The sequence below is a fragment of the Pinus tabuliformis genome, chromosome 1_2 (genome assembly GCF_031772625.1).
Source record: "Pinus tabuliformis cultivar Carrire ecotype Pingquan chromosome 1_2, CPIR1, whole genome shotgun sequence".
NCBI lineage: Eukaryota > Viridiplantae > Streptophyta > Pinopsida > Pinales > Pinaceae > Pinus > Pinus tabuliformis.
The window spans coordinates 1,335,732,805-1,335,876,983 of record NC_142298.1 but is presented as its reverse complement, the minus strand read 5'-3'; positions in this window follow the sequence as shown (position 1 = coordinate 1,335,876,983).

Genomic DNA, 144,179 nt, shown 5'->3' with positions numbered 1-144,179 from the left:
GCACATATAACTGCATTAGCCCAAAACATCAATTTTACATTTTTGAAAAACATCATGGAGCGCACCATATTTAAGATTGTCCTATTCATTCTTTCAGCTACACCGTTCTGTTGGGGATTATAAGGCAGAGTTGTTTGATGTTTGATCCCATGTTGGCGAAGATAGTTTTCAAATTCATTTGAAGTGTATTATTTTCCATTATTAGTGCGAATAGAACCAATATGATATTGTGCATCATTTTCAATCCATGTATGAAAGTTCTTGAATGTTTGAAAAGCATCAGATTTGTTCTTCAATAAATAAACCCAACACATTCTAGTGTAGTCATCAATAAATGTCATCATATATTTATTTCCATTTGCAGAAGGAACATGCATTGGACCACATAAATCTGAATGAATGAATTCAAGTTTTTTATGTGCTCTTGAATGTGAATCATGAAAAGACTATTTGCTATGCTTTCCTAGAATACAAGCATCACATTGCTTAAGTTTCGTAGGAATTGTAGGCAAACCAGTAACACCATTTTTCTTCAACAAGCAGAGGCTGTCATAGTTCAAATTTCCAAATCTAGCATGCCATAATAAACTTGATGGAAGTGTAACTTCTTCATAATGAGAATTGTATGAGAAATGTTGTGCACGAGCAGAGGTACCCTGCAGCTTGAGAAGCCTTTCTTCTTCTATCCCCCTCATGACAAGTGAGTGGTCAGATGCTTTTCTTAGCTGGCGGATGTGGACCAAGGACAAAAAGTTTCTCTTCAGCTATGGGAGATATAGAACATGATGCAGAAGAAAGTCTGGAAGACCAGGCAATTTAAGCCTAATTTTTCCAAGCCCTGATGGCTTGAGTTTTGATTGATCTGCAAAGTATACTACTCCATCAACATTGTCAGTAAATTCTTCAAAAAAATCCTTTCTATGAGTCATGTGGCAAGTTGCTCCTGAATCAAGCAACCAATCATTTTTCCTAGAAGCAAGTGAAGCATTAAATAAGTCTTCATTTAATCCAATATTACATTGTGCCACAACATAATGAGTGGATTCAGGTGCTTTACCTATGTTTGTGTCATTAGTTTTACCTTTGGGTTGGTTTCTTTGCTGCTCAATTTTATCCCAAGGTAACTTGCATGTTGAGGCATCATGTGTTCCATCTCTTTTGCAGCGTATGCAGTGTAAATCTAACTTTTCTCCTTGAGAGTGTCTGGCCTCCTTGCCTCTGAAATATCTTCCTCTTCCTCTTCGACCACCTCTTCCTCTGGAAGAATCTTGGGCAAGATTCTTTTCTTTATGAGCAATGCACATAACCTCTTCAAAAGATTCAGGGACTGTCTTCTTTCCAAAAGCTTTCTCTCGTTCAACAAATTTTTCCACAAGAGAGTCAAAGGTAATATCTTTTAGATTTCCATTTGCTTGCAATGACTCAAGATAATTGGAGTAAGTAGGATAAAGTGCCTTGAGAAAAGATATCAGAGGAATATCCAATTCAACCTTAGTGGCTTTGATGTCATGCATTATAGATTTTACTTCGGATGCAAGAGCAAGAGGATCATTATTTTGTAAGTCAAGGGTGAAGAGTTTAATCATGAGCTGAACAACTTCAAGTACAAAGTGTGAGTCATAGAGTTCTTTCGGATTTTGTAAGGCTTCAAAATCATTTGAAAATGGCGAAACATGGCACCTCACCTCTTCACTTACAGATGCTACAATTAATGCATAAGCTTTGCTGTTCTTATTTTCCCAAATGGTGAACTCCTTGTCTGAGGAAGGCTGTTCTGGCTCTTTGTCTCCATCTCCAACACACACTCCTTTCCACAACTCATTGAAAATGAGGGTGTTTTTTATCATCCAGGACCACTAGGATAGTTATCCTTGCCAGTGAGAACTATTCCCACAATAGATATGATTGAATGCATTGTAAAATCTGTGTATTGTAAAAAAATACTTTTGCTAGCAAAAAAAAAAAGTGCTTTTGTGGAGAAAAAAAAAAAAAACTTCTGCTGCTAAAAAAATTGATTATGATATATGGAGACAGAGGTATTATGTGGTATTGTATCCCATAGAACACATGCCATTGGCCATCAAACGCTTCAAATTATGTGCTGTTAATGGATTTTGACCATTAAAAAAGGACATACCAAACGAGAACAATATTTGAATACAGTCAATGCAGAATGCAACACCATATCCATAGTTTAACAAATATCACTTTCCCATCGCTCTAACCTGGCTCAAACTCGAGCGTTAATCGACCAATTGCAGTGAAAATTGGAAGGATTTTTTAGTGGATGCAACAAAATTGTTGCAACAACTTCACAATAGGCATACACGGTCCATCGTTCAACCAACCCAACAAAAATGACCAATGCACCAGGAGTTCAACGCATTCTTCAAGACTGGAGTATGGTGAGGAGCGTTCAGAAAACAACGTGGAGACAAAATATATTATAATATATATATATATATATATATATATATATATATATATATATATATATATATATATGAAATGGAGGAGCGTGTATATGATATTGGGACAACGTATATATTATAACAACGTTTATGTAAAGTAGAGGAGTAGCGTTTCTGTAAAGCAGCGCTTATATAACACACAACATTCCATACCATCTATTGATGTATTCCCCTTTAGATTCCAATGATTTAGGCAGGTGAGAACATCTTTTCCCGGGCTGCGACTATGAACATTGGCTCGTCTGTCAGGCTAGTATCTGCATGCTTGCGAAGACCCCGTATACAATGGGGAGGGGACTGCGTATTCAATGGAGTGCTGGTTGAGGAGAGAGGGTCGGAGGGTCGATTATTTAGAGGGAATATAAAACGCATATGACAGTGTAAGGAATATGGGTGCAGGCCTCAGGAGCATGGCAGAGGTGTGAGTTCTGCAAAATAGGTAGGAAACTGACACCAGGAGTTAAACAAAAGCTAATTTTGGGAGCTGGCTCTAATACCATGTCAGACCAGGAGGTAACTCCTCAAATCAATTCAATGATATTCATTTAGGTTGTTCTTTATTATATACATGAGGGAGAGACTGTTCATTTCATCTCCCAGTGACTATTCATATGTTCTATTATTTATTTACATCAATTTCAGTTATTCACCAATCCTGATGATTAGGTGTCAACATAAATCATACAAAAGTGGGAACTCTATTTGATACTAGATCCCAAGCCAACTTAATTTCAGAGTCCTTGGTAAAGAAGCTAGGATTAGAAACCAAACCACATCCAAACCTTACCCACTTGGATGGATACATGATAAAGCAAAATTGAATGTAACTAAGCAATGCAAGGTTAAATTTGTGATCGCTTCTAAGTTAGTGGATGAGGTAGAACTTGATGTGATACCATTGGATATCTGTGGCATGGTGTTAGGGAGTCCATATCTATATGATAAAAAAGCAATCTTCTTCCATAATTAAAACAAATACCAAGTCACAAAAGAAGGGGTAGAATATATTGTAAGGGCTCATCAAACTAAAATCAATGCCAACCTTGTAATGTAGGACAAATGAAGAGGTTGGTGAATTCTAGTAAGGGTTGCATGCTTATGGTTGTAAGGGGAAAAGATGCAGAATTATCCGATGCTTTCCAAGGTTGTGATCATGAGCATAAAAAGGAATTATGTGAATTAATTTCTAACTATTTTGAGATGTTTCAGGAACCAAGGGGATTACCTCCGAAGAGGGAAATCCAACATGAGATCCATTTGCATCATGACGCTCCTTTTCCAAATATTGGCATGTATAAGATGTTGACCATTGAGATCGAAGAGATCAAAAAGCAAGTGCAGGAACTATTGAACCAAGAGGTCATCAGACCGAGCACTTCTCCATGCGGCTCACCGATTGTCTTAGTGCCAAAGAAAGATGGCACATGGAGGATGTGTGGATTATCGAGCACTAAACAAAATGACGGTGAAAATTTTTTACCCTCTCCCGCACATAGATGATTTATTAGATCCGTTAAAGAATGCTATCTATTTCACCAAATTGGATTTGCGTAGTGGTTATCACCAGGTCTGAATTGCAGAGCAGGATTTGTGGAAAACTGCCTTCAAGACCAAACAAGGGTTGTTCGAATGGATGGTAATGCCATTCGGACTTTGCAATGCTCGAGCCACTTTCATGAGGGTCATGAATGATCTATTTAGGCCTTTCATTGATGAATTTGTTCTTATATATCTAGATGATATTCTTGTCTTTAGTAAAAGTTGGAATGAACATGTATGCCATGTCAAGAAAGTGCTTGATGTATTGAAAAAAGAAAAAGTCTATGTAAAATTGTCAAAGTGTGAGTTTGGGAAAACCTCTTTGGTTTACTAGGTCATATTGTTGGTCATGGTCAGTTAAAAATTGATCCTTCTAAAGTTGAAGAAGTTGTAAATTGGCCTAAGCCTACTAGTGTAACCGAGGTTCGCAACTTTTTGGGTGCAATATAGTATTGGAGGAGATTTATTGCCAATTTCTCTATTATTGCAGCACCTTTACACACATTTACAAGTGTAAAGCAAGTATTTCAATGGGGAGGAAAGCAGCAAAAGTCCTTCGAAACATTGAAAGAAAAGATCAGCACTGACCGGTCTTGGCCTTACCATATCTCCAACAGCCATTCGAGATCGAGACAGACGCCCGCAGATATGCCATGGGAGCAGTACTAATGTAGCAAAAGAAGTCGATATGTTACCATTCAGAGAATTTCTCTCAGGCTGTGATAAAATATCCCACTTATGACAAGGAGTTATATGCCTTGGTCCAAAGTGTGAAAAAGTGGAAACACTACCTGATCAACAAGGAGACCATCATCCATACGGATCATCAGCCCTTGCAGTATCTTCAGTCACAAACCAGGTTGTAGTAATCTCGTCATTTCAGGTGGATGGGTTTTCTTTAGCTGTTTCATCTGGTAATAAAGTATAAGAAGGGCACTAGCAACAAAATGGCCGATATGCTATCTCACCCTCCTATTTATGCTTATGTTATTTTGCATAATGCTTCATTATCTTTTGAAATCTATGCTAAACAATATGCTAACGATGATGACTTTAAGGATATTTATGCAAAACTAACCCATGGTTCACAGGTGGACAACTATCACTTGCAGGGGAAACTGTTGTATCACCTTGGTAAATTATGCATACCCACGGGGGAAAGGGTACATGTAATCCGGAAGGCCCACACCTCCCTTGTGTCTGGTCATTTTGGTGTTGAAAAAACTTTGTGTCATGTACAAAGATTTTGTTTTTGGCCTCATATGAAGAACATTGTGACTCACTATGTAAAGGGATGTGTGATGTGTTCTATTTCAAAGCCCTCTAATAGAAAAATCGGGCTCTACACACCACTCCCTATTCTGAGTCATCCATGGGAAAGCGTGTCGATGGATTTTGTAGGAGGTTTGCCTTTGTCTAGAATAAGTCACGACTATTTGTATGTTTTCGTTGACCGTTTTAGTAAGATGTGTATTTTAATGCCTTGTAAAAAGTAGATCACTGCAGAGCAGACTGCTTATCTCTTCTTTCAGCATGTTTGGGTCCATTTTGGGTTGCCCACATCGATTGTGTCAGATTGGGACTCTCACTTTCTCAGAGAGTTTTGGACCAGTTTGTGGAAGATGATGGACACCAAGTTGAAAAGAAGCACAACATTTCATCCACAAACTGATGGACAGACAGAGGTTGTCAACCGCACCGTGGTACACTTGTTGCGAGGCTATTGTGGGAAACATTCTACGTTGTGGGATGAGCATCTTCCATATGTGCAACATTCCTACAATCGAGCAATGCACTCATCTATGCGTTGTTCACCATTTGAGACATGTTTTGGCTACCTGCCAAAAGATCCTTTTGATATGGTCTTTGGATGGGAAGATGACTCCAATGGACGTGATGACACGGGCAAAGCACAATGGTTCATTTAGTGGATCCAGTTGATTCACCAAGCAGTACAGGAGCAGTTGGAGAAAATTCAAGCCCGGTACAAGGCTCAACATGACAAACACCGAGTCGACCATCAATTTCAAGTGGGCAGGATGAAGGGAGAAGGGAAGAAGTTGCGACCAATTCGGTATGGTCCATTCACCATCTTGGAGAAGATAGGAAACACTGCCTTCCGTCTCGATTTACCGACATATATGCAAATGTACTCCATAGTGAATGTGGAAAACTTAAAGCTATATGAGCCACCATTGATTATGGACACCGAAGATGTGGGCACAGTTCCTACAGTTGATGACTTTGCACCAGAGTATCTCGATGAGTTACCTGAAGATATCATCCTTGACAGAAGAACCAAGACTTCACGATGGGGAGATGTGGAATACCTTCGAGTCAGTGTCAAAGAGATGCACCCTAGCAAGGAACAATGGCTAGAAAAAGAAAGAGTGAGGGAACAATTCCCTCACTTGCCAATTGACTGACAAAGCTTTTGGTGGTCCAAAAGCTCTTCAATGGGGAGGATTGATCCAGGTGGATCTCCGAAACCAATGGCATGGAAAAGGCTCAAAATTCAAAGTGGCGGAAATTTGTTGACATTAGATCGAAGTTCTCGTCGCCTTGATCCCAACTGTGCGAACGACACTCCAATCCGAGTCCAGATGAGGAAGATAGAGGCAGTCAAAGTTTTGTTTGACTTTTGCTGATTGGGCAGGCTTAATGGAGACACAATTTGGAAGTTTTCCAGCGGACGGAATCCGGCCAACTCTGACTAGATTCTGGGAAAAATTGTCGCCTCGTTAAATTGTCTCCTTCAGTCCAAATTCCGAATTTTCAAAAACGACCATATTGTTTTATAACTAAAAATTATTAAAAAAGGGGGGTGGTGGGCCATCAACCCTGCCACCCCAATCCTTATCATATATGTAATATTGGAGGGGTGGGCCACTACCCCTGGCCCCTCCCCCCATACTTGGCGGACCCCGTGATTTTGGGCGGGCCGAAATCGTTACACACGCGGAGGAGTAAATGTGGGCTGGCCCTTCGGGCACGGACCCAACCTCAACAACCCCCCATGATTATATATGGGCCACCATGGAGCAGGCGACAGGTGAGGTGGGCGGGCCCAGCCTGACCTCCATTTTAAAATAGATTCCATTGTGTAAAATGGGAGGGGGCAAGGTTTGACTGCCCGACCCCCTCCACAATAATTGGATCTTCAACCATTTCGCCCAACGGAATTTTGGAAAAATCCGCCATCCTTTGGATATTTAAAATTCAGTTCACCAGTGCGCTCAGGAGCAGGAGGAGCGTGCACGTAGTTCGAGGCATATTAATTTTGCAGGTGGCGAAACCATGAGCAGTGTAGAGAGGGGGGTAGAACCATGATCTGAGCAATTTCTCTAGGGGGGCAAATTTTCACTTTGTCATATTTCGACAAATTTTATATCATTTCAGCATTTCTCGACACCACGAACTCAATGGTGCTATCCATTTCTCCAATAGTGTTTTGCATTTTTCGGCCATTTTTCAGTATGTATAAGACTTCTTTTTGTAAATGATGATTGTACTCTTCTTTCTCATGCCACTTAATGAATGAAGGCCTCCCCATTGATCGAGCAGGGCCTGGAGACGTAGTCCAAATTGGACGAACTCCATTATCAAGTCTCTTGTCTTCTTTCATGCTTTTATGTGTTTCTACTCTTCTCTCATGTGCACTTTAAATTTCTATGTTTAAGCTACAATTTATGCATGTAATTCTTTAATACATCTATAAGAAAAAGATCCTGGATCAGTTGTGCCAAATCTTTCTTTTCATTAATCAAATCATAATAACAATCTTCTCAATCAAGTATCCATACGACCTTTCTTTAACGTGAATATTACTATATGTATCAGAGTGCCCAAGGATCCAAATTGTTTACCAAGTTATCATTCTCAGGGTCCTTCCACTTTCCTCCTATCATGCTCACGAAACCACATGATTTTCTTTTCCTAAGCCATCTTCCTTTACTTTCTTCATGATGTTCCAACAATACTTATTACCAAACACAACCAAGCAAATATGTAAAAGCTTGATGTCCATCAATCATTCTAGAGTTTCCATGGAATCTAAGAGGATGGAATCCTAGGGTTTTCAAGTACAAACCCTAGATCTTGGGATGAGATGTCATATTCAACTAGTCATCCTCATCAATCTTTACGTGTCACATGTCCTAGATTGCTCACAAACCTTAGAAATCAAGGGTTAGGGTTTCTATGAAGGAACCAAGCGAATCAAAGTTAGGGTTTCCATATATCTAGGGTTTCTAATGTACCATCTAGGGTTTTACAAACCTAGATATCAATACCAATATCAACAACTTTTAACAACAAACCGTAGAACCATACAACCAACCAACACTAAAGCATTTCATGTTAGACCCTTAATAAATGAAGATACCATACATACCTCATGACAAAATACCTCTGTCATAGAAATTGTTGTAAAGGCATGCCCTTCTAGATGCCATGATCTCCTTATAGTATTCTTCAAGGTATACAACAACTAAAGTTGTTCTTTGCTGCATCTATAAGCTTCATTAGTCTCTTTCTTGAATATTTGTATACATCGATCTAGAATCTTCATAAGCTGCATCTTCCAATGACTCAAACGAAAATGTTGTTTCTCTACTACAAAATTTCTAGATGGGTCTCATCTAGAGACACTATGCTAGAGAGCCTTCTAGTTATACTTGCTCTCCTTTGTTCTTGCAAAAAGGACTTATTATTTTCATTTCAAGAGGATCATTGCCTGTAGTTTTCCTTCTAGGTTTACTCAATTTCTTAGATGCTCTGTTGACACCTAATCCTCAACGGATGGGTGAACTGGAACGCGAACAGTCATCAAGAAGATGAACTGATCCATCCCATTTATGTATATAAATGATAGTTAGCTAATGAATTATGCAATCAGTTTTTCTCTGCCCATTCTGGAGTTACCCTGGCCTGACATGGTATCAGAGCACAGGTCCCAGGATCTAAAATTAGTTGTAACTCCTGCCTCTGCCCTGAGCACTGCGCTGCTCCATCCTGCGCTGCTCTGCCTCTGCCTGGCCTGACATGGTCTGACATTGATTCTCTGCGCATTGATTGCCTCTGTCCACACCTGGTGCACCGGCTCTGAAATCCTCCCGTTGAGGAGATTTCAAAGGAAACCGACGCCGACTTGCAGAATCGTTGTTCTCAGAGAGTCTGTTGGGCGCTCCTCCGGTGACCTTTGCAACTCTGAGCAAGGCAAGCTCAGCCTTGAGCTCCTTCAGCTGGCTTAACAACTCTGATCTTCTCTTGTTGCCGAGTTCATGAATCTTAACCCTGTTGCCATTTCGATTCAAATTTTTTTTGCAAGTCCGCTCTGCGCCTCGGCTCCTCTCTCTATGGTTAAACCGCAGTAACACCCTCACCAACATGCAAAAACAGCCTTGCATGTGATGACCTGATCCTGTGTCGACATCGCATGGTATCAATCTGCCTGCAATTTCTCATCGAAAAGATCTTATTTTCATTCTTTCCGGCAGAGCCATACCCGCAAATCAGCAACACCGGATGATGATTTCTGAATCCCTAAGGCCTAACCTTAGCCAGTTTGAGCACTGTATTCGGATAGACTAAGAGACCCAGTGTCTCATTGATTGTTTACATACCCACCTCTTCAGTGGCCTCCTCGTTCCCAACATATTCTTCATCCATCTCCAGCTTTTTCAAAACACGACGTGCCAGCAGAAGACCAGTGCAGTATGCTGCAGCATAGTTTGTAAGCCCTACTTCGAGTCCATAACGAGGCAACTCCCTAGAATAAGCAGCCGACATAACAACATCTCCCGCAAGAGTTGCATAAATGATCTATGCCACCACATCCTTGTTACTGAATCTAACGACCAATCGGTATTTGGGTGTGTTGTACTTGTTCTTATCTTGGTTGATCAGACGGATCCTATAAGCTTCGGGAAGGGAAGGGATTCGAACTCAGAGCCGGGTTGATCCAAGCATTGAATCTTTGTATCGTCAAAGGTTGGAGGCGGATTATTGAAAACCGTTAGGTGATGTGCCAAATGAAAGCTACTATGCGGACCCTCTTCTGCAAAGGGATTTACGTCGACCTGATTTAGGAGCCTCTGTTGCTGGAGGTCCTCCTGCATATCTCGGATCATCTTCGTTGTATCGCTAGATTTATAAGCTGCTTATGGTGCTTCGTTCTACGTAAGTCATTTGATCTCTGCGTTCAAGACCGAGCTGCATGGATTGTATGACCGTTGATTTGACCTTATACTCATGTGTTAATTGCTGCCTTGAATGGTATATGATGGTCCATGTTGTTGTGCGTTACAACTGAGATTGTATGTGTGTTGATTGCATGCTGGTGTATTTACAATACATTGAAATTTTTTATGATCACTTTATATGCGGTGTTCCTTTTATCTGAGATAGCGGTGCTGAGTTAACGCTGTTGCTGTGGCGGTGTTTATATGTGCACTAACACTGTATATATGTGTGCACTGTGGTTACATTAACCAACATTTGAGTTTTGAATGCATAGTCAATACATATGTAATATGGTGAGGATCTTTGGAGGGCTTTGAAGAAACAATAAAGTATTTGCCCTTTTTTTGAGTACAATTTCACTGTACATCAGTAGAAGTTTTTTTTTATCAGCAGAAGTTTTTTTAGCAGAAATATTTTTTTCTATAATGCATTCAATCATCTCTATGGTCGGAATAGTTCTCACTGGCAAGGAGAACTATTCTGAATGGTCTCGGATGGTAAAACACACCCTCATCTACAATGAGTTGTGGAAAGGAGTGTGTGTCGGAGAAGAAGACAAAGACCCTGTGCAGCGTACATCAGATAAAGAACTTGTCATTTGGGAAAACAATAACAGCAAAGCCTATGCATTGATCGCAGCATCTGTAAATGAAGAAGTAATTCGTCATATTTCATCCTATTCCACTGCCTTTGAAGCTTTACAAAAGCTGAAAGAACTCTATGATTCACATTCTGCACTTGAATTTGTTCAGCTCATGATTAAACTCTTCACTCTTGAACTGAAAAATAATGATCCTCTTGCTCTTGCATCTGAAATAAAGTCTATAATGCATGATATTAAATCCACTAAGGTTGAGCTGGATATCTCTCTTATTGCCTTTCTCAAAGCACTCTATCCTACCTACTCCAATTATCTTGAGTCTTTACAAGCAAATGGAAATCTTAAAGACATAACCTTTGAGTCTCTTGTGAAAAAGTTTGCTGAAAGAGAGAAAGCCTTTGGAAAGAAAACAGTCCCTGAATCTTCTGAAGAGACTGTTTGCCTTGCTCATAAAGAAAAGCATCCTGCTCAAGATTCTACAAGAGGAAGAGGTGGACGAAGAGGAAGAGGAAGATACTTCAGAGGCAGGGGGGGCAGACATTCTCAAGGTGAAAAAGCAGATCTGCATTGCATTCGCTGCAAACAAAATGGATCACATGATGCTTCTACATGCAAGCTACCATGGGACAAAATTGAGCAGAGAAGAAACCAGCAGAAAGGTAAAACTGATGACACAGACAAAGGTAAAGCACCTGAATCCGCTCACTATATTGAGGCACAATGTAACATTGGAGTAAATGAAGATTTGTTTAATGCTTCACTTGCTTCTTCGAAAAATGATTGGTTGCTTGATTCAGGAGCAACCTGTCATATGACTCATAGGAAAGATTTTTTTGAAGATTTTACTGACAATGTTGATGGAGCAGTATACTTTGCAGATCAGTCAAAAATCAAGCCATCAGGGCTTGGCACAATCAGGCTTAAACTGCCTGGTCTTCCAGACTTTCTTCTGGATCATGTTCTATATCTCCCACAGCTCAAGAGAAACTTGCTGTCCTTGGTCCACAACCGCCAGCAAGGTCACTCCATTCATATGTTTGATGGAAAGCTTGAGGTAAGAAAGGCATCTGACCACTCACTTGTCATGAGGGGTATAGAAGAAGAAAGACTTCTTAAACTGCAAGGAACCTCTGCTCATGCACAACATTTCTCATATATTTCTCATCATGAAGAAGGTACACTTCCGTCAAGTTTATTATGGCATGCTAGATTTGGACATTTAAACTATGATAGTCTCCGCTTGTTGAAGAAAAATGGTGTTGTTGGTTTGCCTACAATTCCTAGAAAACATAAGCAATGTGATGCTTGCATTCTAGGAAAGCATAGCAAACAGTCTTTTCATGATTCACATTCAAAAGCACATAGGAAGCTTGAACTCATTCATTCAGATTTATGTGGTCCAATGCCTGTTCCTTCTGCAAATGGAAATAAATATATCATGACATTTATTGATGATTACACCAGAATGTGTTGGGTTTATTTATTGAAGAACAAATCTGATGCTTTTCAAACATTCAAGAATTTTCATAAATGGATTGAAAATGATGCACAATCTCATATTGGGTCTATTCGCACTAATAATGGAAAAGAATATACATCAAATGAAATTGAACACTATCTTCGTCAACATGGGATTAAACATCAAACAACCGTGCCTTATAATCCTCAACAGAATGGTGTAGCTGAAAGAATGAACAGAACAATTTTGAATATGGTATGATCCATGCTTTTCTTAAAAAATGTAAAGATAATGTTTTGGGCTGATGCTGTTCTATGTGCTGCATATATAAAGAATAGATGTCCATCTAGTGCTATAAGAAACAAAACTCCTTATGAATTGTGGTATGGACATGTTCCTTCGGTAAAACATCTCAGGATCTTTGGTTCCACCTGTTATGCTTTAATACCAAAGGTACATAGAAACAAACTTGGTGCTAGAAGTCGTAAGTGTATCTTCATGGGGTATTCAAACACATCTAAAGCATACCGTCTCTATGATGAAGTAAATAAAAAGTTTGTTGTATCTAGAGATGTCATTTTTCTTGAATCATCCAAATCTGACAGTGTTGTTGAGCGGCAACTTGATCGCTTGGATAGATTCACAAAACCGAAATCATTCCAAGAGTTTGATAATCAGATTCCACATCTTGAAGGGGGGATTCCTATACTAGATCAACATGTGGAATCTTCTTCTGAAGAAAAATCTCCCCTGCATGACACTTCAACAACGGATGATGCTTTAAGTGATGTAATTGATAGAATTGGGAGACTCAATCTTGATTCAGACCCAAATCAATCAACAGAGCAGCCTGGACCATCTCAGAAAGGTCCCCCAAAGTGGCTGACAAAGACACTTGAAAGTGTTCATCTTGATGAAATTGTAAAAACAGGAACCAGAAATACAAACCGACAAGATGGAGGTGATGTAGATAACTCTAATTCACCTGTTGATATGGATGTTACTTATGATTGTGAATTGAACTTGTCTACAGATTTTGAACCAACTTCCTTCAAAGAAGCTGCTTCTCATGATGAATGGAAAGAAGCGATGCAGAAGGAGTATGATGCCCTCATAAAGAATGGCACTTGGAAGCTGGTTGATCCTCCATTTGGAACCAAACCAATTGGCTGCAAGTGGGTCTACAAGAACAAATACAAAGCTGATGGCTCACTTGACAAGCACAAAGCTAGGCTTGTGGCAAAAGGTTTTTCACAGAAGGAAGGGGTCGATTATGAGGAAACTTTTGCCCCCACAGCAAAATGGGCCACCATCCGGACACTCTTTGCACTAGCTGCTCAGAACGGTTGGAAAGTCCATCAAATGGATGTAAAAACTGCATTCTTGAATGGAGATCTAAAAGAGAATGTTTTTATGTCCCAGCCTGAAGGATTTGCTGTGAAAGGACATGAACATAAAGTATGCAAACTTGTGAAGTCCTTGTATGGCCTCAAACAAGCACCACGAGCCTGGTATGAAAAACTAACTGAGAATCTTCTGAAACTCAACTTCAATCATTTTGATCTTGATGATGCAACTTTATTTGTCAAGAAAGTTGGCAAAACAGTTGTATATCTTGTGGTATATGTAGATGATCTTTTAATGACAGGGAACAATGAAAGCTATATTGCATCCATAAAGAAAGAATTAGGAAAAAGTTTTGAAATGACTGATTTGGGCTATGTTCATTACTATCTTGGCATTGAAATAACCCAACATCCAAAATCCATATTTCTTTCTCAAAAGAAATACATTGGAGATTTGTTAAACAGATTTGGCATGACAGAGTGCAATCCTCTTTCTACTCCAATGGAACAAAACTTGAAGCTCACATCTATTGAAGGAAAGGAATTTGAGGATGCAACAAAGTATAGACAGCTTGTAGGAAGTCTCATCTACCTCACTACTACCAGACCAGACATTTCATTTGCTATTGGAATCCTCTCCAGGTTTATGCAAAAGCCTTGTGAGGGACATTGGTCTGCTGCAAAAAGAGTTCTAAGGTACTTGAAGGGAACTCAAGACCTTGGAATCAAGTATACACAGGTGGACGACTTCAACTTGATTGGATACTCTGATTCAGACTTCGATGGAGACAAAGAAACTGGGGTATCTACTTCAGGATATGCTATGAGTCTTGGATCAGGAGTTGTCTCCTGGAGATCACGCAAACAATCAGTACCAGCAGATTCCACAACAGAAGCAGAATATGTGGCAGCAGCTGAAGCAACGAAATAAATTGTGTGGCTCAGGAAAATTCTTGAAGATTTGCAGGTAAAACAAATACAATCAACTCCACTCATGATTGATAACACCTCTGCAATAAAGTTGGCCAAGAACCCAAAGTTCCATGATCGTACTAACCACATCAATACTAAATATCATCTGATCCGACATCATGTTGAGGCCAAAACAATCCATCTCCGTCATTGTTCCACAAACGAGCAAATTGCAGACATCTTCACCAAAGCGCTTGGAAGAGAAAAGCTTGAAAGATTCAGAACGATGCTTGGACTCACCAACATCCCTTCAGATTAAGGGGGGAATGTTGACACCTAATCCTCAACGAATGGGTGAACTGGAACGCGAACAGTCATCAAGAAGATGAACTGATCCGTCCCATTTATGTATATAAATGATAGTTAGCTAATGAATTATGCAATCAATTTTTCTCTGCCCATTCTGGAGTTACCCTGGCCTGACATGCTCTTTTAATGTTTCTATATGTACTTGGAATATCCCTTTGGTTAGGTATTTTCCAAAACACCTGGATATGCTTGGAATTTTCTTAATTTGGTTTTGGATACTTGTACCTATAATATTTCAACCACAATGACTCCTACAAGGTTGGCTCACTATTCAAACTTGTATTTATTATATATATGTCTTTAGGATTGTGATCCTTCATCACAAGTTCTCATCTTTGCTTATAGATATGCTTGTGTAGGTCTCCTATAGTTTCGTATTTACCATGCCATTGTATAGGCATGCAATTTATTCATTAATCAAGGTGATTGTAAATTTTTCTTGTAATATGGATCCCAATTGTCTTTCATAGTATAGGACTATGAAAACTTCCTTCAAGTTCGATGATTGTAAATGAGAGATATATTTACCAAAACTGCTCACCCTTAAGTAGATTATATGCACAGGTGTATAATATGAATTTTGGTCTTCCCTTCAAAGTGACTATGGTTCAATTTATGCACATATATGAAGAATAGGTCTCGATCCTTTCTCATTAATACTTTTGCTCAAAATTTTGAATTTATTGAGAGGGTGACATTGGCTCTCTCTTTAGGGCAATTGAAATGAGCTTATGACAAAACAGTTCTTTTTCAATGCACATGTTTAGAATGGGCATTGGTCCCTTCACAAGATGACTGTGGCTCATGCCAAGGTTTAAGGAAGCTCCACTTCCTCTTTAGTAGTTTACAAAGTGAATCTTCCAACCATCCCAAACACTTCACATTAACTTTCCTAAATAATCATAAAGGTTATTCCTTGATTGTTATGAGAAACTCAAATATCAACAAAATGAACCTAGAACATGTGAGATTTAGATAACACCAGACTTTGGACTTCTTTAGCAATGATTTCATCCCTTATAAAATGTGCCTAGGAATTGGATCCTTGGCTTGCCGGGCTCGACCTTATTTGGGATATAATATTTTCCTATTAATCCCTTAAAACAGAGCTTTTAAACTCTGCAAAAACCCTCGCTCTATTTTTTCATGACTTCAGTCTTATCACTGTAATTAGGACTTGTAAGTAGGCCCATAGTTTATATCTTCCTTTTTTAGGGGCTCGACCGACTTCCTTTTCTTGTCTTGTAATATTTCGTGATCTCCTTCCCACCCTTATGTATGTGAACCACTTGCTCTGATACCATGTTGAGAAATACAAGGCAAAATAGATCAGGATTTTATAAACTTGATTTCTCTTTATCCTTGACACTTTACTGCGATATTAGATTAGTGCATCATTCTTATTATGTTATTCTATTCATCATCAAGACAAATGACAATACAAAGATCATAATGCAAACGAGAAGACACCAAAAATAAGCTCCAAGTCAGGGAAAAACCCATAAGGGGAAAACCCATAAACTCCATCTTATAGAATCAATTCAATGAAGACTTCCAAAACCTGGACCCAAGACTAACCACCAAAAGACAAGCCAGCCAAACCCCAACGAATTCTTCTACAATTTCAGATATGAGGAAACCCTAGTTTCCTCCAAGAAACTTGCATGTGTGACCTTGTAGAGATGCCAAAACAAAATGCTTAATCCTTCCTTCTCTTCGTTTCTCTCCTGGCTATCTCGCTCCTTTTTCTCGATTCAAATTAGATCAGAAACTTGATGTAATTGTGTGTCTTTAGTGAGTACAAGCTCCTTATTTTATAAGCATCTTGAGGGGTACATTAAGCCTCTTCTAGGCCGAATTGTCCTTTTGGTGGCTTCTAGATTCATCTTTACACAAAAATATTTTTCTTTTCTTGATACAAAATCCCTTTAAGGGACTTTAAATTATGACTTTGAATCTTTGACATGACTAAACAAATCCTAAAGCACACACAGGGTGTTTGACCTACAATGGGCAAGAAACCCATTTCATAATAAAATAATTTTCTTCTTTTTACAAGTAAATAATTTTCTTTTCTTTCTTTTTATAAGTACAATGATTACATGACATCATTACAATTATGAAGACTGACACTAGTTACGTCTTCAACAGTTCACACCCCGTGGATGAAGAGGTTGTTCTGGGCAACAGGTTGAGTCTGTGGAAACAAGTTGAGTTTGTGACAACAAACAGGCAATGACAAGCAACATACAGGAGGAAGTAAACTAACTAATTCCTAAGGTTGATTATATGGTCAGGACATATTAGTAGGCTAGTATAATAGCCAATAATTTAGTAGCTATATTTATGTCAATTATAGTGTGAATTATTAAAGGATTGTGGGTTAAATCCATATGTATGGAGACCTAGTTTCATTCTCATGAATTATGGATGGTTTGAAATGCAATTCTCTAGTGTACTACTACCCCTAATTGTCTAATGTTATAACTACATTAAGAAGTAAACTTATGAGATAAACTGATGTATTATATTGATGTTGTTTATCTATTCATTATTTCATCTTATATGTTAGTAGGTAAATCTGTCAAGGATGTTGTAATTTTGGTGCACAAATTTCCTAAGAGCATTCAATGGTATCATAGTACTGCATCCTTCCAGCTTGTGAGCATATAAGCCGTGTATGCTTCCAAATGATAGGAGAAATGTTACAATCAAAAGGAAACAGGATACCTACAGTCAACCATCAAGGAAAAAGGTGAACAAGATCCCATTAAACTCTTGAATGTACTAATCCAAGGGCAGCAACAAATAACCAAGATGTTAGCACAAGAGCGACAATAGATAGCCCAAGGGAAGCAGTAAATGACGAATTTTTGTGCCCAGGTCATGGGAAATCGAAACAACATAAGTAATAGCATTGCTAATGGACTGAATGTTGGTAAAAAAACTTCTACTAAAGGGAGACACAACCATAATCCTGGCTCCTTCAATATTTTTACCCAATCTAATGCAGGAACAACTAATGGAAGGAATCATAGACCCTTTCCCAATTTTTAGATGGTTAGATAATGCCAACCTTAGGGGAAACAGAAGAGAATGAAAATTTTGATGAATATTTTTAAGATTCTGAAACACTAAGGTAAAATGTACGAGAAACCATGACATTTCAAGAGTTTAGCAACATAAAATATAAGAATAGATCTAGGACACAACAAAATCATGAACTAATGTGCAAGGTGATTAAACTATTTGTCCCCTCTTTCAATATATCATCCAGGTGCTTAGCAAGGGATCGATTACCTTAGGCCAATCTAGCATAACCTCATATGTGGACTTGAATCAAAGATTAATAGATCTTTTCAACTAAAAGGATCCTAATATACAGTTCAAAGAGCTATCGTAGTTGAAGCAAACTGGGAAACTGAAGTCCTACTTCTCATAATTCCAATAATTGGTAGTCACAGTGACATATATTTATGAGTAGAGGTTGATTATGCTCTTCAAAGAGGGTTTAGTTGAACCACTGCGTGGGTGGGTCAAGGCTTTCAAATGCATCACATTGCATGATGGCATCATCAAGACACAAGATATGGGTGAAGCAACAGTAAAGGTGAAGTTTCCACCCAAATCATTAACCCCTCTAAAGAGCAAGGGTAAGAAGTCATTTAAAAAAGACGGAACCAAGAAGGATCAGTTGGATGAAGAGAATCGAAATAAGTTGAGGAGGAATAAACTTTATTTCACTTGCAAGGAGCCATGTGAACCTAGTGATAGATGTTTTAGACAAGGAAAGATTCACTACATTGAAGTAGTGTCTGATAGCGACAATGAAGATGATACAACATTGACACCAAGAAAGGAGCCCAATAGTTCCGAAGAAGGACCATCCCTTGAGGAGGCTAAGGGAGATGAGAAGCCATGTACAAGAATTGAAGGAGGTACTATTTCCTCTCTCTTTGGAGTTCCAAAATATTACATCTTCAAGATCAAGGGTATCATACGAGGACAATGAATCTTAACATTAATTGATGGCGGAGCAACATACAATTTCATTGACACAACGATGGTGGTGAGGAGAGGCATCCCTACAAAGGAATTTGAAGTCTTCGAAGTCAAGGCAACAGATGGGTATAATGTGACTACACATAGGTGCTTCCACGTTTGAGCATAACATCGAGTAATTATACATTCACTGGTGATTTTTATGTGATAGAAATGGAATATACCAATGTGGTGCTAGGAGTATAATGGTTGTAATCGATAGGAAGATTCACAATGAACTATCAAATGATGGAAATAGAGTTCCAGGACTCAAATGGAAACAAGGTATTATTGAGAGGCATAACCAATGGTGGCCCCCGAATTAAAAAGATGAAGCAAATGGAGGTCACAAAGTATTAATATGTAACTTGTAGAGCAACATGTATGGTTGCAAACCTTAGGTTATCAAGTGGCAACCAACTAGCTTATGATTTGGGTACAAAATGCAAGATGAACATTAGGGTTGATATATACACACTCACAAAAACCACCAAAGATTGGAGAGACCACCTCCTCATAGAGTACTCCAAAAGTAAGTTTGATTGCAAATTAATGGACAATTTGATCCAAGATGATAGGTACAAGGTGGAAGATGAGATAATTTTCTATAAAGACCAGTTATATTTGGTCCCTGAATCTACACCCAAAGAAAGGGTTATAAGGTTTGCACACGGCAGATCTGAAGTGACACGTGGGAATTGTTTCACGTCCTTTCTTCAAATTAAGGAAGGTACATTCTCAAATATGGGGCAAGACTTTTATGGAAGTAGGTTGAATGCTGATAAAGGGAAAAAAATTATAGAAGCAAATTTTCCTATAGAACATAGAATAGGACAATGGTCCATTGATGGAAGTCCCATAAAAGGAGGAAACAAAGGAAGTGTTGGACATAAGAGACATATTAAAGAGAATGGGAAAAGGTACATTAAAGAACACAACAATAGGAAGTTCAATGATCTTCTAACAAATGTGATTGCAATTAATTAGCAATTTCCTAGAACGGTCAAAATGTCAAATAATTGAAATTTTGTAGTAAATGTTATGAATTTTAAAGATGTAAAGCCCATAATGATACTTATGGATGACTATGTGAGAATACAATAATCAGTTTCACACTTAAAACTCATGAGAGAGTGGTTATGTTGGGTCCTATGCATCATATTCATGACATAAGTCACTTGCCAAAATGGTATTAGGCAACTAGACATTGTTTACATTTTCTTACTTTTTCCAGGCAGTGAAACATGAGAAGACTATGTGTGTCCATAGAAGCATGCAATAAGTATCATTCCCTCAGTTTGGTATAAGGGATATACAATTCCAACTGTCAACCGTTAATAAAGCTATAAATAATTAGGATGAGATAATTGTTAAGCTCAAACTGGCTCACAAAATTAATTCTGCATATCAAGAATGCCTTGCAAGAGTGGCTAGGAGGAAGACCTTGATGAAATTTCATATAAGGCAGGTAGGCCAAGGGATTGGAAAGATGACTAGGACAAGAGAGACTAAAGTACACAAACAATTTTTAAAACATCTTACATATATTTCTCAACATGTCCTAGCAGTTGATAAACCAAGACAGGGTGTTGTTAATATAATACCTCTTGACACAAATTTTATAGCTCCATTAGTGCACTGGGGCAATATATGTCAACCAATAGATTTAACCAAGTACAAAATCCTATAGGTGGCATATACTGCCCCAGTGCATAATGGAGCTATAACTCCACAAATATTGGTTGCTGCGTGTATCCAACCACTGTTGTACAACCTCTGATGGTTCTCGCAAAGACATCGTTATGCGATTTGTTGTAGTAGAGTACCATCCGTGATATTGTCATTATTCTGCTCCAATTCACTAGTCTTTTGGATCAATACAGCCAATTTGTGCCATAGCATCATCGTTCCATATTTCTGTGCAAAATCACATCATATACATTTGAAAGCTATCCGTCTGAATTGTAGACAAACTCTCACATCGATTGAAAAATCTTTGTCACTATTTCAATAATTAATACTATAGCCGCCTATTTACTTTGTGGGTAAAACTAAAAAACAAAAGTTAGGGTGCATGGTTTTTAAGTGGACCAATAGAAGTGTTAAAGTTTAAATTAAAAGAAATTAAAAACTAATCCTAAGCCCCATTTAAAGAAAAAAGATTATAAAAGGTAAATAAAAAAAATAATAATTAAGTGAGCATATCTCATACAAGAAAATCATAAGTTTTTTCAATCTTAAGGTGATATTATAAAAATATGTCTATGGACACTTGAAAAGTATAAGTCATTAAAAGTTTCCCAATTCTCAATTATATATATATATATATATATATATATATATATATATATATATAGATAGATAAGGAGTTATAAGAAAGTTAAGAAGACCAAAAGATGAATTCTACAAGTAATTGAGACTTCTTTTCAAAATGCTTCTTTTGTTCAGAGGGATATCTTACTTGTCGAGAGTCATTTAGAAATCAAAATGTCGTTTGCACATAATATTGCAAAAATTTTACTTTTGTTGAATATCAAAATGACACACAAAAACAATCCTTAGAAAGAGCTATTAAGTTTTATGAAGGGATAAAACAATTAATAGCTACACTTGAGTGACAAAAGGCATAGTTTAATAAAAAACCCATGCTTTAAGAATTTAAGAAAACAGAATCCAACTTGCAAGTGGAACACCCAACATCATTCCTTCAAGACGATGCAATCCAGTATACCAAGAAATTGCGGTTGTAAGATCAAGAGAATACACATATTAAAAATTTAGAAGAAAAAATAACGAAAATTCAACAAAACAGGAGGGCATCATAACAAAGATATAAATATCTTAAGGATATGCATTATAAAGAAGTAGAAAAAAAGGACAAATAAATTTCTTGTCCCAAGGACCAAAACGAAAAATTACTTACGCAAGTCAAGATAGCTAAGGTCACAAAGAAAGAACTCAAGACAGACCTATTAGAACAAGAAGAGGAAAATTTATGCTTAAATAACCTTAATAAAAGGTTATTCTAGAACAAATCAAAAGTTTGAAGCATGGGGAGGACATTAAGAATAAAGTCATCTATCTAAAAAGAAATGAACTTTCACGTATCAAGAATCACAATCAAAAGCTACTCACACAAATCAAGGAACTAAAAAATGATAAGAAACCATTAGAGAACAAATTAGAAGAACTTATGACAAAATCAAAGTCTTTAGATGAAACATCCCAAGTTGAAGAAAAGGGAACAAGCATCAATCCATATAATATCACGATTCTAAACGATCCCCATCTAGTTGAAGTAAAAACATATTTAGATGTTGCAACAAAAAAAATAGAGGTTTCAATTAAAGAACCACTAATAAACTAAGCGACTTTTGTGCATAAAGAAAATCATATACCTCAAGTAAATCAAGAAATGGCCACAAACAAGATAAGGGGAAATTTTATCACAAGAAATCCTTATCGACAACCAAATCACAAAAGAAAACATCTTAACCAGTCTACAAATCCATATCACTTAGAACCGAGGCAAGGGACTTATGTTTCAAATAATATTGAGATCAACACATTTCGATCTTATGATAAAATTTCATCCCAAATTTCCTGTAACCACGAGATTCCACAAAAGACTAATTTGGGATGGCTAGATCACTTTACTTGTGTAACAATTTTGTAACACACTCAAAAGTTCATATCGTCTCGTATCATTGAAGATGATAGTTCTACAAGTTGAGAAGACAAAGTTAATTTATGAGATAAAAAAAGATATCAAGCCTTTTCATTAATAAGCTTTGAGAACAAATCTTTTCTAAAGGGGAAGGCAATGTTATGAATATAATAATTAATAACTAATAGTTAATAATTATTAGTATATACTAAAGTGGCATGTCTATAAAGGACATGATCGTTCATGAAAGGGCACCTTCCTAGGTATATAAGCGGCCCCTCATTTGTAACCATATGATCTCATATCTCTTGTACATTCAATATTTTCATATATGAATATTACTTGTCCTATTATGGATGTTTACCTCTTTCAAATATTTTGAATATTTTGCTGCATATTACGAATCTTGTTCGTTACAACCACCAAGTATGTCTCTCACATGCATGAGGTGGAATAACGAATGGAAGAGACCCTCTAAACCACCCAATACAATTGATAGCAGAGGTGAGGAATGCACCAATAGTTTCAAATGGAAACTAAGGTACTACACAAATCATAATGTGTGATAATGTAATATGACATAAAACACAAGGGAAATCACTCAATCAAAGATAAATAATGAAAATAAATGTTGAGCACAAGGTCACCTATCAATAATGGAATAGGGCAAAGGTGTGACTTTAAGGTTACTCCTAGAGAAATTTGTTGGAGTCAATAAGAGCAGACTTGTCAACAAGAAGTTAATGGTGACCTTCTATACTGCCACAAGTATATGACTGAGATGATGATTTGATAGAGTAACTTGAAAAACCTAGTATGTCCGACACAATGAGTCAAGAGACATCACAAAATGACTAACATAAAGTTTTAATTCCCTTGAACAAAAGCATGACATTTTGTGACACATGCAACATGGACCAAGATGAACTTTGTATAAGTCCGGATATAGGAAATATCAACAAAATCTCCATATGATTAGAAGAGTAACCAACTAGAGGAGCACTAACTCTAGAACAACATTCGACTTCTTAAGGCCATACTAAATCCCAACCCAATGAGGAAAAGACTCATAACTAGGTGCTTTGTTCAAGGGTGACACAAATGAATTTGCTGCCAAGTTAATGAAAGAAACTCTTCCCATCACCCCCTTTTTTTTAATATTTGTTTTGTTTGTCCTTTTCATATTATAAAAATCCTAAAAAAGAATAAAAAATTCTTATAATACAATGGAGGGAATGAATGTAATGGGAAAGTAGACTAGTTCGGGTGATTGGAACATTTTTTTGCTCAATGTAAGGAAAACATTCAAGATATGGACACTTGAGGGATGTTCGCTCCAGGGATAAGGGTGTCAGGTGACAAAGGAAATAAATTCAAGGCTTGAACTTTTAGAAAGAGTATTGACAAAATTGGCTTATACAAGAGCAAGGTTGAGTCAGAATAAGGCCAAAAGTGTAAGCAATCAATATGCAATTAAATAGTACAACCCAACAAGTGGGAGCCTTTGAGGTATAAGTCTGAAATAAGAGTGAGGAAGAAGAATGTGGCTTCAATGCATAAAGAACTCTTGAGCATAGAGAAAATTCACAACATGAGCAACAAAGTGCTAGTGAGATGGTAACTAAGAAGCTCATGTGAGGAAGGCTCTACCACTAAGTTACAACATATAAATGATGAGTGAGAGGTTAGCTGTCGTAACAAAGTGGGATCGAGCCTATGGCAAGGTAATGAAAAATGAGGTTGAAATGCAATATGAAACTGTGGTTTCCTAATGTATATGCTAGTTTCAAGAACAATACCTACCACAACAGATTAGTAATTGTGGTATTTAATTGTGGAAACATCACTACGTGACAAAAGTTCACCATCAACCCAAAAAAAGTACTGTCAAGGCACTAAAAGATAGGTTAAACATCAAAATATAAGTTATAGAAACAATAAACTATAACAAAGTGGGTAAAACATATGTGTGTGTGTGTGTCAAAATGAGTTTTTAGACCTACCATTTGTATTTGTAACCAACATAGTGACTTGGAACCCTTTTTACCCCAAAATTTCAGTAGCATATTTTGGGAATTCCATCCAACCGAAAAAATTCCATGAGTTACAGTTAATTCCTCACTCAAAGCTCTCTCTTTTAATTCAATTTTTTAAAAATTTAGATAGGATTTTTGTAGAGTCTCCAAAATGTCTTCAAAATATCATCCACTTTCACCTTTATCGCCACCATTTCACTCACATGTCGCAACTCGATAGCCATATAATCTTTCATTAGCCTCAGTTTTCATGATTACACGGGGTTACCTTTGTGTTTTCCAAAAGCTAATGATTTATAGTATTTTAAGTGAATTTATGGTTAAAACTTAGAAAAATGATATACTTGCTAATACTTAAAAGTGGCTTGAGTTTCATGACATGTGTAGGTCATTTGGAAGCTTCCAAGGCACCCTTATTTGGCCTCCAATGCTTAAATTCGAATTCCCTTCAAGATATGGAAGAAGATTTGGATAAAGGTAAAAGAGGATATGTGTCTCATCATTACCTATTTGAGTTGTAACTCTATATGTGTCTCATCATTACCTATTTGAGTTGTAACTCTATGAGATTTTCTAGGGATCTAGGGAGAGAATAATGGACCTACATTAATGAGGTAGCTTCTTATGTTCTTGTATAAATAGGAGAGCCTTCTCCTTTCAAAGGCATGTGTAAAGTTGGAGATACTCGGGTGTACAAGTTAAGATTACTTATGTTTGAATGGAATTTAGATTTAGCACCATGCTCATGAGTGATGTTCACCTCTTTCTGGTAATGCTTGCATTGGGAGCCTCTCAACTTGCCATCTCTCATACTTTTGGATTGGCCACCTACAATGTGTGAGATTTATTGTTTTCATAGATTAAGTTTTATTTCTTTCATATATTTTCCTGTGTGAGAGGTTAAGAATGATTGTTTTTATTGCTTTCATAGATTAAACACTCAATATCACTTTATGTGTTTTTCAAAAGAAACACATAAAGGTCGCGTAGAGATCCTAGTGATTGTTTTTTATTTCATTTCATGTCATGTGGTTTTGATTATTCATTTCATAAGATCTTGATTTGATAATGCACACATGATCCCTTAGAGTAGATTTCATTTCATGCAATTTCAATTCCTGCAAGTGTGGTACATTAAGATTTCATTCCTACAAGTGTAGTAGATTAAGATTTCAATTCCTGCAAGTGTGATAGATTAAGATTTCAATTCTGTGTGCTTTACTATAATTGTACTATAATTTATTTTGAATTGATTATTGAATTAGAATAGGTGAGTTTGGTTTGTCGTTATTTGGTTTTGTAGTTAGATTGATCTAAATTGAAAGTTAATTTCTAGCATATACAATGCACGCACGCTTCACAAGTTTTATGAAACCCCCGGGTTGACAATTAAACGATAGGTAATTAGTTTTCCTCAACATTTTGGCACCGTTGCCGGGGAAGTGTGCATAGGAACTAGTTTTCAGTCTAGGGCTCATTTTTCAGTTTTTTTGCATGAATAAAGAATGTAGATGCATAAATCATTTAGCTGCATGTCATTTATATATATATATAAATAATATTTTTTTTTTCGATACTAACCATTTATGGACAAAGGATCTAGAATGCAGATCAAACATTCTTTAGAGCACAAGGACTACATTGAGGAATGGTATCGAAACGCGATTGCGCCACGACATTCATCCGTTCTTCAAGAGATCTTTGTGACAAATCTAAAGGTCAAAATAATTTCTTATGTTCTCATACACAATTAGGTACATTTTGCAAATTTGGATATGAACATTTTAGAAAGTCTAATCCGTAAATGGCTCCATTGGAAACATTCATATACAAAACAAATAAGAAAATAAAATTCTAGTAGATAAATTAGGAAAAATAAAATCAAGCTTGATTGCATTTTTTTAAAGTTCTTGATTGAATTTTTTAAGGTTTTTAGACTTTAAAATATTTAGATTTTTATTTATTTTCTTGCATTTTTTCATTAACCTCACAAAAATATTTTCAATAAAAAATCATGTTTTGATTTTAAATAATAATAAAAAAATCATTTTAGATTTTCAATATAAAAAAATCATGTTTTTGAATAAGGGAAATGTAAAATTTTAAATAAAAATTATCAATACTTTTTTTCAAGAGAATTGAGAAATTGACAATTTAGGCTCTCGTGCGACCTGTGAAGATTTTTTTTTTTTTTTGCATTAGCTTGGAATCAAAATTTAAAAAATCCATCATAATAAAAAATATATATATATACAAAAATCCTTGCTTGAATCGCTGCATATTTGGTGCACAACTGCAGAAACGAGCGTCCAACAGCTGAGCCTGATTTGATTCACACACATCCAATGACCCTCCCAGCTTGTCGGCCCTTAAAAAAATGCATATGTCAAACTTTCGGGCAAGATAGTGTTATGAATGCTAAAATTCATATGGGATCAGAATTCTTATATAATGGGAATGAAATTTTTATTTGTTGTTGGGCGTTTGAAGTCTCCCTCGGTTCTCCCTCTTTTTCTGCCATTCATTTTCTTATATGTGAAGCCAAATCCTTTGGAAATTTCCCTATATTTTCCGGATTCCAAATCCAATTACAGTTCCTCGTCCATCAAACAAAGATCTCCGATGGTTCCATTGGCAAAATGAAGTGATAGAATTCGGGTTTGAGGCGAGGACTCGATCAAATCAGTTAGAGAATTGGGTTCGCTTTAACTATTTATGAGATGGTGATTTCTCCCTTCACGCACAGAATAGTTCGACAATTGCCTTGCTAGCAGCTAACACACCAAGAAACACTACCTCATTTAATGCACTCATTATCCATGCTTGGCGGTGGACATGAAAGATCCAGCAAGTGATTTTGTTACCTAAGCATTTGCTAGAATGCGTAACAACTTTAAAAACATGCTTTTTAAAGCGTGTTTTGTGGCCAATTGGAAGCGAATCTCAGAAAAATAAAACATGGGTTTTTCTCATAACGGGACGAATTATGTTTATTGTGCCGATTTCCTCAAAATTCATAACCGTTTGAGAGATTTTCGGGGTTCTCTAGAGCCTTATTTGCCAGATTGTGTGAGAAAAACAGTTTTCAATTAAATGTACAGGCTTCAGTTGTGGCCATGCAACAGATTTGATTTTGCTGATCTACAGGAGGTAGATCTGCCACATAGATGCCGAGTAGTACCATATTGATTATCAACTTGGTGAGCTTGAGAAGGATTGACGTGTATGCTATCTAGGATGCAACTACAGTTAATATCCAAAAAAATCAGTTTCGTGAAATGCATTACCCATCGAAGGGGGCTCTACATGAGCCACAATCAATAAGCCATGAGAGTTCCGTAGCGTAAAGAACGGAGATTAGACGGAGAAAATCAACATGTCCAGGATCCTTCAGCTCTCCATCAATGAAGGAATGCCAATTCCTAGCAAGGAGGTTTGGGTGAAAAACAAAGCAACAACATTGTGGTGTTTCACCACATTCTCACGCACATGAAAACGCTGTTCAGTCAACTCTCATGGCAGATTATATAACCACGTAAAACCACATTTTAATTTTTCATGCTTTTCACTCATGGCAAATTTCGTATCAATTTTGATGTTATGTGTTTTAATTTTGATATTATGTGTTTTTTCATATATGTATATTTTGATGTTAGTGGAGTATTGTATATAATGTTGTTTTAATGTTTTATATGTATAATGTTTGTTATGTTTTGTTTTTAAAGTGCATATATATGTTTTGTATAATATTTGTTTTTTTCATTTTTTATTTTTTTAAGAAGTGTTTTTATAATGTTTGTACTTTTGTTTTATATATGTCATGTTGTATATATATTTCATTTTTTTTCATTTTGTAAATATTTCATTAGTTTTATTGTTGTTCCTCAAGAAAATTGCCATAACAAAAAAAAAAAAAAAAACGATTTTTTATTATTATTATGTGAAATTCATTTAATGACTCGAGCAAATTGAAGAGAAGTTTGTTATGGTGATTCACTTAAACACACCCGTTGAAGCAAGAAACAAAGGAAAGAATTAAAAAACACAAGACAAAATTAATCGAATAAAGGCACAATAAGCTCACCTTAACTAAACATTAATTGTGAATCGAATTTTGTTAAGGTTGAGTTTTTACATTGTCAAAATCATGATCAAAATTTGTCATTGGATTTGTCTAATGATTATGTTTTCAAGCATGATGCAGGAAAGAAGAACAACTATAAAGGCGCTTTATCTGCAGGATTGATTAATGATTTTTTGATCGAAGATTGTTTTGCAGGAATAATCAAGCATTCACAAATAATATTTCTTTATCTTTATGAAATGCCACGGTTCAAACATAAATGGAGGAAATTGTTTACCTGTGCATATCGTCATTTTTTTTAGAAATTGGATTTATTATCGCAATTGTGAAATTGGACTAACCATTTGAAACGAAGACACGTCATGAACCTGTTAATTATGCAAATTTTTCGTATGTACCTAGAGAAATTGATCACTTCTCTTTGAACACACTTACGTTTTATTGCCATATTAGTGCCATGTTTGTTTTCAGGTTCTAGGACAATATAATAATTGGAGGCCAATTTAAGCACGATTGATTTTCTACGACCAATTTCAAGAAACATGAACCAATTGAATCCATTTCTATCATCCATAAATGCCATCATTTTTCCTCTCCAAACTCACAAGCTATTCAAGCATTTCACTAAGCATCGTCATCACCATTTTCCTTGTAAGTGTTGCATGTTTTCCACTTACATTTTCCATTCACAGTTTCCAGACCTAAAGATCCCCAGAAGCAAGACTAAAGCACTAAGCCAGCATGAAGCCTAAGGAGTAAGACCTAGCATGAGCCATGATCCTAGATGTAGCTCCTCAACCCATCCACGATGATCGATCCCACATCCTATGCCACCCACCACCCAAGTAAAGCTAACCCACCCCACCAACTTAGGAAAGTCACTATAGATATATCTCATTATATATGTAATTACGCATAAGTTCCACATTAACCCATTAATAGAGACACTCAACTCACTTACATGTTGATTTTTCCTTTTGCTTTCCGTTCAATTGTTTACCGTCTTGTCATTTTCCTTTCCATTAAATAAATCCTGCTTGATGCAAATTTTCATCTATAGTCCTTCATAAATCATCATTTCATACTCGCGTTAGATGATGGGGGATTCATAATGCCTCCCTTCTAACAAGTCTTGGCCTATCGACATCAGCACATTATCTAGGTTCAGGGCTAGAGTGCTTATCAGTACCTTGAGGCGCATCAATGACAAGTTCTCTCGCCAACAATCATGGGAATACATCAATGTCCCTTGATCGTTGGATCTTGCAAGTGGCTCGACATAAGCTCATCTATTCGTACTTTGCAAGATGTACTTAGGTACCTTGGCACTCGTTGACATTAATGGTGAGTTTTCCTCGCATTGGTTAATGACATTCATCAATGGCTGGTAATCTAATGACTTATCTTCATGCTTGACAACAACATAATTATTCACATGACTATATTTGTATCATCGGGTTTTGTAGTAGGTGAAGACTGTATCATTTCAGCATTTTGCAGCAGATATAACAGATTTAGCAGTAGAAATAAAGAATCCACTTTCACCACCTCATCCACCATTAATGCAACCAAGAAGCAGATGAAATTCTACATTCTATTCCATGATCCAACAACAGCTACAACTTCTCTACAAATGCACAGCTTGTCCACTTCCTAGGTAAGTAAACGTATGTTCTTTTCTAGCTTTTAATCATAGAATTCCTTGAATACTGAAATTATAATTTTTGGAAAATACTTCACCATATTTCCTTTCTCATTTGAAAAAAAAAAAACGTAAACACCTTTAGTTGGGGGGAGAAGGGACATCCATTTATTATCACACCCATATCACTTCATTCCATTTAATTTCATTTCATCCTAACATACTTGTCCTAATCAATTATGATTGCATTGTGGTTCAAAAGTTATGTGATTTGCAAATAAATGCCTAAATGATGAGCATATTATATGGCTGATTTAAAGATGCATTCTTAAATATGTTTAATGAATATTGCTGCAACAAAAAGAAACAAGGTATTGATACACAAGAACCAATACCAATTAAGATTTGGTTGTCACACAAGAACCAACCAAACATGTTGCAATTCAATGTATGACAAGGAATACTTTGCAAAAAGAAATGAAATTGTCAAATGCAAAGTTTAAGGACAATTGATATAAGCCAAGCTCATTCAAAAGCAAATCATGATTAAGCAATGCAGTAGATTGCATGAGGACATGCAATAACGTCAGTTGGGGGGTATGTAGAGTCTCCAAAATGTCTTCAAAATATCATCCACTTTCACCTTTATCGCCACCATTTCACTCACATGTCGCAACTCCATAGCCATATAATCTTTCATTAGCCTCCATTTTCATGATTACATGGGGTTACCTTTGTGTTTTCCAAAAGCTAATGATTTCTAGTATTTTAAGTGAATTTATGGTTAAAACTTAGAAAAATGACATATACTTGCTAATACTTAAAAGTGGCTTGAGTTTCATGACATTTATAGGTCATTTGGAAGCTTCCAAGGCACCCTTATGTGGCCTCCAATGCTTAAATTCGAATTCCCTTCAAGATATGGAAGAAGATTTGGATAAAGGTCAAAGAGGATATGTGTCTCATCATTACCTATTTGAGTTGTAACTCTATATGTGTCTCATCATTACCTATTTGAGTTGTAACTCTATGAGATTTTCTAGGGATCTAGGGAGAGAATAATGGACCTCCATTAATGAGGTAGCTTCTTATGTTCTTGTATAAATAGGAGAGCCTTATCCTTTCAAAGGCATGTGTAAAGTTGGAGATACTCAGGTGTACAAGTTAAGATTACTCATGTTTGAATGGAATTTAGATTTAGCACCATGATCATGAGTGATGTTCACCTCTTTCTGGTAATGCTTGCATTGGGAGCCTCTCAACTTGCCATCTCTCATACTTTTGGATTGGCCACCTACAATGTGTGAGATTTATTGTTTTCATAGATTAAGTTTTATTGCTTTCATATCTTTTCCTGTGTGAGAGGTTAAGAGTGATTGTTTTTATTTGCTTTCATATCTTTTCCTGTGTGAGAGGTTAAGAATGATTGTTTTTATTTCTTTCATAGATTAAACACTCATTATCACTTTATGTGTTTTTCGAAAGCAACACATAAAGGTCGCGTAGAGATCCTAGTGATTATTTTTGCTTTCATTTCATGTCATGTGGTTTTGATTATTCATTTCATAGTATCTTGATTTGATAATGCACACATGATCCCTTAGAGTAGATTTAATTTCATGCAATTTCAATTCTTGCAAGTGTGGTAGATTAAGATTTCGTTCCTGCTAGTGTGGTAGATTAAGATTTCAATTCCTGCAAGTGTGATAGATTAATATTTCAATTCCGTGCACTGTACTATAATTGTACTATAATTTCTATTGAATTGATTGTTGAATTAGAATAGGTGAATTTCTTTTGTCGTTATTTGGTTTCGTAGTTAGATTGATCTAAAGTGAAAGTTAATTTCTAGCATATACAGTGCACGCACGCTTCACAAGTTTTACGAAACCCCCGCATTGACAATTAAATTATAGGTAATTAATTTGCCTCAACAATTTTTCCACCTTAAATTTAATTTAAGAACAGGGCATCACGTACATGATTTTTCTTTTGTTGAGTCACATACAACCATCCCTACAGTTGACTTGCTAAAAATAAAATCACATACATACATGACTGCCCAAAACAAAAGATGTGTACACACATAATTGGGTTTAAAGACTTGAAATTAATGGTTCCATTTGAATTTTTTTTTCATAGGATGGCATTTGTTTGGATAGAATGAGAACATGAGGAAGTTGAAAACTTGGTATTAACCAACCAAGAAGCGATGGATGGATTACAAATTTGTGTCTTGCTTGAGTTTTTCTTGATGCAAAATATGTGGGCCCAAAAAAGATTGTTGAACATGCTCATTAATTATTTAGACCCTAATCAAGGATGATTTATAATAAATTCAATGCCTTTGTAAATCGAAGTTGAAGATATTTACTTTATCATAGTTTTATCCTGAAGAGGGGAGGAAGTGAAACTTAAAGAGAAAGCAAGTGGAAAAACTTAATATTAAGGATTACATATCCATTCACTGCACTCTCGCAACACAAAAAGGGGCTTCACAGATACCCATAAGCAACATTACCAACTTGGCAATCAATATTTTTCTCTTTATAATTTCTAGAGTATTTGGATCCGCTTATTTACATAAATATTCTCGAACACATATGTTCTTGGCAGTGGAATGCCTAAAACCAAGAGCGAATGGCGGGTGCATCACATACTTATCAAACATGAAGAGTCAATTAATGGCATGTAGGTAGGGTCAAATGAAAATTTTCATCTATGGGAGTATTTTGTGCTCATTCTTCTTTGATAAAATTACCACGTTACAACCATGAGTGATACTATGCATTGAACACCTGAGAGAGCCCCAAATGGCAAGGTGGGCATATTTTGATGATGATTTCACCCAAGCAAATTTTGATGATGATTTCTTCCACTAGTGGGAGAAACAAGTTATAGCTATCAAGGATTTCCCCTATGCAGGTGTTGGAGGAGCTAGTCGACTTAGCCTGTAGAAAATCATGTAGATTCACAAGCTAATGCAATTTGCTAAAGCAAGAGACAAGAATCTACTTCTACTCTTTATATCGGAAGCCCATAAACATCGAGAAAACAATAATCAATAGAGGAAAAGAATCAAAGGCACATAACACAATAAATATCTAGAGAAAGCCACAACTCAAAACCCCATTATTTGTTTTGTATTAATCCAGAAAATCAAGATGAAATTACAATGCTTGTTCTCTCAAGAACAATCCCAGTACTCAGTAAAATTCAATCTCCAACTCATAAGCGAGCTCAAGGCCAAAGCTTAGCCTCTTCACAAGCTCTCGAAGTCTCTATTCCAATGTATAATTCCTATGGAGAATAACTTGTATTTAAAGGGAAATAAAGCCTCTAAAAACAGTGCAATCCCTTAAGGATCAATTCCTGATTGCATGCATTATCAATGCAACTCAGAAAAATCTAAAACAAATAGCACACTGTCCCTGCACTCTAGTCTCAACTGGGTCTTTCTCAGAATTGACATGCATGAGTTTCTGATGAGTAAATATTCAGTTAACTAGAGTAGCACTGGTGGAGTTCATTAGTGACACCACTGACAGTTAACTAACTATTAGTTCTCTCAATCTGTTTGAGAACTAATTTAGCTGAACTGACTCATGAAACGAGTCTTCTATTTTACAACTCACAATTAACTCATACTGGACTCCTACAAAGTAGGGAGAACATACACATGGCGACAAAAAGACTTCCAACTCGAATTTCCTAAGTTAAGTAAGTTTAATAAACTTATAATTTTAATTTGCCATGAGAATAGAATTCGAATTTAATTTCTAGTTAATTCAAGGACAGCTTAAACTGAACTCCCTTGTTGCCATTTCTCAACACTCCCTCTCAATAAGAAAGGGATTATCAACTACCCTGATCCTGTCTCTGTGAAACTCGAATTTACATCTTGAGAATGCCTTTGTCAAGATGTCAGCATCTTGCTCCTTCGTGGGAATGTAATCTAAAAACATGATCCACCTCAATACACAATCTCTGAGATGATGACACCGAATATCAATATGCTTGGACTGATCATGAAAGACTGGATTTTCAGATAGTTTGATACAACTTTGATTATCACAATAAATCACTATCGGATCCATATGCTGACCAAAAAAACCAACCAGGATCTTCCTCATCCAGATAGCCTCACATGTTTCCTGACTTGCAGCCATGTACTCTACCTCTGCCGAACTAAGTGCAACCAATCTCTGTTTCCTATTGTACCAAGAAATTGTCGCTGACCCAATACTAAAGATCCCTCCTAATGTGCTCTTCCTATCGGATGGACTCCCTGCCCAATCTACATCGGTGAGGCCTTGAAGCTTCACTCCCTCTGTTTGTCTGTACCATAAACCAAACTGAGTAGTGCCTATGAGGTATCTCAATACATACTTTTCCACCTTCCAATATAGCTTGGTAGGCCTATCCATCGCTTGACTGAGCTGGTTAACTGCATAGAACATATTCGATTGTGTGTTCACCAAGTACATGAATGAACCCACAAGGTGCCTGTAAACAATAGCTTCCACTACTTCCCCTGAAGTAGCATCCTCCTTCCTCTAGTTATCATCTAGAGGAGTCTCCTTGGGTTTATTGCTCTCCATATGGAATCTCCTGAGTATCTCGTTGTCATACTTGCCCTGGGATACAAACAACTCCCCATCTCTCTGCCATACCTCCATGCTAAGAAAGTAATGCATGAGCCCCATGTCCTTCATCTCAAACTCTCTTGCAAGGTCCTCCTTGCAAGATTTGATGAGCATCTCATCACTTGTTAGTATAATATCATCTACATAAAGAAAAATTATCAATAGCTTACCTTCCACCACTATGTGGTACATGTTCGTATCTGCTTCACTCTTCGTGAAGCCAAACCTAGTGAAGTAGCTATCTATCTTGGTGTACCAAGCATGGGGTGCTTGCTTCAGCCCATACAACACTCTCCTGAGTCGGCACACATGCAACTCACAGTCCAAGGTTTCAAAACCTTCGAGCTGCTCTATGTATACCTCTTCCTCAATCATGCCATTGAGGAAGGCAACCTTCACATCCATCTAATGGATCTTCCAACCCATTTGTGTTGATAGTGCCAAAATAGATCTGATTGATGAATACCTTACAATAGGAGAAAAGGTCTCATCATAGTCAATCCCCTCTACATGTGAAAATCCACGGGCCACAAATCTGGCCTTATGCTTCTCCACACTACCATCTGCAGCTTGCTTTACCTTGTAAAGCCAACGAGAGCTCACAACTGACTTGTCCTCCGATCTCGGGACCACATCCCAAACACTATTTCAAACTATGGAGTCATACTCCTCCACCATCGCATCAACCCAAACCGGCTGCCGCACTGCTTCCTGAAAGGAAGATGGCTCTGTCACAACACATTCACCCATAAGTTCCATGTATCCAGTGTACCTCTCTGGTGACCTCCTCTGTCTACACTGAGAAGAGGGTGCTCCCACATTCTCTTGTGCATCATCCAACAATCTGTCAACCTCTCTAGTGCGCTTTCTTCCCTCTCTGGAAGACTCTGCCTGAGTGGATGTCTCCACTCTTTGAACCTCTGCATGTGGCTGATCCACATTAATCTGAGGCCCCTCAACCTTAGGAGCTAAAATCTCCTCATCTGCATGTAGCTCAAACTCCCTCTCAAGGAATACTCTCATGGCCTTCTCCTCATCAAACCTGATATCCCTGTGAACCACTGTCATTCCATTGGTCGACATGTACATCCGATAGTTGTGGGGTGTATCAGTGTACCACACAAAGATCCCCAACTCTGCTATTGGCTCAAGCTTCTTCTGTGCATCTTTGGTCATTTTATCCCCTACAATGTCCCAGGCTGAGGAGATTGAAAGAGGTAACCTCGAACCACTTTTAGTTCAGTAGCTAGCCCTATTGAACTGGAGAGGGATCTCTCTAAGGATTTGTCAATGAATAACTGGAAAAGAAATGGATTTTAGGCTAGACATATAAGTCTTGTTTGAGTATTTGAAAATTTAGGGTTTTTTAGGTTTGCTGGACTAGGGATGAGAGCAGGCAATTAGGTCTAGGTATCAAGTGTGCAGTAACAAGCATAAAGAGGAGCTAGATAACAATGTGTTGTGGTGAACTTAAGATTTAGTCAATGTAGCATAGGTATGAGAGTTTATGAAATCATAATGAGCATGTCTTAGCATGAATTCATTAGTCTTAGAGAAAGAGAAACACAAGCATGATTTTCCATATAAACAGAGCTTTGAAACTAAGAATTCTGCCTATATGACTGTAAGGAAAACCATAAGAAGAAAGAAAAACATGTAAAGAGATATGATTTCATTAATTAAAAACTGATATGAAAGGAAAATAACACCACATACTCACTGAACAAGCATTCTAAAAAATAGTTGCAACTGCTCCTTGATTAACTATAAGAAAACATAAGGTACATGTCTCTCCACAAAAGTCCAACCCAACTCACTGAATGAGAAATCATTCATATAGACTCATAACAATCATTTCCCCACCTTCAGGGGTCGAATCCCTAAGTGGTGGAACAATTACCAAGAATTTCTCAACCAACAAGAGAGAGTAAGAAGGTCAAACACAAAAATCCTCTTTTAGACTCCGATTTGAGTTTTGCTACCTTTATTAGGCTTAATTAAGTACATAAACAACCTATCATGCTAATCAACTCAATAATTACATCATCAAGTCTTTAAAATATCCAAATTACATCATAAAACCAATATCTGGTGAAATTGAAGTGAAAAAGATAGCTACATGTATAAGCATAGCGCATTTGGCTATAAGTGTATCACATTCAGCTATAAGCATAGCGCCACCTTGCAGGAATATTTTGGAAGCCTTCTGGAAGTCAAATTTGAAAAATAAGAGAATGGTAAACTAGAATTTTTTGTCTAGTTTCCAGAACAACTTGAATTTTTGGAAATGGACCATGGGAAGGCCTTCAAAAATCAATTCTCCTGAGGTGACTCTATAAGCACAACGCCTGCTCCAGAATAGTGGCAGAAAGTGACTTTTTCACCTCTTTTTTGACTTTTTCTCCTCACCAGTTTGTTGACCTGCTTCAAAAAGTGGATATCTAAGATTCTTAGGGAAAAATATATCTAGGGATATAAAGTTTTTATCATTTGGAGCTCTAAGATGAAAGCGTAGCGCCAAGGCACTGCGCTTATAGATTTTCCTATGTTTTTAAAACAGTAAAAAATCACCAAAATTTTGAAAATGACAAAATTTTCTCCAAATCTCCTCAAAATTGCTGAGTGAGGGTATAATAGGATATGCTATGCCATGAGGGAGGCCTCAACAAGTAAATCAAGCTTCTCCTTGTCCTTTTGACCAATTAGGTTTTCCTTGAGTTTGCTCTTCAAATGCTTGATTCTGACTTGAGATACTTTTTTTCTTATATAGTAGTGCATAGACATATGCCTCTATAAGTTAGTGTTCCTATTTGCCTTCTTGAGGAGCTTCTCCAGGTGTCCATTTACCTTATCAAGCCAATAAACCCTATCTTCATTGATTTCTCTAGTGATTAGGTCATCTACCATAATCTGTTCTTTTGGTGGAGAAACCTCTCTTTGTAGCTCAAGGGCTCTCTTAGATGCTCTAGTTCTTGGTCTCCCTAATGTACTTTGCTTTTCTTTACCTTTTGACACTTTCATTTCAGCCACTGCTTTGCCCTTTACATCTTCCTTCTTTGAAATAGCTGCTTGTTTATCTTGAATCATTTGGTTCACTTTCAATTGCATATTCTCTTGTTGCAAGCATGCTATTAGAGAATTTTCCTCTACCAATTTTCCTTCCAATCTCTTGATCTTAGCCTCCTTATCCCTTATGATCTGATCTTCAATTCTTCCCTCATATCCTTTCTCCATAGCTGACACATTTGTACCCCGATGAGAGGACTCCTCATGCTGTGAGAAGACTGTCTGTTTACCTGTTGTAGGCTTGGCCCTTTCAACAATCCCTTGAGAAAACACAAGCCTATCACCTCTGGAATATGTCTCAGACACTTCTCCCTATCTTTCCTCTTGGTTGGTATTCTTGAAGAAGCAACCTCTTGCTGCACTAATGAGCTTGAAGGTGTTGTTTCATCACTAGACCTAGTTGAAGAAGATGGAGGAAAAACTGAACTTGAAAAATGGTCCCAAGATAGATTTGCTTGTGCTAATTGATGACAAACTAGCACTTTCACTAAGCCATGATGAAACAAAATAGTATAGTGATTCTCCCCCAGCTTTTGTACATTTTCTGCCATTTTAATCAGACTTTTATACAAGTAATAAGACAAATTGATTTGTTGTACACCAGTGAACTGTCTGCAATACTGATAGGATGGATGTGTCAGGTTCTAACATTCGTGCGCAAAATGTCCAACTTCTCCACAGTTGTAGAAAATAACTTGTCCGCGACCTCTTCCAGCCCCTCCTCCTCTTCCTCTTCCACGGCCCTGGAATCCTCTGCGCGCCACACTTGCACCCTGATCCCGAGGCTGAATTTCTACCTGCATTTGATACGTAACGGTTTGCTTCATCATTAATTCGTAGCTTCGACAATTTCACTCATCATGTCCAACTGACTTACAGAAGGTAAAAAACAGCTGTTGCGGAGTCTGCACAAACTTTTGCAAGAGGGGACAATGGTCAGTTGCGTGCTTCCCAGCTATCTGGTAGATAACACACCATAAGGGTACTCCTGCACTTGGTCCCGTAATATTCTCAGGTTTCAAAGGAACATGACCTCCTCCAATAAAGTCATTCTGATACACATGGCAGTGATCTTTATCATGTCCCTTATATTTGCATTTTATACACCAGACTTCAGCCCGCATCTCTGGCTAAGCTTGATTTCTTGTCTTCAAGCTTTGAAACTCCATGTGCAAGCTTGCCAACTGTGACTGAATACTCCAACGTTCATATCCTACATTGGCGAGGCTTCCAACCTCATCGCAATCTCCACAACCTCTGCTTGCATTCCTATCTCCTGCTATTATAATGGTAATCTCAGATGAGGTAACAACGAATTAATGTAGTATTCTCTGTGTTGATCATCCGTGATCTTCATATTAGCCTGCCGGATCAGGCATTTTTGCCTCTGATCAAAATCCCATGAGGACTCATTTACCCTATGTTGCATTTCCTTAAACTCAATTACAGACTGCGCCTGAGACTTAGGCTTCTTAAACTCATTGTCCAACGCCTGCTGAGTCTCTACCATTGTCGCTCCAAGTCTATTCGTACATAACTTGATGTACCAAGTCAATGCTCTATCTTGCAACACTATGAGAAACTGCACTTTCTTCATATTATCATCTGTAATTTGCTGCGTTGTCCATACAATATCCATGACAAACCAGAACTGTTCGAGGTCTTTGCTTCCCACCCCTTTGAAGATTGACATCTTCATTGCGTTGGCCATGTTGAATGGTTGATGCAGAGGTGGAGGTGGAGGTGTAGGTGTATGTGGCAGAGGTGGAGGTGGAGGTGTAGGTGTATGTGGCAGAGGTGGAGGTGGTGGTGGAGTGGATGGATGGGGTATCCCCGGGATACCCTGACTGACTATCTACAACGCGCTTCGCGGTGTTCTCAGAATAGTCCCTTCGTCATCACTATCATATGATCCTAACATCAGACTGTATTCAAAACCTGATTCTTTGTTCCTTCTCAAGGGTTTTCCACTTCTCGTAGTCCCAAACATCAATGTAATGACATAGCCCATTTCTCACACAAGAGCATATTAATCCAGGTTTTCAAAGGTTTTAAGTACTTACCTCTTGGTCCCTTGAAGAATCTACTCTCTGCTTCACCATAGATGATTCTCATATCGATCACGATCTCAGTGATGAATCCTCCTAAGATACGATAAATCTAGTGATCAACACCCACACGATGTTATTTTCTGAAGCTTCCAAGCACTTCACTAGTCCTTGGGTCCACACAATAGGGCCTTCAAGTCTCCACGTACCCTGACTATCAGCTAATCTACATAGCCACTCATGCATTTAGCAAGGGAAGAAACATAAGAAATATTTAGTCTTGTTTGTGTACAGGTATCTATTTAGCCACTGTTCCTTGGATAACTGTGGGTTTCTGTTCTCTTGAGCTGCAAATGCATGCAACTTCCGATCGATCCAATTTTCGATTTACATCTTAGTAGGGAACCACTTATTCGACGTCACACATTCCTCAAACATATCCCGGTCCCAGAAACAGAACCATTTGTTGGCTTGATGGGGTGTGACCTAGGTTTAGCGTCATTTGCACCAACCAACAAAACCCAACTGCTGGCCCTTTTGGCAACAACATGCGTAGTGAAGGCTGCAGTCTCACCCGAAGCAGTATTGGGGGATGACCGAACCAGGTTTCTGCATCTAGAGGCCTATGTGATGGGTTCCTGCAGTCCTTATGGCTCAGATCTACCTTTGCACACCATTAACCCTTCATAACATATAATTATTGTAAATCCATTTATACTACTTCCAAATCTTCGCGAAGGTTCCTAATTATACTTAACATGCAGAAATACTACAAATCTACTAGTTTCATACACAGAAAATAAGCATTAAGTCATGTAAATCATAATACATAGCGAAGATACATAAACTTGCAGAAGTAATAAATAAGGCACAGATGCATCAGAATTGGCTCAAAACTATTTTTATTAAGCATATTCAATTCAATCCAGACTTCTTTTCCCTGTGCACTCAGCTATAGGGGTCCACGCACTCAGTCTGCATACTTACCAAGGTCTCCACACACTCAGCTGCAAGAGCCTTCCCCTTTTGACTAAGTACTGGAAACATACCTTTCCCACCTTAGCACCTTGCCCTTACAAATGATTCTTCCCAAAAAGTTTCCTTCCTAGACTCGCTATGACTCATCTATATATAGCATTGATTTACAACACCATGGTCCGCGGATCATGGGTGGGTCTCAAAACCACTCTATAACTTACCCATCTAAGGGACTAAAGACCCTTTTTCTCATACTAGCTACGCCCTCCGCTTCCACATTTTGCGGAGACTTTACATTCGTTACAAAAGGATATTACAAGATTTACCAAAACTTGATCAAAATGACCCCAGGGACATTATCCCAACACCTCTAATGGAAGTGATCTAGGTGGAGTTTGGTGGCCACCCACCTATTCCACTAGGACTCCCACCACTGTCTCTTTTAGTTTTTCAGTTTCCTTATTTGTAGCACAATTTACTATTTTTGGCAGTTTTTCGGGTCCCGAACTTCCAGAGCCATTTTGAGGCCCTAAACGACCTTTTTTGGGAAAACCGGGTCCAAAATCAAAGATGTGTGAGTGCTGACTGCTTGAAAGTTGTATTCCCCAAATAGATCTTTCTAACGAGTTATTGTGCGCGTCAAATGAAGATCGTATGCCAAAGTTACAACCCCAGAAATTTGATGTACCAATTTACCCAAACATGGCCCATAGTTTTGGTGCTTCATATCCTAGGGTTAGGTTTTTGGATGTTTATGGTTTTCCATTTTCTCTCAATAATAAATAGGCCTCTGAGCCTGATTGTAACACATTTCAGAGGCATGTAGGCACCACATCTCTTCTTAGAGATAAGCTACCATCGCCTGAGCTACTTTATTTCCAATTTGTTTGTAAGCATATTTCAGTATTTGATATTAATGAAATGAAGTATTATTTTTGCTGCATCTCTATATTTATTGTTATATTTTTAATTTATTACGTTCCTATTTAACTTCAGATTAGTGGTATCAAAGCGGTCTTCTCTTTCTCTGTTTTTCTTTGTATGTCCCCAACTAGGTTGGGATATAAGGAGTTAGGGCTCGAACTAGTCGAACCTTTGCAAGATCAACCTTGCAAATCCCGACGACCTCCCATGGCGGAAGAGAAGAAATATGAGGGGGCTGAAGATACTTTCAAAATATTGCTCGAAGAAGCTCTCGAGCGACAAAGGAACGCGATGATGGACAACTTTGTCCAGATCTTTCAGCGGCTGCCCAAGGGCAACACATCTCCTTCCAACAACTACTCTGGAAGCACCACACCCTTTAAGGTACAAGTTAACTTTGACGTCCTCCTGTTTGAGGGTCAAATAGATGTGGATGCCATAGATAAATGGTTAAATTTGCTATAAGGATATTTTTATGTTCATGATTTTTCCACCTGGGAAAATATTACTTTTGCACTTCTCAAAGCTACCCACCACATCAAGGACTGGTGGGAAACCTACTGTGAGAAGAAAGACGAAAGTACATCCTCACTATTTTTAGCAGCACCCACTTGGAATTCATTCCAGGATGCCACCAAGGAGCAGTACTACCATGTTAGGAGCTATGAGGATAAATACATAAAGTGGACCACGCTGTGGTAAGGAAGGGACCAAGACATGCCAGAGTTTACCAATATTTTTCATACTCTTCGCACGAAGTTGGGTATCAAGGATTCTGAGTGGCATTTTGTACTCAAATATTGCGACTGCTTACACAGGTATATCCAGGACGAGATGGAGTTCCTGCACATGTCCTAGCTTAGCGCGACATACCAATACACTGTCAAGATCGAGCAGAAGTTTAAACAAAAGAAGTGAGACTTTGGATATGTGAATATGAAGCAAGGGAAAGGTGCCCCCAAACTAGAGAAAAATGGACAAAACCAAGGCGGGGAGACCCAAGACAACTTGTCGAAGCCATAAGAAAAGAACAACACCACGAAGTCAAAGAAGGACACATGAAAGTGGTGTGAGTTCCATAAGAGCCCCACTCACAACACAAGTGAGTGTCATGCCAAGCAATCAGTGGTGGCCAAGTTGAAGGCTTTAAAATTAGATGCATGTTCTGACCCTAAGTCATAACCCAACAAGAGGAACGACAAAGGGAAGCAGATTATTGATGCAGAGCCTGGTGCCACTATTGCCACCACCAAGATCTAGAAGAATGAGCCTAAATATCCAGAGGAGGGGGAGCGTCTCTTCCACTCACAGATGTGGGTGAATGGTTCACCGCTACAATTCATTGTCGAGTGGGAGCCAAAAGAGCCTCATTTCAGTAGAGGTCGTGAAGTGGTTGGGCCTACTGACCACACCAAACCCATGGCCATACAACATCGGGTGGCTTCACCAAGGACGAGATCTCCGAGTTAGCCAATAGTGCCGACTTCCCTACAACATCAAGCCCTTCACAGATGAGGTATTGTGTGTTGTTGCTTGTCTTGATGTTTGTGATGTATTATTAGGACAACCATACTTGTGGAAGAGACATGATGTATATGAGTTGATACCTCGCTCTGTTATTATTTCTTTGGGTAATACGTTATACAGGATACCAGAGGTAGCTATGCCTACCGCCATCTCTTCGATCTTTGCTAAAGAATGCAGTAAGATCATCTACCAGACTAGGAAATTTGTGTTCTTTCTGATTCGCTCACAAAGTAAGGGGAAGAGCGTAGCCACATCCATGGCCCTTGGGAAGGGTTCCTCCATGCAAAAAAAGTAGGTGGATACAGGCGTGAAAGAATACATGGACATCTTCTCCTCACCCACAGGGGTACCCTTGCACTATCAGGTTAGGCATTCATTCGATCTGGCTCCCAGAGCACCTCTACCCAATGGGTCGATATATCGCCACTCCATTATGGAAAATTCCAAGTACAAGTAGTGACATGATCAACATCAGGTGCCACAAAATTTTTGGTGGGTGACAATGTTTGGTTGCATTTGCAGAAAGAACGGCTTACCAAAGCCCATCATAAGCTCAGACCACTCTGATATGGTCCTTACACCATTACCAAGGCTATGGGAGACAATGATTTTGATCTCAACATCCCCCCATTCCTTGGCCTGCAACCAGTGTTCAATGTGGTCTGCCTTCGACCATACTTCCCACCCTTACCTGACACATGAGACATTGCATAACAACTCACACCAATAGAGTTAAACCTAGACTACATGGAACAAGCCAAAACTGATCGGATTATGGACACAAAGGTCAAGAACACTCGCCAGCAGAACATCCAAATATATCAGGTTGTCAAAGATATCCAACTCCTGCACCAAGGCAAGTGGCTTACCAAGGACCAAGTTCAGTAGAAGTTTCCCAATCTCATGGAGGCACTCAACGCAATGGGGACCATTGCTTCCTAAGGGGGGAGGACTAATCCAGGTGGATGTTGGTGGCCACTCACCTATTCCACTGTGTTATATGATATTTATACCTATGGATAAGTACATCTTCCCTAAGTGGGTAGTTACACTTAGAACAAAAAAAGTAAAGAGGTTTAAACTTTTCCTACAATAGATATATAAGATGAAGGAACCTACTTGTGATCCTTCACTTCCTTTGATCTCCTTTGAATTGCTCCTGTCGCTCTCGCTCAAACTGAATTTGCTCAATTGGTACCTGCCAACATAAACAAAAGATGAAAACAATCAAAGCATATGATCTATCTACTATAAACAAATGGAATCGACAACATTTGAACATATATTCATCATAGATATAGACAAGAATATGGGAAAAGGAACAAACAACTTTATTGATTGATAGAAGGAGGAGTTACACCCAATGTGGTTCGATCCCATGTCACTCATCCAGCTTAGTCCAAACCCTCATCACACCAATAACACATCAATCCAATAGCATAAAGTTACTTGACAATAATTTCAAGTCTCAAACCAATAGTATTTCACTACAATATCCAAATTCCAGCCCTTGATCAATATGATGAGTGGTCCATTTATAGGGAAATGCAAGTGGTTTTGTCATAATTTTGGCATTGAATGGTTTTCCAAAATTGGAGTTAGTTTCCATGGAGAAAGGGATGAGAGGATAGAGGGATAATTGATCCATAGCCTATCCAAATTCGAGCTCATAGGATGAGATAAGAGCTGGGCATCCTTCTAGAATGCTCTATAATCAAGGAATATTCCTAGAATCCTATGCCAATTTCGCTCATTCTCGCCTAGCATAGGTTAAAGTGGGCCTAAGTGCACTGCAATGCAGGTCTGAATGGGCATACCTGCTATGTAGCACAGTTTCCCCTGACCAAGTCTACGTTGGTGTTCCAAGGAGGCATTTCAGTAGGGTTTCAAGTTATGAAACTTTCATGGATGAAAGCATTTAATTTGATGACTTGTCTAGGGCATGTAGCAACTGAATTAGGGTTTGATGAGCCCTAATTGTACTGATCTAATTGTTGAGAGTGATGTGCCCAAATAGACTTGTAACAGCTGCCCCCTAAAGCATGAAGTCAAAAATGATAATGTTGAGTGATATGCTTTATGATGTGATGAGGAGGATCTGAAGCAGACGATATTGCATCAATTAAAATACATAATATCATGACATCTTTGAATTTTTCATGAATTGCTGAGGGAAGCCATACCCATACTCAACATATAAACTTTTCATTACATGTACATAAATCAGTGATCCGATTTAAACAGGAAGGCAACAAATTACAGAGATAACCATATACACAAATATGCAGCGGAAATAATACTTCATTTCATTAATGGAAAATACTGAAATATGCTTACAGCCAGAAATGGAAATAAACCAGCTAGGGCGATGGTAGCTTATCTCTGAGAAGAGATGTGATGGCTACATGCCTCTGAACTCTCTTACAATGAGGCTCGAAGGCCTATTTATTGTTGAGAAACAGTGGAAAAACCCTTAACATTCCAAAACCTAACCCTAGAAGATGAAACGCCAAACTATGGGCCCCATTTGGGGTAAGTTGGTACATCAACTTCCCGGGGTCGTAACTTTGGCATACGATCTTCGTTTGACGCATACAATAGCTTGTTAGAAATATCTATCCGAGCACTATCATTGTTTGAACAGGCAACATCGGTCCATTCCATGGACCCATGTTGCCCCCGGATTCCCCAAAAAACGTTGTTTAGGGCCTCAAAACGGCTCCGGAAGTTCAGGACCCGAAAAACTGCTAAAAATAGTAAGTTGTGCTACAATTAAGGAAATTGAAAATGCTAAGAAGAACAATGGTGGGGGTCCAGGTGGACTTGGCAGGTGGCCACCAATATCCACCTGGATCATTCCTCCCCCCTTAGGAAGCAATGGTCCCCATTGCATTGAGCTCCTCCATGAGATGAGGAAACTTTTGCTGAACTTGTTCCCTGGTGAGCCACTTGCCCTGCTGAAGGAGTTGGCCTGCTTTGACAACTCGATACAGTTGGATATTCTGTTGGCGAGTGTTCTTGATCTGTGTGTCCATGATCCGATCAGTTGCAGCTTGTTCCATGCAATCTGGATTTAATTCTGTGGGTTTGAGCTGTTATGCAATGTCGGATGTGTCTAGCAATGGTGGAAAGTATGGCCGAAGGCGGTCCACATTGAACACTGGGTGCAGGCCAAGGAATGGGGGAATGCTGAGCTCAAATGCATTGTCTCCCATAGCCTTAGTAATGGTGTAAGGACCATATCGGAGTGGTCTCAATTTCCGATAGGCTCCAGTAAGGCGTTCCTTTTGCAAATGCAACCAGACTTTGTCGCCCACTTGAAACTTGTGTGGCACCCGATGTTGATCATGTCGCTGCTTGTACTTGGCATTTGATTTCTCAAGAATGTCATGGACCTGCTGGCGAATGTGTTGGATGCGCTCAATGAAGCTGGTGGCCTTATCTGTTTCGGACTAGACATGAGCTGAATTTATGTGAGTAGCTGCAAGTGGCATGGCCACATCAATGGGGCATAGTGGCTGGAATCCCAAACCCACCTGAAAAGGGCTATGGCCAGTGGAGCTGTGAAGAGCTCGGTTGTAGCTGTGTTGAACATAGGGGAGGCTCTCGTCCCATGTACGTGGATGCTTTGAGTTATACATGCGCAGAATGTGCACAATCATCCTATTGACAACCTCTGTCTGGCCATCAGTTTGAGGATGGAAGGCTGTGGACTTCGTGAGTTTGGTGTCCAGCATTGACCAGAGACTGGACCAAAATGTGCTGAGAAACCGACTGTCCTGATCTGAGATGATAGACTATGGGATCCCAAAGTGCACCCACACTCGTTCAAAGAAGAGTTTAGCAGTGGCTTCTGTTGTGATATTCTTCTTGCAGGCCACCATAATGGCCATCTTCGAGAACCTGTCGACGACCACAAAAACACAGTCATTTCCATGCTTAGTGGAAGGGAGGCCTGACATGTAATCCATGGAGATGGATTCCCAAGGTCGACTTGGGGTAGGCAACGGGGTATAGAGGCCATGCTTCTTAATGGTCGGTTTGGCAATGGCACAGGCAGTACATGATCTGATGTACTTTCCAACATCCTGTCGAAGATTCGGCCAATAGAAATAATTTTGCAGAACTGCCACTGTTTTCTCGACCCCGAAATGCCCAGCAGCCCGACTGTAGTGGGCTTCCCAAATCATCTTGGCACGCTCGCTTGAAGGAACACAAAGGTGACCGAGGTGGCATAATAGGGCATCGTGAAGGTGAAAATCTGGAACATGCCGACCCTCCAAGAGTGTCTGGTATGTGTGGCCGAATTCTGGGTCGCTTTTGTAGAGAAGTGGCCAATCAGAAGTCTCGTGCCCACAAGAGTTGAGCACGATGGTTAACGCCATGATCGGTGGTCGACTGAGGCAATCTGCAACATTATTGGTGCTGCCCTTCTTATACTTGATATTCAAGTGGAACTGTTGCAGGTATGTAGACCACTTATGATGGCGATCATTCTGCAATTTCCCTTGGGTCTGTATGAACTGCAGGGGTCTGTGGTTTGTGTGGATGACCGTTTCCTTCCCCAAAATGTAATGCTTCCATTGTCGGCAGGCCTGTACAATGGAATACATCTCTTTATCATAAGTGGGGTACTTCCGGACTGTGTCTGAAAGTGTTTCACTGTGATATGCCACTGGATGTCCATGTTGAGTAAGGACTTCCCCAATAGCATAGTCAGAGGCATCTGTCTCGACCTCAAATGGTTGTTGTAAATCTGGTAACGCGAGCACTGGTGCCGTGCAGAGGTGATCCTTCAACTCCATGAATGCCTTCTGTTGAGATTCAGACCAAAAGAATTTTGCTTTCGCACCTCCCTTGGTGACTTGACTCAAGGGCCAAGAAATATGAGAAAACCCCAACACAAACCTGCGGTAGAAGTTGGCAAGACCTAGAAAGCTGCGGAGCTCTGTTAGAGTGGTTGGAGAGGGCCAATCCCAAATGACTTGGATCTTGGCTGGATCGACATGCACCCCCTGTTCATCAATGATGTATCCCAGATACTGAACCTGGGTCATGCCAAAAGTGCATTTCTCCAAATTGGCACATAGCTTGTGTTGCCGCAGTGTTTGGAGAACCTGTCGGATGTGGTGGAGGTGCTCTTCCCAACTCTGGCTGAAGATCAGAATGTCATCCAAGTATACTACTACAAAGGAGTTGGTGAATGGCCGCAAGATGTCATCCATTAGCCTCATGAAGGTTGCAGGAGCATTCGTCAATCTGAAAGGCATAACCAACCATTCGAAGAGGCCCTCCTTGGATTTGAAGGCAGTCTTCCACACATCAGAGGGTTCGATTGGTACCTGGTGATATCCTGACTTCAGATCGATCTTGCTGAAATATTTCGCCCCCTTTAGTTGGTCTAGGAGGTCATCAATCCGCAGGATCGGGTACCTATTACGGACAATGATCTTGTTCAGCGCCCGATAGTCAATACAGAGTCTCCACGTCCCATCCTTCTTCTGTACCAACACGATCGGGCTCCCACAGGGCGATGAACTCGGATGGATGTGACCTTTCTGCAGGAGCTCCTGGATCTGCCTCTTGATTTCATCGTTCTCCAGAACGGAGCGCCGATAAATTGGTCCATTGGGTAGCAGCGCACCTGGGGTCAGATCGATGGAGTGCTTGACTTGACAGTGCAGAGGAACCCCTGCCGGGGAGGTGAAGATGTCCTCGTACTCCTCCACAACCTTGTCCATTTGTAGTTGTCGTGCAGAGGGACACCGTCTGGAGGCCGCGGCCACTGTCTTCTTCTTTCCTTGAGGGCGTATCATTAGGAAAACAAATTTCCTGGTTTTGGAAATGATCTGACTGCATTGTTTTGCAGTAATCAAAGAGATGGCGGTAGGTGGTGCTGCCTCTGGTATCCTGTACAACTTATTTCCCAATGTAATAATAACAGCACGGGGCCTTGATTCATACACAGCATGTCGCTTCCACAAGTATGGTTGTCCTAGTAATACATCACAAACTTCAAGGGGAGCAATGTCACACAATACCTCATCCGTGAAGGGCTTGATGTTGTATGGAAGGCGACACTGCTGGCTCACGCGAAGATCTCGTCCTTGGTGAAGCCACCCAATGGTGTATGGTTGTGGATGTGCTGTGGTTGGTAAGCCCAACCGCTTCACAACCTCTGCCAAAATGAGGTTCTTTTGACTCCCGCTATCAACAATGAACTGTATCGGGGAGCCCTTTACCCACATCTGGGAGTGGAAGAGACGCTCCTCCTCCTCTGGATCTTCGGGTTCATTTTTCTGGATCTTTGCGGTAGTAACAGTGGCGTTGGGATCCGCATCAATGATCTGCTTCCCTTTTTCATTCCCCTTATCGGGTTCTGACTCAGAGTCGGAATATGCATCTGATTCTGAAACCTTTAGCTCAGCCACCAGTGACTGCTTGGCCCGACACTCACTTGTGTTGTGAGTGGAGCTCTTATGGAACTCGCACCATTTTCCAGTGCCCTTTCTCGGCTTCGCGGCGCTGTTCTTTGCTTGCAGCTTCGTCTGGTTGTCTTGGGTTGTCCCGCCTTGGCTTTGTCCTTTGTTCTGTGGTTTAGGGGCACCTTTCCCCTGCTTTGGATTCGCAGATCCAAAGTCTCGCTTCTTTTGTTTAAACTTCTGCTCGACCTTGACGGCATATCGGTATGCTGCGCCGAGCGAGGAGATGTTTAGGAATTGTATTTCTTCCTGGATGTACTTGTGCAGGCAGCCACGGTATTTGAGTATCAAATGTTGCTCTGAATCCTTGATACCCAACTTTGTGCGAAGGGTATGGAAAAGATTGGTGAACTCCGGCACGTCTTGGTCCCTTCCCTGCCGCAGCGTGGTCCACTTTATGTATTCATCCTCATAGCTTCCAACAGGGTAGTACTGCTCCTTGATGGCATCCCGGAACGAATCCCAGGTGGGTGCGGCTGAAAATAGTGAGCCAGTACTTTCATCCTTCTGCTCGCAGTAGGTTTCCCACCAGTCCTTGACGTGGGGGGCTGCTTTGAGAAGAGCAAAAAAAATCTTTTCCCGACTCGAAAATTCATAAACAGAAAAATAACCCTCTAGCAGATTTAACCATTTATCTACGGCATCTGCGTCTATCTGACCCTCGAATATGGGGATTTCAAAATTAACTTGTACCTTAAAGGGTGTGGCGTTTCCAGAGTAGCTGCTGGAAGCCGATGTGTTGCTTCTGGGTAGCCGCTGAAGGATCTGGGCAAAGCTGTCCATCATTGCGTTCCGTTGTCGCTCGAGGGCTTCTTCGAGCAAGATTTTGATGGGATCTCTTGCCCCCTCGTCTTTCTTCTCATCCGCCATGGGAGGCCGTCGGGATTTGCGAGGCTGGTCTTGCAAAGGTTCAACCAGTTCAAGCCCTAACTCCTTATATCCCGACCTTGTTGGGGACATGCAAAGAAAAACAGAGAAAAAGCAGACCGCTCTGATACCACTGATCCGGATTTAAACAGGAACGCAACAAATTACAGAGATAACCATATACACAAAGATGCAGCGGAAATAATACTTCATTTCATTAATGGAAAATACTGAAATATGCTTACAACCAGAAATGGAAATAAACTAGCTAGGGCGATGGTAGCTTATCTCTGAGAAGAGATGTGATGGCTACATGCCTCTGAACTCTCTTACAATGAGGCTCGAAGGCCTATTTATTGTTGAGAAACAGTGGAAAAACCCTTAACATTTCAAAACCTAACCCTAGAAGATGAAACGCCAAACTATGGGCCCCGTTTGGGGTAAGTTGGTACATCAACTTCCCGGGGTCGTAACTTTGGCATACGATCTCCGTTTGACGCATACAATAGCTCGTTAGAAAGATCTATCCGAGCACTATCATTGTTGGAACAGGCAACATCAGTCCATTCCATGGACCCATGTTGTCCCCGGATTCCCCAAAAAACGTCGTTTAGGGCCTCAAAACGGCTCCGGAAGTTCAGGACCCGAAAAACTGCTAAAAATAGTAAGTTGTGCTACAATTAAGGAAACTGAAAATGCTGAGAAGAACAATGGTGGGGGTCCAGGTGGACTTGGCAGGTGGCCACCAATATCCACCTGGATCAATCAGATAGTCGTCTACAGATATAGACCCATGATAGGATGACCATCTGTGTAAAGCCATCGTACAGATGATTTAGTACTCTCTTGAATTCGCAGGCCAGATGGATGAAACTAGATCTGGGGTCTTATATCTCGTTCAATTGTTCGCTCAAGTACGAGTCTAACCTTGTGAAAATGTAATCTAAAGTTGAACATGGGAAGACACCGTCTGATTACCAGCCAATGATGTAAGTTGTTAACAGACACAAGAGAAATCACCGATAATGATAATGATTCTCAAGGTACTATAATACATTTTGCATGGTGTGAATAGATGTTTTGATGTCGAACACCATACAAAGTCTTTCGGTCGAAGGCCTGTGATGTCAACCTATCGCTGGAAGCGAGAAACTTGCCATTGATGTATGCAAGCCTCAAGGTACTGGAAGGGTGTTTCTAAGTCAACTTCTTGGATAATGTGCTGATGTCGAAAAGAAGTGACTTGTCGCAGGAGGGCCTTGATGTATCCCCCATCAATGACACGAAATGAGTGTAATGATTTTGAAGACAAAATGTGACTGACGACACAATGTTCAGGAATGGCGGTCATGAAAATGAAGGTTTATGAGTATTGCAAAGGATGAAGTTTACTGAGTGACTTCTCTTGAACATGTCGGCGACACTGAATGAATTGGCAGCATTGACCCAAAACCAAAGTGATGGATGGTGTGATAGACCATAGGTATGATAACCATCAAGTAGATAACCCAACCCAAATAGTCACAGAGATGAAGTGAAAGTGTCATGTTCAAGAGTGACTTGCTACCATAAAGTGATTTATCCCTTTTCCCATTTTCCCCAATCATTGTTGAACAATACCTATTTATTTTTTTAAACATGATTGAGGAGGATAACATATGCTTGTAGTATAATTCCACCCTTCGGGTGAATCCATCGCTATGTGATGTTTTAACGAGTCTAGCGAAGGTGAAACTCAGTCTTGTCATGATAGACAAGTTTGTCGCTATTTGATTCTTTAACGAGTTTAACGACAATGAGAACTCAGTCATTTTCATAGTTAGAGAGTTTGAAAAGGGACAAAAAGAAAACTCCACAAGTTCTTTTTCGTAAATTTGTCTCTCAAGTCCAAAAAAGAGTAAAATAATACAAGAGAGAACCTATTGACCATGTTCGATCAACGTATTCCTTTTTGTAAGTAATCTATCTCAGTCCAAAAAAGGGTTAAACTTACACTGAGTAGATGTCGTTTCCAATCCATTTATGAGCTATGAAGGACAAGCGCTCAATAATATTTTCGTATTTTGAGAGTCTGAAAAGAGCTTATAGAGGACTCCAGGGGGGTTCCTTTTTTGATGTTTAACAGAGCTTGAAAAAGAGATAAAAGTATGCTCTGTGGTCAAAAGTACAATTTACGATCATGCACGTCAAATTCACTATGTTAGCTATAAACCTGCTCAAAGAACCACCAAATGGATTAAACATACCTGTTTCATTGGTAAAAATAGGTAAAAACTATAGTTTATTCATTTAATGAACATGAAATAACCATAAAACAAGAATTTACCAAGTCATTTTTACCATTTGATATTTACCATTCAGTTTTGTGCTCTGAACCAATTTTTACCTCGAACTTCAGCAGCTGATTACGGGAGCTTATGTGGATCATTCTTCGTGCCGTCAGGACCAGGTAGGAGATCTACCTCTTCTCTTTCATTTGAGGCCATTCTTTTTCAATTTCAAGCAATTTTTTTAGGGTTTTGGGGTCCCTAGGGAAAATATACCACGACCTGGGATCAGCGCAGCCCAATGCATTGAAAACTGCTCTACAACAAACTGTCTCAAGTCCAGGGCTGCGCTTGGCGCAATTTGGAAATTTGTTTCATCAGTTTTACCCAAAATCTCTTAAGTTTTTTGCATGAAATGGGTCGTAACTAAGCCTATGGTGTGATTTTAGACTTTGATCGAATCAAAATGGCTATTACTTGGTGTGAAAGAGAACATGAAGAACATGATATGGTTGCCCTAAATGATCCTGGTACTGTTGAGGCCCTCTGAGATTGTGGGTTACTTAAATATTTCAGGTTATCCGGGATGAGGTAACAGTTAGAACTATTGCAGTTCTTGGTTCATTCATGGGATCCAGTTGAACATGTTTTTCACATAGGGGACAAAGTACTCCCTATATTGATCGATGATATTTACTTTCTCATAGGATTTTCGAGACATGGTGGCCCCATTTCTCTTTCAGGTTCTGCCCGTGGGGGTGAATTAGTGAGGGACTACATTTGACAATTCTGCCAACCAGGTACACAATCTAACAAAGATGGGAAGATAAACATCAGGGATGTTCATGAATTTCCATTGCGAACAATCCTCTTTACTATCGCAAAGTTGGTGGGTAGTGCAACACTTCATTTTGGCGAATAAATCATACATGTAATATGAGCTCGAGTGTCTTGATCCAACTATATTCAACTGGTGTGAGGAAGGACTTTCTTCGATGAAAGAGCAGCTGACTAAAGTAAAGAGTGTAAGACGAATTTTTTTGGCTATGGTTCGATCTTGATTGCTTTTACTTTGGAGAGAATTCCATTGATGCAACCTCAACATGTATCAGTGAGTTTAAGTGGTCCTAGAGATCCACAGATGCAAAGATGGGTCGAGTTCAATAGGAGGCAGGTGAACCAGTGAGGAGAAATGTCAGAAGATTAGTTCTCCAGGATTTGGATATGACCGAGACACTTGTGGAGTTGTAGGATCATATAGAGGGGTTAACCATCGGTATACCGGATGTCTGGATCGAGGAGTTACCGATGAGACTGCATCGCCATACTATTAGTGTACCTAGCCGATGGATGAGGCTATTGCATATGATAGCTCAGGTAGTGACCTTTAATCATGAGCATCATTAGAGGTACTTAGGATGATTTACTGTATACAATTTGAGGTTTTGAGGTCAGAATACCAACATGTCTTGGACACAAATTTTTGTAAAAACTTTAAACATCTATCTATTTTACTTTCAGTGTTTTTATATGGTTATGTGTAATCAACTGTTGATGTGAATTGAAAATTTACTTTTTACATATGTCGTAAATGTCTATTTAACACATAGTTTGCTAAAGAATTAGTCAATGTGTTAAAGTTTCTGGAAATGTGTTGATATTGAATGTAATCAAAATGTCTTTCCAAGACACAAACTCTAACGAACATATGATAAATAGTTGGATTTTGGATGGTATAAACATTCATAAGTTGTAGTAAGACAAGTTGTGAGTCTAGCCTAACGATGATTCAGCGATTGCCAAGTGAAATGGAATCAGAGAGGAGTTCGATCAATGCGCTATACTTAGCGATATTGTTCGTAGAATGACCGATACAAATCCCTTGAAAACTCTCTAACTTGCCACTTGGAGCGAATATGGCCCATGCTGTAGAAGATAAGTTCTGCGTACTATGACTAGCACCATCGACATAACCAACAAATGGTTCCAAAGATTCCGACATCTACAACAAATGCAAAGTGGATTACTTAACCACATAAAAACTCTAAAAGTCACACTGTGACACACACACAATCAAAGCATATATACAATGTTTTTTACTACACACAATCAAGCATAGTAATGTTTAAGATACAACTCGTTTCAGGGCTGTGATAATGGAATTCCATCATAATCAACCAACTCGTAAGTGCCTTTTGCGAAAACACGCTTGACAATGTAGGGCCCCATCCATAGTGGCTCAAATTTTCCTACTCCTAATTTATCGGCTTCCTAATCATAAAGCAAGACCAGGTCTCCTTCTGAGAATATGCGAGGCTTGACATTGCGGTCATATTGCACCTTAATTTGTTTCTTATGAGCTTCGTTGGTCAATGCGGCTTCACAATGTGTTTCATCTAGATGGACGAGTTCTAAGAAACATGCTTCCTCATCAGAAGTGTCAGGTAACGAGCTAATTATGAGTTTTAGTGATGAAATTTCACATTGTATTGGAAAGATTGCCTCCAGACCATACACCAATTGGAAATTTGTGAATCCAGTTGCGTTTCTTACCGAGGTTCGGTAATCCCACAAAGTTGAGTACAGGATCAAATGACAGTTTCGTTTGTGAACTCCTATCATTCGTTGAAGCATTCGCTTAAGGATTTTGTTGATGGCTTCAACTTGTCCATTAGCCTGTGGATAATAAGGAGTAGAACTATCATGTGAAATTCCTAACTTGGCAGTTAGTTCAGTCATCATGTGATTGTGAGAATGCGAAACATGATCTATAACTATAGCTTGTGGTACACCAAACCGTGCAACCACATGGTTGAAGAAAAAAAGTGCAGCTATCTCACCACTGTTGTTTAATGTAGGCATCGCCTCGGCCCATTTCGTAAAATAGTCAACGACGACAATAATATACCCATGCCCCCTGGCCAAGGGAGGGTTACATGTCATGAAATCAATGCCCCATTTTTCAAATGGTCCAACAACGACAACAAGATGCAGTGGTGCAAGTGGTAATAGAGTTTTACGGTAAAAAATCTGGCATGCATGACAACTTCTGACAGTAGTAATGCAATCGTTAAATATGGTTGGCCAGAAGTAACCAGCAAGGAGAATCTTATGTGGGGTAGAATAACCAGATAAATGTCCACCACAAGCACTAGAATGCCAATCATTCAAAACTTTCTTGGCCTCCTCATGTGTGAGGCACCTCCGTAAAATTGTATCGATACTGCGACGGTAACGGGTGTCACTAATGATCAGATAATCTTTGGCTTGATATCAAATACATCGCTATTGCGAGCGAGAGGTATCGGGCCAAAAAGTTTGGGTTTGGAGATAGATCAGTATATCTCCATACCAAGGGTCAGATGACAAGATCAGAAACAGAGACTCATCCGAAATTGATGGTTCCGTTGTTGAGTCAATGGCGGTAGAGTGAAGGTCGCAAAGAAGCTCGGCAAAAACTAGAGATTTCTTTGACTTGGATTTGATGAATTCAAAATCAGGACGATCTATTTCGAATATTCCCCCCCCAACAATTGACGTGACAAGATGTATGTCATATGGTTTCAATACGAAATGATAGTGGTCTTTTAGAGCAGGATATAATGGCAAAATATTTGTACAACTTGAACGGTAGCCAAAGCTAGCTTCTAAACGTAAGAATACTTAACTTATGTATCATTGAGATTACGACTCAAATAGTAGATCAGATGTTCAATCCCATCTTCTTCTTGGACTAAAACCATAACAATGGTTGTATCTGCAGAAGGGAGATACAGGAAATAGTCGTTTTGATAATTAAGGGCATACATTAATGATGCTCGGATTAGGGTATCTTTGAGAGCATCAAAGGAAGCTTGCACAACCTGGTCCCAATGGAAGGGAATTCCCTTTTTCAAAAGACAAGTAAATCCTTTAGCCATTTCGACATAGTTGGGAATGAATCTCCTTAGAAAGTTAGCCTTCCCTTGGAGTCTCTGTAACTGAAGTAAATTGGAAGGTGGAGGCAGATCAAGAATTGCCTTAACCTTCAAGGGGTCGAGTCAAATTCCTTCTTTAGACACTACGAAACCAAGCAAATGACCAGAACCAACACAAAACACACATTTATGTGGATTGAGTCGAATTTTGTAGTGTTGACACCATAAAAAGATGGCTCTCAAATGTTGCGGGTGATCAACCTGTTTCCGTGAATGAGAAGGTAAGTCATCTAGATAGGGTTGAATGATGTGTTTGATGTCGTGGAAGGCATAATTCATTGCCCTCTGAAAAGTTGCCCCATCGTTCTTCAAACCAAAAGGGAGTTTCCTATATGCGAATGTGCCCCAGGGACAAATAAAGGAAGTTTTATATTGGTCTTCTGGGCAGATATTGATTTGATTATAGCCGGAAAATCCATCCATAAATGAAAATATTTCACATCCGGCACATTCATCAATTATTTGGTCGATAAAGGGAGTGGGATAGTTGTCTTTTGGACAAGCATGATTATCATCCCTATAATCAACACACACTTATATTTTTCCTTGTTTCTTCATGACAGGGACAAGATTGGAAACCCAATCAGTAAGAGGAACGGGGTATATAAAACTAGCATGCAAAAGTTTTCAATTTCTATTTTTATGGCAGTAGCCTTCTTCGTATGAATAGGATGGAGGCGCTATCGTACCAGCTTGACATCATGATACATTTTAATCTTGTGTTCAACTATACTAGAATCGATACCTGGCATTTCCTCATATGACCAAGCAAATATATCACCGAATTCATGAAAAAGAGCACAACAAGTTTCAAGTCCTGATGGAGAACAAGATTTGCCAACATGGATGTTTTCTACAATTCTAGGTTTGGTCAAAATATCAATAGAAATGATTTATTCGATATTTGATAAGTTTCATTCGGAATCGAAATACAGAATTCGAAAGGAAATCAACTATTGAAGGGTGATTTAGTTCATTTGGAATATCTTCTATGTGATCTGGAAGATGGGATCGATGATGATAATCTGCCCATGGTTCTTCTTCTGTCATCATTGATTGGATGATTCCTTCATCAATAGAAAATGTACGTGAAAAGGGATCATAGGAAGTACCATATTCTAACGAACGATCAACCCATACAATTGGTGATGATGGATTTGGATTTGGCGCACAATCCAAAAAGATTGATTACTATGCAAGCTCAATGGGGCTTAGCCACATGGTTTCATTACGCATATCAACTTCGAAATTATTGGAAACATTCCATGAGTCAGATGAAGTGGAAGATATCATGTTACAGGTCTTAACTTTTGCAACTTCTGCCATTTGTGATGGTGATGGTAGTGAAAAAGTGCCCATTAGGGAAGAATATTCGAAGAGACCTACTCCAATGTTTTGAAGAGATAGCGGGGGTCCGTGCACTAATGGAATGCTTCCAGTTGCCTATGAACTAGAGGAGAAGAAGGCGAGTTGATCAATTACTGTGATTCCACCTTTATGAGGGAAAGCTATCATACGAAAGTATGTCGAAACCACAATAGCCATAGCATAAACCCATGGTCTTCCTAGTAAAATATTGTAGTCAAGGTGTCCGTCAACGACCTCAACTTCAATAGTTATAGTTTTGCCCCCTAGTTCTATCTGTAGGTTACTTAAAATTCCACAAGGTGTATAAGTGCGACCGTCAAAATCTTTTAACGTCGTAGGTGATCGTGACAAAGGCGGTGAACCAAGTGTTTTCCAACAACTCATTGACATGATACAAGTAGATGCACCCTTGTCAACAATGGTTCGGTTAACGATTTTATTCAAAGCATTTACTTGGATCAAGAATGCTAACTGTGCTGGTGATTGTGGCGTATAACCCGCATGGTTAAAAACCATGAGATTGGAATTCGTTGGATCAATTCCACCAATTGTCAACAATAAAGCATGCTTTTTGGAGGGACAATTTTAAAGCACCTCAAGCGTCGACATTGCAGAAGGTGACTGAGCCAAATATTCTACTATGTTATAATTTTGCGATGCTTGACCTCGAGGGTTGAATGTAGATTTATGAACAAATTCGTTAGGCAGTTTTATTGTTAACTCTGGTGCAATGGGTGGTGGAATGGAATCAGACGAAGTGGAAGTATTGGGTTGATCTGTAGCCTAGTTATTCAACGACGACGGTGGATTACCTTAATCTTTACTTCGTGTAGTCACCAAAACATCAGTCTTAGGCTTAGTGGCATAAGTACTTGTGAAGTGGAAGCATGATCTGTAGCAACCAAATGAGTCTCTAGGTTTGGAAAAGGGTCTGTCAACACAACAGATGTACTAGAAGTCTTAAGAAGTTTTGAGACTTCAGAGCAGTGAGGATAGTCTCACGTAAAGTGCTCATCGTTACAAATTAAACATGGGTAACGAGGTTTCCTAGCCGAAGAAGAGGAATTAGATGATTTCTCTTGAGGGGGAGGATTTTGTTTCTTTTTGGTTTTCCCCTTTTTCTTGCTTTCGGGTTGCTTTTCATCTTTACCTTTGTCAGATGACACAACATTTATTTCAGAAGCAAGTGTATTATCAGGTGTATTAGAAGTTTGATTTGAAATAGCAAGTGTTTGACTAGATGGTCTACTTGCTGTTTGAGTGCTTGAAGAACCTATCACACTGTCACTGGCATGAGAGTCCTTACTGGATGGAGGTGGTGGAACAGTAAAAGCTGGTCTAGGTGCATTTGGAATCTTATCATAGAGTGTGCCAGACTAGGTGTAAATCAAGTCTAAGTATTGGGCATGAGCAATTACTTGCTCTTTAGTAACAACTCCTCCTTTAGCCACATCCTCGGTGATAGATGGCAACAAGGATTTGATAAACCACTCAGCTAAAAGCTGATCAGGAACAAAAGTTTTGACCATTCGACGATGACGACGCCACTCATGAATATGATCAGAAATGTGAGTAGCAGTGGTCTGTTTAAAGTTGGTCAACAGTTCCATTCCAGTTTCATATATGATGGGTAACTAGAAGTGGGTTAAAAATGTAGTGGCTAAGGATGTGAAGTTGTCAAATGAAGCTCGTGGTAATTCAATATACCACTTTGCAGCTGGACCAGTGAGCATTCGCTGGAAAAGATGTAGTCTTACTAAATCATCATTTAGGGAGTTGGATGAACACCATAAATGAAAAGTCATAACATGATTGGACGGATATTCTCCAGGGTTTCCATTGAACTTAGGAATATCAGAAGGCAATTTATGTGGAATCACCAGCCACCAAGGTGCATAAAGAATGGGATCATTGGTAAGCCAATTTAAATCCGATAATTCAAGTGTTGCGACAAAAGGCAATTGTCGATTTAGGTCAAGTTGAGCGTAACCAGGGTAAGATGGAATTGCCTGGGCAATAGGCCTTTGCATACCAGCATAAGGAATCTGTTGTTGGTAACCTTGATAGGGGTAGGTTTTTTGAGCATATCCAGTATAAGGTGGTTGTTGGGCACCAGGATAAATTTTTTGTTGTCCAAACCCAGCATAGGCTTGTTGACCAGGACCTGGGTAAGCTTGTTGTTGACCAAACCCAGCATAGGCTTGTTGACCAAGTCTAGGATAAGTTTTGTATTGTTGAAATTGCTGTTGTTGATATTGTGGCTGCCACAGTTGTTGATGTAATGGTTGTTTCCCACCAATGTATGTTTGACTAGGTTGTGAATAAATTAGACCAGTATAAGTCTGAGTCATCCCAGCTAATGGTAAACTGGCTTGAGGTTGTTGGATTCTAGACACAAACGGTTGTTGTAAAATGGCCTGAGAAGACTGAGTTTGTGGACCTGAAACTTGAGGATTAGAGGTTGAAGGACCAACTTGCAAAGGTTGAGATTCAATCAACTGAGTTTGCGACCGTGGTAATGTCGTAACGACAGGCGTAATAGGTATGGATGAAATAGGTTGCATTGGTTGTGATGGATACACAAGCCTTGGTTGAACGGGCATTGTAGGCTGCCATTGACAAACAACCATTCTAGAATAAGTTGGACCTAAAGATGACGATATACTGCCATATGATGGCCCCCAGAAAATGGAGGATAAGCAGATTGGGCATATTGTTCTCCATATGAGGGCAATCCAATGTAAAGTGGATACAATGGACCATAACCAGATGGACTAGCTTGATATTGGCTCGATGGATCAAACTGTTAAGTATTCGTAAGTGAAGAACCAGATAAAATTCCTGCAGACGACATGGGTGAAGACCATGGGTTAGAAGAAACATCAGAGTGAGTTCCAGATAATGATTGGTAACCCGATGGGACAGATGGACCACCATACAGATGTGACTCAGGTGTTGTGGTAAACATCGAAGAAGTAGCGACAGTGGATTCTGTTGCAGCTGTAACAGATGATATAGTCTGGGATGTTGTTTTAGCCATAGTCAAATGAACCAATAAATGTCCTAATGAATCTACAGGAGTTTGAAAGTAAACAGGATCAAGAGGAGAAGTTAACTGAGGATAAGAAGGATAAAGATAAAGCCCTGGTCCAAAATGAGTTGGAGTTCTGGGTGAGGTTTCTTCTTCAGATTCCTCTTCAATAGAACCAGGTGGAAGGATTTCACCATCAGGTCTGTGATAATTTTTCGGTGTTTGACTTTGCGGTAAAGGAGAAGTCTCAATCGTTACAGATGTCTGAGGATAAACCGATCGATCGTCTTCCGGTATAGGAACACCTTCTGATTGTTGAACTTCGGGATCCAAGTGTTCTAGTAAAAGAACAATGGGTTCAGGATGAATTTCTTGAACAACTTCTGGTTGAACTATGATAGGTTCGGGATCAACTTCCGGTTGAACAGATTTAGTTACCGTTTCACTAAGTTCACTTTTAGTGTCCTCAGGTAATTGTAAAGGTTCCACTTCAATTGTAGATAAACCAGTAATTGTAGGAGTAACTGGGATCACAGTACTTACTTGTATAGGTGACTCTGGTAAATCATATGAAGAACCAGAAGTTTGTGATGTAATGGACTTAGTTAAACAAGACCGCTTTTGACAACTAGGTGTAGCTTCAGGCGGTAAAGGTGGTTTACTCGCTGTCCTCCGCGAATGATGGGGTAAAGGTTGATTTTCCTCTACGATTGCTGATTGATTTTATTACAAAAGAAATAAAAAAAAAGAGGGTAATCTAGGCAAAAGGATTACCAAGTAACTGTGAACTACAATATACTGCGTCAGCAAACCAAGGACTTAACATACGTGTAGGCAATCTCCGCAAACGCTGTTTTCGGTGTATCACAGTATACAAGGCGGACGACTCGGTTACCTATGGATGGATATCAACCTAATATAGTCCTCCCATATATACCCGAAAGTACGTGGAGGCCCAATCCGTGTTAGCGATGTCTAATGTGAAACCGCACAGTGAGAGCATTCCTTTATACTTTTCGTACTATAACACCACCCTATATACTTGAAAATATGTGGACAAGCTACGATATACTTACGTACGTGGAATGAGGTATGACACTCGGAATGTGTCGCAGACCATTAGTGACAACTGCTATGTTTAACAATGCCGGAACACGTCTCTAGCCTAGACCTCTAAATGTTATGCGTTAAGTTACAATGCTCCATTAGGTTAATTGAGATAAATTTTAGTTGATCTTGTTTAAAAGTTTTCCTTTCAAGTTCACCGCATGATGTTTTTGAAACTCCTAGAATACAACTATGATGAGAAACATTATTTTCATTTGATTTAAACAATGAAAACCATAACTAAAAGGGATAGAGCAATCAAAATCTTTAAACAAAGAGCATAAAGCACATCTAATGCAACTTTCCCTATACTATTCCTACAAGCACACACAAACTTCTAAATGCATTATGCATGTTTTTCTTTTCATTCCTTTAATGTTTAGATGAACATAAGGAAACTAAATGCACAAATGATCAATCAATGCTTTTCACAAGAAATGAAGACTTTACGATAGTTTCTTTTTCAAAGAAATGAAGACTTTACGACAATTATTTTTCAGAAAAGACTAATCGATGTAAGATAACTTTGAAAATGAATTGATAATGATAAAGAAATATCTTAAGAAACACTAAACAATCAAGGTCAAAGTAGGGCTAGGAGAAGAAATGCAAATTGATTTCAGAACCATAGAAAACATTGATCTTTTAACAAACAACATCAGAAGAAAATTACGAAAAAACCAAGCAAAAGATGGGTTTTTTAGTTTGACAAGGATCAACGCAGTCCTGAGTGGGAGACAATGCACTTGAGAGCACTATCTCTAAGCTAAGGCTGGTTTGCAGTGCACTGTGTCAAGACCAACACTACGCTGGTCCCAGAGAGCCCAATCAAGAGACATTTAAGCACACTTTTTGACCAAAAACACTTCACACTTTTTGACTAAAAACACTTCCATATGACTAAAAAGAGATCAATGAAGTCAAGTAAAGTCTACTAGGATGTAATATGATAAGGGTAAACTACCAGGAATGACAATCGTTCCCCAACAGAGTCACCAATTTGTTATATGGAATTTATACCTATGGATAAGTACATCTTTCCTAAGTGGGTAGTTACACTTAGAACAACAGAAGTAAAGAGGTTTAACCTTTTCCTATAATAGATAGATAAGACGAAGGAACCTACTTGTGATCCTTCTTTTCCTTTGAATTTCTCCCATCGCTCCCACTCAAACTGAATTCTCTCAATTGGTACCTGCCAACATAAACAGAAGATGACAACAATCAAAGCATATGATCTATCTACTATAAAAAAATGGAATCGACAACATTTGAACATATATTCATCATAGATATAGACAAGAATATGGGAAAAGGAACAAACAACTTTATTGATTGATAGAAGGAGTTACACCCAATGTGGTTCGATCCCATGTCACTCATCCAACTTAGTCCAAACCCTCATCACACCAATAGCACATCAATCCAGCAGCATAACATTACTTGAAAATGATTTCAAGTCTCAAACCAACAATATTTCACTACAATATCCAAATTCCAGCCCCTGATCACTATGATGAGTGGTCAATTTATAGGGAAATGCAAGTGGTTTTGTCATAAATTGGGCATTGAATGGTTTTCCAAAATTAGAGTTAGTTTCCATGGAGAAAGGGATGAGAGGATAGAGGGCTAATTGATCCATAGCCTATCCAAATTCGAGCTCATAGGATGAGATAAGAGCTGGGAATCCTTCTAGAATGCTATAGAATCAAGGAATATTCCCAGAATCCTATGCCAATTTCGCTCATTCCTGCCCAACGCATGTCAAAGTGGGCCTAAGTGCACTGCAGTGTAGGTCTGAATGGGCCTACCTGCTATGCAGTGAAATTTCCCTTGACCAAGGCCACGCTGGTGTCCCAAGGAGGCATTTCAGCAGGGTTTCAAACTAGGAAACTTTCATGGATGAAAGCATTCAATTTGATGACTTATCTAGGGCATGCAACATTTGAATTAGGGTTTTATGAGTCCTAATTGTATTGATATGATTATCAGGAGTGATGTGCCCAAATAGACCTGTAAAACACTGGGACCCCCACCACTATATCTTTCAGTTTTTCAGTTTCCTTAATTGTAGCACAGTTTACTATTTTTGGCAGTTTTTTGGGTCCTGAACTTCCAGAGCCATTTTGAGGCCCTAAACAACATTTTTTGGGAAAACTCAAGGCAACAAGGGTTGTTGCCTTGTGTTGGCCACTTGGAAGTTGTATTCCTCAGATAAATATTTCTAACGAGGTATTGTGCACGTCAAACAGAGACTGTATGCCAAAGTTATGACCCTAGGAAGTTGATGTACCAATTTACCCAAACGTGGCCCGTAGTTTTGGTGCTTCATCTCCTAGGGTTAGGTTTTTGGATGTTTAAGGTTTTCCATTTTCTCTCAATAATAAATGGGCATCCAAGCCTCATTGTAACACATTTTAGAGGCATGTAGCTGATGAGCCCTAATATTACAATTTACAACAAGGATGTTGCAACTACTAGGGCAATCAACTTTACTTTATCAACCTGGGGTTCGTATAAACTTGGAGGTGACTGTGCTATATGCACAATAGATGCAAAAAACTACTCTTATCACTTCTCAACTAGGGTGATAGACCACTAGGGTTTTTCTAACCAATCTTATATTGACTAGAAGGAGGCTGACTACTGACAGTGAATGTAAAGCTATATTTAATGCAGAAAGTAAATGCTAGCCTATGTTAAGGAAATGAAAGTGATGAATAGAAAGTGCTATGAAATGACATGAAATTACCTAGCTAAGAATTAATGCACATGACTTGCAGAAGAGACCTAATTTAACCTTGCATTCTATCATCTACTTATATGGGCTAAGTAAGCATGGAAATTATCCTAACATTGCTATGATTGATGTATGCATGCACTAGCTAAATATTGTAGAAAAGAGTCTTTTGGTTTTCAATTTATAAATATAAATGCTAAGCTAAACAAGATGATCTTTTGCAGGGAGGAAGGTGTGGGAAAACTGGTCAAAAATGGCATTGAGGGGTATGGAGATCAAGTTGAAGGCCTACCCTAGGCTCTAATCATCATTTCTACCCAAAACAATCTAAAACAGGCTGCTACAGGGTTTCCTGTAGTTGCTACAAGATTTCTTGTAGTTACTACAGGATGTCTTGGTTTACCATAGAAAACTTAGCTCGAAGCTGTAGGAAGGTAGGGAAGGTGAAAGGAAGTACTGGGAAGGTGTATGATGGTGGATTCACATGGAAAATTTTAGGGGCTAATATTTGTGAGTGGGCTAATTTTCCATGGTTTTCCCAAAAAAGATTCGTTAATTTCCATTTTATTCTTAAAATGATTCTCCCAAATTTTATAGTATAAAATTCTTTTACCTTAAAAACTACCAAAATTGTATAAATACTATACATAAAGCTATTATAAATTTGCATGTTTTTAGAAATATATCAATAAATATTTTATAATTTGTAATTGGGGGACTAGTAAGATTCGCCAAGGTTTCTAAACTTTAAAAAAAAAATTGATTCTTAAAATTTTCCCTATGGTGGAATAAGGTATGGGGAAGGTGCACACTACCCAAGGATCAACCCAACTCTTTAGGATGGTTGGATTTGCTCAAGGTGGATGTCCACAGTGGCTACAAAACAAAAATCTAAACTAGTGATTAGTAGGATTTGGCTAGAGGTGGAGAAGACTTAGATGAGGCTGGTGGAATGAGTTCCTACCTGCAGATGAGTAATTCCTGCAACAACACATATTCATTTCTTCATTTATGCACAACTTTATGTAAATATGGAAAAGATGTGTTGAATTTGAGAAACTGATTTATTGATGGCTAATGGCTTAAATCAATGGAATGGAATTCTTTCTAACCTACAACAAACTCAAGAAACCAAAATGACAATTGCAGGTGCTCCTAAGAAATCATCAACAATGATTTACTCAACAAGAAATCCTAAGCTATGTAATAACCAAAAGATAAATATGTTTTTTGGGTTGTGAGAGTGGGGCCCTCAAGCCATGATCCCATGAGGGAGATGAGGATGAGGCCACTATCACAATATTTTATGAAGTCTTTTATTTCACTACTGTAACACTGATCTACTTCTCCAACTAATGGAAGCAAAACTAACCAATCATTCAAAGACTTGTAAATTAAACAAAACAGATATAACTTCAACAACTAATCTATGATTCTAATCTAAGGATACATGTACACAAAGAGGAACCTCTACTGGTAGGGTTGGGACCTAACCCAACAGCTTCAGCTCTCTGAGTCAACTCAGTGCTGGATCAAAGAAACCCTTTTCATTATCATCAAAATGTCAAAAATAACATGAGAATAATAGTCACAATATCTTAGCTCGAAATTGCCTCTTGGCTACAATAAAAAGTCGAATCCTAATGAGGCCCTAGGCCTTCTTATTTATACAATTAAAGCTACCAACAACTTCCTTAAAATTAGGGAGGCTTGGCTCCCAAACTTGAGATTGACTTGTCTTCAACTATCACTGGCTTGGCTGCCAATGAACTCAGTGGGCTTGGCTACTTGTAACTCCGAGCTGATGGGATTTGTTGGAGGAATCTTAAACTGCTCCAAATCCTGCAATTAATGCACATTAGGCCACATGAGATAACATCTCACCTTTACCCTTCTCACTAAGAAAAATATAATAAAATATGTAAATAAATGTGAGAAAAATTGATTTTAATAAGCTGGAGAGTGGCATTAAGGCCCATATAATTTACCTATTGATGAGCCTCATCATCACCCCCCTACTGAAAGTGTTGCTCATCCTTTGAGAAACTTAGTCTATGTCCATATCTTTCATAGCTCTTGTGGCCTCTCTGACATCCCAAGCCTCTGTTGATGGAGTTTCCTCTTGTGGATAAAACCTTGCATGTTTCTCTATTTCCTCCCACTGCTTTCTTTCCTCTTCCTCCTTTCTACCTTCTAGCATACCCAATAACAAGGGTGGACTGAGTTTCAAACCAATCCAATTGATTTTGAGTCTCTGCAGTGCATTCTTATACAATGGGGTCCTTTCTAGTGCATCTCTCATCCTTTCAAGGGAATGATACTCCCTGATCCTTAGGTTGTATGGTAGGGTGCTCCATCTCCTTTGGGATTCTTGTTGGCTTTCATTCCCTAGCAATATCAAGGTGCTATCAAAATGTGTGATTGCTTGCTCTTGTGTAGCTAGTTATCTTGGTGCAAGCTGGGGATCATTGGTGATGATGTTGTGGGTGCTAATGACAACCATTGAATTTATTTGTTTTTCTTTGATGTAAAGGGTCTCCCTTTCTTCTCTTTCTAACACCCTCTTCACCTCCTTAGCCCTGGCCTCCTCATGACTCATCCATGATGCAAGGGCCATTAATTGTAAGTCCCCCAACTTTGCATTGGGGTCCCACACATTCAAGTCTATTAAGGCCAAGTTTTGCAAGTAGAATTCAGATATCTTGGCCTTATCCTCTAGGGTGCTCTTGTCACATAGTTCAATGAACTGCCTATAGTCTTGAAAAGGCATAGTCCCCTATTATGCTAGTTTATTTATATGAAATTGCAGCCATTGATCTTTGAGGTACAAGGCATATGATTTTGATGGTGTCCTGCACTAGACTGCCTCCATGGAGAGGCTTCCTATGGTGGCGAATTGGCTCTCTTTTTCCTCTAACCACCTCCTTAGCCATGTGTTTTTTGCCTCTAGTTGAGATCTCATAATTTTTTCCCTATCACTTATCTTACTCATCTATCTACCCATCTCTAGTAGCTTCTCTTCCATATGGCCCACATCCTCCACCTTCTTTGATTTGGCAATTTGCATCCAGCGATATGTCCTTCCTCTCCCTTTCTCAAGCTCAAGGAAGAGAGGAATGGAAAATTTATGTGGTATTACTATGCCTCCCTCAATGAATCTGTAATAAGAGCTCATATTGGGTTGTGGGATAGGTTCTTGCGGCTCTTGGGACTCCCCCTCATATGTCTTTGGATAAGCTTCCCCCTACTGCACTTGTGTTGCTACTTCCTTGCCTTCTCTCTATCCCTGCTGTCCTCCCTGTAGCTTTTTCTATGTTTCCTATACTGATGATAGAGTTTCCTTTAGGACTGTCTGAGGATCATGTAGAAGGATTTTTCCTTTCTAAAATGGGGTCAAAGGTGACTTGTCTTGCTTTGCTAATTCTGACCTGGTGACAGGCCTCCTAACATAGGTGATGGGAGAATTTGGGGAAGCTTGTCTTGATGTGCCTTCTTCACCTTTTATTTCTAGGAAAAATAATTTTTCTTGCTCTTTTGGTGAGTCCTTAATCATGATTGGAGTCCTGGTGGGTGTTTGTGGTTTCCCTTGTTTGATCCTAGTGCTCCTCCTTGTTTCGAAATAGAGGGGAGTCTGCCTTTGTCTTTTCCCTTTTGACTTGATAGGTGTGCTTAGGGCAGTCAAGGCAACAACTGTCTCCCTCTTAGTGGGTTCATGAGACAACCTTGAAGATTCCTCCCTTTCCTTGGTGTTTTCCTCAGGGCTTGCTTCTTCCTTCTATTCTTTCTCTTCACTTTTCTTTTCTTCTCCTTCTTCTTTTCCTTGTTCTTCCTCCGTTTTTTCTATTTCTGCCTCCTCTTCCTCCTCTGGTTCTTCTTCTTCGTCTTTAGGTTCTTCTTCATCTCCTTTTTCCTCCTCTTCACCACTAGAGGTATTTTCCCTATCATATTAAAGGGCTTGTATTTCAATCACAACCTCGCTGTCCATGTCTCTAAATGTGGACCATTGAATGGGGATTCATAGCTTGCTCAAGTCATCCTCTAGTATTAGCTTAATAAGTCCATGGTGTGCCAATTTTTGATGTTTTGCCTCTTGGACCTTCAGGCTCATGTCTATTATTGATTGCAGCAATAAGTAGGGCATACTGAGTCTTCTGTCAATGGGTATCTCTTCTACAAATCTCAACTCATGGAGGAGTCTAAATTGGTAGCCATATATTATACTGAGCCTCCCCTCACAAGAGATATATTTGAGAATATGATAACTAACCTCATTCCAAGGATAGGGGATGCTTTCCCTTCTTATCCCATTTTTGTCCACAATTGGATCCTCATCCCTTAAGAAGAAGTTTTTCTTTGCAAAAGTGCTTGCAGCCTTATCCTCCTTTCTCCATGGCATCCCTTGAGGAAGTGTAGTGATTATGCTAATTACCTTAGGAGTAATTATAATTGACAATCCTCTTACCACAGTAGTAGCACTGATTATGGCCTAAGGGTTAAGTGGCATGGAAAATTATTGAGCTACATCATCATCATACCCTTTGAGAAGCTCAAAGAATCCCAAACAATTATGTCTTCTAAACATTTCCACCACAGGGGGATGGAGGTGTATCCTGGATGTATCTGTGGTTTCCCTTATGTTAAATCCTCCTGTCATGTCTCTTCTATAGTTGGTCGACTATAGGGAGTTTGGTAGGCTAGCATTAGGTTTTAGGGTGACTGCGAGTTTATAATAGTGGTGAATGGTTGCAATTTCTTTCTATCCCCACACAACTTTTAAACTGTTCACAATTCCTTTAAAACTCCCAAGCCCACTGTAATCACTTAGAAAACTCAGTTTTTTTTTCCTAGCTATCAATTCAAAGCATAGGAGATGTGGGCCACCTATCTTTCACTGTGATGCTTTGAATGAGGATAATTTATGAGCATCTAGACCCTAGGCACCCCCTTTCAGCATTCTCTGTGAATTTCCAATGTTTCCTGTAGCTCCTTGCATTTCCTGTAGTTGTTCTTGTAGTTTTGTTTCCTGTAGGGTGGCTGAAACAATTTTTCCTCCTCGATGGCTCTCCAAGGTGGTCTCGGTCTTCTCTGATCTCGAAATGAACAAATGGTGCATGAGAGTTTGGAATGTTTTCTATTTATGGTCGATTCCTTGGAGCGCTGTATTGGCTGGCAGTGTACACGATTTCCTCTTTAGGACCATTGGCCCACCATTAGTTATCGTGCAGATTCCCCTCGTAATCATCACCCACTCTCACACAACTTAAATCAACCACATTTTCAACTCATTCTCCTTGATTTGACATTGCCACATGTCATGCTGACTAGGATTTCACTTTTTGTTTTTAAGCTGAGGGTGGCCAAGTTAACTGGCCACCTCCAGCGTATAAAATCAAACTTTTCCATATTCTTAAACTTTTATGATATCATACTTAGGGAAGAATTCGGGTGAGGTGCCATACCTGTGCCTTCCTTCGCTTGGTTGATGCATGCTAGATGGTGACTCTGTTGTGCTTCTTTTTGTTCAGGCAAGTGCTTTTCCTTGGTTGCTTTTCTATATATTTCTTCATGTTGATGTGGTTTTCTTTTTGTTGTTGTTGTGTGCAGGGGCTTGGTCTTTGCTACTGTTGCTGAGCTTTGGATAGGAGCCATAGTGTCTGCAGGGGTGCTGGAGCTCTTTAATTGCATGGATGTTGAAGAAGAATGCATGGAGAGACTGCTGCTGTGAGAACATAGGCTTCTACAAGGCTTCCTGTAGTTACTACAAGAAATCTTGTAGCTGCCTTTTTCATCATTTTTTTGCTTTTTGTTTTTCACTTGGAGGAGGAATGGGTGGTGATGTAGGAGTGGATGGATGGAAATGGAGGAGATGGAGTGGTAGGTGAGTGAGGCAAATGATGTCATGACCCTTGAACTCTTTTTTTTTTTTCTTTTTCATTTTTTGTATTTCATTTTTCTGAGTGGTTTTTGATGGACACAAAGGTTGGTATGGTCATGAGCTAGTGTTGGGTGAGAGGTGGTGAGCTGTATGGTCCCTTATTTCAACCTAGAATAGGCCTGCATCATCATTTTCCAATCAAAATTTCATTCCTGTAGTGTTTTAGGACATCCTATAGTACTACATGAAACTCCTGTAGTAACTACATGAAACCCTGTAGAAGTCAGAAAATTGCATAAAACTGGTTTTTGATGCTTGGAAGTGAGAATGGACGATGGAGACATATTAGGCATGAGAGTTATGAATTAAATGGAGGAAGAATGGGGTGATGCTTGGCTTGTGTCCCCTGAACTCTGTGTCCTTTGTTTCCTTTAAAAACATGCAAAAATCACATAATTTTATTAGTGGGCAGGTTTGAGGTCCCTGACATGGAATTTTTTTTTTGAAAGACACACAGGTCACCTCAAAGGAGGGTTTCAACCTTTTTTCCTACCCTAGGTGCCTCAAGAGAGGTTTTGATCCAGGGTTCTTTTTATTTTCCTTTTTCACTCTTGGGCTGCCTCAAGGAGGTTTTCAACCCCAAAGTTGGCCTCAGGTGCCTCATAGAGGTTTTCACCTAGGTCCCTTATTGTTTTTTTTCATTTATTCAAAAATAAAACATTCTTCAAGAATTTGGTGAGCTGGAAGCTGAGACACTTCCAAGCACATTCACATCTTTACTGATGGTACTGATGAACTCTTCCCTTAACAAAGGTCTCTTATAGGATTTCAATCTATATCCATTGACAAGCAAGGGGATACCTTCTTCATCAATGGTCCTTATTTTCACAGCTCCATTTTCATGGCACATTTCTATTAGATATGGGCTCAACCACCTGGTCATCAATTTTCCTTTAAAGTCCTTGAAACTGGAGTCATATAGCAGAGCCCAATCACCTTCTTGAAAAAATTTGACTTTGATGTTTTTTTCATGCCACATATTTCTTTGTACTTGAATCACTTATGTGTGTAGGAGGGCGTGCTTCCTTAATTCATCTAAACCATTGAGCTGGAGCACCCTCTCTTGTTGTGCCTTTGTAACATCCAAATCCAACTATTCTTCCATTCTCAAAGTGTTGTACTCAAACTCAATGGAGAGCGAAGCCTTCTTTCCATAGACCAAGTCATAAGGGGTGAAGCCAATGGTTGTCTTTTAGGTTGTATTATAGGCCCAAGTGGCCTCCACTAGTTTATCAACCCAATCTTTTCTGATGCTGCTCACAACCTTGGTGAGAATGCCTTCCAATGCTCTGTTGGTAACCTCTACTTGTCCATTGGCCTAAGGATGATAATCAGTTGACTTCCTATGTTTGATCTTATGCCGCCTCAACAAATTCTCAATCATGTGTGATGTGAATTGAGCTCCTTGATCAATGACTAGATCTCTAGGGTACCCAAACTTGTAAAATACATTCTCCCTTAAGAACTCAGCCACTTTATCTTCTGTTGCTACCTTGACAGCCTTGGTTTTAGCCCACTTTGTCAAATAATCAGTGCACACAATTATGTACTTTTTCTGCCCTAATGGTGGATCAATGGGCCCAATGAAATCCATGCCCCACTTGTCAAATGGCTCAAGAGTCACTTGAGGTTGCAAAGGAATTTCATCCCTGGGAGTAGGTTTCCCCATTCTTTGGCACTAGTCACATCAACTGGTGTATCTTCTTGCATCTTGGTGGAGAGTGGGCCAGTAGTAGCCAGCTTGTAGTACCTTGAAGGTTGTCCTCTTGGCTGCAAAGTGACCTCCACAAGGCCCATCATAACAGGCCATAAGGATGTCAAAGAATTTCTCCTCCCTCACACATCTCTTAAAAATTTGATCTGGGCCTAGCTTGAAGAGATTACGCCAATCCAAGTGAATGGGGCGCTCTTTCTTATAATTCTGCTCTTTTCCTTGGAGGACATATTTGGAGGGAGCTGTGCTGCCACTAAGTAGTTGGTTATGTCAGAAAACCATAGAGAGAGAACTAAAATAACAAATAAATTCTCATCTAGCAGCTGATCATCAATCATTCCTTCCTCACCTGTAGGCACATCAAGTCTAGACAAAATATCTTCAACTACATTTTCTCTACTAAGCTTATCAATGATAGTTAGATAAAATTGTTGTAATAAAAGCAACCATCTAATAATTATGGCATTCACATCAGGATTTTTCATCAAATATTTAATAGCAACATGGTCAATATGTACAAAGGTCTAGTAACCAGTGATGTAGTGTCTAAATTTATTCAAGGAATAAACAACAACTAAGAACTCTTTTTCAGTCACAGTATAGTTCAATTCAACCTTGGACATATTTTTGCTGATGAAATAAATGGCATAAGGAAACTTGTCATCTATCTGGCCTAGAGCTGCTCCTATAGCTTTTTCAGAGGCATCAGCATGGATGTGGAAAGGAAGAGCCCAATTTGGGCCTCGGAGTATGGGTGCAGTAGTCAACTTTTCCTTTAAGGTTTCTAGGGCCTCTTGGCAGCTTTCTGACTAGAAAAATTCAAAGTCCTTGGCCAATAGTCCAAACAAAGGTGAGGCTACTTTTCTAAAGTCCTTTATGAATCTCCTATAGTATCCAGCTAAGCCCAATAAACTTTTGACATCCCTCTGCTTCTGAGGAGTAGGGACCCTCTTTATGATAGCAATTTTATTTAGGTTCACTTGTAGTCAGTCCTGGGATATTGAGTGACCTAGAACATTCCCTGCATTCATCAAGAACTCACACTTCTCAAGACTAAGGAATAGGTTCATTTCAATGCATTTATTTAATACTTTCCCCAAGTTAGAGATAGCCTCCAGTAAATCACACCCATAGGGAGTGAAATCATCCATATAAATTTCTACATAGTCATGGACTAGCTTTGCAAAGACGCTTAGAAATGCCCTCTGAAAGTGGCATGGGCATTACATAATCCAAAAGGAAGGACCCTATAAGAAAAGGTACCCCAAGGACAAGTAAAGGTGGTTTTATCTTGGTCCTCTGGGTTGACATGGATTTGATTATAACCATTGAACCCATCCAGGAAAGATAAAAACTTCTTTCCTGCAAGACCATCCAAGACTTGATCAATGAAAGGTAGAGGGAAATGGTATTTTTTGGTGGCTTTGTTTAAATCTCTGTTTGGGATAAATGAACCCTGCATCCAACAACTTCTGTAGTTCTTCTTTAACTACGTCTTTGAGGGTTGGGTTCATTCTCCTCCGAGGTTGGCACACTAACATGCAGCTTTCCTTGATGTAAATGTGGTGAGTACACACCAAAGGGTGCACTCCCTTCATTTCCTTATAACTTCAGGCAAAGGCATCAAGATGACCTCTTAGCATGTCACATAACTCCTTTTCCTGATGTGCAGATTTTAAATGTTCTAGCTAGACCAAATTCTATCATCTTGACATGGTGTTGGGGGGCTGATTTCGAAGGATTTGAGCAATTAGGTCGTCTTCATCAGGTTTCCCCCCTCCTATAGTAGCATCTAGGGTACAAATTGGGTAAGATGTGGAAGAGTAGACTTCATCTTCCTCCTCCTCTTCCAACCATAAAGGTAAGTCATGCTTTAGAGATGGTTGAGCGGGAGGGTACAAGACCAATTGTTTGGACAAATGTTCATTTTTAATGGTCATATTCCCAACCCTGCAACTTATGTAAGAATCAATAGTGGCTAGCCATGGCCTTCCAAGGATGAGAGGATAACCATTGAACTTGGTCTTAGGTTGGAGAACTAAGAAGTCAGCAAGGTATTCCCAAGAATCAATGGAGACCATCACATCCTCAACAACTCCCTTAGGAGCTACTGTGGATCTGTCTGCAAGCTGCAAGATTGTTGTGGTCTTCCTTAATGATCCTTGGAGATTCAGTTTAAGCATAGTCTCCTTAGTCATCACATTGATGGCAGCCCCAAGATCAATCAAGGTAGGGGGACAATGATACCATCAATGTGCACATCTACCACAGGAATTCCAGGGTCTAGATACTTCAGGAAAATCACTCTCCCCAACATTAAGTCAGACAACTGTCCAATGACATTAATGGTAGGGGTGTCTTTCTTTCTCCTCCTAGAATGTTTGAAATATTTCTCCTAGATTAACCTGTTGTAGATGGGGACATCCTTGATAGCTTGGAGGAGTGGGATTTTAACACACAAGTTTTTAAATTCACCCAAAAGTTCAGTCTCTTCTGGGGTGTGCTGGCTAGGATGGATTAATCTCTCAGGAAAAGGAGGTGGATTGGCTTGAGGAACACTCTCTTCCTTTTCCTCTTCAAGCTCCTTAGGTGGAGATGGAGGTTGATTATCTGGAAGCACTCTTCCAGACTTGAGGTTGATTTCTTGAATTTCCACAACATAGGCAAGGTAAGATGTCTCTCCACTATAGACCTGTTGTGCCTACTTGTTGTTCGGGTTTGGATTTGGTTGAGCGGGCATCTGAGATTGCTTAGGTGGAGCAGGGTTTAGGAGCTATGGCTGAGATGGAGGTGGAGGTAGTAAGGTAGGAGATTGGTTGTATGGGAGCCTCCACCCTTATGATGGTGTATTCCACTAAGATTGTGGGGGTGCATATGGATGAAATGATTGATTGGTAGGTTGGGAATGGTATTGAGGTGTAAAAGACCAAGGAGAAGGTGTGGACCATGTGGGATGAGTAGGAGGACACCAAGGGGGAATGGATGCATTCTGGTTAAGGTCATAATATGAATAGGACAACCCTTGTATGCGTTGCTGGTATGGTCGAGGTCCTTGAGGCCTCCTTTGGTTGATATAGCATAGTTGTTCAGTCACACATTCAGTTCCTTGATACATAGCTTTCAATCCAGGCAGAGAAGGGAAATTGTCTGTGGAGTGGTTCTCCTCATAGACCGAGAAGATATCTATAAGGTTCAATGAACATTTATTTGTAGGGTGCCTCCTGGTGCATATAGGGCAAAAGACATCTAAGGCTCTTTATGCTACCTCTTGATCTGTATGGTATCCATTTGTAGAGAAACGATATTTCACTCTTAAAGTCTTACAACATGTTCCCAATTTCACTTTTGATGGATGTGTTGGAAGAGGATGAATTGGCCAAAGCTTGAATAACCCTACCCTTCTTTCTAGCTACCCTAGAATGATTTTTGAAAACTGCCTTGATATCATCATAAGATACTTTGTAGATGTCCCCTCCTGATAACATGTTTAGGGTTTCTAGGAGATCTTCCCCGATCCCTCTAATAAGGACTAGCTTGAGTGATTCAGGATCAAGGGTGCATCTGGCCCTTTTGTAGTTGAGTTGGAACCTTTCCTCATAATCTTCCAAAGATTCATCATATCCCAAGGTCATTCTAAAGATTTCCTCTTTGGTGTCTTTGGACCTACAATAATCCCTATACTTGTTGTTGAAGGCTTGTTGCATTTGAGCCTAGGTAGTGATGTTGTCCCCAGGTAAACCCATGAACCAACGCAAGGCTGCATTCTTAAGGGTGGATGGGAACAACTTCAACTTTTGGTCGTCAGAGGTATAATCATAAGTTCTGCAAATAACAAAAAACTCAAACAAAAAGGTATCAAGGTCCCCTGAGGTTAAGCCATAGAAGTGTGGAAGGGCAAAGAGGCTTATGTTTTTCATCCTAGCATTTCCATTGGTTTATCTAATGGGAAAAGCACCCTCAGTTCTGTTTTCAACTCCACTTCTGTTTTCAATTCCATTTCTATTTTTAGCCATGGTGTAGGTTGGTGGAATGGTTTCTTCATCTTCTTCCCCAATAGGCTCTTCAAAGATCTCTGGTTGTTCACCTAATGGGTCCTCTAGCTCACATCCACCGAAGAAGAGGGAAGGTTGGCTGTTAGATGGTGTGGGGGTATTTGGCAAAAATTTTCCTAAGTTGTCTCTACTCCTACAAGACATGAAAGAAATTTGTTTTTTTCTTTTAGGGTTTTTACCAGAACTACTTACAGAATGGAAAGAAAGAAGAAATTGGAACTATTTGTTGAATGGAACTACTTGTAGAATGGAAAGAAAGCAGAAATTGCAACTATCTATTGAATGCAAAACAAAAAGAAAGAAAGAATTGCATCTATTTATTGAATGTCAAATAGAAAGGAAAGCATAAATTACATCTACCTAGACACCTCCCTAGTAACGACGCCAAAAAGTGATGATCCCTAGTATTGTAGCAAGGATGTTGCAACTCCTAGGGCGACCAACTTTACTTTATCAACCCAAGGTTCGTAAAACTTGGAGGCAACAATGCTATATGCACAACATATGCACCAGTCTACTCTTATCACTTCTCAACTGGGGCGATAGAACTAGGGTTTTTAAAACCAGTCTTCTATTGACTAGAAGGAGACTGACTACTGACAGTGAATGTAAACATATCTTTAATGCATAAAGTCAATGCTTGCCTATGTTAAGGAAATGAAAGTGCTATGAAATGACATGAAATTACCTAGCTAAGAATTAACACACATGACTTGTAGAAGATACCTAATTTAACCTTGAATTCTATCATCTAGTTTTCTGGGCTAAGTAAGCATGGAAATTATCCTAACATTGCTATGACTGATGTATGCATGCACTAGCTAAATATTGCATAAAATAGTCTTTTGGTTTTCAATTTATAATTGTAAATGCTAAGATAAACAAGCTGACCTTTTGCAGGGGAGGAAGGTATGGGAAAACTGGTCAAAAATGGCATTGAGGGGTATGGAGGTCAAGTTGAAGGCCTACCCTAGGCTCTGATCATCATTTCTGCTCAAACCGTCTAAAACAGGTTGCTATAGGGTTTCCTGTAGTTGCTACAGGATTTCCTGTAGTTACTATAGGATGTCCTGGTTTACTACAGGAAACTTAGCTGAAAGTTGTAGGAAGGTAGTGAAGATGAAAGGAAGTGTTGGGAAGGTGTATGATGGTGGAATAAGGTATGGGGAAGGTGCACACTACCCAAGGATCAACCCAACTCTTCAGGATGGTTGGATTTGCTCAAGGTGGATACAAAACATAAATCTAAACTAGTGATTAGTAGGATTTTGCGAGAGGTGGAGCAAACTTAGATGAGGCTGGTGGAATGAGTTCCTCCCTGCAGATCAGCAACTCCTGCAACAACACATATTCATTTCTTCATTTATGCACAACTTTATGTAAATGTGGAAAAGATGAGTTGAATTTGAGACACTGATTTGTTGATAGCCAATGGCTTAAATCAATGGAATGGAATGCTTTCTAATCTACAACAAACTCAAGAAACCAAAATGACAATTGCAGGTGCTCCTAAGAAATCATCAACAATGATCTAATCAACAAGAAATCCTAAGCTATGTAATAACCAAAAGATAAATCTGTTTTTGGGGCTGTCAGAGTGAGGCCCTAAAACCATGATCCCATGAGGGAGATGAGGATGATGCCATTGTCACAAGATTTTCTGAAGTCTTTTCTTTCACTACTGTAACAATGATCTACTTCTCTAACTAATGGAAGAAAAGCTAACCAATCATTCAAAGACTTGTAAATTAAACAAAACAGAGATAACTTCAGCAACTAATCTATGATTCTAATCTAAGGATACATGTACAAAAAGAGGAACCTCTGCTGCTAGGGTTGGGCCCTAACCCAAGAGCTTCAACCCTTTGAGTCAACTCAGTGCTGGATCAAAGAAACCCTTTTCATTATCACCAAAATGTCAAAAATAACATGAGAATAACAATCACAATATCTTAGCTCGAAATTGCCTCTTGGATACAATAAAAAGTCGAATCCTAATGAGGCCCTAGGCCTTCTTATTTATACAACTGAAACTACCAACAACTTCCTTAAAATTAGGGAGGCTTGGCTTCCAAACTCGAGATTGACTTGTCTTCAACTATCACTGGCTTGGCTGCCAATGAACTCGGTGGGCTTGGCTGCTTGTAACTTCGAGCTGATGAGATCTGGTGGAGGAATATTTGAGTGATTGAGGAGTTAAGGAGGGAGACCAAATCTCCTAAAATCCCTCTTTCTTGTCTACTTTGAGTTCCTACACTTAAATTAGCCCAAAACTACTCCAAATCCTGCAATTAATGCACATTAGGCCACATGACATAACATCTCACCTTTACCCTTCTCACTAAGAAAAATATAATAAAATATGTAAAGAAATGTGAGAAAAGTTGATTTTAATAAGCTGGAGAGTGGCATTAAGGCCCATATAAATTACCTATTGATCATTAATGTCAAATACTGAAATATGCTTACAGACATATATTGAAATAAAGTAGCTCGGGCAATGGTAGCTTATCTCTGAGAAAAGATGTGGCGGTTACCGATGAGCCTCATCAGTAGCCACCACATCTTTTCTTAGAGATAAGCTATCATCGCCCGAGCTAGTTTATTTCCATTTCTATTTGTAAGCATATTTCAGTGTTTGATATTAATGAAATGAAGTATTATTTCTGTTGCATCTCTGTATTTATGGTTATATTTGTAATTTATTGTGTTTCTATTTAAGTTCAGATTAGGAAAGAGCTCCAAAATCATGTGGCATTTGGTCACAAATACCTAAAAGAAACAAGGGCGCGGAGTCGGGGCCAAGCACTGAGAGATGTGAGCCCATCAGAAGTGGGAGTTTTCATAACCCAAATGTTAATTCCAATTTGAAAACTTCTAATGGTGAAGGGGCTACAAAATCATGTTGCAGTTGGTCATGGCCATCCGAGGAACCAACGACAAAGCACAAATCACAAAGAGAGGTAGGCCCCCAACAGGAGCCCAAAGGCTTTAGCAACCAAGTGCTGAGCTTGAGGTCACGACACCCAATCCCATGGGATAAACAAGAAGAGGGCCAATGGAAAAGGAGCTTGAAGGCATAAGAACTTTATGATTTCATAATGCTATTTCAAATAAAGTTACAAGGATAGAAGGCTCCAATATCGTAGCACCTATGCCTTAAGCCTTTGGTCACAGGTAGTGGTCCCATGGTTGAGAAGTGATAAAGGAGCTTAAGCAGGAGGAGTCTAGGGCAATTAGAGTTCTATGTTTTGATAACCATCATTTATAAGAGTTACGAGATGTATTGGGTTCCGATGGTATAGCCTAAAATGTATATAGGTGGATGGGTAGACAACTATGATTACAGAGCACTATTAAGGCCTCCATAGTTGATCACTTCCAGCTCCAGAAAGTGGGGAATTCAAGTAGTTAAGGGGGAGACCGACAAGCATACTGACCGGATAATTGTAGAGGAACACCATGGTAGAGATGTGGCTTGATCAGAGACAATCATGGGAAATGGCATGGAGATATTTTGTTGTGACCATCATTAAGTTTTCCCATTTTTGTTATTTTTTAATTTCTGCATTTTAAAGAAATAATCAAATATGTTGTAATCATTTGGGCAGCAGAACCTCCTTATGCTGAGACATCTAGTTGGCCAGACAACTGGAGCATAGCTGAGATATTTTGTAACTATTGTTTCAAGCTCCCCCTATCCTTATAAATAAGGGGAATAAACTCATTTTAAAGGTTCACAAATCTTGTTCCCAGAGGTCAGAAATCTGTTTTTGCAGGTGTTCCGAGTTCTCTGTACAAAAATAGGTTCCAATTCTTGGTTCAATGGCTTGTGGATGAGGTTCTAATGCTTATACAAATGTCAAATGTGTTGGACCTATGATATGGACTCTATTTTCAAAGATTAATGAAGCATATTTGGTGATTCCAAGCAGAGTAATGTGTAGTATGTGTTCCCCTCTGTTTGTCATTTCATGTGTGTTTATCTTCTTCTAAAATTGTGTAAATAAATTGTTGGTTTCACTCTCAAAATTATGGATTTACTTATGTTATAGGGTAGTAAAGGTACCTATGTAATTACAGATTTACTAGTGTTATATTCTAGCCAACAATACTTTTGAGATCACATATTTTCCAGTGTTATTTTGTGATAGAATGTACCCATGAAAATATAGAGCTAGAAACCTTAAATGCGCTCCATAATTTCTTCATTTTTCATCCCCTTAACCTTCCATAGTTCTGCTGGGATTCGTTGCTTAGGATTCTTTGTCATCCAACCCTCTGCACTGAATTCCTTTCCTTATTTTCTCTCTCTCCATTTTCACTACAACGACAGATATTAAGTTGCATTTTACTGTGTGTCGGCCACCATATCAGGACATTTATCCTTGGGATGAGTGATATCTGCCTACATATACATATGTGTATGTTCAAGTCTACCTTGGTGAAGGGTGATTGAACCAAATTCTGAATCAAAGTATTTCCAATTATATTCAATATGGAGTGCAACACAAATCTGAACAAATCCTCAAAGCACTCCTCTGAGATTCCCTAAGCACTGACTCTTCCCTCAACCCGGGGGTTGTCTCTACGAGTTACAACACTGGGAAAAAATGAAGTGTCACCAAGGAACACAACCTTACGATCTTACTTACAAACAATACGCTTCTTCAGAAGGCCTTTGAACAAGTATTGCTACCAATTGCCTGTGGCCCCCAATGTGTCTCATCTATTAAAAGTACAAGTTTCACTTTGAAATTATAGTGGATACAAAACCACATTCGCTTTCTCTACAAAGAGGCTGGGTATGCTATATATGGATGAGTTAACAATCACTGATCATGATTCATTACATTATGAATGAATATTGGTTAGTTCTAACATTGTTTAGATGCATTGTAGTCAATCTAGATCATGAACGAATATTTTAACTTCTCCTAAGTTGAATCTAGCAACAACAAGTAAACATATAAGTTAATTAAAAATGAATTAAATATAATAGTAAAAACAAAAATAAGTAAAGCAATAATTTCATATTTACACATATCATTTGAACTAAATACACACAATTTAAGTACACAAATAAACAATGACATACAACCCTATAACTCTAAACTGTGACAAACAATCCTATAACTCTGGTTTTATATACTAAAACAATTTTGATTTAAATATACCCATATTATTTCCTTAGAGATTTATATATTACGAGAATTTTTATCCCTCTTGATTTGCACGAGTTTATTCCTCTTTTGATTTTGCATGAGTTTCTTTCCTTCAAGCAATCAATACACCCCACAGAAAACTAAATAAAAAACAAAGGCATTGAGAATTATATTTTTAGTATGCGTTCGGCTTTTCTTTTTTAGAAAGGTATCATGTGGCTTACAATGCAATCTCATTGAAGATTTGTCCATATTATAACTTCACTGAGCATATAAAAGCGCGGCAATGAGATTTCCACCTCGGCAGGTTGCTTGGAGAATTATTGGTGCAGAACACCGGAGATAACTTGCTCCAGCCTGCATTTGTGCCTCTGCAGGAAACGACGCGAGGAGAAAGGACATATAAGGAGGCACTGAGTTTGTGCCTCTGCAGTAAACGGCCATAGGAGAAAGGACAGATAAGGAGTCATTGAATTTGTGCCTCTGCAGTAAGGTTGGGATTTCAAAACAAACTCACCCATTAAATTTGACGATTTTCACATTTCTCAACTGTGTTTTAACAGTTTCAATGAAAAACCTTGACTAAATTTTTAAACTGTATTTCACCGGCCTTTAGATTCCATCCTTGCTCTGCAGTAAACCAGAGCAAAGAGAAAGGACAGGTACAGAGTACATCATAGGTTTTTGGCTGTCAAAGTTTTCCGGCACGGAGAAATGACAGATAGAGGTACAGAGTACAGCATAGGTTTCTGGCTGTGAAAGTTTTCCGGCTATAAACAATTCTGATAATTAACGCTAACGTCCATCTATGTGAGAGGTTGATCCCCAAAAACAGGTTTCCAGATAAGGGTTGCCCAGCTCTATTGGCCAAGTGAAAAATTGAGAATTTCCATCACTAGAGATGGTGGGTTCATTGCCTCCCATATTGCTGGGAGGTTGAAATCTGAAGGGCACTCCACTATTGCCTCTGACTGGAAAAACAGAGAGCACATGACTGAGAAGATGTTATGCAATCAATTCCATCTCGTGGATCTGAGAGTTATGGACAATTGCTTGGCTGTTACCAAAGGAGTTGATCATGTTTTCAACTTGGCCGCAGACATGGTGGTATGAGATTCATTCAGTCTAATCACTCTGTTATCATGTACAACAACACGATTAGCTTAGACCTTGGTTTGTTTCTGCACTTTGGATTGTATTGTGTGCCATTTGGCTTCTGGTCGATGTCAGTTCTTTTTCTTGCTCATGCTTGTGCCAACTTAGATCCATTTTACCCATCTTTATCAAACGCCCAGCCAAGTACCCAGAGGAATAAGAAGCTTCTTAGACAGAGTGATCAGACTGAATGAATCCCATACCACCTAAGTTGAAAACATGACCAACTCCTCAGCCAAGCAAGCAATTGTCCATAACTCTCAGATCTACACAATGGAATTCATTGCAGAACATATCCTCAGTCATGTGCTCGTTCTTCTTCCAAAGGCAATAAATTTAGTGCCCTTCAGCTTTCAATTTCCGGGTAATATGGGAGGCAATGAACCCACCAGCTCAGTGATGAAAATTCTCAAATTTTCACTTGGCCAATATGACTCTATCTAGATTCCCGTAGGTGTATTCCCCATACCTCACTCCATTAGCTCCAATGCTTCCCATATTGCTCAGTGAAAGGAGAATATACAAGAAGTCTGCAATAACACAACCAGAGTAAGATATTATTCCTTGTTGAAAATCCTTGAAAATAAATGGCAGCGAAGAAACCCATATCAGGAATGACCAAGAAAACACTTGGATTTATAACCCGCATTGCAAAAGTAGACCAAAACTACTGAAATTCAATGGAATTCTTAGTCTAAAATGGAGAAGAAGCACTCCTGACGATGACCCAAGGGGCAACTATGGCTCAAACCTAATAAATTTCGGAGAAATCCATCTCTGGTTTACAAAAAATTGCAAATATTCAAATCCATCCTCCAATAGGCATAAACTGATAGAATTGAGAGAAACACATTCCAAAAAATGAAAAGGAAACGATCAAATCCTGGTAGACCTCATAAAATCCAGAGAAAAAAAAAAGTTCATGGTTCATAGGTGGGCAACAGCCTAAACCTCGTAAAATTTAGAGAAATCCATCTCTTGACCGAAAAAAGGAGCAATTTAGCTCAAATCCGGATAAAATTCACAAAAAGGCCACTTTCAAAATTATATTTATGTAAAAGCAGATATAATCCATCAACTTGCCAGCTATGGGCTGGTAGCTCAATTGACAATTACTATAATAATATGTATTAAGAGATTCTAAAGTTCAAAACAGTCTAACTTCCCAAGATTTCGAGAATGCCACTTCTAAACTCATGAAAGACTCACCTGAGCCAATAACCCAGAACACAGAAAGCAGCTTTAAAATTTGGAAAACCTGAGATAAAACTTCACCAAAGATCTCCCAACAAAACCATGAAATAATTTTAACACCAATTAGGCTGTTAAGAACTCCATGATTGACTGTTAAAAGCTTGATTATTAAATAACACAATACACTACTGAATGTTTAATGATGGGCTACTAAAAACTTCAATACTCAAGAGTCACAGACACTGCTAAAACTTCCTCATTGATTATTAAAAACATCAATATCAAACCAAGAAAAGCACTGCCAGAAATTTTCATGATTAACTGTTATGAGCAGCAAAAGACCCAATTTGAAAACACACACAGGGAGTTAAGAGAGGAGGACAGACCTAGATGCAAAATGCTCTCTTAAGCTTCTTAGAATGGAAGATGAGTTAACCTAGAATTTAGAGAACCCTACTTCTAGACTTACGAAAAATTCACCTGAGCCAATAACCCAGAACACAGAAAGCAGCTTTAAAATTTGGAAAAGCTGAGATAAAACTTCACCAAAGACCCCTCAAACGAAAACATGAAATAATTTAAACACCAATTACGCTTTTAAGAACTCCATGATTGACTGTTAAAAGCTTGATTATTAAAAGACACAATACACAGCTGAAAGTTTAATGATTGGCTACTAGAAACTTCAATACCCAAGAGTCACAGACACTGCTAAAACTTCCTAGTTGATTATTAAAAACATCAATATCAAAGCAAGAAAAGCACTGCCAGAAATTTTGATGGTTAACTGTTATGACCAATTTGAAAAACACAGACAAAGGGAGTTAACAGAACACAGACCTCGATGCAAAAGGCTCTCTTAAGCTTCTTACAATGGAAGATGAGTTAATGCCCACCTGAAATCTATGAAGAACTCACACCTCTACTTCACAACAATACACCCATTAATATAGGAATATCAATGCTGATCTGTCATAAAATATTTGGACACCCCCGTTTCTTTCGGTTCTATTTTATGTAGGTACACTACAGAGCACGTCTCTACTTTAAAAAAAAATAAAACGTGTTAAAAATAGAACAAAGATTTTAAAAAACTATGGGAAAAATAAATTGAACCAAAAGTCGCAATAATTAAAAAGCTAGGGCAAAATAGCAGGTAATTAGATCAATAATGCTTGCTTTTTAAAGTATTTTTTGTTACGTTGTGTTTTTTCTTTAATGATTTTGAAAATTTTCAATATTTGAGAGGTAAATTTTAATTTTTTAATTTTATACTGAGCTCATATATAATCATATATGTATTAATATAATTATATTGTAATTAAAATAGTAACTAATAATTAAAATATATATTTAAAAAAAAATTAAATATGTAATTATTTAGTAAATTTACAGTTCAGATAGATTTTGGTTATATATATAGTTTATTAAATTATAATTATATATATATAGAGTTTATTAAATTATATATATATAATTTACAAGGGCCAGGCGATTAAATTTTTGAAAATGTAAATCATTTTTTGAGTGTGAAATTTGAATAAAGATTTTTCATACATATATTATTTTAAATATTTGGTATATCTAGATTTTTGAACCACATATTTGTGTTCAAATTTGATGAATTTAAAGTTTAAATTTCTATAAAAAATTTGACAATTACAAATTTGAAATCAAAATGAGATATTAAATTCAACATACTTAAAAAAAAAGGAAAATTATATATATATATATATATTTTTGTTGTTGTTGTTGTAATTATTCTATATATAATGTTAATAATAGTTGTATCTCTTTTATATATAATGTTAAAAATTGTTATAATCTATATATATATAAAACAAAATTTAAAGATCAAATTATTATATATCTATCTATCTATATATATATGATGATGATGATGATGGTTAACGTCCACTGAGACCAAACTTTGGTCTATCGGACCTAAAGAAACAAATTATTTAGTTTGATTTAAGATTTTATTCCTATGCTCAAAAAGCTTGGAGAGAAGCCTCGTGAGCTCACTGTAATTTTGACAACGTAAAAGGCTAGGAAGGTCAGTATTGCAACAAAGATTTTGAAATTGAGATCTAATGTGGTTGTACGCAGGGCACTCTAAGAGGAAGTGATTTTCATCATCGATGTTCGTATTCTCACAGAGATGATAGAACCTTTCCATCCATGGTGTTTTAGGAACTGCCCAATGACCCGTTTCACTATGGAGCTCATGAGAGTTTGTTCTAATCTTGGCTATATTAATCTTCTTCTTTGAGCTAGTTAAAACAGAGAGATACTTTTGATCTTCTAGGGTGGGGTTGATGACCTCCTTATAATATCTTATTTTTCTTTTAGCTACTAAATCTTTCTCACACCACATTTTTTCTTTTAACTTAGAAGTAACAATATTTTTAATGTTATTAATGTTTTGCAATGCAACATTCTCGTCAATCTCCCAATGGTTTAACCAGGCCCTGATGTCTTTATACCAACCTCGTTTGAGCCTTAGGTGGTTTTGGCTGGAATTTAAAGCTAGCTTAGGAATTCTATGGTCTCCTATGTTATTGAGTTTGTGCTTGTACAATAGAAGCTTAGTCATAGCTAGGCTCTCGATAGGGGAAAGACTCACTTCTATAAGGAGAATAGGATAGGGTGTGTTGCTTTTAATTTTGAGGTTATACGTTATAAAACGCTTCTGGATTTGCTCAATATTTCTCTAGGATTCTCTAGAGATGCTACAACCCCAAACCTCACATCCATATAAGATAACCGGAGTGACTAAAGTTTCAAAGCGGAACTTCTTTCTATCCCACATTATGAGGTTTGCTGTTTTACAATTATTTTCAAGACTAAAATAAGTTTTCCGTCCCCCATTAATCCCTTTCTCAATGCTATAGTTCCAGTTGAGCTTGTGACGAATATCAATTCCTAGGTACTTGAAGGAAGACACTTCCTCCAAGTTACTATTGTCATACATAAAATTAGCGTAAGTGTCCTTCTTGGATTTGATAATCATAACTTTTGTTTTGTCAGTGTTAACAATCATACCCATGGTAGAGCAGAAATCCTTAAGAAGTATAAGTTGCTTATCAAGATCAGATGGGCACCTTGCGAGAAGAACAATATTGTTAGCGTACAGAAGAAGGATGATGACTATCCCAGCTAAGATCGTGCCAGCACATCCTGCTTCCTCTAAACAACCTTCTAGCTTGTCAATGTAAATGCCAAATAGGGTAGGGGAGAGGGGGCAACCTTGTTTAACTCTGATATTACACTTAATATATTTCGACCACTCCTCATTGCTCTTTAACTTGGCAATTACATTCTCGTATAACCTTATAGCAGTAGCTCTCAACTCAAAAGGAACCTTTAGCTCTTCTAATTTGTTCCAAAGGTTGTTTCTAGGAACCGTATCGAAAGCCTTTCTAAAGTCCACAAAGCAACAAAAGAGATTGGATTTATCATTACGGCATTCCTCCACAATGATCCTAAGCGTAACGAGGTGGTTTGTTGTTGAGTGCTGCTTTCTAAAACCCGCTTGGCCTTTAGCCTGCTTACCTTCACTTTCAAGCCATATGCTCAACTTCCTTTCCAAAATAATACCATATAACTTGGCTAGGAGAGGGCTGATCATAATTGCCCGATAATTAGAGGGGTTATTTGTATCCCCACTTTTAAAAATAGGGATAATGAGGCTCCGAGTCCATGGTTTAGGGAACCCTTGCTTGACTGCTTGATTGAAAAGCTTGTGAATGTGGGGGATGAGGACAGGACCTCCAATTTTTAAGATTTCCGCCTGGTAACCTTCAATGTCCTTAGCTTTCCCATTAGCTAAGCGATTAACCCCAAAATCAATGTCTTCTAATGAGAAAACTTCTTTCGTTGTGAGCAGGGTTTCAAAGTTATCCATGACATTTAGAGATTCATAAAGCTTTTTAAGATAAGAATTCCAGTCGTGTAAAGCAATTTTATTATTATTTTTAGTTTTCCTAGTTAGAATCTGCCTCTAGAATTTCTTAGGAGCTACCTTAGAGAGGTGTAAGAGATTCTCTTGTCTTTTACGAATATACTGCCTTTTTTTCCTTTTAGTTAGGGATTTGTATATTTTTATCTTGCCAATTTTAAGAGATTCATCAACAACTTCCTTAATTGTTCTCCTCACACTTTTACAATCTTTGTCATACCATGGGTTGGTTTTGCTATTTCTTTTATTACTTGAAACTTCAATTGAGAACTTGTTAATAGAATATGAGAGGGTTGTAGTAAAATTATGATAGAGATCTTCTATGTTGTCTATACTAGATAAAGGAAGCAAATTAGCTTTTAATTCATTTAGAAAGAGCTCTTTTTTATTTCTATCAAAGATTAACTTCTTTTGGCTATAATGATTATCTTCTATGGGGATCTCTATGGATGACAAAATTGAGAGCTATAAGTAAAGGCCTATGATTAGAGTCAGGCTCGTGGTCATTTAAGATGTCAAAATTTGTTATTTCGTTGTATAAAGGGAGATCAGAGATAACATAGTCTACCACGCTGCTACCAAGCCCATGGATGCAGGTCATCTGGCTAGAATTGGGCCACTTCTTTAGATCATTGCAAATTATGAGATCCTGAGCACTACAAAGCTTGACTAGCTCCGACCCGAAAAAATTCTCCCCGAGGTCTTCAGAGCTCCTTTTGTACTGGCTAGCAAGATGATTCAGGTTCGGGTGTGAAGAAGGACCTTCCCAAGACCTTTTACTTTCGTGATGTGTTAAAATTGCTTTTAAAGAAACATTAAGGAATCCATCTGCATACTGTAAAGAAGAGGAACATAACAATCATCAGCACATGAAAAAAAAGTCGTTGATAATGGAGTTCGTCCAAGAGGGACTACGTCTCCGGGCCCCGGTGTCAAGATGGTGTAGGCCGCTGCATTATGTGTTGTCAATAAAGATGATGTACACAGAGATGATGTCTCGATCATACAAGGAAGAATGCCCTCACGCAGGAGTGGCTCTAAGAGATGTTCCACAGCTAGAACTCTCAATCAAAAGACTCCTATCAGTATGACACAAAACAAGCATGGTGTGCATCCCGCCAACATGGCACAAAAGGGATGTCAAAGCAAAACACATGCATGACGACAACAAGAGTATCCCAACATACAACAAGGGATCTCATAACATAAAGGGTTATGACAAAAAGTACATCACTTAGAAAGATTCCACATAACATAAAGCAAGGAATCGTGACAACATGAAATAACAAGATCTTGCATCAATCATCAATCATGGATCTATACAACATAATGCAGAAAGAAGAAGTACATGAACACATCATATACCTCACCACCAAGGGCCACCTGAATCAAAGGCTGTCAAAGTGCTGAATCTTGTTGAAACATCGATTTCATAGCATCGATTGCAAGAAGAAGACTATTCGCACATGAAGATGGACATCTACACTGGCACTTAGAAAAGTGACTGAAAGGAGAAATGAGAGAAAGAAAAATCTGAATACACCATCAGATTTGTGGCATTGAAAAGTGCTGAAACGACTGTCCAAAATTTGAATTCTGAGAATTTTAAAATTCAAAGCTCAAGGAATCTTTTAGATTCCCTCGGGATTCCTCAAAGATTCTATTTCAGGGATGAGCTGAAAATCCACTGCTTAGATGTCAAATATGATTTTACCATTAGGATCCCTGCGAAAAACCATGAAAAACAAGTATAAACTTGACCATATTTTGACAAAGTGAAATTTTACCTCCTTGGGAAAATTTCATGGCTCATGGTTCTGCGCCCTGGGTTCGCTGAAATCATGGTTCCACGTGCATTCTGGGAATCACTGGAAGATGCAAAACTCAGATTGAAAAATAGATAGCGTTATCGTGTTCGTGGCGACGAGAGGGGTAAAATCCATATAAAATTGTCAATTTCTGAGAAGTTGAAAATTTTGCCCTCTTGCAAAATTCATGGTCTCTGCATTAAAAATATTAAATTGTCTCAATTTGCATACCAGCGCCTGTCTCGAAATTCGGCAGTTCTTATCCTCCTTGGCAACTGGTAATGCTCAAGAATTAGATGGGGTAGGCAACTGGTAATACTTAGGAATTAGATGGGGTAAGTCAAGAGGTCAAACCTTGTTCCCTCTAATTTTACCATATTATTTTAACAAGACCCCAATTCCAACCATACCGTATCCCCAAAATATATATTATATACACTGACATGCATTAAATGTGTTTGCAGTAATGATTTTATTGTGGGCAGTTTGATTGTTTATAGTCGTGGTGGATTTGGGTGGCGGGACCACGTATGTGGTCGTCGTCCCGCCTTACCGAAGCGGTGGTGTGGTCCCGCCTTACCCAAGCCCCATCGCGGGTCAACACTCCGTTGTTAGGCCGTATCATAACCAAACATACGTGGTCCCGCCTTACCCAAGCGGTGGCGTGGTCCCGCCTTACCCAAGCCCCACCGCGGGTCAACACTCTGTAGTTAGGCGGTATTATAACCAAACCAGCGGTTATATCCCATGTGCGTTGGTTCCAAGGTTATGTATTAACCATAATATACAGCACCACGTGTTATACTCAACGGTTTGTGACATATTAATATGGTTTTGGTTATAACCATTTCCCACCGTTGGTTCCATAATCTTTTGACCTTCCCTCGTATTTGCTATACGTTGGCTTTGTTTTATATGGTATTTAATATAACCATATCCTACTTTGTTTAAATGGGTTTTAGTAATATGTTATTTTATATATGTGTAATCATATTTTTTTTGTTTTTATACATTTTGGGTTTTGATTTATATATTAATAATTATAATCCAAAATGATTCTTTTGTTCTCTTGTGTAGGTTTAAAAGGTCACTTGAGGAATGCAAGTGTCAAGCTGCCATGCGGGTCCCACGTGCTGATTGGGATGCTATGTGGCGCACTGTGGGCCCCATTTTTCCTCTGCCATACCAATCTTCGAGTGCCTCTATCTTTTGCATACGAGCTCAGATTTACAAACCGTTCGCGCCACCACGATCAGGAAGACAAGCTCTACGATCTGGTCCTGGGTCAAATTCATTCCGATGACTTTGATTTTTGAGCATCCCTGAGTCCTCCTTATCTTGTGTGTGTGTTCTTGAAGGTCCACCTGGATCACCAGAGGAAGGTTTTCGTCTAACCAAAGAGGATTAGGGTTGGAATGATTGCTTAGAATAATAGCTTGGTTGCTTGAAGTTCAAGCATTAAAGTCACCCATTAAAAGGATATTGCCTTCATTCCTTAGGCTAGAAATATCATTCTCTAAACCATTATAAGGACTATTTTTATTTAGATTCCTTTTCTTATAGAAGTTAGAATTGATGGGGGGAAATAACAGATTGCTACGTAGGTCTTTTTATCATAAATGTCAGTAATTTCTATCCAACTATATTGGTTGTAAGGGTCATATCTATAAATCCTAGCACGAGGAGAGATGTTCTTATTAATGTAACAAGCTATACCCCCAATGCCTCTACGGGAGGATTGCTTATTCTAAGTAGACCATAATGTAAAGCCATCTATGTTAAGGACCTTAGATTCTTCGTGCTCCCAAGTTTCAACAAGCAAAATAATATAAAAAATTATATATATATATATATATATACACACACACACACACACACACACACACACATATATATATATATATATATATAGATATATATATATATATATATACATATATATCTATATATATATATATATATATATATATATATATATATATAGAAATATTATACTTTTATTATAATTGTCTATAAATATATAAATTTATATAATTTAAACTTATATGATATAAATATAAAGTTAGCACAACTTAATCCGAAATTCTAGCGATGTGATTAATTCGAAAGACTGATATCAACATTATGGATCACAAAAGTCTTAGATCTAACAAATGAAAACAAAATATATAGATTGAAATATTTTTTTAATATAGATAGGATAGGGTTTTTTTAATATATATTTAATGAAATATTACACTTCTATTATAATTGTTTATATATATATATATATAATTTAAGTGTGTATGGTATGGTATTTTATTGAGGAAAAGATAGCTGTAATGGACGCCGCGCCCCCGACCGCCTCTGCAACCCTAGGTTTCTTTCTTCCTGTCGACAGGAAGGGCAGTCCAAGCCGGGAGGATGCGCCGCATGGGGCTCTGGCCTGCTCTTTGCCCCTTCTCGCGACCACACCTGTAAAGCACCTCGATCTTGGAGGTCGGGAGTCTTTTAACCTTGGATTATTCAGTGATATGGAAGCGCTCCTGCTCACTGTATATCAAGCCAGGGACTGCTGCCTCCAGAAATGCGCGGAAAGGCAGGAACTGCCGCAGGGACTGCCGCCTCCAGGAATGCGTGAAAAGGCAGGGACCGCTCACTGCAGATCAAGCCAGGGACTGCTGCCACCGGTTCCACTGAGCGATATTCAATGGAAGAACAGGGCAAATAAAGGAACAGAGTGCGAGGCCCATGTACCGCTCCGCCCCTTTTCTCCTGCAATAACCAGGATCGATCTCACTCTCCGAAGCAAAGAGCCAAAGATTCAAACACGGACATCTATTTTCACCTCATCCCTTTTTTGCGGAAGGCATGCTCCAGATCTCAGATCTGATGTAAGCAAGCAACGCCTTTGCTTCTTGTTTTTGCTGGGCATGCGCGCAGAAGTTTCAAGGCAAGCAGCACACGTCCTCTGCACGCCGAGTCCTGCTTCAGCCATCGCTCCAAGACCGGTAAATTTGATTTGCTGGAAGCAGATCCATCCATTGAACCAGCCAGACCGATCTGAAGAGACACAGAGATTTCAGATCCAAATCAAACTTATGAGCAAGACGGTGATGCAATGGGTTCACGCAACAGATCTGGTGCAAGATCTCCTGCAAGAACTCGAACGACGGCTGAAGATACCCTCATCTTATCTCAGGCTGCTATATCAGGGTAAGCAACTCATGGATACTCTTCCTCTTTCCTTCTACAGCATTCACAAGGACGCTTCTATTGGGGTTTCCTTTCGGTTAAGAGGAGGGTCCTTTGGGCAAACCTCCTCTGCCCCCTCTTTTTCTTATAAAGATGCAGCTTGCAAAAATGATGGCCAACCTCAAACCTCTTCGAAACCAGCCCATCCAAATGGGGCTCCAAAACAGTTTCTGGTAGACAAATCAGAGGAAATTCCTTGTATCAACTGCTCCCATCCTGAGCTTGAAAATCGCTACCAAACATTTGCTGAATCTGCACTAATATGCAGATTTAATGGGCTTTGGCCTCGCACAGCAGAGCTATATCAATGGATCCATGACTTTTGGACCAAAAAAAGCAAGATCTACCTATGCTCAAAAGGATTCTTCATTGTGGTTTTTTACTCAGATGAAGACTACCAAAAGGTCTTAACGGGAGGCCCTTGGTTCTGGGGCTCAGCTGGGCTTTTTCTCACCCCTTGGTTTCCAGAATTTGACCCTTCTACAGCCATCATCACCAAGATTCCCATTTGGGTCAGGCTTCCGAATCTTCCGGCACATCTATGGCATTACTCTGTCTTCCTAGCCATTGGAGACACTTTGGGACGATACCTAGCTACAGATATTTCCAGAAAGGATAATGGTCTCTACACTTATGGCAGACTGTGCGCTGAAATAGATATCAGCAAAGGACTGCCGGATCAGATCAATCTCAAGATGGGAGATTTCCACTGGACTCAATCATTGGATTACGAGAATACAGCCTTCCGTTGCCGACATTGTAATCAAGCCGGACACCTCCAAAGTACCTGCACCCAGTTCCTCGACAAAAAGAAGAAACTGAATCGCAAGCCCAAATCCAAGCGCTGGAATCCTTGTGAGCCACCATGTCGTATGAACGATTTAGAATTCTCCAGCTCGGATGAGGAGGAAACCAAAGCAGACGGGCAAGATGATGAGACTCCGATGGACGCTCCCTCGGTCGTCCCGGCAGCCCCATCTGACCCTCAGATTTCTCAGAAACGGACTCATTCTTCCTCGTCCTCAGACTCTGACAAGGATATTCCGCAGCCAGTGCAGAACAGTCTGCAACTTGTAATGGCTCAGCCAAATTCCTCTGGGTGGGTCAAAGTAAGCAAGAAAAAAGGAAAAAAATGTCGGGTGGTAGGAGCTGACCCCTCTGGGTAGTTTTCTTTGCTCAGTTCTTTCTTCTGCTTCTCAGTGTTCTCTTGTTTGTTTTCTAAGGAGCGAGGTAGAGAGCCTATCCCCTTTGGCTCCCTCGCTTTCTGCTTTGCTTGTTCGCAAGCCTGCTTGTACTATATTTTTCCTCCTAATAGAATTAGTCTTTATACAGAAAAAAAAAAAGTGTGTATGGTATAAATAAAAAATTAAAACACACACACACACACACACACATATATATACATAAAATATTAAAGAATCTAAGGGTGGCAGGAGGGGGAGGGATTATCCTTAATCCCAAGGCGTGACTAAGTACTCAGATTATCCTTAATCCTGAGGCGTGACTAAGTACTCTTGGGGGGCTACGCAAGAGAACCAACAAGCAAGTTGAAATGTATGAGCTCTTGCTCGAAATAAACTTGGCAGAGGAAATGAAGATCACTAAGCTTGTAATTTGGAATTCCCTTCCTACTATCCAACATCTGTATAAAAGATCATTTCATAAAGATAATCAACTAAAGCTCCTACTTCATAGAATTATTGGGGCCCTTGATCAATTTCAACACAAGACTTTCTTCCATATCCTAAGATCCTTAAACAAGGAAGCGAATGAGCAGGCAAACCTTGCTTTCCTATTAAAACTGGGCCAAGCTGACATCGACAATTTGCAGGATTGGTGAAACATTCCATGACTTATATCTCTCAAAAAATGGACTTCCTACAACCTTTTAGAACAAATCCATTTGATCTAGTTGTAAAGTATGACAAGAACATTGAGGACACTTCCTATACTCACTCCCTCAAGTATATTAACGTCATCAATATGCCACATGCATTAACCATTTGGCGCTTTACAAAGTATAAGGTGGGGATTGGAATGCAAGCACGTCATGTTGAGGCTCCTCTCCATAAGACCTCGTATGTGGATGGATCTCAGGTCAGACAATGTCGAAAAATTAATTTGGATTCGACACCAAAAGTGTTGATGGCTTTAATGTGGTGGTTGATCATCAAACTTAATGATACTGAGATATGTTCTCCATGTGAATTCTCTGGCACTATGATTAAATTTATGGACAACATACGACTACCCTATATATGGCCTCCAGGGGGTTAAGCTCGTTACAATTCTAACAGACCTCCCTGAGTGGAAATACCATCTCTACAATTTTCAACATTCTAATTGGTGAATTGGGGAATGACTAGTCCGTTTCTTGGCCAATGGCAATGCTGAAGATGAGGGGATTGGCAATTCAGTCCTAAACTCTACATCAATTTTATTGGGGTCGTCAAATGTAGGGCTGATTGGTTGGGGCAAAGTAACTAATCTCAGGGTTCGTAACTACATCGAGATTCACAACCAATTTGAATTGTTTGCGACCTCTAGGCATCCCTCTATCTACTTGGTTGAAATCTTCTTCACCTATAGTAAACCTCTACGATTTGAGTCTCTGTTTGTTGATTGAGAAACTTTCTTTTTGCATTTTGAGAGCCAATGGTTCTCTGGTTTCCCCTCTGCCCCTCCCTAGTCTTTTCGGTTTCCCTCATCAAGCCATTTGGCGCCCCTCTCAATTGTTGGATCCTTAATCTCTCTTAATATTGTGAATTGGTTACCCACCACTGATAAAGATCCAATGGAACTGAGAAAAGAATTATCAGCTATTGCAGGTGACAACAATATTGGAAGCAGGGGTCCTCAAAACATAAACTATTTACACCTCAAAAACATGGATTTAAACTGAAAATTCCACTAGTAACCATACATAATTGTCTTCTCCATTGAAGAGCTTCAACCTTTAAAGGCCAAAGTCCAGAGGTAGGGTGATGAAATGGACGCCCTACATAGACTAATCAATGACATGTAGATGCAAATATCAATAGGGGAAAATCAGTGCTCAACAAGTAGTGCTTCCAATAGACTTCATGGCAACTTGTCAATTGATCTCAATACGCCCTTGAATGTTGATCTCTCTACCTCTAGTCCATGGGTTTTTGTTGTAAATATATCCTCTTATTGGGTTAGTTTTGCAAGCTATACGTTTGTCGATTGTATGCAATATGTAGCTCATCTACAGTAGTTGTTTTGATAACAGAAGTTTTAGTTCCACCTCTCAGGCTTCGTTTGAAGGAACAACTACATGGAAAATGAACGTAAACATTCCCTACGTATTTTGTTGCAACTAGGCACGGACTTAATAGAGGACGTACTCATTTTTGTTAATATATATATATATATTAAAGAATCTCAATTTATCTCTTATTTTCTTAAGGTCCAATAGACCATATTGGTATTAGTAAACCTTAATCATCATCACCATCATCAACAAATGATAACAAAATTTAAAGATTATCATTATTATTATTATTAATTTACATATCTTTCTTTTATATATTCAACTTTTATATTTTATTGAAATATTACACTTCTATTATAACTGTTTGTAAATATATAAAATTATATAATTTAATTGTGTATGATATAAATAAAAAATTAACATATACACATATATTAAAAAATAATAAAGAACAGATTAAAATATTTTTGTTTTAATTTACATATGTTTTTTTATATATTTAAATTTTCTATTTTATTGAAATATTACACTTCTATTATATTTTTTTTATAAATATGAAAATTTAAATAATTTAAATGTATATGGTATAAATAAAAAAATCACACAAATATAAAAAATAATAATATAATTTAAAGATTAAAATATTTTTTTAATATATATATGTATATATATATAATGTTTTATTGAAGTATTACACTTCTACTATAACTATTTATAAATATATAAATTTATATAATTTAAAGGTGTATAATATAAATATTTTTTTTTATCAATATGTACATTTAAATCATTTGAATGCATATGATATAAATAAAAAATTCACACAGATATAATAAATAATAATATAAAGATTAAAATATTTTTCTAATATACAATTTATTTATTTTTATATATTTAAATTTTATGTTTTATTGAAGTATTACACTTCTACTATAACTATTTATAAATATATAAATTTGTATAATTTAAATGTGTATGATATAAATAAAAATTAATGCACACATATATATTTAAAAATCTCGATTAGTTTTTTACTTTCTTTAAGTTCTATAGAGTATAGGTTAATCATCATTAATAATTAATGCCAACTCTATATATATAAATTTAGATATCTTTCTTTTGTATATTTAACTTTTATATTTTATTGAAATATTGCACTCTATTATAATTGTTTATAAATATATAAATTTATATAATTTAAAGGTGTATGATATACATAAAAAATCAACATATAAAAATTGTGAAGAAAGAGATAAACAAATAGAAATGAAAAATATTGTTAAAAAAAACAAGTCCTATTCTATGTAAATAAATAACATGATTCCCAACCTCTTCCCAAAGTTAATTTATATTTATCGCTCCTTCATTTTCAAGTTTGACACTTAGAGACAACATTTTGTTAGTGCATGCAACTTGGAGATTTCATTTTTTAAAACAAGTAGTTTTTAGCCTTTAGGGTTTTGTTGTTGTTGTTGTTTTTTACGAACATCTTTGAATTTCTTGTGATTTCATAATGAATTTGAAATGGGTTTGAAACAAATTTCAATAGAATTTTACACAAATTTCATGAAATTATCCATGTTCACATTAAGCCTGAGATGAGATTTGCCAAACCTCATTGAATAAAGTCTCCCGACTCTTATTCACATCAGTTCTCATTTCCAAACATTTTCCACACTACTAACCTAGATTTAACAAACCTCATTGAATATAGTTTCCCTACTCTTACTCACATTCGTTCTCATTTCCAAACATTTGCTACACTACCAACCTAGATTTGCCAAACCTCATTGAATAAAGTCTCCTAACTCTTACTCACTTCTATTCTCATTTCCAAACATTTGCCACACTACCAACCTTCTTGACTTGCTTAGTGAAAGAAACTATAGTGATCTATTAACACTTCTTTCCCTTCTCTTTGATTCTAGAAATAAAATATTAAAAATTCTTAAATAATCTCTAACTTTCTTAAGTCAGATAGACCTCGTTGGTCCCAATGGACGTTAATCATCATCATCTTCTAGAAACGCTTCTTTCCCTAATCTTTGATCATAAAAATAAAATATTAAAAAGTCTCAATTAATCTCTTACTCTCTTAAGGTCGGATAGACCTCACTGGTCCCAATGGACGTTAATCATTATCATCATCATCTTCTTTTTCTATTATTTGTTTTTTTCAACAAAACGGGTATTTAGATTTATAGAGGCACTGCCCAGATTGAAGGTCGAAACCTTTTACAAGAAGATTCAGTTGCTACTTCTCCTATTCCTATTCCTATACAACACATTTTTTCCTTCTTACCTTTCTACTAATCTGAAAATTTCTTCTTTGACTACAATTGTAAATCATCCAAAAGACACAACCAAAAAATGCATATTTTCAATTCATTTAGATGATTTAAGCTGGGATGAAGCTGACACCTGTATCCTTCTTCTTTGATGGGTTGCACTCTATATCCACTACTAAATATTTGTCATCAAGAGAGAATGCCACTAGAGGAATCCAAGGGAGGTCCTGTACTGTCATATTAGTTGAGATCTCTACTATAACCATGAGAGAATCCAAATTTACTCGCACTGTATCCACCTGAACGAGACCGATTTCTTCCATAATCATGGAATGGGAAGATTTCCCCTAGGCTCCCCATTTACCAACAAGTTTCCTTGGGTCAGCGCTCTCAAATTAGCCATTTCATCTGCATTTTTATTATGTACTCTTAGAACATGAAATAACTCCACTTTTTCAAATGTTTCTAGCTAATGGATGATTCAACATGGCAAAGAGTCTTTAATAGGATCCTTGCAAATCTTTGCCTTATTCATTTGTTGAATAACCGAGAGAGAGTCGCCAATGATTATCAATTTTTGATTTCTCTTTACCTATCTAATCTCAAACCTTGGAAGAGGGCTAGAAATTGTGCTTCATTATTTGTAGAAAACCCTATCTCCCATGTATACTTTATTTCTTCATCTTCGTCGAGATCTATAAGCACCCCCCCCCTCCATGTCCCAGATTTCCTTTCAATGCACCATCGAAATACATGAAGAATTTATGCTTGCCCTTCCTCCAATCTTTTAATTCATGTTCCTCCATCCACAACTTCCAGTTAGGACTATAGATAGGATTTATACAACATGTTATCACTCTGTAATTCCTCCAGGCTGAAAAAAGGATCGCAGGGGTAACCACATACCTCTTTTAGCCTAAGGTCTATCCCCCTAGCCTTTGAGAGGGCTCTCTCGCTAGGTTTCTTTTGTCATTCAACTAAATGATTGACAAGGTTTAGATTTTAGGTTGGTTATGATGATTAGAGAGTGTTTTGATTTTGATTTGTTTAAGGGGGTGTAGAGGGCATGACTACTTACATCATAGAATTGTTATAGGTTTGAATGAATTAGGGATATGGTGCAATTTACACAATGGCAATGTAGGAAGGCCTATGGGTGAACAATCAATTTCGTTGTAGTAATAGTATGAATGGGAGGAAAGGGAAAAATGACAACCCGAGCATCCATACAAGGAGGAATTCAACTTGCCATGGAAGAAACAACACACATATAGTGATCAAATGAAATTTTTCAAAGCAAATTATTGAATTCTGAGAAATATTTCAAACATAAACACGAAGAAAATTACTGTATGAAATTAAAAACTATAAGTAGATATGAAAATAATACATATCAAGTAACAAGAGGAACAATATACCAATAAGCCAAACACATGTATCACTGTATAAATATGCACCTGCCTTCTTCAATTCATTCAACAAAGATACAAAACTTACATAAAAGTAGTCTAGCCTCTAACACTCTCAACCCAACTGAACCATTTTTCATGTCTTGTCCTCCTTAAATACAATAAGGAATTTGAAATTACCACTAGGTGGTTGAATTCATTGCATGGAAACTAAAAGACTAGATACAATGTATCATTTATCCACTAAGTGGATCAAATTAGTTCAAAATTATCCACATACTATTTTTTTAAACCAAAACTAAATAAAGCTAATCATAAAGCTGCAATTTGTCTTTTTGGAAAAACATGAAATATTTTTCTATCCTATATAGATAATATCCCACTAATCCTATCTAGATAATAGTCTTATCCACTAAGATCCTTCTCGATCATGATAATGTAATTCCATATTCTAAATAAAAGTAGAAACAACAAAGAGCTTGTGTTGTGCAGCAATTGTGCAACAAAATTTTGAATTTGTGGTTGCACCATGTCTTCCCGCCCCAAACCAAACAAAATAGTGACATCCAATCATCTCAGGTTTGATGATATACTAGCAACATCCAAAACTGCAATAATGTATGCATAATTCTCCTCATTCATAAACCGAATTCCAAAAATTGCAGAATTTTGTCAGCAGAAATTGCGAAAAAGAGTCTCCAAGCGACACATGTAGCTCCCAAATGGTAATACTTGTGTAAATACTGAGATAGGTTTTTGTATACGAATTTTAATTGGAGAGAAACCTGTCCTAGTTTCTTCCAATTATTCCCCATATCCTCGAAAACGGTTCCCAAAAATCATGACTAAAACAAGAAATTACATAGTCCGAAAATAGGCCTTGAAGATGCATTCGAATATCCTGATATATGACACTTGTGCAAAACCTGAAGCAGGTTATTTTTATTTTTTCCATGCTTGAGAAAAACCTCTTTCAGGTTTTTAAAATTCAACTCCATTTGTTTGAAAAAGTGATTCAAAATGATGACTAAAATGTTGATTTTTGTGTAGCTTAGGAGGTACTCCAAGCCTGTTGAAAATAGAAGTGCTAAAAATAACACTGCTATAATTAGCATTTCAGGATACATTCCAATTTTACTTAGTCCTTGAACTAAAATTGAGTATTAAAATTCAAATTTGATCTTAGCAGCTGTTTGTAAAATAATTAATTAATTCATCTTGAGCTAATTAGTTGTAGAAAATCAAACATGAATTCTATGTGAAAACATGCAACAATTTCCCCTTTGATTGAGGAAGTTATCCCTTGATTAAGGAGATTAGGATGAGTTGTACTTTGAGTTGTAATTAGTTAGCTCAATTAACTGAGTTAAGTCTAGTTAGATTAGTTCCAACAGTTTGTTGAACTGAATGTGAGTTTAGTTAGTAAATGCATGCATGCATGTAACTACTGCACTTCAGATAACTGAATATTCTCTCATAAATAACTCATGCGTGTCAGATGATGGGACGGTGTATTATCAATTGCAAGAATATTCCATTGAGGATATCTCTTGCATGTAGAAGGAATTCATTCCTTAGAGATTGCGTAGTTACTTCTGAGTTTGGTGAGTTGTGTGAGAGGCCAATTCACATAGGTGGTAGCATTGGACCCCAAGAGAAACTGCGCAAGGAAATAGGAGGCTTGGAGGATTGGAGGAAGGCATATGTTGTGTTTATTCAATCTATGAGCTGGATTGAGGGATTGTACTAAGAGTTGGATAGCTTGTGAGCTAAAGCTTTGTGTAATCGGACATATTTCCACTTGTATAATAATACAAAGATCGAGGTTTTTAGCTGAGACTTTCCCCAGCGTATTCTTCCGTGTTCATATGTGATTGATTTCTCATTCTCTGTTATATGTGTTCTATTTGATCTTTCTCAAAATCGATTAAGCTTCCACAAGTTTGTTTGTAGAAGTAGATCAAGTATTTTGCTTTAGTATATTGCATTATCTGGTGATCTACAGTGGGAAATTATACAAAGCCCTAGTTCGAGGGTTGGAGGTCAAAGCACCACAAGTAGGTTTGTGGGCTTAGAACCCATGCCTAGGGTTTTGCAATCATATATGTTTAGGCCAAAACCGTGATGATTCTTCGACATGTGATGGATGAGGATGATAGCTCTTGACGAGACGATTCTAACGTAATGAGAATCATTCAATTTCGAGTTGTCGTTGAGGCGTTATGAATTTTTGAAGTCATATGTTGGGGTTGTGACTTATGTGTAAGGTTGGCCTAAGGATATTTTAGGCATGTGATAGTTGGAAAACCTCTATAACATGAAGTTTTGGAGCCCCACTCTTTAGTATAAATAGAGGGTGAATGTGAAGGCTTAATTCATCCATTATGCAACACAAATACACAAGAAGGGAGTTCAAATTTCTCTGCCCTAGCCACAACAAGCAAAGGATAGGACAATGAGGGATAGAAGATTGTTTTGGGTATTGTTGAGGAGGATGAGGTGCTATCTTGAGGGCCGCAGTCTTGATCTTGAAGGTTGATGGTGAGGGGACTGTTTTAGGGACTTGCTAAAGGGTGGACAATCCTCCTAAGAGGTTGGCGCAAGCCTAGTGAGGGACCTTTATGATGCCACAACTATTTTTGGGAGACAAGTCTGTGCGTTGGGCTTGAAACTGCCCTAAATGAGCAGTGTGGAGGGAAACATCATATTGGAGGAAAACCACAACAAGGGGAAGCAATTATGGGTTATTTTGAGGGCTATTAGTGACTGTAGTTGGGTGCCCTAACCAATCCATAATTGTAGTAGCCAAGATACCCTAAAACAGTGAACTAGTGCACACATTTTGGAGTGTATCTTGTGTGTGTCAGGTCAAGAAAGTGATCAGATTTGGATGAATTTGATGGGAAACTTGTAGGAGGCCTTAGGAGTTGTTTGGAGGAGCCCACATGGATTGTTGGGAGGTGTTGCAGGAGCATTCAACTCAATAATATCATTGTATTTTAGTAGACATAGGGGGTCTTGTGTTTTCAAGGAAGTTGGTTTCCTATGCTCTAAATTAATGTAATTATTAAGGGTTTTGAGTGATTTTAATGAGAGAAGCTAGAATAGAGATTTAATTAAGAATAGTGATGCATATTTGTAAATATTCTCGAATGTAGGAGAACATGAGAGAATCAGGATAGTTGAGAGATTGAGAATTAATTGTAAAACTTAAATTAGGAGTTAGTTCATGATTTTGTGGATTAGAGAGGATCCTTAGAGATAAGGAAGATATTTTAGGATTTTGTTGAGAAGTTTATGGATCTAAACCATGAATTGGTTGTAGAATCATTTTATATAAATGTAAGCCTAAAAGGAATAGTCAGGGGTTAGCTAGTTAGTTGGTTAGTAAGTCAAGTTAGTAGTTAGAGTCTGATTGTAAGCCTACGGGAAGACCGTGAAACAGAGGCCACTGATATTGGAAATCAGGCCTGAGAGAAGAAATTGTGTAAATATATGTTTTTTAATACAAAAAACTAAATTCTGAGTTTACGTGTGTGTATGGAGTAATTTAACTGTAATATGTGTGTGGATTATAAGTAAGTTCTATGTAACAAAAGTTGCATGTGTAGAATCAGAGGTGAAATATAGAGAAGAATAATAGAGAGATGTTACAGCTTTGTACACAACGACAGTACAGGAGGAAGCCTTTAGTGTTACAGTGAAGGTGGAGAAGCATAAAGGCGCAAGTGGAGTTAAGTTAAGGAGAGAGTTGCACGACAGAACAACGAAGGACCAGAACCTTGAAGAAATCTAAAACCACAGAAGAACATTGAAGAAATGGCATAAAACCCAAGTAAAGAGACAGATGAAGGAGTGAAGTGTCGATGCACAGGAGTCATTGGATCTAGACGATCAATAGACGAGATTGTTGTGATGGGCGGCCATAATTAAGTCGCATTGAATGGAGTAATTAGAATCGCATCGCAACATATCTCAGGAGTGAGTAAACCCTGACTTAAGCGATTTGCGATTGCGATGAGTGATATCATTGTTGACCGTTGGATCAAGTGCTTTGATCAATGGTAGAGGATCACCGATAAACCCCACATCACAATATTTCCTTGGCGAATGAATGAACCTTGGGCCTTAAGAAAGTGCGATGTGCGATGTGCGATGTCCAATGCTATTGGAGATTAGTTCACATCGCAATATTCATGGTGGAGGTACCTTGGCCCTTAGCAACTGCGATATGTGGTATTGCGACATGCAATGCTGAGCGGACTGAGAAGTCTTGCGATGTTCGATGTTGAGCAAACCCGAGAAAGTTATGGACACAGTTTATTGCATTTGGAGCCCGGTTGTGTTTATCGCATATCGGATGCAAAAGGAGGAATGTATGTTAGTGTGATCCGTGAGAATTGCAACAACCGATGGATCTGATGGAGTAAATCAATGGCGGGGAATAAATATATAAAAGTTGTGGAACGGTGGAAAGCGTAATCGCATCCCGTAGATCGAGAGTTCTGAATGCAGATTCTGAAGAGTCTTTGAATCCTGCAATTGCGATGAAAGAAAGCATCAGGTAATGTGCAAAGACCGAGGAAATGCGAAAAGGTATGGTTCATGTACGCTTTGTGGAGTATTTCTATTGTATAAGGTTTATAATAGAAATAAAGTGATAGAGGGTTTTATGGGTTAAGTCTGTGTATAAAAAAAGTTAAAGAGTGGGGTTTGGTTATATGTGCGGAAATAAGGTTAAGAAGGTTTATGAGGGTGAATAAGTTCTGATGGAAAGGATGGATTAAGGGTAGACTGTGGTAAGTTACAAAGCATTCCACATGAGATTTAATTAAGGGGGCCTTAAACCTTAATTCCTGAAGATTTGACTTGCAGGAATAATTGAAATTCTTGGGACAAGTGAGTTTATGCATTTTATATGTGTACTGTAGGTATCGTAGGTTTTTCCTGCGTCAGGAGGCATACCAAGTAGCCAAGTTGACAATAGGCACATCAAATTGGAAGGCAAGAGGACAACATCAAGGAGTGTTATAGATGTTCCCTTGGTTGATGAGTTGATGGTGTCCCAAGAGAGGACAAGTTGTTGGTGCACAAGTTTGTGTAATAGCTCCTCTATTGTAGAGAAAAGGGTAGATTGGTGGAGTCTGTGGGAAACCATGTATAAGGGTCTCCCAAGTATGGGGATGCCCTAACTAGGTGCAATTACTACAATGTGTAGTTGGTTTCTCGTGGACTGTTGGAGGGCAGCGTGAGAGAAGACCAAGTGTGGATGAGATTGGGCACTTATGGTTTGCTGGAGGACAACGTGATAGTGTCAAAGTTGGATCCTGGTGAGAAACACCTTGATGGACAAAGGTAGTTACAATAGAGGTAGTTGTTGAGCTCAAGGGTTGACGAACTAGAGGAGAAGTTGTGGAGCCCGAGACTTGTGTGTGGAGAAAGACTTATACAACAAATGAAGGGAAATCCTCCTAGTCCATGTTCATTGTGGGAGATAGACATCTTGTAGTGATAGGTGGTATCCCTCCATGCCCTATGTTGGTCTTCATCGGTGCAGCACAAGAAGACCATGGTGGGCTGAAGTCCCTGAGTAGCTTAGGAGCAGCAGTGGGCAGATTGAGAGTTGTTCACAGGTGGATCTGTGAACAACTCGACAAGAGTCTCGATGTATTGTGCCCTTGATGGACTAAGGCACAACTAGAGAACATTTTGACATTCGAGATTCAGTGGCCCAAAGGACTGAGAGCATTGATAGAGGCAGGAGCTGCAGATCGAGCAAGTACAGGGTACGACTGAGAGGAGCCGAGAGAGAATGTGACAACCAGATGGTTAGAGTATCTTGTTGAGGGTATATTGGTAGTCGATGGACTAACACCAAGCCCCAATTTTGTATCTTGTACTAGTGGATGTATGAGGGTCATTATCCCTGGTACGGGAGCCCTATACTATTGTATTATATGCTGTTTAATATAACGAAGTTGGGTTGAAAAATGTAAAAAGTTATTTATATTTTCTGCATGTGTGATTTACTATTGTTTATATTCCGTTGTGAAAAGTAATATCATTGAGATTCTTGGTTTGGTAGCGTCAAAGATTTTAAGATTCTATCATAGACCCAAGGTCATGGAAATTCAACATAAAACAGGGTATTTTGCGTAGCAATTGCACAACGAGTCCAAGTAGCTCTCCATGCTCAGTATGGTTACACACCTCCTTTGGAAAAATGGATCAAATGTGTAGTCTTTAAATGTCCGTGTGATGGTGTAGAACTCTTTAAGTAGGCCCTCCAACTCTTGAAAACCTCCTAAATGGTTGATACCCACTTGTGCAACAACCAGGTTGGGTAGCACTTGTGCACAACAATTTTTCCACAGTGAGGACGAACTCAATTTCTCATCAACTACTAGCTGAGAATCAATCTGTGGTCTCCTATAGGGATTTTATGTGCTCATATTAGGCAGAGTTTGCATGAGTGTACAGTGGCATGAGAATAAGGTGGCATAAAAATTTGAATTACCCCTTGTCTTTTGTCTTTTAGTGCAACATTTGATTTGATTACTTTTAGCGCTCTTGACTTGATATGCATATAAAGGTATGGGGAATCATTAAAGTTTTAGGGGTATGATGTTTCTTAGGTATGACGGTTGTGTATTATGTATGAGGGTTGTACATGTGATGAGTATAGGGAAGTGGTAGTGGTGTTATGGGGATAGGTTTAGAATGAAGGGGGGGAAAGGAAATGTAATGTGAATAAGATGTGAAAGATATGAGAAAAGGGGATAGGATTTAGATGATATATGATGGTATGTATAAAGGTAAATGGGGAAATAGGGAAACATGGGGTAGATAGGAATAAGGGATAAGAATTTAAGACATATTTAATGAACAGAACTCATGACCATCCGAACTTTAGATTGACACAACTTCATTTTGGATGGTTCTAATCGACGAACGACTGACAGATAACCCCTTTTGACTTAACTGTATAAACATGTGTGACCTTATGAACCCCACCGAATTGACACTCTTCGTGCTTTGGATGAACTCTCTATGGAATAAATTCAAGGATGTTAAACAATGATCTGGAGACAATGAAAACAATGGTACTCATAGGCTCAACTACTTCAAAAACTGAAAATAAATAGACAAGGAAAATACATTTGATGTCAAAAATCCTAAGACTCTAACACAATGAACAACTTGAGAGGTAGGAAGATCTAGGTTGCACCAATTCCTTTTTGCTTCCGGGAAAATGAGATGCAAATGAAAATAGCAATAGGGGAAAATCAATGCTCAACAAGTAGTGCTTCCAATAGGCCTCATGGAAACTTTTCAATTGATCTCATTAGGTTCCTGAATGTTGATCTCTCTCCCTCTAGAATGAATTTTTGCTGTAAATATATCCTTTTATTGGGTTTGTTTTGCAAGCTATATTTTTGTCGACTATATGCAATATGTAGCTCATCTACAATAGTAGTTTTGATAACAAAAGTTTTAGTTCCACCTCTCAAGCTTCTTTTGAAGGAACACTTGTATGGAAAATAAATGTAAACATCCCCTACGTAACTTAATAGAATAAGTACTCATTTTAGTTATATATATATATATATATATATATATATAGATAATAGAAGTGTAATATTTCAATAAAATATAAAGGTTAAATATATAAAAATTAAAAATAATAAGTTATATATATATATATGGGTCCAATAGACTATATTGGTCTTAGTAAACCTTAATCATTATCACCATAATCAACAAATGACAACAAAATTTAAAGATTATCATTATTATTATTTTTAATTTACATTTTTTCATATATATTTAAATTTTATATTTTATTGAAATATTACACTTCTATTATAACTTTTTGCATGTGTGTGTGTGTGTGTTAAATATGTATAATATAAATAAAAAATTAATATAATTTAAAGATTGAAATGTTTTTTTAATATATATATATATATATATATATGATGATGATGATGATGGTTAATGTCCGCTGAGACCAAACAATGGTCTATCGAACCTAAAGAAACAAATTATTTATTTTGATTTAAGATTTTATTCCTATGCTCAAAAAGCTTGGAGAGAAGCCTCCTGAGCTCACTATAATTTTGACATTGTAAAAGGCTAGGAAGGTCAGTATTGTAACAAAGATTGTGGAATTGAGATCTAATGTGGTTATACGCGGGGCACTCTAAGAGGAAGTGGTTTTCATCCTCGATGTTCCTATTCTCACATATATGGTAGATCCTTTCCATCCATGGCGTTTTAGGAACTGCCCAACGACCTGTTTCACTATGGAGCTCATGAGAATTCGTTCTAATCTTTGCTATATTAATTTTCTTCTTTGAGCTAGTTAAAATAGAGAGATACTTTTGATCTTCTAGGGTGGGGTTGATGACCTTCTTATAATAACTTAATTTTCTTTTAGCCGCTAAATCTTTCTCACACCACATTTTTTCTTTGAACTTAGAAGTAACAATATCTTTAATGTTATTTATGTTTTGCAATGCATCGTTTTCGTTGATCTCGCAATAGTTTAACCAGGCCCTTGTGTCTTTATGCCACCCTCGATTGAGCCTTAGGTGGTTTTGGCTAGAATTTAAAGCTAGCTTAGGAAGTCTATGATCGTCTATGTTACTGATTTTGTGTTATGAAACCAGCTCAAGAAAAGATAGAAAAGATAGATCAATGCCTTAGAATTCAGCCTCTTTGAGGGGGAAACCTCCTTTACATTACATAAATGAACAATTCTTGGATGATACAAATGAAAAGACCTCCTTTCTATATATAGGAGTCTAAGGGGTCATAACATAATCAGAGCCGACATAACAATAATAATGTAAGGGCACAATAATAACAATAGTGGGCTTCTATGGGGCACAATAGTAACAATATGGGCACTACATGGGTACATCAATATAATAAGGGGGTTGTACTAATAACAATAAGGGGTTACACTAGTAGTATAGGGGCCTAACATGCCCCTCTCCTTCAAAAAGCGTTGTCCTCAACGCTTGAGTAGTTCTTGATGCTTCTGTATAAAATTCTTGTCCTCCCATGTGGAATCTTCAGTAGGTAAGTTCTTCCACTTGATGAGATACTCTGAAATTGATCGATTTCGTAGCTGTCGGGTTCTTGTTTCTGTGACTACTCCAGGTTCCAATATGATTTTTCCTTTTCAATTTCTGGCAATATTGTTTGAATTGGGATCTTTTGCAACTTTTGAATAAGTGGCCATACTTCTTTGTCCTTCTTCCATTCATCCCTTGCTTTGTTTATCCAATCTGGTTGGATAATAGAAATAGCACAAAACAATGCTTCCACATCCTCATCCTTGAAGAGTCTTCCCATTCGGTAAGGTCGCCATTTTTTAAGTGCATGTAGTATTGCCAACATTTCCTTCTCATAAATAGCTTGCTTTAGATGTAGTAGTAAAAATACCCAATCACCTACATCAAAACATTTTTCACTATGATGTTGATCTACCTGTTGTTTCATTGGATTTTGCACCAAAGTGGTGTTATCCTTTAAAAGTTGGAGAACTTGTTGTTGATGTTCAATGTGCTCTTTCACTGCTTGAACCTTTTTCTTCTTGATATGTCCTTCTATCTTTAGATTTTGAGGAGTGGTAATTTCTTCCAATCCTTTACAAGATATGGTCAGATTCATTTCTTAATGCTTGATGTGATCTTTCACTTCTTGAACATTTTTCTTCTTGATATGTCCTTCTATCTTGATAGTTTGAGGAGTGGTAATTCCAACCAATGAATTACAAGATATGGTTGGATTCATTTCTTCTTTCTTGATGTGATCTTTCACTTCTTGCACATTTTTCTTCTTGATATGTCCTTCTATCTTGAGAGTTTGAGAAGTGGTTATTCTTGCCAATAGTTTACAAGATATGGTCTGATTCATTTCTTCTTTCTCTAGGGTTGGGTCCTGGCATATATCCTCTTCTTTTGATGTTTCTTGATCCTTTTCTTCCTCCTCTTCATATTCTATGTAAAATAATTTCTTCTCAGCACACTTATGACCTTTAGTGCATTTGCTATCACAATTGTAACAAAGCCCTTTTTCTCTTTTTTCTTCCAATTGTTGTGGTGTAACCCTTGTAGGTTGTGGAAGGCTAGGAGAAACAACACTTCCATCTTTATAGTTGTGAGGGGTAGACTTCCTTGTTGCCATAATTTTACTTTCCAATATGTCACAAAGCCCTTTTACTCTTTCCAATTGTTGTGGTGTTGCTGTAAAGAAGGTGTTGCTCTTTGTATCCTCATAATGTGCTATCATTTCCTCCGTGAGAATTGACCACGTAACAAGTTGTTTACGAGAACAAAGCCCTTTATACCATAAAAATTGATCTGGTTCTAAATAAGAAGATGCAATACATACCTTTTGTAACAGTGTTACACCCTGTAGATCAAAATATTGCTCCATCTGAAGTATCCAATTTACCGGATCCTTGCCATCAAACTTCCTCATCTTGCTTTCTCTTGATTTTAGGACCTCGATATTGAAACGACTATAATGCTGTACCTTCGGATATTTAAGTTCTAAAATTTCTACCTATAGTAGCCCTCTGTCTCCTCTTTCCAATGCCACCAGTATGATCCAAATTGGATTCTCCAAGAAAGAGTTATGCACAATCTCCCAAGATGATCTGATTATAGACCTTTCCAGAAGAGCAAACTTGTATGAAGTGTCACATGTCAATTTTTTGACCTTTGGATCTGAAAAATGTGCACAAGAAACTAAAGTCCGTCCTCTTTATGTACCTTCTTACGAAATTTCAATCTGATCCCTAGAGAGAAAGTTATGACGATTTTCTCCAGGTCACCTGTTTGGAATGTAATTCAGGAGTCTGCAAAAAGACCAACTTCCTCAGATCATATCTCTGCAAATATAGCGCGAAAAGCTTTGAAATTCGGACCCGAGGTTCAACACGATTTCTTCTCAAATTGGTTTTTTTTTCAACTTCTGAAACGTCGCAGAAAAATAGTTATAGCTAAAATTCCACGATGACTTGTTTGGAGCAGCGAAACCCTAGAATCCAAAGCTCTGATACCAAATGTTATGAAACCAGCTCAAGAAAAGATAGAAAAGATAGATCAACGCCTTAGAATTCAGCCTCTTCGAGGGGGCAACCTCCTTTACATTACATAAATGAACAATTCTTGGATGATACAAATGAAAAGACCTCCTTTCTATATATAGGAGTCTAAAGGGTCATAACATATCAGAGCCGACATAACAATAATAATGTAAGGGCACAATAATAACAATAGTGGGCTCCTATGGGGCACAATAGTAACAATATGGGCACTACATGGGTACATCAATATAATAAGGGGGTTGTACTAATAACAATAAGGGGTTACACTAGTAGTATAGGGGCCTAACATTTTGTGCTTGTACAACAGAAACCTAAGCATAGCTAGGCTCTCAATAGGGGAAAGACCTGCTTCTATAAGGAGAATAGGATAGGGTGTATTAATTTTAATTTTCAGGTTATAAGTTATAAAACACTTCTGGATTTGCTCAATCTTTCTCCATGATTCTTTGGAGATGCTGCAACCCCAAACCTCACAGAGATATAAGATAACAGGAGTGACTAAAGTTTCAAAGAGGAACTTCTTTTTATCCCACATTATGAGGTTTGCTATTTTACAATTATTTTCAAGGCCAAAATAAGCTTTCCACCCCCCATTAATCCTTTTCTCAATGCTATGGTTCCAGTTGAGCTTGTGATGAATATCAATTCCTAGGTACTTGTAAGAATACACTTCCTCCAAGTTATTATTGTCATACATAAAATTAGCGTAAGTGTCCTTCTTGGATTTGATAATCATAACTTTTGTTTTGTCAGTGTTAACAGTCATACCCATGGTAGAGCAAAAATATATATATTAACTTTTATGTTTTATTGAAGTATTACACTTCTACTATAAATATTTATATATATATATATATATTTATATAATTTAAATGTGTATAATATAAATAAAAAATTAACACATACATATTTAAAAATCTTGATTAATTTTTTATTTATTAAAAGTTCAATAGACCATATTGGTCTGAGTAGAAGTTAATAATCATCAATAATTAATGCCAACTATATATATATATATATATATATATATATATATATTTTGTAGATTTAACTTTATATTTTATTGAAATATTACATTCTATTATAATTGTTTATAAATATATAAATTTATATAATTTAAAGGTGTATGATATAAATAAAAAATTAACATATAAAATTATGAAGAAAGAGATATACAAATAGAAATGAAAAATATTGTTAAAAAAACAAGTCCTATTCTATGCAAATAGATAACATGACTCCCAACATCTTCCCAAAGTTAACTTAATTTATATTGATCACTCCTTTGTTTTCAAGTTTGACATTTCAAGACAACATCTCAATTAATCTCTTACTTTATTAAGGTCGGATAAACCTCATTGGTCCCAATGGATGTTAATCATTATCATCATCATCGTCTTTTTTATTTATTTTTTCAACAAAACACGTATTTGGATTTATAGAGGCACTATCCAGATTGAAGGTCGAAACCTTTTAGAAGAAGATTCAGTTGCTACTTCTCCTATTCCTATTCCTATACAATGCAATTTTTCCTTCTTACCTTTCTACTAATCTGATAAACTTTGCTTTGACTACAATTGTAAATCATCCAAAAGACTCTACCAAAAACTGCATATTTTCAATTCATTTAGATGCTTTAAGTTGGGATGAGGCTGACACTTGCTTCCTTCTTCTTTGATAGGAACTTATCCATATTCTCTACTAGGATGCACTCTATATCCACTACTAAATCTTTGTGATCAAGAGAGAATCCCACTGGAGGAATCTAAGGGAGGTCCCCTACAGTGATATTAGCTAATATCTATACTATAACCACAAGAAAATCCAAATTTAATCGCACTGTATCCACTTGAAGGAGACCGATTTATTCTATAACCATGGAATGGGAAGATTTGCCCTAGGCTCCCCATTGATCAACAAGTTTCCTTGGGGAAACACTCCAAAATTATCCATTTCATATGCATTTTTATTATGTTCTCTTAGAACATGAAATAACGCTACTTTTTCAAATGTTTCCAGCCGATGGATGATTCAACATTTCAAAGAGTCTCTAAGTGGATCCTTGCAAATATTTGCCTTATTCATCTGTTGAATAATCGAGAGAGATTTGCCAATGATTATTAGTCTTTTGATTTCTCTTTCCCTATCCAATCCCAAACCTTGGAAGAGGGATAGAAAATACGCTTCATTATTTGTAGATACCGCTATCCCCCATGCATACTTTATTTCTTCATCTTCATAGGGATCTATAAGCACCCCCCATCCTCCTGCATTTCCCAGATTTCCTTTCGATGCACCATTGAAATACAGGAAGAAGCTATGCTTTCCCTTCCTCCAATCTTTTAATTCATGTTCCTCCATCCACAACTTCCAGTTAGGACTGTAGATAGGCTTCATACAATGAACAACTTGAGAGGTAAGAAGATCTAGGTTGCACCAATTCCTTTTTTCTTTCGGGATGAATATCAGATCAGTTGGATTGAGTCCATTAGCTATTATTGCCTCTGCTGTTAATTGTTTTTCTTTGGCAACTATTATGTTTCTTTTAACATCTTTGTTCTGGAAAATTGTAGGATTGTGCACTATTACAGCTTCTTTTGAGAACATCCATGATTTTTTTTTAATCCATGTTACATACATCGCTTCCCAAGTCGTAGGACAAGCGTTCAACTCCATAATTGCGCTGGAAATTGCCTGCTAAACAGATTGGGTGAAATTGCATTTCTTGAACAAATGTTCGATTGTCTCTTCATCCTCGTTGCACAAGACATATTTGGATGGTTCTTGAATTTTTCTTTTCTTTAAATTTTATGCTATGAAGATTTTCCCCAAAACAAGCTCCCAACAGAAAATATTTACCTTGGGCAATCCATCATCATTCTAGATAGATTTCCACAATCCTAAAGTTTACAGAGTCCCTTGATTATTTAGCAGGACTTCGTATCCCCTTTTAATTGAGAATGAATGATTTTTGTTCGAAGTCCAGACTCTTTCATCGACCAAGTTTTTACTTATAGGAGCACACCCTTTCAAATCATGAATCTTAAATCTCCATTTAGTCAATATATTTTTTGGAGCAAATGGATAGATCCAGCCTCTCTAGTGTCCACTGTCATCTAAGGATGAGAGATCAACAATAAAAACTAATTTTTTAGATTTCATCCAATTTTCCAGCTCAAACATTTTGGGGTTTTCATTCAGAAGCCCTTTCATAGGAGGATGATCATTCCATAACTATATCCTTTTCCCATTTCTATCTTTCCATCCTAGATGGTCGATTATTAGGGGAGCGACTCCCTTGCAGAGCTTCCAAATCCTTGGTCCCTTCTCAGTCCAATTTTCACTTTTAAGTCTCAAAAGTCAGCTTTTGTGAAGGTAATTTCGAAGGAGGGTTGAATTATACCATTCAAAGGTAGGAGAGATCATCCTCCAAGCTATCTTGGAACCCATAGCTATGTTCATTAATTCAGGATCCTTGACATCTAAAACCCCACAGAGGTTTGGAAGCCTTACTATTTTCCAATTGACTAGATGGAATCTATTTTCATCAGACTAACCTCCTTGCCACAAAAAATTTCTGATAAGCCCCCAAATTTTCGATAGAATTCCCTTTGGAGCTAAAAGTTCCATCGATGAATAGAGAGGAAGGGCAGAAAGAAAAACTTTGATGAGAACAACTTTCCCAACAACATTAATCTATTGAGTTCCCCAATTCAAAATTCTTTTCTTAATTTTATGGATCACCCCTTCCCAATCATCACTATGAGCTGAACCTATGGATATTGGAGGTCCAAGATATCTAAATGATTTCCACTCTTTGCATACCGAGAAGGAAAGATCCCTTGCAATTTCGGTCAAGAGTTCTTTAGTACTATTCCAGCCCTAGATGTGACACTTTTACTTGTTAATATTTCCCCCATATAACCCATGGTAATTGCACATTATGTTCTGAAATCAACCTAAAATGATTTTAGAGGCCCCTCCCAATAACAAGGTGTTACCAACAAAGAGGGACATGGGGAAACCAACTAATTTTACTTCTAGCCTGACCCTTTCCAAATTTCCGCTAAAAGGTTCTTCCAAAATGATATATAACAAGGGGGACATGGGGCAGCCTTGTCTCAACCCTCTCGATGCTTTAAAATGTCCCACAGTTCTTCCATTCACCAACGCGGCTATATAGGGGGAGCTTATGCAAGCTACAATCCATCAAATTACCTTCTCATTGAAGCCCATTTTCCTCATAGTTTTGAATAGAAAAATGTGCCTCACTCTATCAAAGGTGTTCACCATGTCCAGCTTTATTACAATACCTACTTCTCATGATTCTTTGCTAGAATGGATAACCTCCTGCACTAAAATTATGTTGTTTAATATCTGCCTCTTCTCCATGAATTTCCCCTTGGTTGCAGATATCAAGGAGGGAAGAGATTTTTTGAGCCTGGTCGCTATAATTTTCAAGATTATCTTATATGAAGAATTGCACAAATAAATAGGACGATATCTGGAAAAGGTTACTAGATTAGATTCTTTTGGAATGAGGGGAAGGAAGGAGGAATTTGTTCCACCTCCTAATATTTCCTTTGATCTAGATTTGTTAACCATGCAGAGGAGATCTTTTTTAATCAGGCTCCATAATTCCCTATAGAATCAGATTGAGAAGCCATTGGGACTAGGCACTTTATCTAGAGCCAGACCCCAAACCACCTCAGCCAATTCTTCTTCACTTACTTCTCTTATCATCCATTGATTGTCCTCCATCGAAAAGTATGTTTCAATTGGGTTCAAGAATTCAAAAACCTTCTCCTTATCCAAACATCCTTCTTCCCGAAACATGTTACAAAAGTGGTTGTAAGCCTCTTGCTTAATACCCTCCATGGAGGAAAATTTCTCTTTTCCTTCCGGAGTGATTTCTTTGACCCTGTTATGAGCTTCTCTATATTTCTCTATTCTATGGAAGTAAGTTGTGTTTTCATCTCCCTCCTTTAGCTAAATACTTCGAGATTTCATCCTCCAATGTTATTCTTCTTTTATGCCTTCAACAAATATTTCTTTGTTAAGGTTCACTTATGAATATAAATAGTTTGGAGTTACCTCCTCATTTTCCATTTGTTGCTGATGATCTTCTAGCCATTTTTGCAACTCATGTCTCTTCCACCCTAGAGGTTGATATTTTGTCTTTAACTAATTTCTTAACTCACTTTTTACTGCCTTCAGTTTGTTTTCCCAAACATAAGAAGGCGAACTAGAGATCGACCTTTTCCAGGTCTGAGTGATCAACTCCAAGACGCCTTCTTCTTTCAGCCAGGCCAGGTTAAATCGAAAGGGTATTGGACCCAGATTCTCAACAGGGGATAAGTTTATCCCAATTGGTTTATGGTCTGACTCTCCTTGAGCTAGAATAGACGTGCTACACTCCATACCTTTATCTAACGAACAACTATGGATCAAGAATTGATCCAGATGAGCTGCAATATGACTATTTCCACTATGTTTATTTGACCAAGTAAACTTTCTGGTCTTTGGTGGAAGATCCACCAAGTCCCACTCCAACATTAAATCTTCCATCCGCTCTAGAAAAGGGTCCCGAACAAGGAATCCTCCTCTTTTCTCTGCGACCTTCAAAACAATGTTGAAATATCCTCCTAGCACATAGTTTTTAGACCCAAAATTATCCCTTATTCTTCCTAGGGAGTTCTAGAATTCCAATTTTTCATCATACAAACATGATTGTAGACATAGACCACTGGAGTTATTTCTCCACTACTTTTTTCCTCCAACAAAACTACTATCTAATGCTACGAGCTAAGACTGTCCACTATTTTAAATTTAGTGTCATCCCAAAAAACTCTCAATCCTCCTAATGCACCCTTCGAGTCTAGAGAAATTCCAGAATTATTTTTCCATTTTTATTTTTTTTCTATGTTTTCTATTGATACTAAAATCTCTATTTTTGTCTCCTACAACAACACAACCAAAGGATTTTCCTTTCCTATCAGCTTTTTTAGAGCTAGGATTTTTTGAGGGCCTCCCATTCCCCTTAAATTTCAAGATAAAACCATCACTTCAGAGAGGGAGTTTTGAGAGACACTCTACCTTCTTTTTTCCCTTCTGCACCTTTCGATATCTTTAACTTGATGATTTTCGGAAGCACAAATTGACTCCAATATTTTTATTTTTTCCAAACTCCCTTTCTCTCACTATTTTATTAGGCAATATTCCTTGGTGATTTTTTTATTACTTTTTGTTTCAAGACTACTTCCTTCATCAGCCCAAATCAATGCTTGAGTTTTAGTTTGAGTTGTAACCCCTACTAGGATGTTTCTTTCAACTTCCGCTCTATATTGCAACATGTCCAAATCTTGAGTAGGATCTTGAGTAGTAAGCAATGCCTCCTCTTTAATCTGCTAAATTTTATTATCCTCATCCCCCACCTCTTCTCCCTGGTTCTCATGTAGCTTAGTTTCTTGGTCATTTTTTCAAGGTTCTATGACCTCATTCACTTCATGATTATAGAGTGTTTCAAATAATTTTTCAGACATTGTTGTCCCACTCTTTTCCTTACTGATTTGCTCTTTGTTGGTCCCTTCTCTGTTCTTGTTTCCACCCTTATTTTGAGTTTTCCATTTATCGACTTTCTCAACCAAAACATTTTTAGAAGGGGCCTTTTAACAATCCCTTGCCAAGTGCCCATACTCATGGAAATGTCGACATTTGAAGGGGATCTATTCGTAGTCTAGTGACTGTTAGGTCCCTATACTACCAATGTAGCCCCTTATTTTTTATTGTTGTGCCCTTACATTATTATTGTTATGTAGGTTATAATTATATTGTGACCCCTTAGAATCCTATATATAGAAAGGAGGCATTTTCATTTGTATAATCCAAGAATTGTTCATTTATGTAATGTAAAGGAGGTTTCCCCCTCGGTGAGGATAATTTTGAATTTGTTAATCTCTCTCTTTTGATATAATTACATAACATTTGGTATCAGAGCTTTGGATTCTAGGGTTTTGCTGCTTCAAACAGCTCATGGTGGAATTTTCGCTATAAATTTTTGTCTAAGAAGAATCAAAAGCTGAAATTGCAACCAAGTAGAGCTGAAATATTGGTGAAATTTGTGTATGAATTCTAGATCTTTTATCACTATATTTGCGGAGATATGATTCGAGGAATTTAGGGTTTTTGCAAGATCTAGAATTCCATCTCAAACAGGTGACCTAGATGGATATGAGATATGGTTATCATCAATTCAAAATCAAAGATGAATAAATTCACAAGATAACTTTTAGGACAAACTATAGACACTATGAGTTCATGGTAGTACAATTTTGGCTCACAACTCCCCAACCACGTTCATGTGCCTGATGAAAAACATCCTCAGGCAGTATTTGGACAAGTTTGTGCTAGTTTTTGTTGAAGATATTTTGGTTTACTCAAAAACCATAGAAGAACATGAAGTGCACCTAAGGGCGGTGTTGCAATCGTTGTGGGAACAAAAATTATATGCCAAACTTAGTAAATATGATTTCATCCAATAATAAGTACAATATTAGGGACATGTCATCTCAAAGGAAGGAGTAAATGTGGATCAACGAAAGATAAAGGCCATAATGGAGTGGCCCAGCCCCCAAAATGTTACACGGGTCAGATCATTCATGAGATTGGCCAGATATTACAAGTGATCCATTCAAGGATTTTTTTTTATGATTAGACATTTAGTCATATCTTTACAAAAGAAAGGAGTGGAATTTCAATAGATATTAGAGTGCACAACTATCTTTGATCAACTCTTATGTTAGAAAATTATATATTATAGAGCAATGGAACACATAAAATATTGCAGAAATATAAACACATAAAACACATAAAACAAGAGAGACATAAATATACATGGTTCACCCAGTTTTGGCTACATCCATGGAGAAACAACCAATCCCTCCTTTTATACTATCCAACAAACTGAAGGGATACAACCTACAACAGATCCATTGTAATTCCCTCTTCGCTCTCAATCTTCTCTCTCTTCCTCACTCAGAATACAGATCTACATAGACGAAATAAAATTCCCTCATATATAGCGAGGGGTTACCTTCTAGGGAAAAAAACCCTAAATTAAGCATAACTTCTACCTTCAGATCTCCACCTAATGAACGGCCCAGATTGACTATGAAATTACAACATTTTACAAGGTAATTTTACATCTATTTTTAGCTTCGAGGGTGTTTCCCCCGATCCCCCCACCAGGGGGTGCTCCCAAAGGTCGTAGCCGCCCCCCCTGTAGTGAATATTTTACGAGTGGTGTTGCTGCCCCATTACGAACTGGGGTCCAATGCGGCGATATGATGTAGGAGCATTTGGACTTAGCCAACAATGTGTTGGTTTGTCACATGTTGTGGCTAAATGAGTTGTGTTGAAAAGTGTGCAACAAGAAATGCTTGTTGAGAATGCAACAAGATGATGGAGCTTAGTGAAAAGAGTCACCTTCACTAAGTGGGCCCGCAGGCAAATTATGGCGCAAGTTCTATTTTTGGATCCAAGCAGGGATGATCATAGTATGGGTGATCACAGTATGAGTGATCACAGTATGGGTGACCACAGTATGGGTGACCACAGTATGAGTGATCACAGTATGAGTGATCGAAGTCTATTTTTTAGACTGGCTGTCAAAAATAGAAAAGTCAAATATTATTGTCTCATAATAATATTTAGACTATAAACTTGATCTTATTCTCTTGGAGCACTTCAGGATGAGCTACGGATGTGGTACATGCAGATCCTAGAAGGAAATACGTGGTTACCTATGGGATGACTAATATTTGCATGAAGGACTTCAGTTAGAACTCAAGTGAGTTGATTTTAGTGGACTGGAGGTGCAGTTGATGGAGTTGTGTTCAGTTTAACTTTGTTAAACTAGTTGTATTTAGTCTAACTGATCAATAGACTAGAGATGAGTTGGGTGAATTAGTTATTAATTAATTCACAAGTTATTAACTCATAATGCAACTAGAGAATACATCAGTTAACTCAGTTGCATGTCAGTGCATGTTCAGTTCAGCAGGGACATGTGTTAGAGGATCAGATTGCTATCAGTTGTGACTATAGTTGTGCATGATGATTTGCACAATCAAAGGGATTGAGTATGCCAATGAATTGGCCAATACCAAGAATTGTAGCCTGTGCTCACGTCCAACACAGTGTGAGTGATTCTTTGCAGGTGAAATACGAGTTTGGTAAACCATTCTCATAAATTCTTGAGCAGGTATTGAGCTGTGGAGGCAGGCAAGCAGCGGGGGAGATTTGGAGATCAGATCTGAGCTGTATTGTGTAACAGGTGGAGATAGTACTGGATACTTGTGAGGAGTATTGTACTATGTATTGTTACATGATTCAATCACTATAATATATAGATAGTTTTGGTTTTTAGCGAGATGCTTTCCCCGGGAAAATACTGTGTTGATATGTGTGATTGATGCTTCTATGTGCGCCTGTGAATGTTTCTGCTTCTGTAAATTGATGATCAACGTAGAGGAGATTATGTATTATACATGTTCCGCTTATAAGTGTATAATCAGGATAATCTCTGTTGAATATGTGTCATATTATTCAAAATTTCTACATGGTATCAAAGCATGTTGATTTGTAGAAGAAGTTCTACATGATATCAGAAGCTGGTTGATCATCAGATCTATTATTCAGGAAGTGTTTACATTTTATTTCTTCAGGCAGAGTCTGTGATTGGGCCAGGTAGCCTCTGGATTCATCCTTCTTTTGGAAGGTGAGATATCCGGTGAATGCCCATACAGTCGATCTCTGTACAAGAAATACTTTGTTCTCACGAATTCTAGATCGGAAGCGGTTGAGTTTTGAGCTGGTGGAATTCGGATTTAATTCCAAAGCAAGAGATAAACTCAGAAACATTAAGTGTGAGAATGGAGACAGTATGCCCCAGTATCTCACGAAGTTCACTCAGTGTCGAGATGAGCTGGGAAGTGTGGGGGTTACTGTCGATGATGAGGACTTGGTGAGCTTGGCTCTCCTTGGTCTTCCGAAGAGTTGGCATTCCTATCAGGACTCTGTCAATGGTCGGGAGAAATTGCCAGGATGGGAAAGACTGTGGTCAAATCTTGTGCAAGAGGAGATTAGACGGAGCACCAGAGACGGTTCTTCATCCATGCAGGATGAGGAGAAATGTGCCTTAGCGAGTAAGGCGAAGAAGGGGAAGGGGAAGGTTTCTCTTTCCGAATCCAGTTCTTCCAATGATGGGAAGAAGGTTGACAAGGCGAAGGTGAGATGCTTTCGCTGTCATGAGTTGGGCCATTATGCTACTAATTTCCCAAAGAAGAAGTCCAAGAAGGGATCCGGGGAAGGATCTGAAGGTGAGGCAGCCTCACTTGCTTCACAGTTTGAGTTGGATTTCACACTCTTCGCATGCATGGTTTCATCCATGATGGGAAGTGGTTGGTTTCTTGACAGTGGAGCTTCTTTCCACATGACCGGTGACAAAAGTCTGTTCAGTACATTGGAGGAGAAAGATCTCCAGATACTCATAGGGATGGGTAATGATGAGAAGTATAGTGTCTCAGGTGTAGGCACGGTTATTTTTCAGAGGGAGCATGGAGCTCGCCTTACCTTGACCAATGTCAAGTATGTACCAGGACTAAAGAGAAACTTGGTGTCGATCGCGATGTTGGAAGACAGAGGCTATGATGTGGTCTTCAGTAATGGAAAGGTTTTCCTTAGACACATAATCACTAGACAGGTGAAGCAGATTGGTTCACGGGTCAAGAACCTGTATGCTCTTGAGGTTCAAGATGCATGCAAAGCTTTGAGCAGCGAGGCAACTGATGGAGACTTGGTGGTTGAGAGGGAGCGTATATTGCCTCTCAACATGCAGAGCTAGAAGAAGTCTCAGACGATTGTGGAGGAGCCACGATTGGTGCAGCAGCTTCAGGAGGTTGTGGAGGAGCCACAACAGGGGAAGCTGAGAGGAGATCGAGTAGAGACATCTACTCATCCAGAGACCTCCAGTAGGGGGAAACTTCGAGCCAGGTGGTCTGAGGGATCGCATGCAACCATACCTCCAGGTAGGAGGTGGGGTGATGTGGATTGATCGTCCCAAGGAGGAGGGGCAAGATCCTTGAGGTACCCAACCTCTTGGATGAGACCTTGCTACGGGAGCCCCAATGTGTAGTAGCAGGAACTGATTGATTGGGTAGAAACAGATGCGGATGGAGCGGCAGAGAGAGCGATAGTGCAGGGAATCCCAGGACAGTGCATAGCTAGCAAGCTGTAGCAATGCGAGAGGCACAAGTGTTTTGCACAGTGCTAGGTGGCACAGAGAGGTGTGCAATGGTGCGAGATGCATGGAGATGTTGCAGTAGCGCAGATGTCAGAGAGGGAGCACTTGTCAGTAGCAGTTAGAGCTTCAGCATCAGAGGATGTTTCTAGCCCAACAGGGAGGTCAGTTGGGAGGTGCAGTGTGGATGCAATGCTGGGAGATAGAACCAGCAGCAGCACGGATGCAGTCAGAGATCAAAGTGACAGAGGCTAGAGCAGTCAGATACTAAAGAGCACAGAGATGCAGAGTCTTCAGTCGACAGAGGCAATAGCAGTCAGAGACTTTGATGACAGAGCAAGTGGACCGGCCAGATGTGTTGCATGGAGAACATTCCGGAGTTACAGGATCGGGTTTGAGAGGAAGCCTTTCTTGTTGAGAGGGAGTGTTGAAAAGTGTGCAACAAGAAATGCTTGTTGAGAATGCAACAAGATGATGGAGTTAGTGAAAAGAGTCGCCTTCACTGAGTGGGCCCGCAGGCAAATTATGCTGCAAGTTCTATTTTTGGATCCCAGCAGGGATGATCACAGTATGGGTGATCACAGTATGAGTGATCACAGTATGGGTGACCACAGTATGGGTGACCACAGTATGAGTGATCACAGTATGAGTGATCAAAGTCTATTTTTAGACTGGCTGTCAAAAATAGAAAAGTCAAATATTATTGTCTCAGAATAATATTTGGACTATAAACTTGATCTTATTCTCCTGGAGCACTTTAGGATGAGCTACGGTTGTGGTACATGCAGATCCCAGAAGGAAATACGTGGTTACCTATGGGATGACTAATATTTGCATGCAGGATTTCAGTTAGAACTCAAGTGAGTTGAGTTTAGTGGACTGGAGGTGCAGTTGATGGAGTTGTGTTCAGTTTAACTTTGTTAAACTAGTTGTATTTAGTCTAACTGATCAATAGACTAGAGATGAGTTGGGTGAATTAGTTATTAATTAATTCACAAGTTATTAACTCATAATGCAACTATAGAATATATCAGTTAACTCAGTTGCATGTCAGTGCATGTTCAGTTCAGCAGGGACAGGTGTTAGAGGATCAGATTGCTATCAGTTGTGACTATAGCTGTGCATGATGATTTGCACAATCAAAGGGATTGAGTATGCCAATGAATTGGAAAATACCAAGAATTGTAGCCTGTGCTCACGTCCAACACAGTGTGAGTGATTCTTTGCAGGTGAAATACGAGTTTGGTAAACCATTCTCATAAATTCTTAAGCAGGTATTGAGTTGTGGAGGCAGGCAAGCAGCGGGGAGATTTGGAGATCAGATCAGAGCTGTATTGTGTGTAACAGGTGGAGATAGTGCTGGATACTTGTGAGGAGTATTGTACTATGTATTGTTACATGATTCAATCACTATAATATACAGATAGTTGGGGTTTTTAGCGAGATGCTTTCCCCGGGAAAATACTATGTTGATATGTGTGATTGATGCTTCTATGTGCGCCTGTGAATGTTTCTGCTTCTGTAAATTGATGATCAACATAGAGGAGATTACGTATTATACATGTTCCGCTTATAAGTGTATAAACAAGATAATCTCTGTTGAATATGTGTCATATTATTCAAAATTTCTACAAATTTCACTGAATTGAGTGGTCAAAAGTCAATTTTTGTACAGAGGGTTGGATCTCTTGAAAATGATCTTTACTTCATTATTGCAATAATTAGAAAATTGTCTTATTTTGGACTAAGCGATAAGTTGTTAGCATAGGTGTGTAATAGAGCTTAAAAAGAGAGATTTGATTGTTAGATTGATTAAAATAGAGATTGAGTTGTTAGTACAGTTAGAATAGGATTTGACTCATAAAAGAGAAGAAAATGTAATGGAAAGGGATTAGCTGAGATGATTGAGAATTGAGTGAGAGGCGAGAGTTGAGTGATAGATAGGGTTTTGAGATTGAGACAGAGGTCAGATAAATTGTTGTAATTGAGTCGAGAGGGCCAAGACTTTGTAACTACTATTATATTGAAGAAATTGATTCAGTGTGCAACTGTGTGTTAATCCTGGTGAAGACTCTCGTTTACCTCTGTGAATTTGCGTTTTGAAACTTAATCGATTATTTCTCTTTTTACATACTTTAATTGTAAATCTCAGTGTTTATGAATCAATTGCAGTCATTTAGTATTAATGGTGAAGGAATATATTTGGATCGTTAGATCGACAGATCTGTTAGATCGACGATGATCAATAATTGCGGGGATAGGAGAGTACGGATTTATTTGATCGTGCTGAAGTCCCACACTCATTTCTAGCCATCGATCTCATATTCAACGTCTTACATCACAGTCAACTGTGGGGCTTGAGTCGTTTTTAATTCATGCACTAGTTGAAGTCCAGCAAGCCGTAGATTTGATGGCCTCTTATATCCAACGAATATCGGGTCATAAAGTGCTCGGAATTTAACTTCAAAATCAGACCCAAACTCTTATATATCAAGGAATTATATTCCTTATCAGCTCCGTAAGGGTGGTTAAACATTGTGCAAGTAGCTTGCCTGATATCACTATCCAACGTTGATCAAAGTGCAATGATCTCGTTCTTGTGGCTGAAGTTTCCTTCATAGAAATCCATCGCAATATCATAGATCACACAAACATGTGACTCTTCATTGCATTCCTAAGACTCCTCTCGCATGTGATATGCAATGAGCACAACCGGACTAAGAGAGATCTAAAAAGGAAGACTATCATCTTATTTTGATCAACCTCCTGCATCATTTTTGGTTTCAAAGCACAAAGATTGAGTTGACTGCAGTAAACATGCTGCCGAGGAGGGGAGTTGGCATAGGTCGAGGGAGACCTGAAGATAATTGTTGGCTTAGTGGGGCCTGACCCCGGTTCAAAGGTGATTTAGTCAAGCAAATCCTGGTACTACTGGCCCTTTCAGTAATAGTCCATAGAGCATGGACTGAGGTCTCACCCAAAGTAGTATGGGAGGGTGCTAGAACCAGGTTTCTCCACCCTGGGGATGTCTGATGGGCTTCTGGAGGTCCGCGGTCTGACCTGTCGCTGCATGCACTTGCGATCCCTTCGTGACCTGCTGTGCAGCTTTCACGCAGCCCTACTCGGGGCGCGACTCGTATAATACGTAAGTTCCTTGCTAATTAACCGATTACTTAACTTGTTTGTGTAATATTTATGGTTATTATAGCATATTCAACAATCATATCAGTGTGCACGATACATAAATGAATATAAACATAAAGAAGATAATGCACAGTAATTACACAGAATTAGGAATCAACTTCTCTTTATTTAATCTTTGATCTTGCTTACAAACCCAACACCGCCCTGCACACTCAGCTACAAGTGTCTGCGCACTCAGCTACGGACTCTACTAGGCCTCTGTGCACTCAGCTGCAAAGCCTCTTCCTACTGCTACAACCCAAGACACTTAGAATTCTACTCGAAGCTTGAACCATTCCTTCGCTACTCTCTATCCTTCACTCCTTTTACAACTTAGAGCCTCGCTCTATTTATACAATCCCATGGTCCGCGGACCATGGGTAGGCTGACTTTACACTACTTTACAATACAATGTTTAGGGTGGGCAACCCTATGACTCAATTGTACACTTCGTGCTTCACGCTTGCAATTCACGGAGTTTTACAACATCTTTGATCGAAACTTGGGCTTTGAGCCCCAAAACCTGCTGTGGGGGGATTCCATGCCCAACAGGCTCCCAACAAAATCATCGTGACTCGTCCTGAGTCACTCTGCTGGTGCGGTGATCTTGGCACGGAGCCCTTCCAACTGTTCTCGTACTGCCCGGAGGTCCGCGGCGCTCTGTTCTGCTGAATGCTAGACCTGCTGCATTCCTGCTTAGGAATCATCCGTGTCTGACTCATGTCCGTTCCTTGGTACCGGCTTCTGGTGCTTGTGTTTATAGTCTTGTGCCCTTGTCTGGCTCCTCAGGTCGCGAAGACTATGATTCAACCAGTTAGTCAGAGAGTTGGCCCACCTGTGTAGGGTTTCAAGCGGCTGCCATTGACGTTTCCTGGGAAGGGTTCTCCATTGAGTTTGATTGGCTGGACCGTGCCTCTGTCTGTGACCTCTTTTACCACATATGGTCTCAACCAGTGCATTCTGAATTTTCCCGGAAATTTTTTGAACTTGTTGTCATACAATAGCACTAAATCGCTTACCTTGAAGGTGCGCAACTTGATATGGTGGTCGTGCCATGCTTTTTCACATTGCTTTTATCCCTGTTGGTGAAACCCGGCCAGAAATCGTTCTTCCTCGAGTTCTTCTAATTGCGGGAGCCGTTCTTCCAGAGCTTTGCGGTCCATCATGCCTGTGAGCGCTGCTATTCGCAGACTAGTTATGATGTATTCCATCAGCATGATGCTTCCATACCATAGACCAACTGGAATGGTGTCTGTCCCATGGAAGAAAGAGGACTTTAGAGTGTTAGCCCAACAAGGCACCCATACATGCTTATTACTAGATTCTATGGGAGCATTGATTCATAATACATTACACAAAATTATATGAGTAGTTATGGCCCCCATTTCCCTTTTATTTGGGGGCTTATGGGATCAAATATGTATGAGAAGTAGTAGTAAACGTTAAAGCCCTAGCTGCAAAATGAAGCATGGAAGGAGGAAGAAGTGCATGGAAGAGGCACATCTATGGATGAAATGGCTTTCAGAATGAAAAGTAGCAACTATGAAAGTAGATATAAGAGGAAGGAATAGATATAGGGGAAGAAAGAAAGAAGAAAGAGCAAAAAAGGAGACACTATCAAGAGAAGTAGCATCTAAAAAAGAAAGACTGGACAAATAGGCAGGAGCATTAAGGCCTCAGAAAGAAGTTGAGGAAAGGAAAAAAAAATGAAGAATTAAGATTAATGAGAGAGAAAGAAGCAAGCAAAATGGAGGAAGAGGAGGGTAAAAGGAAGAGAGAGGAGGAAAGAGGGATATAGAGATTATAAACCTATGGACATTGATACATCCTATCCCAAAGTTATATGCAACACCCTAGTTGCATCCAAAAAAGGGGAGGATTTCCCTCTAAGTGAGCATGGATTGATGAAATTTACCCTTTCTAAGTCGATTGTAATCACACTCTTGAATTATTTCATTATGACAAAATAAATGGTAAAATAGTCAAGTAGTTGTATATGGAAATAAAGCTACTAGGAGTTCTTGAAATCGTGGTTTCCAATGAGACACCACTAATGTGTTGAAGAATGTAACTAGTGTCAATCTTCATAATTGTATTTGAGTCATGATGTAATGTATTTGTCAAAAGAAAGAAAAATATTTTTTATTATTAGGCATGGGTTCCATGCTTTATTATTTTATTTCTAGGTCAAGCCTTCATTGTAGGCTTCTATGGTTTGTTTCAAGAGTCATTGTCCTTGTCATCATGTAAAAGACCCTTCTTAGGCTTTATCAATAAAGAAAAACATTTATTTTGATGTAAATGAGGTCATTTAGGCCTCCTCCACCAAGTCGGTATCAAAGAAGGACAAGTCAGCCTCATCAAGGGAACTCGACCTCACAGATTCACAATATATTAGAAACTATTTGACCTCATTTGATGTACCAACCAAGATGTTTAATCTGCAGTAGCTAGAGGCAGAAAAGAAGAGTGAAATTCCCAACAAGAAGGAGAAAACCCTAACGAAGGAAAAGGAGATGCTTGTCAAGCAAGAAGAAGCCATTTTTATCTCTCTTTCACTCACACATGTGAAATTTTGAAGTTGCTAGGCATGCCAAAATTTTATATCTTCAGTAGGGCCGAAATTCTAGAAGTTGGGGAACACAATTTTGTGTTGTTGTTGGGTTGAAGTTGGGAGGCAAGAAGAGACTACTGAAGTTTGCATAATAATCTTGGAAGGTTGATTTGGTGGAGGAGTAAGGTCTTTTGGTTAGGTCTAAGGTCTTGGTTTGTCTCAATTTGATTGGAATATATTAGTGTAAGAATTTGACTGGGTTTTCCCTTGCATAGGGGTTTTAGCCCTAGCTGAATGCTTACTTTTGGTGTCATTGATCTTCATGCTTCTGATTTTATTATTACTTGATGAGAAGAAGATAAAAGTGTAACAACCCTAGTGAAAATTCCATGTAATAAAGTTAATAAAGGAAAAATATAACCACGGGTAAGGGACACGTATTCCAAGTTGAATGTTGGGCAAGTATATCCTAGTGGGCATCACTGGATGTGTGTTTTGGCAAAGGCTATGGCTAAGGCGTTAAAAGGAAAAAATGCATTTTTGGCACATTTATTTATGAAAATAAAGGAAATTAGGAGAAAAGGAAGGTAAAAGGTCATAGGTTGCATGTGAGGAGGAAAATGAAGGAGAATAATGGAAAATGAAGAAATTAGAGGCCTTATTAATAAAAAGGCTTTTGAGGTTTAGTTGTTAGGCTCTTGGTTCAAGTTGCTGAGTGTAGGTCTTTTTTCAAGTTCAAGTTTGGTGCTCTCTCATTATTATTTCTCTCTCTCTCACTCTCTTTTTCAATTAGAGTTTTCTTGGAGCACTCTAATTTGGAGCAAAGGAAAGGGAAGGCAAGGAAATGAAAGAAAAATAAAGCAAGGAACAAGGAAAAGAAAGAAGGATAAAGCAGCTTTAGCAGGAATACTTGCAGGTAACCTTTTGCATGTGTGATTTCCTAGCTGGTTTGGACATGCATGACTTTTCATGTTGGTGTATGGTTCTCTTGTTGTCGATGGCATGGTTTTTTTGGGTTATTATAGTGGATTTCAACCTAACCTAGCCTTTTTCTGAATTCCATGGTACGTTGGGATGTTTATTTCAGTTTTGGAACTTTGGAATTGCCGGATGGATTTCAGAATTCAGGGCAAAGGTGGTCTCAAGGTTCATTCCTAAAGGCCTAGGAATCCCTTGACCGATTTTGGCAGGATACATGGTAAAGCCTGAGGGAGAAGTCTCAATTTAGGGCCTCGTGATCTGGGTTTGGATTATGGTAAAGCCTGAGAGACTAGTCTTGGTTTAGGGCCTAGTGATCCGGTTTAGATTGCGATAAATCCTAAGAGACAAGGAGACAAAAAATTTCTCAAGGATAATGATGGATTTCAGATGATATTCCAATTTTTGTTCGGTTGTGGTCAGAGTACCGATTTTGGTGTGATCATGGTTGCATGAGGGTGGAGGTGGTTGAACCTCTAGATTCCCTTGATTGTTCTTGCATTTGTTGTTCTATGAGATCCCACATTCATGCTTGGAATATGGCACGGGGGTGACTAGCTAAAAGAGAGATTTGGTCCTGCCATGTCTATGGTTGGGTGGTACGTGGAAGTCCCGAACCTGGTCAGATTTGCCTATGATTAATGAAAGCTAAGTTCTCTTACTTTTGCACTGATTTATATGTGGAGTTAATGGTTTTCATATCTATGCTATTTATATGGTTTTATGCTGGTTATAAGCATGGCTGAATCACTGGTTCATGTCATGGTTATTTCACATATTTACTTGTAACTGTTAAATGGATGGATGAAAGACCTAATTGATGATATAGTAATTCAATGGAGAAGGAGGTGATCCTTCTGGTTATGTTTAATAAGATGTTTCAATCGTTTATGCTCTATATTGTATCCTAGACCTGTAGGTTGCATTGATGCCAAGTGTTTAACAGAATGCCAGTCCCAGTTGGGGATGCTCAGGCCTAGTCCTAAGGGTGATTTTGATTGACCAACATGGTTATCATGTTTTTAATGATTTCTAAAAGTTACAACAAGTTCTGGGTAGAGGTCAGGATTCTGGGCTAGAAAAGTGGCTCAAATCTCGGGGTCGTTGGCACAAAAATGGAAATTTTGGACCACAGTCGCTGGCAGGTAGGCCTATGAGAGTGACTTTAGGTTTTTGGTTGCTCCCTTGCCCATAGCATGAGAGTGACTATGGCCTAAAATCTGTAGAATAACAGTGGGACCCAGGGATACGTTGTCTGAGTGGCTAACTTGTCTCTTGAGGGTTCCATTGATGATGTTGGATGACTGTATGTGATGTTTCGTCGATTCCACTCCCTTAAGGTGACATAGGAGGTCGAATCTAATTGTAGTAGTATCTCTCCTCATGTTTACCTCGGTTGGCATGGCTAATCTAGGTAGACCTGGGTGGGGGTGTTACAGAGTGGTATCAGAGCATGGTTGCACTCTCCTTGGGTGAATGTGTTGGTCATGCATGCATGTCAATTGCATGTGATTCTCTTACACTTGCATTCCATGTGTTTATTGCATTTCATAATGATTGATCATGGTTGTAGTAAGGTTGTCATGAGGAACTTGATCTTGATTTTATGGAATGCATCGTCAAGAGTATATGACTGGTTACATGAGTATATGCAGCTTGATTACATCCTTGTATGTTAGGTTGTGTAGTGTTGTTTTAATCAATCCTAATTGACCAAGACTGCACCATTTAATTGTCAACCCAGGGTAGGTTTGTTATTTCAATGGATTTCTCACTATCTGTGTTGATACACTACAACCAAGAGTGAAAGTAGAAAACATTAAAGAAAGCGTTGAATCAATTGCAGAAACTAAATCATTCATGTAGAAATTAAAACACTCTACAAAAATGAAATCACACTTCACAATTACCAGAGCAAAGGCGCGCCACACACTGTACTGATAACTACACCAGCTGGTCAACTACCATACTGCTAATAAAATCGGTGTAACAACATAACATAATTCTGGAACTGAAGTAGATATATTCTACAAATTATATAGCGACAACAGAAAACCATACAAACAATAAAAGAGAGAAACAATAATATACAACTACTCTACCACTGTAGTTCCTGCTAAAGAGGAGGGCCCTTCCTCCCTAGCAGGGATGCAGGAATGAACAAAAGATTAGTTAAAGAAACAAATGAGAAACAACAACAACATCATCATAGTGTCTTTGATATTAAAAAAAAAAGAAAAGTTACAGGATCAAAATAACAGTGCTCTCTATGTCGTCCTCCTATCCTGAGAGATTAAGTTTCTCTTATAATTATTACATACCCAAAACCAGGAATAGATCAGTCATGAAAATCTCACGATTCTCATGTTGATCATAAAATAGAAGTCATTATAACCAGTTTCTAAACACAAATTCTATTCAAATACATCGGTTAAGATCACAACTGCTTGGATCTGTCACTTTCTAAATAAAAAATTCATAACTTCCAATAGTTGTTGCATGGAATAGTACCCATGACTTTGCTAGCTACGGTGTAACAACATCTTGTGGTCAAATGACAGTTTGGGATGTAACAACAATCACTGGGTAACAATAACCTTGTAACGACACCCGAGGTGTAACAACGGTAACTTGTAACAGCAATGCGGTGTAACAACAACACCTGTAACAACATCATGGTGTAATAGCAAGATCTATAACAGCACATAGAGTGTAACAAGAATTTGTTCCATCCTTCTCTTAGACCAATCAGTGTAGTTGTTCATTCCATAATCTCGTTCTCGCAAACAACACCTGAAAAAGAGGAGAGGATCCAAAAGACTTCTCCAATGCTTACCCCAGTTAGCCATAAAAAGGAATATTGCATCGTTATATTTAGCAAAAATGGAAAAATAACATGATGGAAAAATAGGTTGTTCTTAATAAGGAAAAGGTGATTAACATGTAAAGTTTTGTTGGCCTAGAGGGAAAAATGATCAGAACTAGGGAAATAAAGTATAAGAAATAGGTATAAAAGCTACACCCAACATCTCCACCCAACTGAAGCAATTGCATGTCCTCATGCAAAACCTTAGTTTCTCCTGCTATACCTCCAATGCAAGTCCGTAAAATTATAGGCACTAGCGGTGTCTTCACCAGGAGACCTGTATCCCTGAGTATCCATCAGTTGTCGCGGCCAAGATTCTTCTTCATAGTCACACAAGTGGTAATACGACTGGTATTCATCCACCGGTAACCAAATTAGAGGATATTTGAATCTAAATCTGATCCAAAAGGCTCCCAATGTTTCAACAACTCAGGCATATTCTGGTACTCGTGTAACAACAACCACAAAATTCCTGAACTGAAAAGGATCTCCTTCTTGTAATCCAGCACTACAGGCCTCGGTGTGCTTAAGGCACCCTGTTAGTGCTCAACTTTTCATTTGTGCATAAATATTGAGCAAATCCCCACAATCCTTTTCTGTAAGTGGCTGATTGTTCCCTGATTCTTGGGGTACTCAGGAACAACTTGAACTCACGTCTCAATTCATAAACCATTCCTGGTTCTTCCCTGATCCATAATGCTGCCCTTTCTTCATTGGTCTCAGCTGACTTCATGGCCAAATGCCATTCGATTTGATTCCTCATAAAAGAAATGAAGGCTCGCAACTGCAAATCCCCCATATAAGAGAAAACACTTGCCACCATCTTTGTACTGACATATTCACACATCATGTTATGCAAAAACAGCTCACAAAGTAAGCTTTGTTCATCAAAATCACAAGCACGAAAAATTTCAAGAAAAGTACGGGTAGAAGAACCCAAATAAGGTTTGTTTTCAAAGACTTCTTTTAATTGAAACAAATAATAACGTTCCCATAGGAACACTGGATATGATGGGGAAGGCCTCCTGTAGCCTAGTAGGTTCAAGGCAAGCTCACGAAGCTTCGTCTTATCATTTGTTAGATCCAGAACCTATCACTGTAACAACTGTAGTTGTTCGTCTTTCTTCTTCATAGCTTCCTTATGCCTCTGCTCTTCCCATTCTCTCACCCATTCTTCCTTTAACCATTTCTCCTTGAGTGAATTCATCATCTTCTTATGTGCCTTGAGCAAGATCGTTCCCTCTTGCAGAGAGAGCGCCTGCTACTTCCATTTTTGTAACTTTGGTATCAACAACATTCTTTCAGAACACCATCCTTCATCAGGACCCAGTGTTCTCCCACATGCACTAACAATTGAAGGTGTAACAACCTCCCGAGGGTGAAACTGCTCCATTTCGGCTGCTGGTTCTTATGTAACAACAACGTCATCAATGGGTTCTTGTGTAACAAATTCTTTTTCTCCCTGGTTAGCTTCTGCTTCCACTGTTGGTTCTTGTGTAACAATAGTGTCATCCATAGGTTCTTGTGTATCATTTTCCCCTTAGTTAGCTTTTGTTTCCATTGTTGGTTCTTGTGTAATAATAGTGTTAACCACAAGTTCGTGTATATCAGCTTCTTCTTTTTCCCCTTGGTTAGCTTCCGCTTCCACTGCTGGTTCTTGTGTAACAGTAGTGTCATCCAAGGGTTCTTGTGTATCAGCTACCAAATTACTCTCTGTGGAATGCTCTGTCTCAGCTGCTGGTTCTTGTGTAACAACAACGTCTTCAACAGGTTTTTGTGTGTCAGCTTCCTAAGACTCAGTTTGTGTTTCCCTCGAAACGGTGTCCACTGCACAAACTCTATACCTCGCTGCCACTAGCTCCTTAGCATAGGTCATGCACACAGAACCCAAAACATTTTCCTCCTCGACCCTATCTACAACCTCAGCCAAAGTATCTAACCCCAGGGCCCTTGCCTCTACCTTATCCTCTACTAACTGATTCCTTAACTTATCATTTCTCTTTCTAAACTTTCAATTTTAAGAAGTAAGGATTGGGCCTCGTTCTTACCTGGTGAGGGAGGTTCCTCCGGCCGAGTTTGCTCCTCATCTTCCTACCTCGTTGCCTCCTTGTTCTTCTCAGACATGGATGGGGACTCTGGGTGCCGACTAACCCTTACTCTCTGTTTTGGCCGCTTATGACCAATTGGCTTGTCAACTGGTCTATTTCCAGCCCTTACATTCGAGGGTTAGGCCTTCTCCTTAGTTTCCGTCGGAGCTTTTTTAGACGTCCCAACTCACTTCCTGCATGTAATCCTAGCCTTCTTTCTCATGAATCCATCCCAGCTCCTGCCCTAGTGACTTAGGGCATCAAGCACAATTAGATTGATGAGGTCGTGCTTTGTTATGCATGTATCTGGATGTGCAGCTGTCTTCACAGTCGTGTCCATATGCCTGATATTCTCTAGCAAAACGTATAGGAGGTTTATCATCTGTCAATGTCGGAGGTGATTTAACAACGGGAAGTGGTAATTGAATGAAATTTTTGCGCTCCCTTCACAGGTGATATAATTAATGAGGTAAAAGGCGACATCTAGCCATGGCTAGGGAAGCGCCAACTTGTCAATTCCTCTTCCTTTCTTCACTAGTCATTCCTCCCCTTGGAGAAAATCCTCCTTCAGATAGGGGTCATTGATTTTTATATTAAACCACATTTTTCCCTTTGTTGGCAATGTTGTCACACGATTAATTACCCCCTCTGTAACTTCCAACTCCAATCCCCTGACCTCATTTTGATTCCTCTTTAAATTGCGAATTCCATGGAAATTACCCCGTCTGATCCTTCCACCCTTTGGAAAAACTCAAACCAACCTGTGCCTTTAAAAATTTAGCATGCTTTGGGGCAATTTTCCAATGCCCCTATTGATCCTGGTTCATGTCGAATTTCTGCCCCACCCATTGCTACATTGTTTCAACGTTGTTCTCCTCTCTTCTCCTCCTTGAGAAATTACGAAGTGATCGGCACAATGCTCAACTGTTCTAGCTCTACAAATTGTTCTCCTCCACTTCTGTTTGAGAGTTCTGAATGAGGATGCAACGCTTCAGCAGTGGGTAAATGGTAGGGTGACACAGTGAGGTTAAAGGCAGGGATTTCAAATTAGGATTCGTACTGCGCAATAACGTTTCCTTATTAATGCTAAGTTATGGAAGGTCTAGTCTGAGGTATAATTCCCTTTTCGACATGATCGATCAATAATGATAATGATTACGAAATCATCATACTTTGGTTTCAATTTAAATGCTCACAGGTCATGCAAAGGTCATGTCATAATGTAATTCATTCTCCCCCCCAACTTAAATGTGACGGCCATCCTCGGCCATCAAAAGGATATCACATTAGATTTCCATAATTACTAAATAAAAGAGGGTAGCGATATTACCGTTTCATGATGTACCTGGTGTGACATGGAGAGAATGCATTGGTGACGAGGTACGTGAACTTAATTCCAGCAGTCAAGGCCATTACTCCCGAGTCATGGTGATGTGTGTAACAATAGATAATTTACTTGGATTATTTTTAGAAGTCGTCAACTGTTACAGATGTAACAACCAAGACGATTGCTATGTATTATTGGTTTCCTCAAAATATAAAAACAAAGAACTAAAACAGTCATGTAACAACATTATTGTAAGATATGCCTCAAATAAAAAATGTTGTTTCAAAGTGTGTAACAGCCGCCACAAAGTGGTTTTCAACTGTTACAAAAATTGTTTGTCTACACCCAAAAGAGGTTTTCATAGCTAGATTATTTTCATTATTTATTTTCTTATTTTTGTTTTTTTTAGCAGGTGTAACTGTTAAGTTATGGTATGTTCTATGCTTAGAGCAATTTACTTATCTTTCTTATTATTATCCACAGATTATCAATCACATGTACATAAAGTAAAGTGCAAATAGAACATTAAACGATCGACAGAAAACAAGCCAAGACAAGAGACACAAGATGTGGTGGCTAGCTAGGGACAAACCCCAATGTGGGGAAACCCTTTGATCAAATATTCCTTTATCTTCAATAATTCAGCAGAGAGACATAGTACATAAATCTAATTTACATCAGCAGCAGAAAACCCTAGATGAGCCAAACTAGGGCAGACAATATCTTGCAAACCGACCGTTAGATCGGCTTGATTCCTTCACCAAAAAATGTGGCCTTTAGAGGAGAGTCAGTTCCACCTACAATGCAGTTCTGAGAGAGAGTCTGATGGTCAACGCTGGTCAAAGTTCCAATCTGCAGTTGCAACATTAAATTTTGCGTCTTCCTTCCACACGTGTGAGAGAAGAGTCTCTTTTTGCGCAGTAGGAGAAGAGCCTCTTTTCTGCACAGGAGAGAGAGAGAGATGTGATGAGATGAGTGAGTGAAAATGAGGAAAAGTCCTCCTGTATTTATACACAAATGTTGATGATTGAATAGATGCAACTGTTGGGCTTCTGAGCCATAATCAAAATAAATCCATATCTCCATAAATACTTATCGGAATCGGATGATCTTTAGATCAATCCTACACCTCTCGACGAGAGGAATCTAATAAAAATATTATCAGCCATGAATAAGATGGCCCACATGGATTTTGGCCCTAGTTTCCAATTTTATCACTCCCTCTCAACTAGGGAGAACTCCATCTGCAATTCATCTATCGGTCGCTACTATTCATCCATCAAATGCACTGCCCTGTATAGCTTGACCCTTTCTCTGCTCTGCTCTATTCTGCCTGCTTTGCTCTATTTTGTTATGCCTTGTTCTGATCTACTCTGCTCTGCTATGTTTTGCTCTGCTCTGCTTTGTCTGAATTATGAAGAGGAAGAAATGATCAAGGATGTATCATACCATCCTCCACTAACTTAAAGTCAGTCTTAAAGTGTGTACCACTAGCCCCAGACTAGTCCTCAACCGACCCGAAGTCAGTGTCATAGTGGGTACAACTCCTACCACTGGTCCCAAACCAGTATTATTGATCCTAGATAAATGAAGGTCATCTTAGCATAGGGACTACGTTAGATACAACGATGCATCCATCGGTACTATTATGGTCCCTATCCTTATTTCCCTGCTCATTGATCAGATGAGAGGTACTTCCCATGAGTCCCTGACTACATGGGTAGGATGCCTCAACAGGAGAACTAATCAATCTTGTCCTCACAGGAGAACTAATCATCCTGCTACACAATCGTCATGGAGAACACATCATCCAGACCTCACAGGAGAACTAATCATCCTACTACATAATCGTCATGGAGAACACATCATCCAGACCTCACAGGAGAACTAATCATCCTGCTACATAATCGTCATGGAGAACACATCATCCAGACCTCACAGGAGAACTAATCATCCTGCTACGTAATCGTCATGGAGAACACATCATCCAGACTTCACAGGAGAATTAATCATCCTGCTACATAGTCGCCACAGGGTGTCACAGGGAAAGTTTTGATTCTTTTACCCTGTGGTCATCTGTCACTCCAAGAAGTACTTCGCAACCCCCCCCGGAGCTATAAGAGCTCCATACATCATGCATGACCCTCATCAGTGGGTTTCTAAACGACACCAAGTCGTTCTCGGAAAGTCAAAAATTTGACCTTTCCTAGGGGCTTTGTTAGAATGTCGACGACCTGTTCATCTGTACCAATATGTTGGAGCCTTATAGCTCCCTGCTGCACCATATCTCGAATATAGTGGTACCTAGTATCAATATGCTTGGAGCGATCATGAAATAAAAAATTCTCTGACAAACGAATCCCACTCTGGTTGTCACATAGGATCACGGTGGTAACAAATGTAAATCCAAACAACTCACTGAAGAGCTTTCGCAACCAGACTGCCTCACAGGAGTCCATGCTAGCAGTAATATACTTTGCCTCAGCAGTGCTCAGAGCCACTAACTTCTGCTTCCTAATCATCAAGGATATCGAAGCAGATCCCAAGGAGAAACAACACCCAGAAGTGCTCTTATGATCCACCACACTGCCTGCCCAATCAACATTAGTGTATCCAAGTAGTTTCACATCTCCGACAGTGTATCTTAACCCATATGTAATTGTGCCACGAAGATATCTTTAACATATTCTTGGCACTAATCAATGTATGTGGTGAGGTTCAACCATATGTTGACTTAGTGTGTTGACTGCAAAGCATATATCTGGATAGGAGTTCACTAAGAACATTAATGCTCCGATGAGTTTCCGATACTCGGTAGCATTTCGTAAAATAGGTCCAGCAGCACTACTGTTTAACTTCTTGAAGTCAAGCTCCATTGGGGTAGTTACAGGCTTGCAGTCTACTATACCAAATCTTTCCAATATCTTCACCACATATTTTCCTTGAGATAGGAAAATTCCCTTGGCTTCTACCAGACTTCAAGTCCTAGGAAATAGTGCATCAGTCCTAGGTCTTTCATTTCAAATTCAGAAGCCAACTCCCGCTTACATTTCTGAATGAGAGGGTTTGCACCTGTTAGAAAGAGGTCATACACATACAACACCAGTAAGAGAGGTTTTTCATCTTCAACCATAAAGTAGAGGTTAGGATTGGCTTCACTCCTAGTGAATCCCAACTTCATCAAGTAGCTATCGATCCTCTCATACCATGCTCGAGGTGCTTGCTTCAACCCATAGAGAGCCTTCTTCAACCTGCATACATGATATTTTCAATCATAAATCTCAAATCCTTCGGTTTGCTCCACATAGACCTCTTCTTTGATCAAACCATGCAAGAACGTGGTCTTGACATCCATCTGATGTAGGTTCCATCCTTGTGAAACCGCAAGGACTATGATCGAGCGGATGGTGGTATATCTGGAAACAGGTGCAAATATCTCATCATAGTCTATACCTTCCTTCTGGGAGAAGCCACGAGCGACAAAACGAGCCTTATATTTTTCCGTACTTCCATCTACTACATGCTTTATCTTATAAAGCTATTTAGAAGTGACAACTGTCTTGTCCTGGGGTTTGGGAACTACTTCCCAGACATCATTCTTCATAATAGACTCATATTCTTTGGTCATAGCATCCTTCCATTCTTGATTCTTAACGACATTTGAGAATGATGAAGGCTCATTTTGTGTGATCGTGCTCATGATGGTCAGGTATCCCTAATACCTTTTGGGTTTCTTGCTTTCACGGAAGGTTCCTCAGGGTGCAGTGTGTCCTTCAGCATCATCGAGTAGCCCCCTAAGCCAAGAGGGCCTCTTCCTAGAAGAGGAAGGCTCAGGTGGATAAATAGGATCCATGGGTTCTTCCACATCAGGCATCGTTTCATCATACTTTTCTTTCGGTTCCCTGGTGTCAGCTTCTTAAGAGCTCCTCAACATCGGAAGATTGTCCACCTTGTTGAGAGCCATATCTTTGTCAATGGTGACATCATGACTAATCATGACTTCCCTTTGACCGGCTACATAGATTCTATAGCTCTTAGTATTTTCACCATAGCCCACGAAGATTCCTTTCTTTCCAGATGCACCCAATTTATTCCTTTTCTCTTTCGGCACATGAAAATATACAGGGTTTCCAAAAATTCTAAAATGAGATACATCGGGTTTCTTACCGGTGAAAATTTCTTCAGGAGTCTTTGAACCCAATACTTGATGAGGGCATCGGTTTTGTACATATACGGCGGTGTTTGCAGCTTCGGCCCATAGAAATTTCGGAAGTCTTTGATCATGAAGCATGGCATGGACAGCTTCCACAATCGTACAGTTCTTCCTTTCCGCCACACCATTCTGTTCAGGAGTATATGGTGTAGTAGTCTCCCTCTTGATGCCAGCCTCTTTACAAAAGTCATGAAACTCGTTAGAATCATATTCAATCCCATTAGCTTAAGATCTTGATATTTTTTTTGGTTTGATTCTCGATTAAGGCTTTGAAGTGTCGAAACCAAGAGAACACTTCATCCTTCTTTTTCAAGAAGTATATCCAAGTCTTTCTAGAATAGTCATCTGTAAAAGTAAGGTAATATGAACATCCTCCCAAGGAGTTCACATGCATCATACTAGATATGTCTTAGAGAACCATAGTTGGTTCGAAACGCGTCGACAAATGATTCTCTATGTGATTTTGCTGAAATCATTCTCACAATCAAGTATGGATCACAGAAGTCTAAACTCTTTAATAGTTGTAATATATCAGAGGTCTTGGTTTGGCTTGAGGGGAATGGTCCCCTTTAGAGCTTTCCTTCAACACATCCTAGACATACACCTTCTTTCTCTACTCGGAATTTGGGCATCCCTATTACCATTTGTCTTACATCGGGTAGAGCTTTATATGAAGGTGGGCACACCTCTAATGCCAAAGTTCGGACTGAAGAGATGTGTCATAAGACATGACACCTAGCGGACTTCCACCGACCTAATATAATGAATCAACTCGAAACCCAAGAGTGAAGGCATGTTTAACATTATTTTTCTGTATACGTACCTTGCCATCATTGAAGGTCACCTTGTAGCCTTTGTCTTCCATTGTCGAGATGGACACCAGGTTCTTTTTGAGGTTAGGTACATATAATACATCCTGTAAGTGGATCGTATTACCTTGATTCAATTTAAGAGAGACATTGCCTACACCTTTCATGGGATATTTCATATTATCTCTAAGGACAATTTCTAGGTTAGTTTCTTTCTCTATCAGATTATGGAGAACTTATTTGTAACCAGTGAAGTGCCTTGAGGCACCACTATCATCCTGCTTATTATCAATAGTGTTGGATTCATACCTGGAATTTCTAGCCTTCTTGAATGGTTGTCCTCTTCCTTGATTTCCAAACTCCTTTTACCTTTGCTATTTGATTCACCATTCTTTTGATTTCCATGAGAGGGATTTTGATCATCGTCCCGGTGTGAGTCCCTTCTATTAGGGCACTCCCTTGCATAGTGACCTGTTTTATCGCAAATGTAACATCGTCCTTTTCTTTCACCCTTAGGTCCAGCGTTTCTTTTTTATTTAGTCCCAGAATTATTTCTTTTCTTAGCATGAGAACAAAAAGGCAGCAGGAGGACCTTTAGGCATGGGCATTTCTTGCTATTCTACCCTTGTTTCTTCTTGAATGCATCTAGCCATTAATTCCTCGAAACTAGGAATTACATTATTGTTCAGAAGAGCAGCACTAAACACGTACCACTCGGATGGTAATCCTCCAAGAGTCGTGAGTGCCATTTCCCTATCAGTAATGTTAGGATATTCCGACACATAGGAAATAGTTAATTACAACTTGGTCTAGTATAGAGTTAGGTATAGAGTTAGGTAAAGTGTGTTTCTTTACCGTTGTACATTTTGTAACTTATAATCCGACGGTTCATTCTCTCCTCAGTATTACCGACACTTGATCCGTGGCTTAACACCCGATTGGTCCATGATTTCTATTTAAAGCGCATGGAGGGTCATTTGTAGGGTGATCCGTGCATGAGAGAAACATATGTAAATTTTCATTCTTTTATTAATAAATTGCCTGAAGTGGCCGCGTTGGCTCAGGCCGTGGACTGTTTCCCTCTTTGAGGGTTTTAACCACGTCAAAAATACTGGTGTATTGATCTGCGATCTGGTTGTGAGCGGTGTCCTTTGGTGTTCTTTCTGAGGAACTTACCCTGTAAATTCCTACATGGTATCAAAGCTATTCGAGGGCCGCGTCCGTTGGTGATCCAAATCTGAAGCCAGTAGAACTGCATCCGATTGCTGTTTCCTAGATCTGTTGTTTCTGACTGCTTTCGGGCCGAGAGGACTGCTCTGTTGTGTTGGGAGCATCTGTTCCAGTGAGGAACCCCTTTCGTTTCACGCGAAAAGGTTTCTGGTAGCCCTAGCTGCGTCATTTTTAAGATCTGGAGGTATACAGTGTTTATTTGCAGTTTACTGTTATTTTCTCTCTGTTTATTTCGGTTTCGGTTTATTTAGCTTTTTTATTACCGGATTTATACCTTTCATTTCTGCGTATGCACTTTGCCCTGTGACTCTGTGCGATCTGGGCAAATCAGAAACAGAAAGGAAGGATTTTTCTCATGCGTATGCTCTTTTCCCTGCGCCTTAGGGTGATCTCGGAAAATCAGAAACATTGAGGAAAATATTTAGTTTCTGGCCAAAGCTAACTTTGAGCCGCAAGGTTCATTTTTGAAAATATTTAGTTTTTCGGCTAAAGCTAACTTCGAGCCGTAAGGTTCGTTTTCTTTGCATGTCCATGTTGGGTTTTGTGTTTTTTGTTTTGTAGGGAAAAAGAGCCTTCTCAAAGCAAGCACGCAACCCAAAGCATCAACACCCCCCCCCCCCCCCCCCCCCCCTCTCTCTCTCAAATTTTTTGTATAGCTCAATTGGTTCAAAGCTATTCTAAGAGAGTAGAGGTCTTGGGTTCAAGTCTCCATTTTGTGGGGGCAGACTTTTTCATTTCCGCACATTCCCGCACCTCGTCGGCAACTTCAACAACTTTTTTTCAAAAAGCCATAACTTCTTCATCCGGAAGCCATTTTCAGAGCCGTTTTTTTTAAACCAGCCTAATTTTTCGAGATCTATCCATTGGAACACTTATTTTTAGCATCTTTAGCTTTAGTTTCCGTTGAAATGGAAAGCCAATACCAAGTTACCCTTGACAACACCAACTACTTCCAATGGTTGGCCTACATTGAGGATTTACTTAGAAGTAAAGGTCTCTACAGAATAGCCTCAGGCCAAGAAAAGGAACCGAAGGATGAAGATAAGACTGCTAAATGGGAAAATAGGCAAGATCAAGCACGTGGATTGATAGGGATGTCTATTTCTCCAGATCTTAGATTCCATATTGCAGAACTTGATACTCCTGATGAAGCAATGAAACAAATCAATAAAGTTTTTGGGATTAAAAATGAACTTAGAGCCCATCAACTTGAAAATGAGTTGCTTACATTGGACCCTAATAATTTTTCTTGCATTGAAGATTTCTTGTCCAAGTTCAAGACCCTTAGATATCTCTTGGAAGGTGTTAAAGTTAAGAAAGAAGATAGTAACCTTATCTATTCCATTCTTACAAAGTTGGGACCAGCCTACTCTATGTTTGTTTCCACCTTCCATTCTACAAGAGAAGCCTTCATTTCTCAAGGAACAGACTACAAGTCCCCTTCCTTTGACTCTTTTTGTGATTCTTTAATAAGAGAACAAGAAAAACTCTTACACCTTGGTCTTCTTAATCTTGGAAACTCTTCCAAGAAAGCGTTAGCCGCCCAACAGCAACCAAATTCAAAGAATCCTAAGAAGTCATATCCTAAAAAGAATGGTCCTAAACCAAACAAGGGTCCTAAGCAATTTCAACCCCAAAATGAAAAATCATTTCAACAAAATGATAAGACAAATAAAAACAAAGGGAAGAAGACTGATAGACATTGCAATTTTTGTAATCGAGATGGCCACTTAGAACCAAAATGCTTTAAGAAGATGGAAGCCTTGGAAGCAGCAATGAAGAAGCATAACATCCATTTGGGGAAATCTTCAACTTCAACTTCATCTTCAGGAATGGCACTTTCTGCATGTGGTTGTCAAGCATCTCGGTCTAGCTATGCATTAAATGTATCTTCTTCTTCTCATTCTCATGAGTGGCTCA